Here is a 121896-nt window from a genome sequence, read left to right as displayed (position 1 = left end):
GCCACCAAAACTACGGTCGGAAACTTCACAGTTTCAGCCTGAGAAAGAGGTTCCGTTTTGCATCAAAAGCCCACATGCACCATCTCTCCTTTTTAAACTCTACCGTGAAAGTCAACGTCACAAAAGAGAGCAGCAGCCCGAGAGGACTTTCATCTTCATGTGCGTTTAAACGCTCCCGTCGCACCGCATATATTCTGGGCTTAAACAGAGTTTGGGCCGGGGAGGGGTGTTTCCCAGCTGACTTACTAAATAAATCTCTTTTCTGAAGATTTGGGTATGCCAACGTCACCGCGCGGGGGCGGCGGGGCAGCCTTGGAGCCGGCGCACGTTTGCTAACGAGGACAGACAAGGAAGAAAAGGCGGACCAGGCGGGACAGGACTGGACCACCCCGGGAGGGTCTCTGAGCGGCAGAAGCCGACGAACCCGCGCGATCAACTCCCGCCGTGGGTGGTTTTAACGCAGGAGAAGACACCGACAACACAGCCGGACGCCACGGCGCTCCTCATTTCGCCGGTTCCCCACCCCCGGATGACACACAGAGTTTTATGACGTTACCTGGGGGCTTCTCTGCCGATTTTGCCCGGGATTATTGGCCATATATCAACGGGTTCCGCCCCCCCAAACCCTGAGCTTGCGCCCGAGCACAGCCACGACTCCAATGGAGCAACGCGGTGGGGAGATTACGCCGAGCCGTGAGTCACACCTCGCTCCAGACTATAATAAACTCACTCTTTACACAAACAGCATTTCTGGTGTGGTCACCACACCCACAGGAACGGCGAGGAAAAGCCGTGCACCCCCCAGCGCCGTACGGACCACACCGCCTGTCGCTCATACGGACCTTCATCCCACCAGAGGTGAAGTGATGGGCACGGGGAAACACCGGGTTTAGTTCATCACTGTGAGAGCCCGAAACACCTTTGCAACAGAAATGGACCAAAACCATAATCACAGAATGGTTTGGGTTGGAAGGGAACTTGAAGACCACCCAGTGCCCCCCCCTGCCTTGGGCAGGGACACCTCCCCCCAGCCCAGGTTGCTCCCAGCCCCGTCCAACCCGGCCTTGAACCCCTCCAGGGATGGGGCAGCCACAGCTTCTCGGGGCACCCTGCGCCAGGGGCTCACCGCCCCCACAGCCAACAATTTCTTCCCAATATCTCATCTAAATCTCCCCTCTCTCAGCGTCAAACCGCTCCCCCTCGTCCCACGGCTCCCCTCCCTGACCCAGAGTCCCCCCCCAGCTCTCCTGGAGCCCCTTTAGGCACTGGAAGGGGCTCTGAGGTCTCCGCGGAGCCTTCTCTTCTCCAGGCTGACCCCCCCACCTCTCCCAGCAGAGGGGCTCCAGCCCTCCCAGCATCTCCGGGGCCTCCTCTGGCCCCGCTCCAACAGCTCCGGGGCCTTCTTGTGCTGGGACCCCCCGAGCTGGAGGCAGCGCTGCGGGGGGGGTCTCCCCAGAGCAGAGCGCAGCAGAGGGGCACAGCCCCCCCTCACCCTGCTGGCCACGCTGCGGGGGATGCAGCCCGGGGTGCCGGGGGCTCGCTGGGCTCCAGCGCACGGTGCTGGCTCGTGGTGAGCTTCTCATCCATCAACACCTCCAGGGCCTTCTCCTCAGGGCTGGTCTCCATCTCTCCACCCCCCGCCTGGATTTGCACACGGGAGCACATCTCAAACAAGAGTAAAGTTGGCAAAAACACAGAACCAAAGTGACTCACATCGTCGCCTCCACAGGGTAACGCACCACCAGATCCATTCACCGGGTTTCGGTACAAACGCACCGCAGAGGCACAGAGGGAATGTCCCGGTCCTCCACGGCGGTTTCTGCCAACCGCGCTCCCTGCCCTAACCCCATCCGGCGAATTAAAAGAGAAGAAATGCAAAGGAACAGAGGTAAAATAATTAAGTGCACCTCAGCTTCATCACTTGTGTCTTCCAGGGCACAATAAGTGGGAAGGGGGGGGGGGGGGGGATCCTCATGAAGCACACTGAGCCAATAAGCAGAAAATCAAGAGAAATCCAGAAAGGAACACAATCCGCGGAACGGGAAAGACGCACTGGCAGTTCCAGGATAAATAAATAAGAAAATTTAAAGCCCCTGAAAATTAAGATTTCCATTATGTTCAGAACATGTACTTCAGAAGAAAAAAGAAAACACATATATTTTTAAGGGCTGATGTCAAAGCAAGCGTTAAACGTGATCTGGAAGTCCCGTATTGCAGGCGGCCCTCGAGAGCTTTAAAAAGGTATTTCCAGGAATGTTTTAGGAGCGTAAAACTACGTCGTACTCTTCCCCAGATCGGCCACATGATTGTTGGAGGGGGGCAGGGACCCGCGCCAGGGCTCCGGTCCCAGCAGCCCAGAGTCAGCGCACGACCTTGGCCGGGCACCTCCAGACGGACGAGGGCACCTCCGAGCTGGACCCCCCTCCCCCCCGAAAGCTCTGGACGAGAGCCAAGGCAGGAGGTGCCAAAATCCACGAGAGCTCTACTCCTGCCAGACCCAGCCAGAAGCTTTTTGCTCCCCACCCTCAGTCCCTGTCCCGGTTTGAAGGACAAAGCTCCACCAGAAGCTTTTTTGCTCCCCACCGTCAGTCTCTGTCCAGTTTTGAGGGACAAAGCTCCACCAGAAGGACACTCCCATGAGCGAAATGCATCCAACTCCGAAACCCAAAAGATCCACCCCCAAAACCTGCAACGAGCAGCGCTTATGTCTACCGCAGAGGGAAACGTGGCCGCTCGCCCTCCCAGGAGACCTGTGCGCAATCCTTCCCCCAACCACGGGGGTGAGACGTCGGTGTCGGTGCCGTCAGCAGCCCCACACCTGAGCTGTCCGAGCCCCGCTCTTAACGAGCCTTATCAGAGTAGCCATGAGCCAATTAAGCTCCTCACGCGGCTCAACCCCAAACCAGCGAGATCCGAAGGTCCTGGCGGGAGGTTCCTCGCGTTCTCCTCCTTCCCACGGTCGCGGGGCGCTGCCTCGGCCCCAGCCCGCATCCCTGACCTGACACCGGCGGGTTACCTAACGCCGGCCAGAACGGCCGAAAGGGAGCGGGATTAACGATGCCGCGCTGAACCTGACCTGACCCAAAACCTTTCTTACAGTCGCTAAGCTCCCACCAGGTGCCGTTCCAGACGGGACGCGGACCGCACAGCTCTCACCTCATCGGGGGCAAAAATCAAACCGGCAGATCATCATCAAACCCTCCATTACCAAAGCCCAGCAAAAAAAAAAAAAACCCAAACAAACCAACCCAAAAAACAGTTATTCTGGGTGAAAAGGAAGGAAGGGTGAGCTCACCAGCTCCTTCAGCCCACGGAAAGGGCGCTGCGGGTGCAAAAAGAGGGATTTTTGTAAATTGACGGGCCGGGCTGCGGGTAGCGCTGAGGCCGCAGCATCTCACGCTGGGTACGAGCGGCTTCTTCGGTGAGACCCACCGTCCCGCCAGCGCCGAGTCCCCCGCGGATTTCGGGCAGGACGCGGGGCTGTTTCGGGGCGCAGACGGAGGCGTTCGGGCGGGGGGAAAAAAAGGGCGTTTTTAAAAATGCGCTGTTGCTCAAGAGCCGGAGCACGAGCACAGCAGCAGTTAGGCAAGAGCCGCAGTGAAAGTTTACAAAAACGCGATGCTTTTTCATACGCTTAACCGCTTTTTAAAGAAAAACTTTACCCTATTTTCCAGAGCTACAGCCACCTGCTTCCCTTTGCTCTACATACAGCCGTGCTAATTTCAACACCCAGATTATTCTAAAACCCGGGCTGAGGAACACGGCAGCAGCCACCCAGGAATGAAGCCTCCGAGCCCTAAAAAAAAGAAAACAAAACAAAAAAAAAAAGCCAGAGAAGTCTCCAACGCAAATGCAGCAGCTTCATTAAGTGCCAGGCTCTACCCGCATCGTCACCACTCTTATTTATCAATTCCTCTTTCAAGGATCAATTACAAACCCCAACTTTCTGTTTCGAAAAGGTCCTGAAGGCAAAACAACGGCTCAAACCCCAACGTGGATCGTATGTTTAAAGAAAAAACCCCAACATTGTCGTTACAGTGCAGTAATTAATACAGGTGATTAGACCATGAGTGCTCAATAATTTTCACAGCATCCTTGCTTCCACTTAAAAACATCAACTTTTCTCTCGGAAAACCGTGGGGCTCCCCCCGGTTTGGGGGAAGACGTCAGCCCGGGGGCAAAACTGCAGCCGCGTTTGGGCTAAAAAAGAGCGTTGGGTGATGATCCCGCGGCAGCGCGGGACCGAGGGCCGGAACGTTTGGCCGTAAACACCGCCCACGTTCACCGCCTCGTCGGGGCGCGGGGCGGCAGCAGGCGGTGAAGAAGCGATGGCACGAAGCAGAGTTTCACAAAATCTTCCCTTCTTACACCGCGGCTGGATAAAGCCGTTCAATCGCTCGACGAGGCGGCTTGTCGAGACACGGGGCGCGAGCGCAGCCCCGCCAGCGCCGGGCAAAGTCACACCCGCACAGCGTCGTGCGGCACAGACTCGCCAGGAACATGGTAAACTGGCGGCAGAAAAATTAAGCCGATAAAAATTAAGGCAGTAGGAAGAGCACGGTCCTGCTCGCTGCGAGTATTTGGGCGCACGACTCCTCCTGCACCTCTGTTCCGGGGGATTTGCACGCTCAGCGCCCACCGATGGGGGTTTCGCACCTGCGGAGCTGCTCGGAGCCAACCCGGCTCCGCTGGCGGAATCTCCCCAGGATCCTCACCGGCGTCCCTGCCACGCGCACCAAACAGCCAAGCCGCGAGCTGCCGCGCCGGCTCCTCTCTACAGACTTAGATTCAAGGAGTTAAACGTCACGTTTCCCCCCCAGAAACGACGCAGCGCAGACGCACACCCCTCCAACCGCCGCACAGCGGCTTTGCCAATACATTTTCCGTCGGGAACATCCCTCCTATTTCCTGGGCAAAGAATGATTTCCCGGCTACACCGGGGTAACCACTCGCCACCAGCAGAAAGCTCAGCGCCCACAGTTCCCGCTCTGCACGGGATGAACCCGCGATGCCACGAGCCGCCGCGCCAACTCTTTATTTTCCTTTTACACCAACTTTAAACTGCAGCTTCTTTTCCACTGAAACCATTAATCCCAGTCCCGCGATCAGCACCATAAGGCGCTTTTTTTTTTTTCTTCTTTTTTAAGTTTTAGACACTATGAAGAAAAGAAGCGCCAAAGAAAAAATTGCCACGATGCTGTAAAGCCTGAGAGAGCGGCCCACTCTGCGGTGCACGGAGTATACACGCCCTTCGCAGCGCAGCGTAGAGCGGAGGGTTGGGAAGAGCCGACCTCCGCGCCGGACGCAGCAGAGAGTGAACCCAAACCTGAGCGCGTGCCGGCGGCGTCTGAAGGGGAGCAACTGCCATCGGTCCTCGCTGAGGACTGGCGACACACAGCAGGGTCAGGAGGATGAAACCTGAACGTCACCAGCGATCTGAGGTGGAGAATTCCAACCATCAAATTTGGGTTTTTGCAGCTACGCCGCTTACGCTGACAATAACGCCTTTATTAGCCCTGCGATTCAAAGTGGAAAATCATCCCCCCTCCTCGCCACTGGCAAACGAGTTGCACAACTGATCACCCAGTGCACAGCCCGGCGTGATGTTAACCCATTTTACAGACGGGTAAGTAGCGGGGCAGAGTGGAGCTCTCCCCGGTGTCACCGGGAGCCATCGCCGCCGCCTGGGAGGATCCGATCCGTCCCGTCCCGTTACCGCGCGCTCCTTTGCGTAAGCGACTCCCACGACACGGCGTCGCTGCAAAGACGTTTCCCTTAAGCATGGGATTGTCGGAGATGCTGGAGCCGGTGAGTCACCGCCGCCTGCTCGCCCACGAGGGAAGCGTACGGAGTCCGGGGCAGCCGGGCAACCTGTAATTAGCCGGACAAGAAACTCCCTTTCCTCCCGAGATGAAGACTCGGGTAAACTCTCGGGAGTTGTTTTCGAGCCGCGGGGCGGCCGAGCGACCCCAACGCGACGGCTGCGCGGGGACGGCGGTGCCGTTAAACGGGGAAAGGCCACCGCTTTTCCTCCCGGGGCCACCGAGTTCTCTCCGGTCGGGGCACACCACGGGGGCCAAACGCTGTCCCGTTTCCCCCCGGGGGCTGCAGACGGGCAAACCCGCCCTGGGCCGCACAGGAGTGAAAGTCACCAAATTATAGTTATTTAATTAAAAAACCTCAAAAATTAAATCCCCGCGAGGCAGAACGCTTTAATAACCCCCCGCCCCCCCCCCCCCCCCCCCCCCCGGTGCGGCTCATGGCCGGGGCTGGAGGCAGCGACCCGCAGCCCGGTGCCAGCGGGGCTCGTGTCCCCCCCCGGAGCACCGAGTCCCGCCGAAACCCTTCAAACCGCCGCCGAACCCGCCGGGACGGCAGAGCCCCGCACCGGGCGGGGGGGGGGGGGGGGGGGGGAGCCCAGTCGCCCCCCGGGCCTGCACCGGGAAGCCCCCACCCCCGCGGCCGAGCGATACCCGGAGTCGTGTGTGTCCCCCGTCCCCCCCCCCCAGGCGGTACCGCGACCCGCCGCCCCGGGGAGCCCCGAGGCCGCCGCCGCCCCGAGGCCCGGTCCCGCCGAAAACTTTCCCGACCGAAGGCGGGACGCCGGGCGGGCCTTACCTGAGCGGGGCTCCATGGCCGTCCGGACTCGGCCGCCGCCGCCGCGCTCCCGGAGGGGCGGGAGGGGGGGGTGGGGGGCGGGAGGGGGATGGGGGAGGGGAGGGGGGGGGGACCGCCGCCGCCGCCCGTTCCGCCGTTCCGCCCCCGTTCCCGCCCGGAACGCTTTGGCGGGCGCACGCGGCGGCCCCGCCCCGCCCCGGCTGAGCTCAGCCAATGGCGGAGCCTCGAAACGGCCACGCCCCTTCGGCCGGCGGCGCAAAGGCGCCTGCGCGGGAGAGAGAAGGGCGGGGTGGGGGGGAGAGCGCCCCCTGTGGGCGGGCGGGCGGGCCGCGCCCGGCGGGGCCTGAACTCCCAATGTGGGGCCTCTGTGGGGCCTCTGTGGGGCCTCTGTGGGGCCTCTGTGGGGCCTCTGTGGGGCCTCTATCGGGCCTCTATCCCCACTGTCGGGCCTGAGTCCCTGTGTGGGGCCTCAACCCCCAATGTGGGGCCTCCATGGGGCCTGTAACCCCAGTATGGGGCCTGTAACCCCAGTATGGGGCCTAAGCCCAAGCATGGGGCCTGCATGGGGTCTGTACCCCCATTGTGGGGCCTGAGCCCCCCATTGTGGGGCCTGAATCGCCAGTGTGGGGGCCTGAACCCCCAAACGTGGGGCCTCTGTGGGGCCTGTAACCCCAGTGTGGGGGCTGAATGCTCTGCATGGGGCCTGAGCCCCCAACATGGGGCTTTACCCTCTGCGGGGGGTCTGTACCCCCAGTGTGGGGCCTGTGGGGGGCTTTATCCCCAACATGGAGCCTGTAACCCCACTGTGGGGCCTGTACCTCTTGCACAGGGCCAGTACCCCCCCGCACTGGGCACAAACCCCCAGGGTGGGGCTCGTACCCCTTCGTGGGACCTGTGTGGGTCCACTCACCCCAGCGTGGGGCCTATGTCCCCAGAATCCAGGAGGCCGAGGGGATGGCGCCGGTTCCCCTGAGGCCGATTCCCACTGGGAATTGCTTTCGTGGACAGGGAAAGCTGCAGGGCAGAGCCCCCCCGGGCGAGGCAAAGTCGCCCCATGGCACAGGGGGACAATGCCGAGTGGGCCGGCTGGCACCGGGGCCCGGTGGGATGGTGCATCCACCCGGCCAAGTGCTTGGCATTCCCCCCGCCGTGGGTGAGGCACGCTGAAAATGTGCCCCGGCGCTGCCGCCTGTGGTATTGCTCAGGGCCCAGAGGACGCGTCCTCGCACAGCCAAACCTGAGATGTTGTGATGCCACCGGCTCTGCCCGGGGCGTGCCGGGAAATCCCCGTTGGGGAACCATGGGTCGGGTGTATTTGCAGCTTTGGTCCGTCTCCCACTCGGCCTTTAAGCTGCACAAATGTGTTTCCCTCAAGAATGGTGGGGAAAAGGGCCCGGCCGGCGCGGTGGCGGCCTCAGCCGGGGTCCGGGGGCTGCTGGGGCTGGTGGCGGTCGGTGGCAGACCCGCCGGCGGGAGGAGCGGCGCGGGGCCCATCATGCGCAGCGTTCAGCTGATCCCGGCACTGAATCACTGCCTTTGTTCTCTGCCAGCAACCTCGCGTTGTTTGTATCTCGCACAAAAGGATTGTTTATCATGTCGGGGGAGAGAAAAGTCCAGCAAAGAAAGAACAGTCTGTGCCGCAGAGTCCCGACCTCCCCAGAGTCTTCCCCCCGCCCCCGCCGTGTTTGTTCAAAGGAGAGATCTTTCCGAGTGCCCCCGATTGCCAAGCGATCAGTGGCGACGGTATGGCACGCGGTCCCCGCTGCCTGCGCGGGCAGGCTTCGTGTCATCCTCCTCCCCTGCTGCTTCCATCGGCCGTCTCTTTCCAGCTGCCGGCAGCGATTGTACGGGGTCAGCAAGGCAGGCACGGTGTTAAACGACAATAAAATCTTGCCTCTTTTCTGCCAGTTCCAGTTTAAACCATTGCCACAGCTGGGAGAAATGGTTTCGTCAATGAATTTCCCTATGAGGAGACGTATGATGCCTCCACACCTGCCATCGGTAATGCCGGTACTGCTTTTCCATCCGAAACCACGCAGTGGGCACGGTGATGGTGACGGTGACAGCCAGCCCCCGTGGCACAGCCGCACCGGGGCTGACCCACAGCCGTTCCGCAGCTTCCCAGCGCTCTCCTGGACCTGTTTTTTGTCAGCATGAGCTATTTTACGAGTTCAGCACAATTTTTTTTAATGTCCTCAGCATCCCTTCAGCTGAGCGTTCACAGGATTCTGAGCTCAGCCCAGCTGCCGCCCCTTTCACAAGGCCGAACCCGACGGTTCCCATGAGCAGCGAGAATGCGTATGTGTCGTGCTGGCTCTGCTGCACCGCTCAGCCCGGGAGGATCAATGCAGCCGCGGCGGCAGCTCCTCTTGGCCAGTGCTCCCTGGGGCAGGCTCGCATCTCCCCGGGGAAGAAGCGGGGCTTGAAGGAGAAGCTGCAAATGGTCCGTGGAGATTCAGACTGCTGACCGCAAGGGTGCCGGCTCTGTGCTCAGCTTCCCCTTTTCCCCGTTAAAACCCTCCTAGCTCACACGGATGGGCAAGGGCTCTCTTCTCACTCCCAGGTTCTCCACTGCTGAACACCCTGCCGCTGGCTGGGACTTCTCCGTGCAACCCCAAACCACATGCAAAGCACTCAGGCAAACATAAGCCGGCGTTGCAGCTCGGCTCCTCTCTCCCGCAGTCATCAGGGACTGGTCTCCATGTGCCATGTCCTCAAGCGACTGCGCACAACTCCACGGACCCACATGCATCCCACCCGCTCGGGTGCTTTTCCCAGCGTTGCTCTTCCAGGCAAGCAACCATACACTCCTGAGCATCAACCCCGGTTTCATCCAGAGCTCGGCAACTTTGTGATCCCATCACTGTGACTCAGAGCCTGAGGTGAAGCCACCTTGTCCCGGGATCCTGCGAGACATCCAGCGATCGCAGTCGTTCCTGTCAGCGGACACTCTGACAGGCGAAACTTGGAAGTGGAAGGCGGTTCTTAAAACATATCGCGGCACCTTGGTGTCTGCAAAATGTGGGAGAAGGGGTAGGGGCTTTTTGGAGGAGATAAGAAGCAGCAGGTGTGGGTTTAACAAGACGACTCATGCCCTCAGTGTGGACAAACACAACGACCAGCGCAACCAGCTGAGCTACGAGCGCTTTTCCAACCATTTGGGGGCTGAGTTAAGGTGAACGGACTGCATTGCTGCAGTGTCATCCCGCAGCCCTCATCCCATGGTCCTTGAAGGAAGGCATGTCCGGTATCCCGAGGTGCTACCACGGTACAAATGGTGGTTACAGACCTGATTTCCTCGAATTAGGCACCACCAGGGTGGCAGGAATCACCTCCTGGAGGATAAGCTGAGCCGGCACTGCTGGGACGCCCTGCGGCCCTGACCCGCAGCGTGCAAGCCCCGTCCTGGAGTGAACTGAGGTAAGAGCAGAGTGAATGTGTCTTAGAAACGTCCTCAGCACCATTTTCCATCCCCAGCAAGGAGACAGCGTGACAGAGGAGCAGGACCTCGGTCTCAGCCTCTTCAGTGGACTCGAAAGCGAGGAAAGAGCAGCAGGGTAAACTCCCCACATCCCTCCCCGGCACGACACCTGGGCAGGGAGCCGGCGTGCACGATTGTGGACAGCACAATGCCACCTTTGAGGGCAGACATGGCAGTTCTTTTAAACGACTGAATAGTTCAATTCTTGCCGCTCGCCGTGGTGCCATCAGTCATTCAGGGTCACATTCTGGCGCGACGCAAGCAGGGACGGCTCCAGTGAGCTGCGCAGAGTTTCACCCTCTCAGCTCCAGAGGCTGTTTATGGATTTGATTTGATGTTTGTTTTTTTCCCATTCAGATGAAAGCTCTCTCAGAACTTCCGAGTTGGAAATCTCGAAGCAGCTCCTGCGCAAGTCGCTTCACAGATGCTGGACAAATAATAGCGCTTTGCACTTCTAAAGAATCTTTCATCTCAGGATTTCAGAGGACTTCACATATGGAAATGCATTAACCCTTCCAGCAGCCCCTGGTTTTATTCCAGTCACTTTACAAACTGCGTGGGAGGCAGCCCTCACTTTGGGAAGGTTAATGAGCTCGTTTGCGTTCCCAGTGGGTCAGGCTGGTAAAGGAGAGCAGGATTCCCGACATCCAGCCCTAATTGCCAATAGCGGAAGGTGAAAATCCTGATTTTTCCAAGTCTGGATGGTCTGATGCCAACCGCTCCTGTTGATCCACAAAGCCGGAGGATCGCCGCGGGTTTCTCCCGCTGGGAACGTGAGCGGTGAACGGGAGATGGGAACTGCGGGGTCGCCCGTGTGATGGAGCGCGGTCAGACCGGCCGCAGGCTGATGGGTTTGGAGTAAGGCAATGAGACGAGTGGGTTTGGGCTTGGGGGTGCTGTGGGGCAGTAGCTTTCACGTAAAAAGGGAAATATAAAGAAGCAGCTCCAGGAAGGAAATCAGGAGGGAAGGCATCAACCGACTCGGACGAAAACCCCATTTTTGCTCATCTTCCTTGTGACGCGAGTGGAGCCTTCATCTGGTTATTTCAGCTGGATTGTTGTCAGAAATGGCGTGAGACGGAGAACGAGACACGGGAAAAATGCGAGGGCGAGGCCGGGCTGGCGAGAGGCAGAGTCGGAGCTGCCAGCTGCGGTTCTGCCGAGGGGGAATCCACATCTGGCTCTGCCGGAGTCGGCACACCCCGGGGTATGACCTCTTCTTTGGAAAGCCCCAAAGGAGAAGCAAATCTGAGATGACTGTGGCTCTGTTGGGATACGTTTGGCTCACCCGTAGACTGTTAAGCTTAATTTCGTGTCAGCTGGGGCGGACTCGCTGTTTTTTAATGCCTTGGGAGTTAAAAAAACAACATTGTAAAACAAATTAAAACCTCATAAAAGCAGAGATGAACTAAGCCCCAAGTCACAATGTTGGATATTACTGTCCCTTCGGTGGAGAGCAAGAAGAATGTATGTTTATATGAGGGTACTGACTTGGTGGCACAGAAGCCAGCGCTCATTCAACCTGCTGGGAAGCCCTGAGTGCCCCAGGACACGTCACCCGAGGTTCAGACTGGGTTTGCCCCTTCGGGGACACGGACCAGCGTCCCGGCGCAGCAAAGCCCCCGTGCAGCTCCACTGCGTCCCACTGAGGAGCCGATTTTCAGGCTCCTGCTGAGCTTGAGTGACCCAACCGCGCCTGCCCCACGACAGCAACCCTCCTCTCCTCTGGCCACGAGGAATGAACCCAGAACTTCACGCAACAGGCAAAACATAGAGGGTTTCCCTTTCTTCTGCAGCTTCGGACGCTGGTCATCAGCAGAATTTAATGCCCAGCGTAGCAAAGGGATGATATCCAGACTGCTCAAGCAGCTGTTAAATGCCCGTTGTCCTTACAGCACCCGCAGGATGACACACCAGCACCGTTACAGCACTTTACATCATGGATACGAAGGAAGATTAAAGCGCTGTCTCAACCCAGTGCGATGACTCGCTTGGATTTGTTAGGGGACGTTAGGATAAATAAGAAGAGTGCCACAAAGAGGATCAGGGATTGGAGCAGAGGGGGATAAAGAGAGAGGAGCAGATGGCGAGCATCGCCAAGACGCCGAAGGGGTGATGCGAGGCACTCGTGAGCCCAGGACTGCCGTTGGATGGAAATCATTTCACTAGTGAAGAGAAACATATGAGGAGGAGGTGCAGGGGTCAGAGACGTGGAGTCTTTTTGGCTGGACCGGTTAGCTCCGGACTGATTTGTGAAGATGACTCTTAAAGGCCTCAGCCAGCAGAGTCGTGAAATGGCTTTTATTGCCTTAAAACTCACTTGACTTTTCCCCAAAACCCTTATGGAGTGGCCAATTAACTCAACATAATTGACACGTATGTGCAGCTTCCAAAATACAGCGGATAAGGTTCTGGACCCAAAAGGACCTTTGCTTGTTTATTTGCCTTCCCCCCCTCCCCCCCTTCTTGTTGCTATTAAAAGGGGAAGCACAATGAGGTTATGAAAAAATAATGAGGTGAAGTAAAGCCTTCCCCATAATGAAGTGTGCTCATTTTCCAACAGGAAACCACAGGACTTACTGTAGGGCAGCTCAATAGATGCCGAAATGGTTCCCAAGGCAGTTAAATGGAGTTACTTGTATTTACTAATGAGAGATAATTGAGGAGGAAAAAAGGCATGCCTACTCATGGTGCGATGACTTATTTTTCACTCCATTAGTAGAGCAGAGGGTTAAACGGCAGCTGACAAGCAAAGCTCAGAGGAAAACAAACTGATTTTTGGCTTCGTAGGCTTCTTCAAAGACGGAAACTCATCCAGACCTTATTTTACTTGCCAAGAGCCTCTTTCTTATGTAGCACTTTTCCTTGGGAGACCTGAACGCCGTGGCAGAAGATGTCTCGGGCACGAAGCGTCAGTTTAGAGTATAAGAACGGAGGCACAGGGAAAGGGTCAGGATTTTCCCCAGTCTCCAGAAATCAGATGCAGAGGCAGGACCGGGAACTTTCTTGCACACAGGAGAGAGATAGGTAAAGAAAAAATATTTCATATTAATGAAAACCAGAGGAAGAAAAACAACACAAGACACAGGCACAATTGTTTCTAAGCAACTACTCTATTTTTCAAAGTTTGCATGAATTTCAGCTCCCTTCTGCTGGCAGTGATCTGTTTTTCCTCTCTCCTGTAACTAACGTTATTACCCTTTTACTGCCACGATAAGAAGACAATTTTGTGGCTGAACCGAGGACGTTAATCCATAGGAGCAAACGCTCAGTTCTTGGCCTGTTTCTAGAGCTGGACTCACTCACACCAGGGGTCGATTTGGCCCCTGGGTGCCACAACACGCACACGGATGGGGCGAGGGACAGACTCACACTATTTCTTCAGTTAAAAGACTGCTGGTTTTAAGGAGGAAGCGGGGAGGTGACTGTTGAACCCGTGGCCTGTTTTCACGGTACGCACAAACATTTCCATTTTGTCAATACGAGGGAGATGACAAAAAGCTGTGAGCTGCTGGTGGCTGGATGCCCGTAGCCGCTCTGGTCCCTGGCAGCGGCACCGTTGGCTTCCACCGCGGCTTTGCCCAGGAACCAGGAAGAGGATGCGCAGAGGGATCATCTCTTCTGACTCAATACCTGGTGATGTGGCTTCCTGCAGTTCGGCTCTCTCCCACCAGCAGGCAGAAAGCTTTAGAAGTGGAATATCGTCCATCGGCTAACGGGTTCGTCAGGCACAAATTAGTGGGAAGCAGAGGCTGGTGTCAGAAGGGCCAAGACATCTGGCTCAAAGGGGCACATCTGCATTTTTCTAACCCGGCATGTCTGGTTTGCAACTGGTACCAAGAACACGTAAACCAAGGAGTTACTCCACGCCGTTGTTTGCATTGAGATGGTTTCCAGCCTACAATTTCAACCCAAATCTTTGGGATTTCATTTCAATTAGACAGTTCGAGCCGAGCAGTTGGGCACAGGTGTCACAACCAAAGTCACGGCTGAAACCGTGCCTCTGGTTTGGAGACAGAAGAAACAAGAGAAGCACAGTCTGATCCAGTAACGTTACTGGTTTGATACAAGGGTGAACTAGAAAACAGCCACTTAGAATATATCCCACACGAATCGCAAGTCTGGGGTTTCTCTGGACAGGAGGAACTCTTCTCACGTCACGCCCCGGTTCTTGCTGGTTCACAGGACAACTACTCCAATCTGGTGAAAGCACTGGTGTTACCTGCTAGAGCAGTGATGGTGAGAAAGGGTTTTCCTGCGTTGAGAATGAAGTAGAAGCGTTTCACAGATATGATGGGATGGGAACCAAAGGTTGCAGAGAGGCGGAATTTCCAGCTACGTGGCAGCGTGTGGTGTCCCAGGAAACGCGGAGAGCCTTGGCTGACTTTCTCTTCGAGACCAGAAGAGGAAAATGGACTCCTTTTTAAATAATCAAGATAAAATTTGATCTCTTAAAATAGAGCGCACCTTAATCCTGGGACAATCGTATTGACTAAACTTAGGTACCAAAATCTGCCCTTGAAGCTGGTATCGTGCTGTTTAAATAGTAATTGGACTGGAGTAATTATTAGTGAGATTAAATAGATTTTTATTTACACAAGCATATATTTGAATAAATTCTTAAGGAAGATTTACATTAGAAACAATGTCAAATGGTACCTTGTCCAGCAACAAGTCCTGTTGACATTAAACTGCTCTTCCGCCGTCCAAAGTCATCCTGTGGGAAAGGAAAATTATAAGGATTTCCTCAAAATAAAAATACAGTCGCTTTAAATGTCATATCTGCAAATAACGGGTAAATATCCTACAAAAAAGATGGACATTTTCATTCTCAGTAATTAATAAAATGATAATTGGAGCTATTTTTACCCTGGGATATTTTTTTTCCGGTAGTTTTTATCATGTCCATCGTTTGGTAATTTGTAAAAGTGGTAGATTGGTACAGGCCCACCGACTGCTTTGTAGATCAAATGTGAATACGAGCAAAACCCAGCAGGACGGCCAGCAAATGTTTTGCCACATCATCCTCAAAACGATGGAGTCACCTGGATCCCACAGTGATCCCAAGCACAACTACAGCCTGGGCGGGCAATGGCTGGAGAGCAGCCCCGAGGAGAAGGCCCTGGGGGTGCTGATTGACGAGAAGCTCAGCATGAGCCGGCAACTCGTGATCACAGCCCAGAAGGCCGACCGTACCCTGGGCTGCATCAGAAGTGTGGCCAGCAGGGCGAGGGGGGGATTGTGCCCCTCTGCTCTGCTCTGCTCTGGGGAGACCCCACCTGCAGTGCTGCCTCCAGCTCGGGAGTCCCCAACATAGGAGAGACATGGAGCTGGTGGAGCGGGGAGATTGAGATGAGATATTGGGAAGAAATTGTTGCCCATGAGGGCGGTGAGCCCTTGGCGCAGGGTGCCCCGAGAAGCTGTGGCTGCCCCATCCCTGGAGGGGTTCAAGGCCGGGTTGGACGGGGCTTGGGGCAACCTGGGCTGGGGGGAGGGGGCCCTGCCCAGGGCAGGGGGGTGGGACTGGGTGGTCTTCAAGATCCCTTCCAACCCGAATCATTTTGTGATTCCATGATTCTGCAAGTGGATAACCACCCCAGGGGAAGAATAGTTACGGGAATGGAGGAGTCTGAACTAAGAAGCCTCAAGGGCCATCCTGTTTGATGGGGACACCAGGGGGGCAAGTCAAGAGTTGGGGACTGTCCCCAAGCCTTCGACTTCTGGGGTTTATTGGGATTTTATCGCGGTTTTCTTTTGACCACAGTTCCCAGAGCACCGCATCCTTTGGTACAAATAAAATTGATCTGCAGAGTTTTAGGGCTGATTTGGAGGGCAACACCCCGGTACGTTGGCAAAGCTCAGACAGGGATAGGGGAAAACAAAACCAGATTAAAAATAAGTAGCAGCTGACCACAATGTTCTGGATTCACATGAAGCCAAACTATTCGAATTACTTGGGCCAGTGACTCTCCAAATATCCAGTGAAGTTTAGGAAGCAAATAAGTAGACTACACCAAAAATAAAATCTTCATCAGGAGATCTACGTTATCTTTTGAAATACATGAACCAGATCGTTCTTCCAAAGCTTAGTGTACCTCTAATTTGCGTTTGGTATTGCTGTTTGTCTGTACTTTGCAAGAAGGTGCTCGGGTCAGTCCATTATCATGATTATTTTATGCATTTGTACCACAGGAGCTGGCGGGATCCTGGTGCCAGCCCAGCTCCTGGGCTCGGCGCTAGGGCAGAACAAAAAGCCCCTGACGCAAAGGTATTTTGAAGAGACATTAAAAATGCAGTCCCTTATTTGGCAATTTAAAACCGGGCTCCGGCAGCAGAGCACAATTCACCACTGATTGTGTATTTTCCTACGGTTCAACGTCTCGCAAGCGTTAGACTTTATTTTCCGACGTGGCTGCTGCTACCTAAATTTGCCTAAAAATCAGTCCCTGATGTCTCAACGTGGGCATTCGAAACGATGGAGGAGATGCGGTGCTGCAGCTTTTGGTGTAATCACAGGTTTCAACAACAAAAAATACAGAACTTGACATATTTTTGTATCTATTTTACATACTTGATGTGAACATAATTTACAGTCCACATAGCAAGTTGGGGTTTTGTTTTTTTTGTTTTGTTTTGTTTTAATAAACTTACTGCTTCGCTTGTGCTTTCAGCATGTGTTCCTTCTGCCACACATCACCTCCGGCTTTCTTTACCTCTCTGAGTTGCAACAGTCCTGTAATGAAAGAAAATCCCCCTCCGCCCCAGGTAATTACATGAATTTTGAATCCTTTTGGATAGCAGCATATTAATGTTAGAATAACAAAATAATTCTTGCATTATACTTTTGATTTGTAACTCATTTAGTCAAATCTATCGCTACAGCAAAACGGCAAAGGCACAAAAAGGCATTTGTATTCTTTTAGGGAAAATTACAAAGATGTATTTCAGAAGGAGACGACACTCTGGGCTTATTTAGTTGAAAAACATCATCCCTGACATCCTTACAAAAGCATTTCCAAGGAAACCGGACAAATAATTAAATGATAAGTACTTTCCAGACACTAAATCATTTAAAATCCAAACAAGGCCAGAAAACAATAGGATGCAATTAAATACCCATTTTTTATTTAGCTTGCAATTATTGTGCATATAAAGCCATACTTTTTGCCGTGAGTACCCTCACCGCCTCCTCAAGTACGGTGTCAGTCAGTTTGAATACGAGAAATAAAATCAGGGGCCTGGAATAGTATTTTTTCTAGAGAAATCCTGAACCATCTAAACCACACAAACCCTTTTTTTTTTATTATGGAAAAACTTCCTGGCCTCAAACTGCTCGGTAGGAAGAAGATCTAAAAGTATTCTGAAGAGTGAAACGAAATTTAAAATGTGACCTCGACTGGTAATACGAGACAGCAAACGGGCAGGTTACTCGGTGAAGAAAAGGGGAGTTGCTTAATTGGAAGTGAAAGGCGGGATTTATTCATTTATCCATTCTTCTATAAATAGTGACCCGGCAGCGAGGGTGCGCTCTTCGTGCAGCCCCTCTTTAGCTCGGTCCCTCTCGGAATAGCAGCTAATCCCAGCGGCGGCTCTTCCTGCGATTAGCAGGAGCCAAAGCTCTCTGGCAGCTTCACCACCCCACAGCCAGAGCCGGTGCTCCCCAAGAGCAGCGTTACCCGATTTTCAGTAAAACTGGGGAACGTTCTCACGCTTTGAACCTGGAAGCGCACTCTTCTGATTCACCGAGCCCTCCTTGGTACAAGCCCAAATGGAGAAACCTGTGTGATTTTGAGCAGAAGGACCAGTGATGGAAGAGGGGGAAAGGAGAGGGGGGGAAGAAAGCTCTCAAAAGATGGGGTTTGCAAAAGTAGACGAACGTGTGATGTAGGTAAATAAAAAAGCTCTAATGCCACCTTTAAGTTTCCTAAATAGGAATGAAGTCTGTGCCAGTTCTTTCCCTGTGGTTGAAATGGAGGAGAAAAAGTGGGTTGCTCGAGAGAAAGGAGAAGCTCCTGCGCGCTAATATTAACAAAGGGAAAAAGAAAGAGGCGTCTGGTACTGCCTTGTCCCCTGTATGGGCTGGTTTGGTCCCCCCACGAGAGCCGACCCTGGGCCGAAGCGACAGTGTTCTCCTCAGCCTGCCACGCTTCTGCGGCAGCGTGCCATCGCTTCCAACCCCCGGCTCAGATCATACGGCCCAAGACATGGAATCACAGAAGGGTTTGGGTTCGAAGGGAACTTGAAGATCATTGAGTCCAACCCCCTGCCCGGGGCAGGGACCCCTCCCCCCAGCCCAGGTTGCTCCCAGCCCCGTCCAACCCGGCCTTGAACCCCTCCAGGGATGGGGCAGCCACAGCTTCTCGGGGCACCCTGCGCCAGGGGCTCACCACCCTCACGGGCAACAATTCCTTCCCAATATCTCATCTCAATCTCCCCTCTGTCGGCGTCAAACCATTCCCCCACGTCCCACGGCTCCCCTCCCTGACCCAGAGTCCCCCCCCAGCTCTCCCGGAGCCCCTTTAGGCACTGGAAGGGGCTCTCAGGTCTCCCCGGAGCCTTCTCTTCTCCAGGCTGACCCCCCCCACCTCTCCCAGCCTGTCCTCCCAGCAGAGGGGCTCCAGCCCTCCCAGCATCTCCGGGGCCTCCTCTGGCCCCGCTCCACCAGCTCCATGTCTCTCCTGTGCTGAGGCCCCCGAGCTGGAGGCAGCACTGCGGGGGGGTCTCTCCAGAGCAGAGCAGAGCAGAGGGGCAGCTTGAAAGGATTTGCCTCATGTGGCACAGAAAATGCAGCAGTGAGGCTCAGACATCGCTTTCTCACACTGCTGGTTTTAAATTCCCCCCACAGCTTCTGCGCCATGGGAGGCCGAGGACGAGCCCTGGGTCACTGAACCCGTCACGTCCCCGAACACCTTCACATATTTTGGGGCGCTGCTGCATCTCAGCAGTACCCCTCCAAATACAACAGCCGTGACCAATAAAGTCTGTGTCATTCTGCGTGGTCAGTGTTTTCCTACGAAGGCATTTAGCCCTCGAGAAGATGCTGTCACCTTTCTTCCGCTCCACAAGCGCCCTCTGTCTGAGTGCTGCAAGAATACAAACACACTTAAATTCGGGTTTAAAACACCATCGATCTTTTGTAGTTTCCACCAGAAATTGCATGTTGGGGCTATTTTTAATTGGTTGTTTAAGCTAAGCTGCCGCAAGCTGCTTAAATTCCAGCGCTTTAATTAAAACTGACAATGAAGTTATACTGACGCGGGGTGTTGATGCTTTTCATCATTTTTTTTCCTGAAACAGAAGAAATGAAGAAAAACATTTTCCAACTAAAACCTAAGGACTTTAAATAAAAAAAAAAAAGATGCATATGTAGATGCTAGTTTTGTGAAAACAGCTTGGAATGCACCCAAAATTTCTGTCAATGAGCAGGCACACGAATCGCCTCAGCTTCTCTGAGAAGCTTAGGGTTTCCCGTCATAATTCCTCCTAGCCGTTCAATGCGCGATCGCAGCCCAGAAGGCCAACCGTATCCCGGGCTGCATCCCCCGCAGCGTGGCCAGCAGGGCGAGGGGGGATTGTGCCCCTCTGCTCTGCTCTGCTCTGGGGAGACCCCCCCAGTGCTGCCTCCAGCTCAGGGGGTCCCCACAGCAGAAGGCCCCGGAGCTGTTGGAGTGGGGCCAGAGGAGGCCCCAGAGATGCTGGGAGGGCTGGAGCCCCTCTGCTGGGAGGACAGGCTGGGAGAGGTGGGGGGGTCAGCCTGGAGAAGAGAAGGCTCCGGGGAGACCTGAGAGCCCCTTCCAGTGCCTAAAGGGGCTCCGGGAGAGCTGGGGGGGGACTCTGGGTCAGGGAGGGGAGCCGTGGGACGAGGGGGGACGGTTTGACACTGACAGAGGGGAGATTGAGATGAGATATTGGGAAGAAATTGTTGGCTGTGGGGGCGGTGAGCCCCTGGCGCAGGGTGCCCCGAGGAGCTGTGGCTGCCCCATCCCTGGAGGGGTTCAAGGCCGGGTTGGACGGGCCTTGGGGCAACCTGGGCTGGGGGGAGGGGGCCCTGCCCAGGGCAGGGGGGGGACTGGATGGCCTTCGAAGGTCCCTTCCAACCCAACCCATTCTATGATTCTATGATTCCATGATTCAAGTAAAACACGAAGTTTTGAAAGAGATGATGCAATACATTATCTCATGTTGTTACGCCGCGAGGCGTTGGCAAAGCAAACATTTCCCATTGCTCACCTCGTGTTTGGTCTGTTCCCTTGGTGTTCTCTTATCTGCCGATTTAAAAATAGAAGCACGATCATTTTAAGGTGGAGAGTTACCTGCAGACCGCCTCCCTCACATCCTAGTTACGACTCAAAATATTTTTCTTAGAATTTCTTTTAAACTAGATAACACCAGTCAGCCTCCTCATGCTCTGCAGATGTTTTCATTCTGAACTGCTGACAGCGGCCACCCAGCAGACAGGAAGTCTGTCTCTGTCACTCTACTGTGTCACCGAACAAATATAGAGCAATTTTACGTATAAAGAGGAACATTCTTTATGACTATCCTCAGCTGTTCTTTCACCGGTTAAAAATAACACACCTGGGCCACCGAGATGCTTCAACTCTCCATACTAAACACGAGATATGGTTAATTTTATATGGAATTGTAAAAAGCAAGGTATTTTTTACAAGGCTTAAGACCTCCACTTTGGAGTTGACCCAGAACTCTTGCACTTTTCCCACACATCCCCGGCAAGCGTTTCTCTAACGCAGACAGGGGAGAACAGGCGCCGGTTCCTAATTGGTTTCCCTTTGCTCCATTTTGGGATAGAGCGTATTTGTTAACAGTTTCTGACGCTTGCTTAGTGCCTACAAACAAATGGCACAAACTCCAGTCATGTTTACAATGAACATCTCCAGGGTTTCCTTCTCTTCCTCTGACTATTTTTCATGTCACAGCAGCATGTAGTGAAACTGTGTGTTTTAGAGGACATTTAGTCTCATTAAAATGCTCTCAGATTATATTTTTCTTTAAATACTGTCTAGAAACCGGTGCCGTTTAAGTAGAGGGATATCTCGCCAGAACGTCCCTTGAGCTCACTTTGAAAACAAAGCAAAACGCAAATAGATGTGGTACTTGTCAGGACAATTCTCAAGTACAAAGCTGATAAAGGCATCAATTTGTCACCGAACTTTACCCACCAGAAATTGGAAAGATTTATTAATCAAGGGTGAAATTCGCTCTGCCCTTCTAAACCACAAAGCCATGTTAGTTTAGCTCAGCTGTAGATCACCGTAACCCAATGTAAGGTAATTCTCATCCTTATTTTTCAGATTCTTTCCCAAATGCCCAACCCAGGAGGAAAAAGGAATGATACATTATTTTTTGCAACTCCAACTAAAAGATGAAGCTCTGCTTACCAAACTCACAGTAAAACTCGCTATTATTTTCCAATCAGGTGGGTTAGAAAGATGGGTACAAATTATTCTGCTGATATCTTAATAGACTTTGCTTTCATTTCAGCATGTTTGGCTGTGAATGATTTGTGTTCCTGACTCTGCAAAATGTCGTCTACGGCGGCAGTTCGTGCGACACAAGGGCTGGAGCCAGAGCTTCCCCACAGACCTCTGCGTAAATTAAAGGGAGGCGTCCATAATTCTCCAAATAAGAATGTTTGCTAGGTAAGAATTGAAGCAATCTAAACTACATTTTGATCCTGCTTAGCTTGTTTTATTACCCATCAGTTTTATAAGCAAAAGCAATTTTTTTGGCATTATTTTCTTCACATTTCTGCATTAAAACATTTTTAATAACAAATTTTCGCTCTTCAATTCAGTTTCTAATTTACAAAATGTTAATGATGAAGGATTTCCTGTTGGAAAACGCTCAGGTGCACCATAGATAATTCACCTTCTGTTTTCTATCGCAGCCTTGAGTTCTGAGGAAGAGAAAACAGAAGGAAAATAGCCACGAGCACTAATATAGAAGCACTACCAGCGAAGTCACAGTACACTGGAGAAACCAAAGGTGTTACACTGATGCGCGTGATAATTCCCTGAGGAACTGCAAAAAGTTTTCATGCAACAAACTGCCTACACACTGAAATAAATATGTAAAACGTACCGCATTTTTTAGCTTCCTATTTTCTGTCCTCAAAGCATCAATTTCCCGGATCTGCGATAGGGATAAAAACATTGTGTTTTGAACATTAAGATCAGTATCAACTTCGTACATCCTTAACGTCAGCTTTCTTTAGGGCTGACTAAGCGTCTTGGATTTTAAAATACCTGTAACTTTGCCTTTTAGCCTTTGCGTTGCATGCTGTTCCGAATTACAATGCGAAACCGATGCCAAACCAATATAATCTCATAAAGTTAATAAACGTTTTGCTTACACTGACTGTATTTCTGCTATTGCAACGTTTGCGGCTTTCCAGATGCAAGGCAGAATACAAAAACGTCTTATCGTTTCAGGGTTAAGGATAGTTTTTTTTTCTATAAATTCCGATAAGTGCTGAAAGGTACCAGCTACCTGATGGCAGACACGCCAGCAGCTAAGAGATGTTTGCCTACGCACGAGGTATATACTGCACAGGGTCGGTGTTGCACTCACTAAACCGCACTGGCAAACAAACTACAATCAAATCCAAATGCCTTGAGTTCGGCTGCGGGCTCAGACTGAAGGGAAGGATTTTAAGGGGCTGTTGCCTCCTGTATTCTTTCAGAGCCACAGCTGCGTTTTTCCTCCCTCCAGGCCAAGAAGATGCTCAGGCACCTGATTTTCTTGGTACCAAGTAAAAGGATCACTCTCCCTTTCACCTGGAATATTTCATTTATAGACATGAGGCAACTTTGGCAAAATAAAACTTTACGGTACCCGGGATTTCTAAATTACATCCCATTTACTTGCTAGAACGGTAAAAGACTGTGGCTTGTGAGGAGAGAAAATATTAGTTCTATTCAGCTGAATGCAGGCAGGGCAAAGTATGACACTTCTGAGCGCTCCGTTACACTACTGTATGGACAAACTTCCTGTCTCATCTCCGTACACAAACTTCAATATTCCACATATCGCTAATGTATCATGAACATCCCCAAGAACGCTTTCAGAAATACTACTTACAGGCTGGCTGCTGTCTAAAAAGGAGAAGATTTCATGGATGGGCCTCTTTCTCAGATCTTTATTTTTCCTATAAAATACAAAAATTTTAAGCTATATCCCTATTTCAGTAATGTATTTTGATGTATATTAAATGTAAATCAAGCAGAACCAAAGATGAACTATAAGCATGGAAGAGTTCCTTTGTGTCAGCTTTTATGAAAAGGTACTTACAAAATTTGCAAAAAGCTTTCTTTTTTCATCAACACCTGCTCACCATTTTCTGTATAAAACACTCATGTTCGGTGATTACATTTTTAGGAACATAATAGCCTTTCTCCGAAATTGTTACATTCATGAATAATAACAGCAGCAGAATAAATAGCACAGAGACCCATTCTCTTAAAGGTGAGCGAAATAGGTATCAGCTCCAGTCATGCGAGTTATCCCATGAAGGTCGACCTCTGCGCTCCCCATCCCCGAGACGGGAAACACAGAGGGGGAGCAGTGACACGGGAGCATCCTGCCCTCCCTCCATCTGCACCCCCAACCCCTGGGACCGCTGCAGGTCTTTTAAGACAAATTATTACAACTTTTATGTGCTTTTGGAAGCCAAGGGCTGGCTGGCATAGGGCACGGACTTCAAAAACCTGCCCAGATGAATAAATACAAAGTTGGGCAGGGGTGTGGTGGCTGCGTGTCCTGCACGCAGCCAGGCCAGGCTAAATCCTTCCCTAACACTGGACGCTTTCAAGATTCAGTTGGACACAGTGCTGGGACATATTGTCCAGACTGTGCTTCTGCCGAGAAAGGTTGGACCAGGTGATTCTTGAGATCCCTTCACACCTGGGATTCCAGAGGGCTGGAGCCCCTCTGCTGGGAGGACAGGCTGGGACGGTTGGGGGGGTTCAGCATGCAGAAGAGAAGGCTCTGGGGAGACCTTATTGTGGCCTTCCAGTACCTAAAGAGGCTCCAGGAGAGCTGGGGAGGGACTTTTTACAAGGGCATGTAGTGATAGGACGAGAGGGAATGGCTGCAAACTGGAAGAGGGGAGATTTAGATTAGATATGAGGGAGAAATTGTTGCCTGTGACGGTGGTGAGCCCCTGGCGCAGGGTGCCCCGAGAAGCTGTGGCTGCCCCATCCCTGGAGGTGTTCAAGGCCGGGTTGGACGGGGCTGGGAGCAACCTGGGCTGGGGGGAGGTGGCCCTGCCCCGGGCAGGGGGGTGGAACAAGATGAGCTTTAAGGTCTCTTCCAACCCAAACCGTTCTATGATTCTATGAAATGGGCCGGGTTTTGTCCCCAGGACATGCCTGCACCTCAGCGTGCTGGGCACTGTCCCCTGCTTCACCTTGCCCAGGCCTAGACCTTCCCAGAACTGTCCTCCAGCTTGCTTTGTGGATTATACTTGTGATAAATTATTGGTCAGAAAGAATTCAGAATCCCAGACAATCCTTTCACAGAATCCCAGACTGGCGAGGGGGTCGGCAGGGCCCTCTGGAGCTCATCACCTCCAACCCTCGGCCAGAGCGGGGTCACCCAGAGCAGGACACGCAGGATGGGGTCCAGGTGGGGTTTGAATCTCCGGAGAAGGAGACTCCACCACCTCTCTGGGCAGCCTGTGCCAGTGCTCTGCCACCCTCACGGTAAAGAAGTCCCTCCCCGTGTTGAGACGGACCCTCTTGTGTCCCAGTTTGTGCCCATTACCCCTCGTCCTGTCGTTGGGCACTGCTGGAAAGAGCCCGGCCCCGTCCTCTCGCCATCGCTCAGCGTTGACGAGATCCCCTCTCAGCCCTCTCCTCTCCGGGCTGAACCGCCCCGACCCTCCCCGCCTGTCCCCGGCGGAGAGACACTCCAGTCCCTGAGCATCTCCGCAGCCCCTGCTGGACCCTCTCCGTGTCTGACTCGCCCCGGGGAGCCCCGCACCGGCCAGAGCGCTCCAGCCGCGGCCTCACCAGGGCAGAACAGAGGGGGAGGACGGCCTCCCTCCACCCGCTGGCCACACTCTTAAACGCCCCCAGGGCTACCACCGGCCTTCTCGGCCACCACCGCACGCCGCCGGCTCAGGAGCGCCCCCGCGCCCCGCTCACCTCAGCGCGGCCGAAGGGGCGGACGCAGCGGGGCCGACGTAGGCCGCAAGGCCGCGCCGCGGGGCACGCTGGGAGTTGTAGTCCGCCCCCGCGCTCCGCCCAGGCCGCTGCGCCCCCGCCCCCCGGCGGACTACGACTCCCAGCGTGCCCCGCGGCGGCAGAGCAGTGCACGACGGGGCGGAGCGGAGCGGAACTGAACAGAACGGAACGGACCCGAACCGAACCGAACCGAACCGGGATGAACGCGGTGTTGGCGGTTAAGCAGTACGTGTCCAAGATGATCGAGGACAGCGGGCCCGGCATGAAGGTGCTCCTCATGGACCGGGAGACGGTGAGCGGCGGCGCGGGGGGATGAAGGGAGGCCCGGCGGGGCCCAGGCCCCGGTCCCGGTCCGGGCCCGGGGTGACGGGCGGTGCCGCCTCCCGCCCGCAGACCGGCGTGGTGAGCATGGTGTACACGCAGTCCGAGATCCTGCAGAAGGAGGTGTACCTCTTCGAGCGCCTCGACTCCCCCAACAGGGAGGCCATGAAGCACCTGAAGGCCATCTGCTTCCTGCGGCCCACCAAGGTAGGGAGCCGCCGCCCCCCGCCGGCCCGGGGCGGGCTGGGTGCCCCCAGCCGCGGGGACGGGCCTGCATCGCCGTGGGGAGAACGGGGAGGTGGGGAACGGGCCGGATGGTCGCGTCCGGAGCGGGGTGGTCAACGGCTCCGTGTCCAGATGGGCATCAGTGAGGAGTGGTGGCCCTCAGGGGGCTGTACTGGGACCGGCACTGTTCAATATGAGTGACATGGGGAGGGCTGGAGCCCCTCTGCTGGGAGGACAGGCTGGGAGAGGTGGGGGGGTCAGCCTGGAGAAGAGAAGGCTCCGTGGAGACCTCAGAGCCCCTTCCAGTGCCTAAAGGGGCTCCAGGAGAGCTGGGGAGGGACTCTGGGTCAGGGAGGGGAGCCATGGGACGAGGGGGAATGGTTTGACGCCGACAGAGGGGAGATTGAGATGAGATATTGGGAAGGAATTGTTGCCCGTGAGGGTGGTGAGCCCCTGGCGCAGGGTGCCCCGAGAAGCTGTGGCTGCCCCATCCCTGGAAACATTCCAGGTAAGGTTGGACGTGGCTCGGAGCAACCAGATCTAGTTGACGGTGTCCCTGCTTATGGCAGGGGGTTGGACTAGATGACCTTTGAAGGTCCCTTCCAACCCAAACCATTCTATGAGTCTAGGGTTCTATGATTCTAGGTCAGAATGAGGGACTGGGGTGGGGATGGCGAGGGGGCACGGGTCAGTCCAAACCCTTCTTATTCAACATTGTTTAAAATTTGCTCACCCCGGTGCTGTTTTTGTGCAGGAGAATGTGGAGTTCCTCATTCAGGAGCTGCGGAGGCCGAAGTACAGCATCTATTTCATTTGTAAGTTTGTCCCGTTCTGTCCAGTTGCCCGTCAGGGACCGACCTGATGTTCAGTAGAAAATACAGGTGTGAGATGCTGTGACCGCTCCTGCTGACAGCCATTACTGACGTGCTGCCAGTGTGTGAATTCAAATTTTTACTCTATTTAGGTCACCAAGTTCTTTCAGCAAACGGTGCATACATACCAGAGAAAATAATTAAACTGAAGCAATTCGTAAGAGATTGTTATAAAGCAATACAATAAATCTGCATTCCTCCAGTATGGCTTATCCCTGAAAATTTCTGAGATTTTAAGGCTTCGTGTTGCTTCATAAAAATGAAAGAAGTCTAATGGTAGGGGTAAAGTGCCCTTACTGTGAGGAAAAGAGGTGCACAGGATGAGGGACCGGCCCAAATCTTGAAGGTAAATAATTTGGGATAGAATTCACATCCCAGCGTTGGACTAAAACTGCTGCACGGGTATCAGGCGGCTGTTTCTCACGCCCTGCTCATGCCCCAGAATATTGTGTGGGTTTGGAAATGAAGCAGAACAACTCCAGCTGCTTTCGTGTTGAAGTCAAGTCCTCCAGCGCAGGGATCGCTTGGTGAGACTCTGGGAAATGAGCTGAAGTGGCCTCTAGATGTCCTTGCCGCTCTGCGGGAGCACAGCGCCGAGCAGCCGGGCTGTGGGCTGCCACAGGGACTCTGGTTCCCAACCGGTGGCGATGACCTGCCCGGCAGTGCCGAGGAGCTCATAGAAGATGTGGCTGTCACCCTGTTCAGCCAATTCTTATTGGGTTTTACGTATATAAATCTACTGACTACAAGTGGGCTGTCCGTGGTGTTGCTTAACTGGGAGATGTCAGGCCAGGGAGAGGACAGGAGCGGCCCAGCGCTGCCTTTCCAGCACTGCTGCGTCCCGCAGGATGTCAGATCCATCGCTGACTGTTACCTGCTGCTCCAGCACTGCAGTCACCTGCTGGATGTTGGCACCAGAGGCAGAAATTTGGATGGGGAACTAGCTCAGAGCATCCGTGTGATGTAACCTCTGGATTATAATGTCTGCGTAATAATTGCAGGTGGGCGGTCAAAGGATCTCTGTTGGGATCTGCTCCTGCTCCAGAGGAAGACCGGGTCGCGCTGTTCTGTGGTGGTGTTGCGTGTCACCTTCACTCACAGAGCCTGACTGTTCTTTTGCTGTTGTTTTCTTTCAGATTTCAGTAACGTGATCAGCAAGAGTGATGTCAAGTCATTAGCTGAGGCTGATGAACAGGAAGTTGTGGCTGAAGTTCAGGTGAATTTTGAATATTTTAAATAGATCTGCTAATCCAAAAGCACCAGTGAAGTGAACGTACAAGCTAAGAAACTCAGGTGTGGCAATGAGAGGACTCTGTAGTTCTTGAGCAGCGCGCAGCAGTGCTATGCAACAGCCTGGAATGGAAGAAAAGATGAACGTGTATGTGGGATTAAGAAGTAAAAGAAAGAAAAACTCCTGTGCCCCCTGTTTCTCCCTGCCCTCCAGTTTTCAGAACTGCTGGTGGTTCTGCTGTCATCTGGGTTTCACAAGGCTACGACACGTTTGTGGTGCTGTGTATTTGAAAAATACACAGGACAAATTGGCAGTGTGTAGGGATTCGAGAGGTTCGGCACAGAGGAAGGAGAAATGATCAGAGTCGATGAGTCTGTGCATTGCTTAGGATTTTAGCGTTAATGTGGCTGATGCTGAAACGCGCGCTCTCGTAGGCTGAATAAGGGTTGGCGAGCTCCGTAACCATATTTGCTTTCACTTGTTGGCAGGAGTTCTATGGCGATTACATTGCAGTGAATCCACATGTTTTTTCTCTCAACCTCTTGGGCTGCTGCCAGGTATGAAAAAAGCTAATGCTCCTCCGGGGTCTTGTTTTATGGTTAATGGGGAGACCAGTAGCCACGACTAGCTGGGTGCGGCAGGCGGCTGCCCAGCAGCCAGGCTGCGGTCGAGGCTCCGTAAAAGGGCAGCTGATCCTTACAAGGAACTGGCAAAGAGAGGAGCACCGGGGAATCTGGACTGTGGCCTCTGGTGTACCTGCTCCTCCAGTCAAACTCTTAATTTACCGTAAGACTTAGAAATAAGACTTCCTGTGAGAAGGAGTTTGGGGATGATGTGTCCGTACTAGACACAGCCTTTCCTTCCAGGGTCGCAGTTGGGATCCGGCTCAGCTGTCCCGGACAACTCAAGGGCTGACTGCTCTGCTTTTGTCTCTGAAGAAATGCCCCATGATTCGGTACCAGCTCTCTTCTGAGTCAGCGAAGAGGCTTGCTGAATGTGTGAAGGTACGGTGAGAACCTACAGCGATGTGAAATACATTTGGCAACATACTTGAATTTTGTTTCATTTTTTCTACATATTGATCCGTTTGAGAGAAAGCCCCTTTTTCAGTTGATTCGTGTAAATTCTGTCATTTACTTTGGTGCACAGCTTTGGGCAAGTCACACCCCTTGTCTCTCCCTGCTCTCAACCACAGAGCAGGTGAAGAACCGTATTTCCTGCGAGTGTCCTAAATGGCAGTGGGTTACCCAGTGCCTTTTGAGAGCCGGGGTTGTTTCTTCCTTAGCAGTGTGGACTAAGATAGCAGCACAACTTATTTTTCACCAGATCCTCACTTTTTGTTCACCTGTATCCAAACTAAGAGGAAACATTTTCCAGGTATACATAAGACCAAGTGGCTTTTTTTATTCCCTTTCCTCGACAGCAAGTAATCACTAAAGAGTATGAGCTGTTTGACTTTCGGCGCACTGAGGTTCCTCCTTTACTTCTCATTCTGGACCGGTCGGACGATGCCATCACCCCACTTCTGAACCAGGTGAATCATCTTCGCGGTAGTGCGAGGGCTGAGGTAGGAACACAAGTGCTGGAAGTGCAGCGAGCCCCGTGGCGGGAGCAGTGAGTCCAAGTTCGCACCCTGTCAGGGTGAGGTTTATATCTGAAAGGTGAAAAGTATTGCCCCCTGCCCCCATTCTTTTTGAAACCTCTCCTTTATCTCCTGGCCCGATTTTTCAGAGTTGAGCAGGGGTTGTGCGTGCTGGCTTCAGTGGCAGTTGTAGCCAGCACCCCGGCAAACCAGCCCAGTTGCCCCTCGGTGAGACCCTCCCCCTGCTTTGTGAGCTTTGTGTCTTTTGAAGGGGCCTACAGTACGCACCCGGGAACGGGGTGGTTTTCCTTTGTGTTTGCACCAGCGCCTCTCGCCACGGGACGCCCATCTGGTTATAATAGAAGCGATATTTCTTCTTATTGTAACATTCTAGCCAAAGTTTGAGAAATGCACGCTTTGGACCCGCTGTATGTTCCTAGAGGCATGTAAACTGATTTTGTTTGAGTTCAGCCTGAAATCCATTAATTTTCCAATGCTGTTTGGTATCTTACTAAGGTCATTGTTTGCCTTTTCTTTCCCCATCCTCGTCAGTGGACATACCAGGCTATGGTTCATGAACTGCTGGGGATTAACAACAACCGCATCGACCTCTCTCGGGTTCCGGGGATAAGCAAGGATCTCCGCGAGGTGGTCCTGTCTGCCGAGAACGATGAGTTCTACGCCAACGTAGGTATCTCGGTGGGGATCTTCAGGAGTAGCTGAATTCGGGGATCCGGTTCCATTCTTGGTTTTGCCACATAAAAAGAACTTTCCAATGACTTTGAGCATCAGGGTGGTGATGTAGTGTAGAGCTTATGCAAGTGGTGAAAATCAATGTGTAGTGCAAGCAGCATCTGACGTGAAATAACGTGTCCGTTTTATAGTTTTCTTTCAAACCCGGGCCACTGGCAGAGCTGCTTTGCTCAAGCTTGGCTCTTGGAGACGATGCACAACAGCTCTTCGGTGTTCTGGGCACAGAGTGCCACCTTGTTCCACTGGCATCAAGGCCTGTGTTAGAATGGCATTCTCTCAGATCCCTGTCTTGTGCCCTACAGAACATGTACCTGAACTTCGCAGAGATTGGCAGTAACATCAAGAATCTTATGGAGGATTTCCAGAGGCGGAAACCTAAGGAGCAGCAGAAGCTGGAATCCATAGCAGATATGAAGGTACAGACAATCTACACCTAACTGAACGGACTTTTAAAATCCCGTCCATTGCAGCATAGTGCCGATCACTCCTGTCTGTACACTGACAGTCTGCACTACCAGTGCCAACGGTTCAGATCTCTGTGGCATGCGAGTTTTGGGGAGCGGGAACCTCCTTTTTGCGCTGTGTTCATTACAACAGTTGTGTACACTTTGAGAAGCCATTCTGCACCGCTGCAGCGTGCTCTACAAGCGTGCTTATTCCGACTGCTCTCGAAGCTGCTGCTGAGAGCTTGCTGAATCCCGAAGCCCTACAACTGAAGCAGTAAGCTCGGGTTTAAGTACTTAGCTCACTCCAATATGGCTGTGTGGACTTTATAGCTGAGCCGGGTCACTTGGCAACAGCTCAGAGTGCAGGCTATTAATTCAGTCACTGCTCAAGCTTTAAAGAATCCTGGTGATGTCTTTGGAGATGCTTTCCGCATCCTTTTATTGTAAGAGTAAATAAAAAGTACATCCCTTCCAAAATTCTCCTTGTAATTGGAGAAATCCTGTGGGATCCTGGGATTGAGGTGCCCCATCATCCATACACCCACACTGGTCTTGCTTATATTGATGCAAAGGACTTTATAGGATTTATGGCTGTGTTGCACACATCTGCTGTCTCTTGCTTTTATTTCAAAGAACCGGTTGCTTTGCTCTCCCCATTGTAGGCATTTGTGGAGAATTACCCGCAGTTCAAGAAGATGTCAGGCACGGTATCAAAGCACGTGACAGTGGTGGGAGAGCTCTCTCGACTGGTCGGGGAGCGGAACCTGCTGGAGGTGTCCGAAGTGGAGCAGGAACTGGCCTGCCAGAATGACCATTCCAGTGCTCTCCAGGTACCTCGGGCTCAAAACCTGACCTTGATCCTTTGTCTGAATTGAGACAGTTTGATCCTGTAACTCCCCTGTTGATGGAAGTTTGATACGGAAAGTCAGCGGGAGTTCTGCATGCAGATATCCTGTGGGGCTGGGACATGAGATGTTAGAATTACTCTTCTCCTCCCCGTTCAGTTCAGATGGGGATGAATCATAGTTAATAACTGCCTTGAGAAGCATCTTTGCAAATTCTGTCTTTACATTTCACAATACAACATTCCTTCGTTGTACACAGTCAGTCGGCTTCTGGCAAGCTGCCTGTGTAGGCACAAGTGAAAAAAAAACCCACTCGGAGGCCGGTGCAGAAGCTGCTTGTATTTGTTGGGGAGGAGAAGAAATGGAATCCATGAAATTGTTGAAACCAGACTATTCATTGAGGTGCTGGCTTTTACCTTTTTTTTTTTTTTTTTTTTAAAAAAAAATAAAAATCAGTGGAAAGCCTCTCAGATAAAAGATTTCTTTGGCAAAGAGGACTGAAAAAGCCTAACAGAGACTTCTGTTAGAGCTGAGTATAGACTGAAGTTTTGACCCTGCGCTGGCTTGTTGGATTCCATGACCTGACCTAGTATCTGACAGTATGTCAATAGTGATGAATTGTGGCTGCTGACTATTCAGAGAAAATAGCAGTATTGTTGAGCGTGGCTGTATTAGAGCAGAGTTCAGCCAGCCACACAGTATTAAAGAATGATTTCTTAATTTTTTATAGCTAAGGTGGAAGTTACACCATATAATAGGCTCCTTTACACCGTAGTGGAGAGACAGATTGACCAGAAAACAAAGATAAGCATCTTCAACAGATTTGAAATACATGTCTTCTTTGCCTCTCTTATTCTGTGCTCCAAGTGGGTGGTGAGGGGATAATATTAGACTCTTCAAGGACTGTAATCTATTACCAGACCCCGAGCTGATGTGAATCAGTATAGGCCTGCTGAAGTCATCGCAGCTATATAGATCGGCTAGCCTATAGATAATGATTCGATAGCTTATATTTGGTAGAATTGACATGACTAAGTCTTGGAGTGGGAAGGCAGCCATAAAATGCATTTGCTGAAAACAGCCTCTGAGGTTCCCTTGCTATATCATTGTTTCTAGATGAAGCTTTTGCAGTTTAAAACTCAAATATTTGAGTTCTAATCTGTCAGCCCGTCGTGTCTGTGCTGTGATCTGGTATTTCTGGTATTAAGACAGCACAGAGCGTTAGAGTTGAAACGCGGGTGCTTGGCGTTGCAGACCATTTTGGAAAATGTTGGTCTACTTTTGATGAAGTTATCTCAGACTGGTTGAAGAAAGGTATGATGTGAACTTCTGGCAGTGACGCAGTTGTGTTACCAGCTCTGCGGTTAAGAGAGCGTGTGGCAGTGCTGGAAATCGGACGGAGACGCAGGCAGGTCAGCCCCCACCGAGCGCTGCGCTCTCATGGCAGGGTGGTTACTGGAGATCACCTTGATGCTGGTTCAGGTCTTAGTCTGTGCTAACCAGGTCTTTCTGCAGTTTTTACAGCAGAAAAGCTGCCTGCGGTTTGCTTGTAGCCACATGCCTAAAGGGCTCTATTGTGCTTCGAACAACTTGAGACCGACTGGAAGACAAGTAGCAGCTAAGAAATAAATGCAAAACTGTGGAACTGGTATCCTTCTACACGAGAGATCAATATCTCTCTGGCTGCGCTGCCCCAGGCTGTTCCCTGTTGCAGTTTCCTAATGGCAGTGAAGGGCCAAGGCCGCAGAAACAATGAAGAATGAGCCAGTGCGGGAAAGAAAGGCAGAATTGTTCTCCCGCTGATGTAACTTCAGCAATTGTTAATTCCTCTGGTGGCCTAGGGCCCCCGAGTACAGTACATTTTGGTTATTCTTCCCCTGGTCTCTTATTAATCCCGACATCGTGCATGAGACCTGAGAGATGAATGGGAGGGTTTGAATCCCGTCTCCTTCGACAGACAATAGCTTTGCTGTTCTACGCACTTCCCGCTTATATAGGCATTGCCGCTGCGCTGCCAGTACGGGATCAAGATCCGTGCAAACTAACATCGCCCTGGGACTCTGTCCCTATCCTCACAGGTGAATTCCTCACCTTCCTGGGGTTAATGGTAAACTCCTCTTGATCCTCCTCAATGCCAGGGTTTTATCCTGTATTTTTGTAACTAGTCAGCATTAGTCAAACAAATGACAGCAAATATAGGGGAATCGGCGCGGTAAATAACAACAGTTTCCCACCGTTGTTTCACAGCTGTTCGCTGAATGTTTCCATCTTGCCTATCTGTAGTGGGAGGGTAGGAGAATCTTGCAGAGATATGCTGTGGTTTTTGGAGTGTGTGAAGGTCATGTAGGCTTACAGAGTGGAAAACAAATCCTAACTGGTTCTGTCGTTCTCTTGGAACTGCCGTTTCTGCAACTGTGAAACTGGCAGCTCCTCTGCTCCCCTGCATTTGAGCTAACACAGGCTGATTGTTTTGCTTTAATATTCAGCACAGGGAGAATTTCAGACTTTGCTGTGTCCTCCTAAAGCATCTCTCCAGCCCTGACCAGATGTCTGCAAACACATCTGGTAGTTGGTGCCTGTTCTTTGAGATCCATCTCAAAGCTCGGAGTTAAGAAGCTTATTACTCCCGCGGCTCACCTAAGCTACCAACTTGGCTCTGGTGTTTGTTCTGTTAACTGCATTATCGCAGCTCTGCGACTCCACACAATGACTGAGAGGTTGCAGAGAGGAAATAAGTGCTTTTGGTGGTAATGAGAAGGAGTAGCACTTACACGGCCAGTCGTCGCTTTACACAAGCAGTTCCATCCTGCCTGCGGTCCCTGGAGGGCAAACGCCATGCACCAGCGGTTCAGAAACTTTTCTGGAAAGGGTCTGTACGTTACCAGGCAGCTGATTTGGGGCACACAGCCTTTGTATTTACGATGGTATCGTGGTCTTTTCAGCACAAAAAGTAATCATCTCCATATTAGAAGTAATAAGTGTAGATTTCTGTACTTACCTCCAGCGCTGTAATCTTTCTTTTCCTTTTTATGCCTGAATTCCTTTCATCCTTTGCTTCCAAATGTTGGGTACGTGCTCCTTCGCTTCTCACATCCAAAGGTTATCTGAGACTTCAATGCTTTTGCGCTACACCTTCCAAAAGAAAAAAGAATTGGTGTAATTGTCCTCGCTCTTTTTTTCTTGATAGTCAATATCGTGATAGAACTTGTGGGCCAGTTTTGGCTCTGCTCGGGGTGGGAAGGGAAGGGCAGAGGGTAAAGGTTCCTGTAAGTGCCTGCCGATGCCCCCTTCAGGGCAGGCGTACGGTCACTTGAGCCCACCCCGCGGCACATTATGGAGAGTTAGGAAGGGACAACAGAATTGGGTTATGAATTCCCAGCTTCATGAAAAGACCCAAAAGCAACTTGCACTCCATTGTACTCCAATAAATCTACCCACAGAGCACATAAAAAGCCGGGCTCCGTTGCTTATGGCACAATTTAATTCTCTTGCATTCCTCCTGCATGCAATTTTGTTGCTAGGCAGTGGGCTTGATATTAGTCTGATTTAATGTCCTTTGAAGGCCTCTCCGCTAACACTGCTCTCTGTTTTGCCGCAGAACGTGCGTCGCCTCCTGCAGAACCCCAAGGTGACGGAGTTTGACGCTGCCCGGCTGGTGATGCTTTACGCCCTGCACTACGAGCGGCACAGCAGCAACAGCCTGCCAGGGCTGGTGGCAGATCTCAAGAACAGGGGTGTGTCAGAGAAATACCGAAAGGTAATTGCAGCACTGCTCCTTCCGCTGGATGAACGAGCGGGACAGGAGGGCACAGAGGTGGAAAATCATTGATGATTGGTGAAAAGCTTGCTCGCTTTAGTTTAGCACAATGCTTTTTTGTTGAATTGCGCCACACCTTGCGACAAGCAGCCTGAGCTTGGCTGGGGCCTGCAGGTGTTACTTTAAAAGGCATAACTAATTACTTAATTTCCATTTCCAAAATCAGGGATATTATGAAGGATTGAATACAGCAGGGATGGCAGGCACGCCAGGAGTCTGCTAGGATGAGTGTGTGGCATGTAAACGGGGCCTGGAACATGCTTCCTTTCTCCTTCTCCTCTTCCTCCCCACCCCTTTCCCCCAGCTCCTGCTGAATAGGCAATAGTTGCAGCAAAGGACTTCTGGAGACGGTAGAAGGAGCTTGGCTGGGCGGGAGAGGGTGGCAGCGCTTGGCAAACATAGCGAGCAGCTGGAGAGGAGGTGGAGAAGCAGGATGATGTCACGTTGTATGGAAGATCTGCTATCACTGCAGCAGACTAGGGAAATGAGAGCCTCTCTCCTTATGCAGGCAGTGTCGAGGCAGGTTGACTGGCTTGGTGGAGATGGGGAATACTTCTTCTCTTCCCCCTTGCCTCTCTCTGTGCTGCGTTATCTGCTTGGGGTTGATCTCCTTGACTCCTTGGTCATCAATCCAGTACCTCCATTGAGCCTAACTAGACAAAAACTACCTGGAAGCTGGTTTCCTGGGTTAATAGGATTCTGGTTTTACCTCTCTCTGTACAGCTGGTGTCTGCCATTGTGGAGTATGGAGGGAAACGGGTGCGGGGCAGTGACCTCTTCAGTCCCAAGGATGCCGTAGCCATCACCAAACAGTTCCTCAAAGGACTGAAGGTATGGGTCTGCTGCAGATGAAATAATGACAGTTTTAGTCAACAGTCACGGAGCAGGATTTGCATGCAGAGCAATGCCATGTGTTGTGGATTTCAGAGATTTAATCGTAACTGCAGTGGGCTTTTAGGCTGTAATTCTCCCTGAGGACAATGGGAGTTGCTGAAAAGCCCCTCTACATCTGGACATCTGTGATTAACACTGGCTGTATCCATCAGATGCTGCTGCTGCTCCTTCTGTGTGCCTTTGCTGATCTCTCTTAGCCTGCTGCTGTGCTGTATTAATCCATAACAAGAGCTTCTCTTGCACTGTAGGGCGTTGAGAACGTGTATACACAACACCAGCCTCTCCTTCAAGAAACACTAGATCAGCTCATCAAAGGAAAACTCAAGGACAGCCAGTACCCCTACCTGGGTCCCAACACTCTCCGTGACAGGTACGTGGGGCAGAGCTCGGAACTGAAATATATCTGCTCCTCCCAGTGTCACCACTTGTTTTGCTGTTTGCCTGGAGATGAGCAAAACTTGGGTTTGGCAGAGAAATGTCTCGCTTATGTAGGTCTGTCTTGTGTTCTCAAGTAGGTGCCCTGGAGAGGGTTATTAAGACCGAAATATGATTGTCTTTTCTTGCTGGCCAAAATACAACGTTCCCATTATAAGGGCTCAGGTAAAGGATAAAGCCATTGCACCAAGCTGCCAGGATGTTCACGTGATGGGCTTCAACATGCCCCCTAACTTCACTCCATGCCATCTGGCGTTTATTTGTAGAGTACCAAAAATAGTCCAACTGCAAGCTCTCCCTTCTGAGCCAGTTACTATTCCTGATGAGAACGGGATCTTGCTGAATATGGCTAATAACCGTAATTGAAAAGAACTCTGGCTGTCTGGTTCTAGCTGAATTTGCTGGAGCTAAGCTAATCTGTTGTCAAAGAAGTCATTAAAGGTAAATATGGGCCGCAGAGTGAGGGCGCTGAATCAGTAGAGAGAAGATGACAAGTTGTCCTCTAACGGCAGCATTCTGTACAAACCACTCCCTTCTTTGGTACCGCAGTTTCCTTTCTGCAGACGAAGCTCCAGCAGAGTACTGGTTGGGTATTATTCCTTCTAGTGGTGGTCTCCTTTGCGGAGAAGAGCCTGCTGTTGCTTTGCTTCCTTTGGGTGATGAGGTCATCACAGCCATTCTCTAAATCTTCTCCAATGTCTGTTAAATGCCTGAGGGTTCCGCGGAAGGCATCGTACTTGCAGCATTAGAACAATCGTCATTCTTTTCACACGCTGCGTATTATTGGCTTTTTATCAGCAACCGCCACATTTTTAGTGAAGCAAAAAATAAATTCAAGGTGGTCATTCTCAACAAACGAGGGGACTGTTGCAGGGCAGTTTGGGTTGAATGAAAGCCACAGAACTCACTTGAAGCTGGAGAGAAGTGGAGTTGGGGACCGAGGTTGAGCAGTGTTGAGCGGGTGGGAGGAGCGGAAGCATGTCAAAGAGCGAGCATTCATGTCTGGCTGTCTCTGAGATGCACACACCCCGCTCCTCCTCCTCAGCCCTGCCTTGGGGCATTTCGGTCCATCCGATGAAAGCAAAAATGTATTATGTAGCAGGGAGGCATCCAAATTCCAGGCCAGGCTGACAGCAGGGGCCATTAATCATTTTATTATGAATAAGAAAGAATTATATTCATACAAGAAACAATTCGTTTGTGTACGTCCCTGATAGACCAAAAAAGAAATCTGCCTCACTCCAGATTTTCCCTTTAAAATCCAGTGGTGAGTTGTGGTTAGAGCGGATGGGTGGTTTAATAGGTGTGAGCCCTATCAAGGCCCCTAGCAACAGAGACGCGGTCCTCTGTGTCCTTGAAACCAGCTCATGACTGAGGTGGGTTTCAGCCCAACAAAAAGAGGTTGAGGGATGGGATTTGTGGTCGATGTGCAATGAGACCCACAGAACAGCAGGCACGGCAGGCAGCCATCCCTCACCTGCGTCTGTTCTCAGCTAACTGGAAACAAACGGTCTCCTGACCTTTATCTTCTCTTTTTCAGTTCCCACTTGCGTTTTCCTGAGCTGTGTTTCACTTATAGTCCTCTAAATGTTTCTGGAAAAGAGTACAGCAAGCTGTCCCTGAGAGTCCTGCTACAAAGAACACGCAAAGAATTTATCTGGGGGATCATGAGAAGGGTTTAATTCCTACCTTGAATTGAAGGAAGACTGGAGTTGGATGAAGGGAAATGGAGTTTGCACCTCCCTCCCTTCTCCGCAGCAGTTACAGCCGTGTCTCGTAGCTAAAAGATGTGAATCCTGTAGTTTTGTTAAAGTAAATCTCAAAATACAAAGGCAGAGCTTCCAGACTGTCTCCCCCTTAAATTTCTCACCGTCTTCCTTTGGTGTGGGATTGTCCTTGGGACAGCGGCCGGGTCCGACAGTGCTGCTGCCGGGTCAGACGGCTGCAGAACAATCAAAAGGGGAAGGGCAGGTGGTTATTAGGGTTGTTTCCTGATGGGAATGGTGGATCTTCTTGAGTTTAAGACGTAGGAGCAGTAGGAGTGAGGGTTTGTAACTCACAGAATAAGGCACCTAAGTACTTCTGTGTCTGGTCTTTACTGGTCATGTAAAACGGGGGCCACAGCACTGGGCTCTCTCTGAAGTATGAATATTCAGCATCGTGAAAATGGGGGCTCAGCTAAAAACGGGGTTTAGTTATCGGGTTTGGAAGAAAAAGGCCACTTGATGGTTTTGCCTTAGTGCCAAACCAATTGAGCGAGGAATTTAAATTTAATAATTTCTCAAAACTTAGTATACTAAATGGCAGCCCAAGGCAAACTGGGCTACACTCCCTTCTTGCTTTCTGCTTCCAGAGGATGGTGTTACCGTGATTGGCAGGAGTTCAGCAGAAGGTCAGGGCGATGGGCTTTGTATTTTTTGATCAAAGAGACGCAGTTGCTTGAACAGCGAAGAATTTGAAAGGATTCTTTTTAACTATTTCTTTCTGTATTAAACATTACAGTGTTGCAAGGGAGCTTCTGCTCCAAATTGGCAGCGGTGAAGGGAAAGGAATCTTTGCAAAGCACTGAGCAGGGCTCCTAGGAGAGAGCAATAAGCAATTCTGCTTTCTTTTGCTTCTCCTTTATTTCCCGCTGTGTTAAATACCATCCTTGTCTCGTATGCCACCAGCCTGCCGTCCCTTCCACCTTGCTGCTGGAGAGTACGAACTAGAACACTTCCCGAAGCCTCTCTGGCTCACAGCAGCCTGCGGGAGCCCCAGCTGTGTCCCGTGCTGTACGGAATGTCCCCTGAGGTGTGTGACCCCATGGGCTCTGCCGCAGCCTCCCCTTCGGGTGGAGCTTTTGCTCTGTTTGTGCTTTGACCCGGGATTTTCTCTAATGGGGCGTTTGTCCTGATCAGACCAACTGGGCCTGACGGGGTTACCTGAGACGGCTCGAGTCCGCTTCTTACAAAATTAACTTTGTAATCAGACCACAAGGCAGCTCCATCGCTGCGGTGCCTCTTAAAACCAAGCACGGGTCCTCAACGTTTTGCACGAACGCAGCAGCAGCCCATGAAACAGCGGCAGGAAAAGGCACACTGCTCCCGCGGGATCCCGGTGGGACTCGGCTCGTTCCGTGTCTCTCTCAAATTACCACAGTTTCTTACCTGCTTATTGAAAAATCTTGGGAAGTTACCTTGTCTGAAAGCCCATCAAAGTTCAGACTTAAATGTGGAACATGGGAGTTCACCAGTATCATCCAGTTTAGAGCATTCCATGGCTGGAAACGATCTTTCTCCCCCTGATTTTGTTGAGGGGAAAGTTGCAGTTGACTGCTTGAGGAGAGGAAGAATGTGGAGCCGTTCAGAAGTGTCTATAGCTGACGCCCATCTGAAGGGATGGGTGAGGTATCTCCTTAGGCAGCGAATATAAAATCTCCTTTTTTGGAAGCATCAGCTTGCAGCATGTGATGTGGAACCATTTGGCTGTGTGCTTTTGCATCTCAGCTCGCACATGCTGCCCTGACGATTAGGGGAAGTAGCGCTACCGCTAAATCATATTATCTTGTGTTCAGTATGGTTTGTGTTTTGTGGATTTTTTTTTTTTTAAGGCAAAACTCTGACTGTGCCCTTCTTTGTTCAAGGAAGTTGCTTTTTCCTCCTCTCTGAAGTGTTTGAGCGTTTAGCTGTTAAATTGGTGGTTAACCCAAGGAGATAGATAGCCACAGCCACAAACTGGGTGCGAGGCGCGCAGCAGCTGGAGTGAGTGTTGCTGTAGATTGCTTTCCCACTAATCCTGTAACAGTCTGGGGGGTTCTTCCTATTCCAAAATTGCTTATTATTTGCCCTTGATACGAGCAGTAATTCCCTGGGCACTTCATGAGAACACCAAGATCCCTTTGCTCCTTCCGCGGCAGCCTGCCCCTGCGTGCCTGAGCTCACTGCTGGTGGGTGAGACATCCGCGGGGTCAATGCTTTGCACGAGGCACCTGGAGTGGGAGTGAAGTTGCAGTTCTGCCCCCGCTCCCCTGTGCCAGGCTTAATTCCATAAGAAAGGCAGCAGCAATAGAAAAGCAAAAATAAGCACGTTCTGTGCTGTCCTGCTGATGCCTAGCGCAATCCCAACCGCACGGGAAACAGCGGCAGACCAGGGTATAACACCCCAGCGGGAGGTTTTCTTACCTCCCACCCGGCAGCTCGGAGGCGTTACCCGTTGAGTTTGCCACCCAGCGTAGGTATCGGCTCTCCCATGCTGGCTCCATTCGGATTATCCTTCTTTCAGGATTTCTCTAGCTGTTTGACATCTTCTTAGCATAGTTTTTTCTGGATATCAGTTGATCTGTCCCCTCTTTTTACAAAGATTCTTCACCACAACAAAAACTGCTGATACACAATGACAAAGCTGTGCACAAGATGTGCAAACCTGGAGAAGGCTCCAGGGAGACCTTAGAGCCCCTTCCAGTACCTAACGGGGCTCTGGGAGAGCTGGGGAGGGACTTTTTACAAGGGCATGGAGTGATAGGACGAGGGGGAATGGCTTCAGACTGGAAGAAGGGAGATTTAGATGAGATGTGAGGAAGAAATTGTTGCCCGTGAGGGCGGTGAGCCCCTGGGGCAGGGTGCCCCGAGAAGCTGTGGCTGCCCCATCCCTGGAGGGGTTCAAGGCCGGGTTGGACGGGGCTTGGGGCAACCTGGGCTGGGGGGAGGTGCCCCTGCCCAGGGCAGGGGGGTGGAATGAGATGAGCTTTAAAGTCCCTTCCAACCTAAACCATTCTATGATTCTTATTCTTGTTTTGTACGGCATCTCACACAGGGGAATTCTGTGCCCTGAGAGGTTTTTCTAAACACAGCAGTGACGAAAACACTATATTAAAAAACTCCAACCTTCCATTCATAGAGTTTGTCTCCTTTCTTAGGGCAGACCCCTATGCCTCACCGATTTGATCATGTCCCGAAGTCCTCGTCAGCGCTGCGCAGAGCGTGGCCGTACCTGGCGGGCCGTGCGTGTTCAGGCAACAGCTGACGGAGGAGCGGGAGGGGAGAGCACAGGCAGGAGGGCTTCCATGGCTTGCCGCTACTTCTCCTCTGCATGCTTCCTTCCTCCTTAACCCTATGTCATTCAAAATGCACTTGATCTATTTCAAACCCGCTTTCAGACAGCGGTAGATGCCTTCATACGGTATTTTTCTGTTTTTCAGCCTGGGGTTGAGAAACTAGCAAATCTCCTCTCCTCTGCAGCTGGGCTTTGCGTGAGCGAGAAACACATAGTTTTCCTTCCCGTGGATGTAATCTTCAGCCGTGCCGTGGGTTGATGAAGTGACTATGCACAGTCTCGCCCTCATTTCTGGGGATCCAGCACCTGGTTAGACTAATTCACGTAGCTCTAACTCCTCACTCCTAGGAGAAAGCTGTGACCTGACTCCAGGGACTGTTAAGTGATGTGGATTTGCAGGGCTGATGTGGTGACAGTGAAAGGCGACGGCAAATTGCAAGGCCGGTACATGGTAAGATATTCCAGAGGAGCATATGGGAGCTAGGCACATGACTCCGGCATCCGAATTCCTCAGGTCTTTGATAGTTCCAACCAAAAATGCATAAACGATGGTACCAGGAGACTGATCCTGTGGATTCCAGTCTGCACAAGGCTTCTTGGTTAAGAAGTTGTCTGGTTTGTTGCTTTGTTGCTCCAGTGATCCAGTTTGTGAGGGTATCTTAACCCTAAAGGTCCCACCTGACTTACTGGACTTGAGGGAGATGCAGCTTTCTCAACCTAAGAGACATTCTCCCTGTGAAGTGAGGTGTGGCATGGCCTACTCGGCACATCTCCTACGTGCATCACGATAAAAGTGGGCTCGTAGAGATTTTGGGTATGTTTGTTCTGACAACGGCTTACCACGTTACTTCATTGCTGTGCATTCCCTTTCCTTTGATTTCCCTCCCCAGAAGACTCGGGCGCATTTGCATCTAGTTTCCAAAGCCGTATGCCTAAAAAGACAAGGTACGGCGCTTTTCTGTCCTCTGGGGCTGGCTCAGCGACTCGTGTTGTCACCAGGGTGCAAAAGCCTCCGTCTGCCTCGGTGAGATGTTTGAACCTGCACAGCCTGAACGCGCGGTTGCTATATATAACCTCCTTATCTTAAGGCTGCAGTGCAGAAGACTTCACAGGCTGTTCCTGTGCAGGGGACGCAGCATAGCTCTGCAGGGAGGGACGAGCACGCCGAATCCTGGGGCTCCGGGAGGGGAGGGAAGGGAAGACAGCACAGACGGCGTGCTGAAATCCCGAGGGCAGCACTGCCTACACCTCTGCTCCTGGGTGGAAGGGGTAAATCACGAGCAGGGTAAAACTTGTCGCTCTGTCCAGAGGGCGCAGGCGTAAAGCATCTGATACAGTGTGTTCCACTCTTGCTGACTTCTCTACAAAGGATTCTACTTTACGCCTTGTTCTTTTCAAGGAAGCTCTACAGTAAGCTGCAGCTGGAAGGCTTGGGCACTGTTAGAATTATTAGAGTCCCCGAGGATAACAAATGGTGTAGTGACTGCGGAAAAACTGTATTGAATGCAACAACTTTTTTTGTTGTTGAATTAGCCGTACTGCATGTCACCAGAGGGTACGCCTCAACTGATGGGGTTCCCATGTTCCAGGCATCGAGGCTGCAGTATTCCCTCTCCTCCCGGCAAAGGGAGACTGCCGGCACCACCTACAGCATCGCCTTTTGTCTGTCCAAATCATCTTAGGCACACCTAACCCAAACTCTCTGAAAAGACTTATGATTTCAAAGGTTGTTGGTAACAAAGATCACTTTGGGAAGGGGTGTGTGTTATCTTTTCCATTAATTTTTCTTACCTTTCGGCATCCTCTCCAGCGTCAGGGAGGCAGTTGTGTGGACCTGATGGCTAACACGCCTGTTCTGAGCCAGTGTCCCACCCTGACGGCAGTTTTGCTCTTGGTAGCACTGTCTGGTCAGTGACGCCAAGAAAGAAGTCCCTGATGTTGCTCCTCTGGGCAGTACTGGTGTCGAGGGCTTTGCAGGTTGGCTTCTCAGCAGGGAGTAACCAGAGACACAGAGTCCAGGTACATCCCGGGGTCATCCCTGTCTCACGCTCTGTTTGCTTTGTCACTGCCGCGGAGCCTGCCCAGCCGGAGCAGATGAAGGCCTGCTGCTTCCACCGCTGCAGTGAGCAGCTGTGTTCTAGCCCAAGTACCTGCTGGGAAAGCAGACATGAGTTTTGAGACCGCAACAGAAAGTTAATTGTGTCGAGACTTGACTGCTCTGACTCAAGCGGATGACTGGCAGGATGCGATCCACGCCTTTGCGCTGTAGGTTCTTCCAAAATCGGTCTCTCAGCTTGTAGAGGGCAGCAGGGCTGATTTTGGGGTTGCAAACACACTCTGCTGTCCCTGAGAGCACAAAACTTAAGCGATTGGGGAGGGCGGCGCGGGGAAGGGGCAGCCTTCCTTTGAAAGCAGAATGCGGAGGGCATGTGGCTGGTTTTGTATTTTGTCAGATGAAGGCGCTTCCCTCCTTCCCCCTTTCCCCTCCCGCTCTTCCCCTGTAACGTCCCGTATTTCCAGGCGTAACCTCAGAGGTAAACTTATGCCTAAATCCCAGTGGTTCTGTAATCAGCCAGCAAAACTGCAGCTGATCCATGCCCTTCAAAGCAAGCCCGAGAGGTCTGAAGCGCCACTGTTGTCCTCGTTTGGCTCCCGAATTGATCTTAATTTAACAGCCGCAGCAGTGTCTCCATCATGCATTAAACATTGGCGTATGTGTCGTGGTGGAGCTCCGCAGGGATGCAGCGTGTGGGTGTTGCTGAGGAGGCTTTTAAGGACCGTTAGCACGTTGTGTAAATGTTTAGGAGAGAATATGTTTTAAAAGCGATTTAATGGGCTGCACATTGTTGTCGGTCTTGAGCCCAGCGCACCACAGAAACGAGACTCAGTCCAGGGAGAGAAATCAACAGCGTCGTTGCCTCAGCACCCGTGTGGGGTGCAGGATTTATCCTTGTGTTTTGTCTGATCCCGCCTAAACATTCGCGTCTTTGTTGCAGGCCCCAAGATATTATCGTCTTCATCATTGGAGGGGCAACTTATGAAGAGGCGCTGACTGTCTATAACCTTAACCGCACCAACCCGGGGGTCCGCATCGTCCTGGGGGGGACCACAATCCACAACACAAAAAGGTAATAACCGTATTTTTTACTGTGGATTCTGCATATATAAAACTGCTGACGTGAGCGTGAATTTGCGACGCCTGAGGGACCTTCATCGTGCAGTAAAACACAGAAATGTGCGTAAACGGTCCGAGCCCGGCTCTGCTCATTCTGGCTGAGGGACACATTACCAAGCTGAAGGTTTCATGCGCATTGCACTGATTTCAAGTGCAGGGAAGTCGATGGGTATAGTTTTTCCTGCTTATAATTCACCACACACTCTTAATATGAATGAGAAGCCGGTGCAGCATGCAGGAATTCAAAACTGACTGCGGTCTTATTGCTCCCGTTGAAATCTGGAGCGACTCCATTTGATAGCAGTGAAGTTAACGTACCTATGATTAGAACGGAGTTCTGTGATTACTTTGCTAGCAGGCGCTCTGCCGCCCACGAGCCTGCAGAGTATTGGCTGTGTCGTTTGCATTTCTCCCTGGAGAACGGAGCTTTCCTTATTGGTTTGCTGTGCGCTCTGAGTTGCCTTTCCCGGGAGGTCAGACATTTCTAAGGGTTTAATCCCCGCAGGAACCGAGCAATGCCGGGGAGCGCTGACCACCCCGAGCTTCACTCGTTTCCTCCATCACTGTCTCTGGGGTGTTCCGGCAGCTGCCTATCGGGGCTGGAAGGGCACGTGTCGGGCAGCGCTGATGGTGTTTTACATCTCCTGTGCTGAGCTGAGCGAGCCATTCCTAAAGGTCTCAGTCGGGATTTACGGAGTCGGGCGGCTCGCACAGAAACCTGCAGCCACTTTGCTGTAGCTGGCCAAAAAATTCCTGTCAATATGGAACGCCTGGTTTATTTCCTATGAAATGTCTGGCTTATAAATACAAATAATGTTTCCTGAACCCAAATTCATAGAATCATAGAATGGTTTAGGTTGGAAGGGACCTTGAAGATCATCGAGTTCCAAACGCCCTGCCAATTATTCATCCGAGTATCTGAGCACAGGTGAAAATTCAGACCGCACTGGGGCTTGTTACCCATCAGCACGCCTCGTTGCCAGCCAAGCAAAGGAGCATGAATTCTTTCAATCCGTGCCTTGCTCCTTTCCACCACGCCGTTCCATCCCCGTTTGTAAAGACGCTGCTGCAGCCGGGAGCCAATGGGTTATCGGAAGGAGGGTAACGGCAGGAATGTGACAGGTGACCCACGTCTCTCCCATGTGTTGCAGCAGGAAGCGCAGTGAAATCTAAGTCCCGGGAGGGTCTCTGGTGTTGTCCAGCACCTGCTCTGGGCTTTAAGGGAACACCCTGCTCCGAGCTGGGGTGGACGGAGAGCTTCGACGTTACCATGTGGAAATGCAAACAGAGCACAGTCCTGCAAGAGGAAGGAAAAGTTAACGCTGCTCAGCATTTGGGATGAAATTTTCAGAGCTGACTAACAGCGTTGGGGGCCTCAGCAGTCTCCTGGAGTTCAGAAAACACACACTGTTAACACCACAGGCGTTGTATGTCAGAAATACAGCTGTCAAGCACTTCGCTGATCTCAGTTACTGACAGGTGGACTCAAGTGTAGCGAGCAGGCTAAAAAATGGCTTGGTTTTCAGGCCATATACGTGTGCTGCTGCTGCATCAGAGTCCAGTGTGATATTTATAAAATCGTTGCACTTTTGCCCTTCCTTTTCATGCCTGTAAGGGATCTTCAGGCTCCAAAACTGCCTGCACCATTCTCTCGCAAGAAAATCCAGGGGCTCCTATCATCACTTGCTCTGAAAAAATGCCCAAAACCTCTGAATCCACAGCGCCCGCTCTGAAATTTGGCCCGTATTTTAGCTTAATGTCAGATGATTGCAAAGCTCCTGAACTGATGCTAGCCCAGAAGTCAATTGCTTTTAGGAACTGGGTTACAAAGGCAAGTCTGTATTAGCCCACATATCGACCAATTCCTGCCCAAATTACCCAGCTTCCTCAACCTTCTGCTGTATAAAGTAGCCTTTGAACTAAATCCTGTTTTAGCCAAGCCTGGAAATAGTAAGGAAAAGAGACCAGCGGACACAGTAGCTGCTCTTTGACTGATAAAAAGAAAGAAGTTAAGTAAATTGTCGTCTTGCAAGGACGCAAAACACCCCCTGGTTCATATTCAGCCTGGCATCCGCTGTGACCTCCTCGTCTGCCAGCGCATTTTGAGGCTGATTTTGACATCTACCAACACGCCCGCCTCAAACTTCTCCCAGCATCTGTGCTGCGACCCTGGAGGGTACTGTCATCGCGCCACGCTAAACGCAAAAACCAGAGTACGTGCCGCGGGGCTCTCTGGGCTGGTATAGTTTTTCACACCATATTGGAGGTTGAGACCTGCCCCGAAAGTGTATCGGTGTAGCGGATTCAGCAAAAACTGTCACTGGGCGGGAGGGGAACAGAGAAAACTCACCAGCAGCGTTTTGAGTAGGAGAAGGAAAGCAGGAGCATGGCGAGCAGGAGGGGTGTGAGAAGGTGGTTTGAGCTTTAGGTTGCTGTCCCAGCTCTGCTGGTGACGTTGGGCAACTCTCTCCTTTGTCTCTGTGCAGCAGAAGGTCTCTGAGCGGGGACCGTCTCTCGGTCCTGCTTTACGAAGTTCAGGATTTGTAGCTACATCGTTGGGCTCCGCTTCTTCCATTTGTGCTGTAACGAGGAACGGCTGGGGTTTCTACCGCCACTACGTTTTGGCGCAGTCTCTGAATTATTTACAGAAAAACTAGGATACTGTATCAAAATTTGCATTTCAAAGAATGAAGTGGGGAAAAAATAAGAAAAAATAAAAAAGGCTGTTGCTTTTTAAGGGCTGACGGCTCCAGGGTCCTGCCTGGGAACTGCAGGGTGAGGACTGTCCAGGGCCCCATTCTACAAATATCCCAGCCCCAAATGATTCACTTTCCCAAGTGGCTTGAATCAGATTTCCTAAATGATAAGAGGCCACATTAATAAGAATAATAAAAAATTCAAACTTTTGGGTCGGTAATGTCAAGCCCTTTTGGAGGGAAGACTGGCCTGGCTGGCTCCTGTGCGCAGAGGAGAGCAGCCGGTGCCGACTCGCTCAGGACATCTGAGAAATGAAGAAGTTTCCCATCCACCGAGTGTTACCCGCAATTCCAGCAAAGTGCGTGAGGGTCACGGCTATTTCAGCAAATACACCGAGGCATCTGATGCAAGGAAACCTAGATTTTATTTTATTGTGTCCAAACTCCCCCCGTAATCCACTGGCCTTCCTTTAATGAGCTGTTGCTTATTTCTGCTGGATTAGGGTTGATATGTCACAATAAACAAGGAGATTTTTATATTAATGCGCTGAGCAGCCCATGTAAGCACACTAATCCTGTGCTTTCATTGTTCTTACCAGTCCAACTTAAATTGTGATCAACATCTGTGTTTGCAGGGTGGGGGATGGCTTAAGGGATATCCATTCCGCTTTTTTACAAAGCGGGAGACAAAGAAGCCTTCAGAGCTGGTTATGTTGTTAGAGCTGTATATTTGTGGGAAGATTATCTGTTTAAGAGACCATCTGCATTGTCCAGTGAATGTACCATAAGTAGATGCTTTAAAGAGGGGGAGTGAAAAATACTCAGTGTAGGGATGAAAAATACAACATCCCGTGTTTGCAAAGAGGGTCCCAAAGTAGGTGTAGTAGGTACCTCCTCAGAGGTTCCTTATGCCACACAGTTGTGTCATGGAGAATCTGTCCCTGTTGATCTTTGTGGATTTATACCCATAGAGATGCAAAATAGGGGCAGGCGTCTAATAACAGTGCTCATATCCTGAGTTGAGGCACGTAGTCTAAGGGATTCCTTATACCTACATCAGGCTACAGAAGCTGACGGGCTCTACTGTTGGAGTTCATTCCCCTGGGTGAGAAAATCCCAGTGGTTTTACAAGGTATGAGAAAAATTTCATTTCTCGGCATCCCTCCTCTGCCTCTAACAGCTAGATCCGCGTAGCGCACCTATTCCTCGGCCTCTTCCCTGCCATCACACGTGGGCACGTCAGGCAGCCGTAGGGTTGGGAACACGGCTCGGCTCTTCTCTTCCTGGCCGCACGCAAGAGTTGGGAGGAAAAAAATGCAGTAAAGCAGTGGGGGGTGCTGAAAAGTCAAGCGATGAAAGCCAGAGAAATGCAGAAAGCCAAAGATCAGAAAATTTCTTTGATTGTGCGCACTCCGTTTGGCTGCAGATGAGGCCTTAAATCTGTCCCATCTCAGTTTAGTGAATTTTTATCCTCTGTTCCCTCACGCTGATACATCTCGGAGGGTACACGGACAGGCACTCGGTAAGGCTTTGTGATCCTTTGAGAAACGCCGGCAGCGTGGAAAAAAATCTGTTGTTGTCAAGGAATTTGCAGTGTTTTTCTAATCCAAGCAGATCGGCTGCCTCTTCCTTAGGAAATTTTGGCACCTACTAAAAATACTTCTATTATGACTCGTCAAAAAGGTAAAAGAGCCGTCCTGGCCGTGTTTTCCTGCCTGATGAGCGTAGGCAATAGTGCGCTGCAGAGCTGTGCCCGGCGTGCGACTGTCGAAATGCCACATCTGCCCGTTTAAGGCAATTGTGCAGCGGCTCGTGCGGGGGACGCAGTCCGCAGCTGCACCGTCGCGCCCGGCCACCGGCCGAACCGCTTGAAGAACAAAGACCTGAGAGTGCGTAGAGCTCCTGTCTGCTTTTTTTCCTGCAACATAACGAGCTGCAATGCAAGGGCTGAAAGGCTGGGGACTAGTAATCATAGGGTTTTTAAAAAAGATATATGTAATACGTATTTAAATTATATTTATGGTGATTGTTCTTCCTTGACTTAGTGCCGTGCCTTAACTGACCATAGCAACATCTGTAATTACCTGCAGGAGCCAGATAAATTTGGGCAAAACTGGAGGTAAACCTGTAGGTTTTCAATTGCTCTCCGAAACAGTCTTTAAGTCAACATTGGTGGAGGGTCGTGTGCTCATACCAAAGCGCAGAATGCAAAGAGATTTTGGGCATTAGGGAGGGAGAGAAAAGGAAAGAAGGTAATTACCGGATTTTGAATTGAAGAAGTCGGAGCACTTGACGTGGCTGACAGTGCCTCCGAACCGCTCCGCTTCTCCGGGCTGAACGCTGGGCGGAAGCGGCTCTGGCTTCCCTCGCTTCCTCAGGAAAATTCAGAGTGAAGGAGCCGAGTCCTTGCTGTTGGCAGAGTTTTACCGGCAGTCCCGCGGGCGACCGGCTCTGTTCTTTGCCGCCACAGGCAAATGGATTGCAAAGAAATTCTGCAGGGTATGGAGGAGAAAGGGTTAAAAAATGATCAATAATCGGCTAAAAATGGAAGACCAAGACCAGGAGGAACATCTGGCGCATGGGGCTGACTCATCCAGAGCACAGGTTAAGCACAAACCTGCTGTGACTAATCCACAGGGATGTGGAGCCTGACCCACTTACCCAGATACAGTTACGAGCCCGGTGGTGCCAAACGTGGCTGCGATGTGCTTGGCCGGCAGATCCCGGTCACCTGTGCCTACGGGGGGAGGAGTGTTGGGAAGGTTTGGAGCAGAGCGGGGAGATGGGTTCAAATTCTTCTTGATATTGTCACTCTGAGCAGAGGCTTTCCCAGCCAGGCTGGAGTGGCTGTGACCACTGCGCTGGATGCTCGCTCCGTTTCTCGCAGGATCCTCAAGGTCCTGGGAACAACACCAGCCGTGGCACAGCTCACCTCGCTGCCACGGGTGGGAGTTTGGCTCTCGCTCCGGACGGGGACACCATCTGTGCAGGGGATGCTCCGAGGTGGTCATGTTACCCACTTTTAGCATCACAGAATGATTTGGGTTGGAAGGGACCTTGAAGATCATCCAGTCCCACCCCCCAGCCCTGGACAGGGACCCCTCCCCCCAGCCCAGGTTGCTCCAAGCCCCGTCCAACCCGGCCTTGAACCCCTCCAGGGATGGGGCAGCCACAGCTTCTCGGGCCAACCTGCGCCAGGGGCTCACTGCCCACACAGCCAAGAGTTTCTCCTTAATATTTAATCTAAATTTCCCCTCTTTCAGTGTCAAACCATCCCCGCTCATCCCATGGCTCCCCTCCCTGACCCAGAGTCCCCCCCAGCTCTCCCGGAGCCCCTTTAGGCACTGGAAGGGGCTCTGAGGTCTCCCCGGAGCCTTCTCTTCTCCAGGCTGACCCCCCCACCTCTCCCAGCCTGTCCTCCCAGCAGAGGGGCTCCAGCCTTCCCAGCATCTCCGGGGCCTCCTCTGGCCCCACTCCACCAGGTCCGTGTCCTTCTTATGTTGGGGACTCCTGAGCCAGAGGCAGCACTGCAGGTGGGGTCTCCCCAGAGCAGAGCAGAGGGGCACAATCCCCCCCTCGCCCTGCTGGCCACACTTCTGATGCAGCCCGGGATACGGTTCACCTTCTGGGCTGCGATCGCACACTGCCGGCTCATGCTGAGCTTCTCGTCAATCAGCACCCCCAGGGCCTTCTCCTCGGGGCTGCTCTCCATACACTCTCCGCACAGCCTGGAGTTGTGCTTGGGGTTGCCCCGACCCAGATGTAGGACCCCGCACTTGGCCTTGTTGGACTTCATGAGGTTCTGCTGCTGCTGCTGCTTCTTTAAGACCTCCTGAAGTATAAAGTGACAGCGTCTGACTGCATCTCCCTCTCCACACACACAGACTTTCTCTCCAGGTAGCAAGTAAACAGGATTCCCCTTTAAAAATAAAAGCAAGTCATTCTCTGGGAAGAACTCGCTCTGCCCGACTCTAATGCCTAAAAATAAAACCGGAGGAGGGACAGCTCTCGCGCTGTAATCACGGAGCAGAATGACCATAGCACAAGCGGTGCTCCCGTGTGCCTCTTGTAAATGAGGCTGCTGCCCCCCCCGAATGCATATTTCTGAGCTGTGCGGTGTTAAGATCTGGAAATTGGTGCAGGCATTTGCATGAGATTTTATTTTTTTATTATTTTTTTTAAACCCTGCTTATTCACAACCTGGGCAGGTAGACCTATTTTAGACCTGTTGTAGAGGAATCACATTTTTGTAGGATTTGTGGTATATCCTGACTTGTATTTCTTTTTTTTTTTTTAATAAAAGCATTAATGTTCAGATAATTGATCAGCATATTGAAGGAATGAGTCAACCTAGAAACCGGTAGCACTGTACCGCATTGCCAGAGTAACCATCTTCCTGGTAACGTATCCTCCTCAGCTCTTCTGTGGGAGCGTTGCTGTGGTTTTGCGGAGTGTTCTGCTGCCTCCCAAACCGCGCAGACTGACGGGTGTAAGTAACTGCCACCAGCGTTCTGTTTTCTGGGCAGCGGTCACAGCTCCTCTGGCTTCAGAGGCTTCTCGTACAGACAGACGGGGATGTCGCATGGGAAGGTTTGCTCGCCAGCGGCTTGCCCTGGTGTTTGTGTTCGAGCGGCTGCTCAGGAGCCGTGTTGGGACACAGGAGAAAAGGGTCCGGTCGGTGTACGCGGGACAATGCTCCATCCATGGCCGGGCACTTGAAGGATGGAGGTGGGGAGCAGGAGTGAGCTGTCAGTTGCTGGTGAAACTGGGACTAGCTCTAAGCTCCGGCCCTAGTGCAGTGCTCCCCTCTGCCCTCGTTTGAATGTTATGGGCAGGAGCGCTGTCCAAGAGCATATAAAAGCCTATAATCAATCAAAAACAATGCAAGGAGCTTTAAACCATTATTCTTTCAAAGGTTTCTTTTTCCTCTTGAAAGGATTGAATTAGCCTCAAACTTTAACCCACTTTTAGACCTATTTAAACAATAGTGTTTCCAAGGTTTAGCCTTCCCAGCTTGGTCGCGCTGTGCCGGGTGAAGCTCTGCGGCGCTGTTGAAGCACGGCCGAGGCTGCTGGAGGGCGGGCGCGATGCGGCCGACCCGGCTGCAGCTCCCACAGACCCCACTCTGTGTGTGTACCCACATCCCCGCTCGCTGCACGAGCTCCTCCACCCAGGTAGGAAACGGATCTGGGATCCTGGCCAGGTGTAAGCCTGGAAACTGAACCACCGTGACACGTTTCGGGGATAAAACTGGCCTTTGAAGACTGGCTGGTGACAGAATGGGTGAAACCCATTTTGCAGACTCATCGAGGTAGAAATCATCTCTCTTGCCACCAGTGCCACACAACCCCGGTCCTGCACGCAGCAGAAATTCTTTGCTGACAAATGGAGTTGCCTCCACAGTGATCGTGACTTCAGCCGTGTCCATACAAGGCTTTGGAGACGCACCACAAGCATACCAGAATGGGACTTTCCAAACTATCAAAACACTGAGCCGAACTCCGCTCCCGAAGACGTAACAGGGCTTAAGTGGAAACGGATTTGGGCTAGGACTGGACGGCCTTGCAGATTGCAATTTCAGGATCTCAGGACCTGAACGGCGCCCAGCCCTCCCAACTCCCAGATGCTTTCACGACCTGCTGCACGCTCGCTACCTGTTTCCACCTTTTTTCCCTCTGCAGTCGGCCAACGCCAGCCCCTGATCTCCACCTGACAATTTTTCCCTTGAGAAGCGCTTCACCTATTCAAATGCGTCTCTGAATATGTTATCTTTTGGGGATTGTGTGGGACCAGTGCTCTGGGGTGCACTTGAGCCGTTCACTTGACTTTATAGGGCAAACTGGTACATAAATCTCAAATTGACAAGTTCCTCGGGGTCTAGCCCCCTAACTTCCTTAACTCGCCTTGGAAAATCACACAGGGGAGGGAGTGGGATGAAGCTGAGTGTGTACATAAGCATTTTACTGAGTTAAAACTTTCTTGAGATGCGTCCGAATGAACGGTTAGCGCCCCGGGGTTTCCACATGGCTCGTTATTTAGGTTTGAGTGTGCTCTAAAGAGGCTGGAAATGGGAGGGAGGCTGTGGGGGGAGGCTGAGGAGCTGGGGCGGGAGGCACAAGCGGCGACCCAGGCGGCTCAAGGGGCTGCTTTCCAGAAAGCCCTGGCTGTGAAACGTCAAGGATGCCTTCAGCAGGAGGTTTCCACCCTGCCTCTTCCTGCCTTATCATCCCCACAGGAAGATTTGAGAGTGAGCAGAAAAACAAGGCTGACCGTTGGCCTTCCTGGCTTTGTCGCTGAACGGCGAGCGGGGCTGCCAGCGCCGGCCAGATGCTGAGCTGAGCCCGCGAGGAGCGGCAGCCCTCGCTTCGGAAGCCTTATCGTTCATGGCATGGGGAGAGACGAGAGACCTCCTGGACGGGGTGGAGCATGTAAGGATGAACGGCTGCATTAAGTGAAGATGTTGAGCTGGTGATCCGTGCTGGGAGATTTTGGGCCCCAGGGCAGGTCACTGCAGTCCCAGAGCTTTGCGCTTTGTTCTCCCTCATTGAATTCATCCTGGCTGATGGGAGGATGTGTTGCTGGAAAATGGGAGCCATTCTCCAGGGCTGCCATTCGCTTATTCCCTCTTGGATTAGCGTCTCTTAACTGGAGCTGTCCCAGTCTGAGGATGTTTCCCCTGAGGAGTAGGTCAGTCAGAGGGTGATCCGTCCACCCTGCCGCTGTCCCTCGACTGCAGAGGGAACCGGTGCGCCCCAATGCCGGCTCTCGGGGTGATGCTTTTATGCTGGAGGACATGAGTCCTGATCTGAGTGTCCCTTTGCCATGTGCTCCTTCAGGGACCCTCAGTCCTTGGGGGGAGAGCTGCTGGGTTTGATGTGAGCCTGAGGAGGGGAAGGAGCATCACCGTTGGGACCAGGATCCCTTTTCTGGGTGGGTTTTTTGTTGGATCTCATGCTGTTGGGAGCAGGTCCTCTCCTCTTTGCCACGTTCACCACATACGGAGTGACTCTGTCCCTCCATCTACAGACATTTCCATAGCTCTGAGGTTGTAGAGCACTTGTTGGTTTTGTCCAAAGGCTTGAGGCCAGGCCACGCCGTTACTTTCTGTCTGCATGAAAAGTTGGCCCTTGTCTCTGCTAACCTTAACTTTGCTTTGCAGCTTCCTCGAGGAAGTCACAGCTTCGGGGTTCCGCGGCCGAAGCACTGAGAGCTCTCAAGTTACACCGAGGTCAAGCAGCAGGCGGTGAATCTTGGAGAAACCCCGTCTCGCCCATCCGGAGCTTCCATGAACTGAGTGTACAGCTTTGGAGCAGAACTGGATGTTCCTGCGCTGCACCGCTGCCGTAGCTTCTCCCATCCACGCCAGGAACCTTTGTGGGCACGAGAAGCGTCTGAGCAGTGATCGCTGGAGTTGGCGTCTGCCCTGATGAACCAGGACATGCCCCAAACTGCAGCACCCTCAGCGTCCTCTCACAAGTGCAGCTCTGAACGGGACGCGGCTGAGTAGTTGGAATTGTAACCGGCAGGAGAGCCTGGGAAGAAGGTCGCTACAGAAGCACCGGGTCTCTGCAGCTCTGCCGGTCTGTGGGAAAGCTGTGCTCTTAGGTGGTTTGTCAAAACACATGGTGTGAGTCCCCTAACGAACATCTAACGATCCTGGCCCGGAGTTTTGTGTGCATCTCTGGAAGGTGAAGCTGATGGGCACCGGAAGCCCTTTGCTCTGCTCATTTGTCTGTATATTTTGAGTCCTATTAAATAACCCATTTTGACTGAACCTCTTGTCTGTTAAATGATTCCTAATATCCCCTTCGTAATGCCACTGAGGTATAATTACATTCCTAATCTTCTTTATTAACCTCTGTTTACCTTAAACAAACACAACTCCGTGTACCTGGTTTTGCTCCCGTGTTGTGAACTGGAAGTGTCGTGATTTCTTTGCAACAATAAAAATAATTCTAGCAGTAATAAACCATGTTGGATTCAAAAAGAACCAAGAGAATGGTAATCGTGGAGCAGACCTGGGAGCAGAGGAGGGTGCTTGGCATCCTCCTGGGCCTGTCAGCTAGCCCAGAAAGCGCTCGCTCTGCTTCCCCATGCCCCAGCTGTGGGGCAGGCGGGGACAAGCAGGGGGAGAGCTGTAACCCCAGCCCATGCCTCCCCCGAGGCCACAGGCGTCCGGGAGAGAAACGCAGTCTCTCCACCCCTTCAAGAGGATTTTTTTTTTTTTGCGAGTTTCCTTTTATTTTAGGTACAGGAACTGTGAAAATCAGCACGGGTTAAGAGTCAAACCAGACTGGATGCTGGCTTCTGCGAATGTCTGCTACCGAGGAGCCAGTCTTTCCTTTATCTCTTCCCCATAATTAAGTAAGACTGAACCTCCAGTTCCCTGTGAGCTCTGTGGAGGACGGAAAGTACTTGAATTCACACTCATTTCTCTGGCTTAATTCCCTGAAGCAAGGTCACTCCCAGCCTGGACGCCTGTCCATCCCCAAAATCTCCCTGCAGTGCTGAAGGATTGACGGTCCGTGCGCTGCAGAACTGCTGCAGGGCTCTCGCCCGAAAGCAATGGCGTCACGCCGTGGGGCAGAGTTCCCACGCCACATCGTTAGGGAGCATTTCCCTTCTAACTCGGGAGTGTCGGGCATTGTTTTGGAAGGGATGGGTGCTGGCGTGGTTTCCAGTCCGTTGCCTTCATCCTCACATCTAGGAAGCTGACACATTTTGCTCCTCTCCTCCCTGCAGGATGAACGCCTGGCCGTGCCGCAGTCCCCGTCAGGCACTGGGAGCTCCAGGGTGGGGTGGACACTGTTGCTGGAGGCAGGAGACAGAGGAACCTCAGGAAACGAGGTGTTTGGTTTATTTAGCCCGCAGGCTCTAACCTTGTCAGGCAGCTCAGTTTCCGAACAGCGTATTGTAAAAGGTTGTGCTCCCAGTACTGCATTAAGTGGTGGATTAAGAGACTCCAACGACGCGATGTCCCATCAGCCTTTCCGAAGGGAAACCCATCTCCTGCGTGGTGCCTCTCGCAGCCTCCTTGGTTACACATTTCTGCTCACTGGCAGATGCAAGTGCTGAAGGTTTGGACGCAAAGTCCTCAGGACCCATACCTGCCCCCTTTATTCAATAAAGACATTAAAATGTCTTTATTTCCCTTGCTTTTCTCTTGCTCCACGTCACGAAGGCTCGGAGAATCGCAGTGCCGCCCTTTGCAAAAGCGCCGACAGAGCTGCTGTGACATCAGGTTGGCCATCTCCCTTTTGATCAGCGTCCTGCTAAATAATCAGAGCTTTTTAAACCAGAGTAGACACACAAATTGGAGAGAAGGGGCACAATGCTGGGTTTGGGGTCGTTTTTTTTTTTCCAGTTGCTTTTGGACCTTGTATCTCCCGTTGTCTCACCTCAGCCTCCTCTTGCTTGAAATCCCACTGCTCTCCTGCAGGCAAAGCGAATCGTTCCTCAGAAATGAGAAAAAATTGGGCTCTCCAGCCAAAATCCCCGGCTGGGCCATCAGCAAAGACGCCTCCAGAGCACCGCTCTGAGAGCAGTGCTGCAGGAGGTGAAATTAGTCACCAGAGCCCTCGCGTGAGCACTGCGGCTCGGAGCCAAACTCCGCCAGCGCCCGTGAGAGCCCTCTGCTCTCCCCCGCCAGCTCCGTCGCTGCCGCGGGTCCTGCGGGGGCATGGAGCGGGGGAAAGAAAGATGCTGGACCTGGAGCATCCCAATGGGCATCCCGGCTGCTAACTACACATTGGCCAGAATAATTCCCCCCTCCAAGTCGGTGTCTTGGAGGCCGAGTCCTGCTGCCTCCATCCTGCACGCCCCGGGTATTCTCTGTGCTGTGAAGAGCTTTGGGTCCTGGGTGTCACGCGGGCTCGGCGCTGCTGAACCTGCAGCAAGTTGCGTCCTGTTCCCAGGCTCCTGTAAGGATTTTGCTCACGAAGTTTTGCGCTGGGAGAAAATGAGTGCACTTTAGCGACAACCAGGGAATTGGGGCTTTTGGTTCACACAAAGCTCTATACCCACCCTGGGACACGTGAGGCAAGGCAGAGAACTTTACTCGGTAGTTTCTACATCTATCTCATTTATAACTCCGCTTAAGCTAAAGTGTACGTTAAAAATGTACCCAATCTTTGTTTAAAAACACACATTCCCAGACTGCCTGTCCTCCCTGGATTTCTTGTTTTTCTTTTTAAGTACACACTGTAGCTAAAATTGGACTTGCTTCAATTTTCAGCCGCTGGGTTTTGCTCTGTCTCTTCTTTCAGAGCCGTCTGCTGTGCTGGTGGATGCACAGATCTCACTCAAGATAATTTTAGCCCATAGTATATGTGGGGTTATTAATTTGCCTTCTGGAGGCCATGTAACTTACTGGATTGGGGGGGGGGGAGAGAAGTGGTTCCCAGGGGCCTTCCTCTGACGTCTTGGGAAGATTCTGTTTTCCCGTCTGGAAGGAAAAGTGTATGACAACTCTGGATTAGGGCATCATGAACAAAAGTGCCCCCACGCTGAAGAATCAGTTTCCCAGGGCATTTTCTCATGGAAAAATGACTGAGCTGAAAAGGAAACAGCGGGGCCCTTGGTAGGAGGTGGGAAGTCTCTCCGCGAGGCCGGTTCCTTTATCACTCCGCTGAGCCACGGCTTTTTGTGGCTGGGCTTGTATTGTTCCTGCGCTCGCAGAGGCGAAATGGGAGAGTCGCAGTCATTCAAACCCTCGCTTCTCGCCTTGGCATGAGTGACTAATACTTCTGCAGACGGAGATTTATTGGGCAATCGCTGGGCTCCTGGCAAAATGGGAAGAGCCTTGTCATTTCTTCTTTTGGCCACAGCTTCGACCTGTTCAAGGAGCAGGAATAAGAGGAGAATACAGATGGAATTATGGCCCTTCCCGTTTTCCGTACCCAAGGGCTGGAATACAAAGCGCAAGTTGCTGTTCTGTGGAGGATGTGCTGATAATAGTTTACAGAGAAAGGGAGGTGATACCTCTGCATCATGCTGAAACTGGATGAGGCTGGAGCTAAATTAAGGTTTTGTACCAAAGCGGCTTTTTTTCAGAGAAAAATGCAAGTGTGGTACCACTGAAACGCTTTGCAAACGTGTTTTGCTGAGTTGTTGCGGTGTTTGTTGTTTTTTCAGCATCAAAACTCTGGAGAAACTTTTCATTTAGAAAATACCAAAACATTTTGAGAGACATGAAATAAAAAATCCTTTTTGCTTCCAGATTTTTTTTTTTTCCTTTGCATCCGAAGGAGTTTGAGACAGCTCAGAAATGAAGGATTTTGTTCTTGTTTTATCTGCTACGTGCTGACGAAAGTGGGGCTCTGCTGGTCAGTGGCCCTGGCTAGCACAAGTGATGCTGGTCCTGATGAGGGGCGAGAGACCCCTCAGCTCCACCCGGTGCATTTGTCCCTGCGGGAGCCTTGTGAGGGTCAGCAGAGTGCTCATGAGCACTGCAGGACCTGAGGACCCCCGATCGCCCCCGCTCCGTGCCCCCTTGCCCGCTCTCTCCCATGCGGCTGAGGGCAGCCTGCCACGCTCAGCGTAACCGTGTCGAGCGGCGGCCGTGGGTGCCGGGACCCTGCGATCCCCACGGCTACGCAAAGGGTCTTGCTGAAAAACCTGCGAGTGAGTTTCCAGATCTCTGACATGTGGCCTTTAATCAGCGCTTGACTTGGGAATTAACGAGGCAGATCAAATGAAATGAGCTCCTAAATCCCTGGGAATTATCTTAGCATCACAAATAAGTCCTGTTGATGTGGAGCAAGGTGGGAGAGAGCAAAGCGGAGAGGGGGCCAGCCGAGCCTGGCTAGCAGTGTCCCATGGGGACTCTGCCACAGCTCTTCTTCATGTTGGAGAAAGGACGCAGCCGGCGTCGGGTGAGGAACAGATCCCTCCAGCCAGATCGTGGAAGCCGCCGTACCTGAGGGATGCAGTGAGGATCCACAGAGGATCCCCGTGCTGTGGACCTGCATCCCCACTGGCAGTCGGGGGGAGGACACATCACCAAGGAGAGAACCTGGCCCGTGTCCCAGGTCACCATCGGTGTGGTCCGGGTGCTCCTTCACTCTGCTGAAGCTCTGCACAGCAGCGGGGCTCCTGCAGCGGTCCCCGAGGGGTACGTCAGGCCATAAAAACCCTGTCGAGGTGTGTGTTTTCCAGGCTGCGTGCTGCCTGACAGAGCCAGGCAGATGTTGTTGTGTTGGATTCTCTCCTCCCCTCTCTGCTAATGTTTTCGCTCCAGTGAATGCCGTTACCTCCTTTGCCCCGGCGGTGCAGGCAGAGCCAGCCCTGCGCGAGGTGTGAAGCTCTGGGTGATCTCCAACCTTAACCAGGACCGTGTCGACCATGTCACTGCTCCCCACAGACCCTGCCGGCCCAGGGATCATCAGCCTGCATTTCCCAGGCCAAGACCCTCCTTATATCCCACCCTGGTTCCCGACCTCCCCCCTCCCGTGTTGTCTTTACAGTCCTGAGCTGCGTTTGCAGAGCTGCCCAGTCTTTGGCTCTCTGCAAATTTCATTAGCAGGCTGCTTTCCTCCCCCTGCCACATCATTAAATTAGAGATGTTAAATAAAATCGGACCTGTGGGAGGGAAGTCACAGCAGAAAGACAAAACACACTGCAGTAGAAACACATGGATGCTGTTTCATTTATGGCAAAAAAAAACCCCAAACTTCCAAACCTGTCTATAAGGGAGGGGATTCTGCCCCTCTACTCTGCTCTGGGGAGACCCCCCCTGGAATACTGCCTCCAGCTCTGGAGTCCCCAACATAGGAGAGACATGGACCAGGTGGAGCGGGGCCAGAGGGGGCCCCGGAGATGCTGGGAGGGCTGGAGCCCCTCTGCTGGGAGGACAGGCTGGGAGAGGTGGGGGGGTCAGCCTGGAGAAGAGAAGGCTCTGGGGAGACCTGAGAGCCCCTTCCAGTGCCTAAAGGGGCTCCAGGAGAGCTGGGGGGGGACTCTGGGTCAGGGAGGGGAGCTGTGGGACGAGGGGGGACGGTTTGACACTGACAGAGGGGAGGTTGAGATGAGATATTGGGAAGAAATTGTTGGCTGTGGGGGCGCTGAGCCCCTGGCGCAGGGTGCCCCGAGAAGCTGTGGCTGCCCCATCCCTGGAGGGGTTCAAGGCCGGGTTGGACGGGGCTGGGGGCACCCTGGGCTGGGGGGAGGGGGTCCTGCCCAGGACAGGGGGTGGCACTGGATGATCTTCAAGGTCCCTTCCAACCTGAACCATTCTACGATTCTATAAAATAAACTGCAGGGAAATAGAGGCCTGTTTCTCTGTTAACACGAAGGCTACTTTACATCAGATCAGCGGTGCTGCCGGGACAAGGGAGAGGGGATGCAAAATTTGCAACTGCTCTAAAGCAGCAGTGAAAGGAGAGTCACTGAGAATGACCATCAGGCAGGAATTCGGTAGGTGCAATGGTTTAGCAGGAGATTTATACTGGTTAGACCTACGCTGGGACAGTCTTGAATGCACCGTGAGGTTAGGCTGGTAGTAAGGTGCCTGGTCTCAGGAAAGTTTTACCGTCACGTGGGAAATACTGTGCCAGGCGTGGACAGAGCTCTGGACCGTGTCTCTGAGTTTACTCCCAGCCCTTCCACTAATTCGTACTGCCGTTGTCTTTGCTCAACTTCAAACTTGCCCTTGACCCCAAGTTCCCAGTGGCCCAAATTTGTCTGCTTGCACCACAGCCCACATCTAGCCTAAAACCAACCTGATCTCCAGATGAGTTCGGCTCAAACTCTGTGAAGGTCTAACATGTCCTCCTGCAGGCCATGGGCGAGAGAGAGCTTCCAGCTCCGTCTCCAGCTCCGATTCTGGTTCTGCCCTGATGGAAGCCCCTGTAGGATTTAAGGCACTTCATTAGGACACAGATGCAGCCTGACCTGCTCAGAATTAGGTCCTTGTTGAGTGCTTCTCTGGGCAGCAGCATGTCTCTCTCCCGTCTTTCCTGCCCTCTCCCTGCCCTATACATTAAATTTTAAGTTGTTGGGAATGGGGCAGAGCCTTGAGTGAGTCACTCTACAGCAGGTGACTATCAGATCATGCTGCCAACCTGAGCCACCAGACCCCAAAAGAGTCTTGTAGAGAAGACAGAAGAGCTGAGTCACAGCCCTTAAAAGAAACTGCCAGTCCCCCAGCCTGGTCCTTTCCAGAGGGGTAAATTCTCCCGAGCAGACCCCTTTCCCAGACAATAGTGCTGTAATTATCTTCAGAGACAAGAAAAAACTCATGTCCTAATTAAACTCAATTCATCTTCTAAGCAGCGGTTTCACACTTGATATCCAGAGGCAAAAATATGCAGGGGGGTGTTAAATACATAAATAAACTGAGAGTGTTTGTTCCGCTTTTGCAGCAAGAAGATATTTTGGTAACTGTTTATTATGAATCAACACATCATAGGGGAGCAAAACTGCAACATCAGGGCTGAAGAGAGCAAATGGGATGTTTGAGGACAGTAAGCAGGAGGACATAAACATAACTTTAGAGAGAGGTTCTCTTTTCATTTTGCCCACATTTTCAAGGTCCTTTCCCTCCCTCTTCCACCCTCCCCCCCTTCTTTTAGAAACAATGATATTTTTGTGCTCCATGGAACCAAATTCAAAGCCCTGATATTAGCGATTCCCTGTGAAGTCCATTGTTCCCTGCTCCCATAGAGAAAAGATGGTCGGCTGGCACAAGAATACCACATCCCCCCTGCAAAGGATGGGGCACCAAACCGGGGCTTTTCCACTGCCCCCCGTTCCAGGAGGAGCATGGAGACCCTCCTGCATTCCCCTGCCACCGCGAGAGTCCCCTCGTGCCCCGACTGGAAGCTCTTCGTGTGGCAGAGTAGCACAGAGAGACTTTGCGGAACCCGTTTTTCAGATTATGGCCTCACAAAGCAAAAGGTGGAGATTTAGGGCCAGTTTGTGTAGCATGGAAGAGTCCCGGAGCACGGCAGGGGCTGCTGGTGCTCTCCCAACGCTGCACCTTCCAATGTACAGCACCGAGTACCAGGACCCGAAGTCGCTTGGCGACACTCCCAGCAGGAAAATCACATCCCAACACGGACTCTTCAGAGCTACTGCAAGACGGTACTACAGAAGCCATCGCCGTAATTTTATAACTTTATAACCTAAACATTTCTGGTTCTGTCTTTCCAGCTCACGGCCAGGTGGTTGCTCCCAGCTCTGGGCCGCAAGTTGCTTTTTCCTGTGGTGTTATTTATTAGGTACTTTTGGTATATCCTGCAACCACCATCAAAAATACACCGCTACTGCAAATACAAACTGGGAAAACAAATCATCCCAGAATACAGTCTACACAAAGGTTGTTCAACTTCAGACTGAGTTAATTAGTAGCTAATAAAAGACTAAATTCTTCCATTAGCTATTCCGGTATGTGAGATCCACTGATTTCATCGGGGGCCGTTTGCGTCTGTGGGCACAAGGCCATATTTACCGTGGTCACCATGAATGCAAATGACAGGACAATCAGGGCTCGCTGCAGCTGGGATGGGGACAGGGATGGGGACGGGGACAGGGGGGTCTGCACAGCCGGGCAGACAACTTCATGTGCAAACATGGCTCAGGGAGGTCACAACCCTCCCCAGCCCCTTCCCCAGCCCAGTAAATCCAGTGTGAGCAATGTCCGGGGGTCGGTTCCACCGCTGGGACTGTAACTGCCTGTTTCAAGCACGGAAGTTGGAGCTGGACTCCCTCCTATCTCCCTTCCTTCCTTATAAATTGTTGATGTTTCCAGATCTGAATCATTGGTCACATCCTTTACAAACCTGAGTCACTGTCGTACTGCTGCCTGCAGCCGTGTTCAACCAGCTACGCCCCTCGTGTTTTCCCAAACGACCTGAGGATTTCCACCGGAACCCAATTCCTGCTCCCTGGGACACATGTGCTTTATCTGGCATGGTTACAAGGTGACTTTGCTGGCACGAGGCACAACGGCCAGGGCTGTTCATTGGCATGGCATGAGAGCCCAGCTCTGCTGGGTGAGCGGTGCAAACCAGCACCCGTTGAAATCCAGGCCATCACCTGGGGGATTCCCAAGTGGCTGAAGACCCTCCTTGGCCACCCCAGTGCTGCTCGGCCATCACATTTCCTCGGCTTTGTGGTCGGTGTGAGAAGGGGCCTGCATGCTCCTGCAGGGAGCCCTGCATGCTCCCCCCAGGATGAGAACAGACTAAGAAGTGCCACAGAGATTTAAAAAATACATATGTGACAATGGGGAAACTTCCACCAGTGACTTGGCACACGGCTGCGGGAAGTGCAAGGCACGATACAGACTCTTAAGTGGGATTTCAGCAGGAGTGAGGCACCTTCCTCATCCACTTTTAAAACTCCCATGAGGCACCTAATGGTAAGTCTTTTGGCACACAAATCCCCTGATAAAACCACAAACACAATCCCGAGACAAATTTTCCCCAGAATATCAGAGACCTGGGTTAGAGCAGTGAAAACAGCACATACCTATGAGCGCCGGGCTGTCCTGCCAGTCCTGCAAGGAGGTCATTTGGGAAGAGATGGGCCCTGACCAGCATGAGTCTTGATTCAAAGGGCATGACAAAGCTCTCCCGCGGCTACCAGCATCGTGCCATCTGGCATTGGCCTGCAGCCACCTCCGGGGTGCTCTGTAGGACCTGGCTGCTGAAAACAGGACATGAAGAATAACAAGTCTGGTTGGGAGGCAAAATGTTATTAAATAAATTGGCACGCTCCACGGCGCAGTAAGAGACCTGCAAACTGCACCGGGGGCTTTCAACAGTGGACTGTTGCTAAAGGGAGCATGACTCATGTCCGTCCCTCTGCCGTCACACCTCACTCACTTCTCCAGCTTTGCCCACGTGCTGTAATCCAACTGTCCAGGGTGGGTGTCACCATTGGGCCACAGCAGCCCTTGCTAGACATATGCCATCACTGTGGTTCTTCCCCACTCCGCAGGAAGAATCATAGAACAGTTTGGGTTGGAAGGGACTTTAAAGCTCATCTCATTCCATCCCCTGCCCTGGGCAGGGACACCTCCCCCCAGCCCAGGGTGCTCCCAGCCCCGTCCAACCCGGCCTTGAACCCCTCCAGGGATGGGGCAGCCACAGCTTCTCGGGGCACCCTGCGCCAGGGGCTCACCGCCCCCACAGCCAACAATTTCTTCCTCACATCTCATCTCACTCTCCCCTCTGTCAGTGTCAAACCGCTCCCCCTCGTCCCACGGCTCCCCTCCCTGATCCAGAGTCCCCCCCCAGCTCTCCTGGAGCCCCTTTAGGCACTGGAAGGGGCTCTCAGGTCTCCCCGGAGCCTTCTCTTCTCCAGGCTGACCCCCCCACCTCTCCCAGCCTGTCCTCCCAGCAGAGGGGCTCCAGCCCTCCCAGCATCTCCGGGGCCTCCTCTGGCCCCGCTCCAACAGCTCCGGGGCCTTCTGCTGTGGGGACCCCCCGAGCTGGAGGCAGCACTGGGGGGGGTCTCCCCAGAGCAGAGCGCAGCAGAGGGGCACAACCCCCCTCGCCCTGCTGGCCATGCTGCTGGGGATGCAGCCCGGGGTGCCGGGGGCTCGCTGGGCTCCAGCGCACGGTGCCGGCTCATAGCCGGCTTTTCCCCCCCACACCCCCCAAGTCCCTCTCGGCAGCGCTGCTCTCCATCCCTCCACCCCCCTCCTGTGCTGGGACTGGGGGCTGCCCCCACCCGGGTGCAGGACCCTGTGCTTGGCCGTGTTGAACCTCATGAGGTTCACAGGGACCCACTTCTCCAGCCTGTCCAGGTCCCTCTGCATGCCATCCCGTCCCTCCGGTGTGTCACTGCCCCACTCAGCTCAATGTCATCAGCAAACTTTCCGAGGGTGTCCCGGATCCCACTGCCAAGAAGCTGTGCCATATCCACCCAACTCAGTGCCTCTCAAACAGAGCAGACCAGCACCTGACACTGCTGACTTTATTGAAAAGGATAAGGGAAGCAACACTAAAGCACTTAGCCACTTAATTCCACACTAAAATTGTAAAAAGAAGTTATTATCCTTATTGTATAAAAGGGGAAACTGAGGCACAAAGACGGTGACTCCCAGTTCTGGGCCCCACGGAGTACGGGGCTGCACAGGCACAGGAGGAAAGGGAAATCCCCGCTCTGCGCATCTGAGTGGGTGGATTTGTTTTGCCCAGTAACTTGTTGCACCATCCCAGGCGTTCCGTGTGTCCACATCTCACAACACCAACAGGAGAGTGCTACAGAAACGCCCGCACTTGAAAAAGAACCGATAAGAACCCGCCAGAAAAGCTCTAATAATACTCCCTGGTCCAAGCACTCAACCGCTGCCTGTGTTTCCATCACATAATGTTTTAAAAGATGTTAGCGGCACAAGTACATCATCAGTATTCTCGACGCATTAATTCCAAAGTACTTGGGTTAAAATACAGTCTACAATTGGGAGTGGGGGTGTGTGCCAGACTAAGGATGGGATGGAAGGTTTTCACCGTAAGGCAAGCAACGGATCAATCGATCAATGACTGATCAATCTCTTTCTTTCTCTTTATCTAGTTCTGAACAGAACTATGTCCTCCTTTCTCTGTTTTTCTCTCTAATTGATAAACCAAACCTACAGCCTCAGTCCCACACTCAGGTAGTTCGGGACTTGCAGGACATACAGGAGGGAGACCAAATAAGCAGTAAAAAGGGTAGTTTTTAAGAAGCCAGGCACCTCCTCACTTTGGGGAAGCTGCGCTCTGAATCTCACTGTCTTTTTGCATGGAAGTCCCTGCTGTCAGACCCTCCGTGCTGGGACACGATCCCTTCTCCCCTGGCCCCCTCCCCAGGGAACCTCCCCGCTCCTCTCCCCAGAGTGCTTTTGTTTGTACTTCTCAATACTCAACCGCTTTTTTGGTAGAAAACCCTCCCAGTCCCAACTGGCCGCTTTTCCGTCTCCTGAGAAGTTTTGCAGTGACCTGTGCCACAACCAGGAATGTGGCTCGGACACGGGGAGGGGGACACATCTGACAATGTCCCCCCGCCGCTGACCCCAGCCTTGACACACTCGCATCCAGCCGCCTGCCTCAGCAGTGAGTCAGAAACAAAGAAGAAAAAAACCCTCGTGGGCTGCGATTCGCCCTTTATTGTGAACTCCAGACGTCATACGTGCACGGCTATAGATGGAGCTCGGGAGCCCAGGCCAGCCCAGTGCAAGCCCACCAGAGCTCAGTGATGGTGGTGGTGGTGGCGGCTGGCGGGGGGGGATGCCGTGTCTGCGTGGCTAAGGATGTATTACAGAGGCGGGCTGGTCTTCATGTAACTAGAGAGCTCCTGTGATCTACAAAGGGTGAAGGCAGAGAGGGGAGGAAGAGGAGGGAGCCGTGTATTTCCCAGCCGCGCTCTCCCCAAGAGGAGGCCGCCGGGAGCCCCTCTCTGATCCCCCCTCCCCTCCCCATCCCCCCACATCTCCCTCCAGCGCAGCACACCAAGGAATGATGAAAAAAAATAATTCTGCAAAAAGGGTGAGTTGGATCGGTCCTTCTTCGGGGCACGGTGGGGTGAGGGAGGGCTCCTGGATGTTTTGGGGAGGGGGGGTTGCCTCTTGATTTCCAGTTGTTTGCTTTGCCTTGCAAAAAAAAATAACAACAACCAAAACCAAAAACCCAATGAGATCAAAACAAAACCAAAGCCAGCACCCGTCTCCTTCTCTCCTGCTGCCCAGCGCCTCTCCTTCCTCTCGAATTCGCCAGGCGATACTATTCGCCGTTTCGTGCGGAGCGATGTAGGCAGGCAGTTTTCATTTTTGATCACAAGGAAACGATAAAATAGGGAGACACCATCAATCTGTCGCTCGCTGCTCTGTGCCGTATGCATGTGTCTGCTCTGCCCTGAGATCATATCGCTGTCTATGCAGAAACCTTCAATATAAACCCGTACACAGATTTTGCCTCTACGATTAATTGTGAATAAAAAGATCAAAAATGGAATTTTTGCTGCAGTAAAAAAAAAAAATAAATCTAGTTTAAATTCTCCCCAGCACCCTCCTGTTCCTCTTTCCACAGGCAAACGCATGTTGTGTGAAGCAAATATAACATAAGAGCTTTTCTTATATAATGCACCGAGTGAAGCCCTGCCTGCGATTTTTGCATTGTCCCCTTGGTATTATTGTTGTTGCTTCGTGTCTGCAGCAGAAAAAAATCTCTGTAGAGTGAATCGAGCAAAGTACCTTGGTCCCAGCTTCAGTGGAGAGAGGGGCTGGAGGGAGGGGGAGGCGAAAGTTGGGCAAAGAGGAGGGGGGGGAGAAGAGGAGTGTAAATCCAAGAATAATACCATTTTCCCCCATTTTCTTCCCTCTCTCTTTGTGTTAGGGGCAACAGGATGGAAACCAGCAATCTGCGCAGCCAGAGAAGGTCGGCTGGGTGCGGAAATTTTGCGGGAAAGGCATTTTTAGGGAAATCTGGAAAAACCGTTATGTGGTTTTGAAGGGAGATCAGCTTTACATCTCGGAGAAGGAGGTAGGATCGGTTTCATTTTCCTTTCCCATCCCCCGCCTCTTTCCTCCCTTTTGCATATGAAAAGCGCCCACCGAGCAGCCCCAGCCTTTCCCCAGCCCCTCCATCGCCCCGCCATCGCCAGCCGGGCTCCAGGAGGTTTTCCTGGGGGCTCTTCTCCCTGAGTCGGCACCGGAGGAACCCGGCCTGGGCTGGTGCAGCAGCTCCAACGGCGGCTCTCCCAGACAGCTCCGGCTGGGAGACATTTTCCCAGCACTGGACACATTGAAAGGATTCACTTAGCGAGAGTTAAAACCCTCATCCTTCTTTCCGCCACGGTGAAACGGCAACGCCAGCTTCCTTCTGTGCCTGTCCTCTGGCATTAAGTCCAACAGCGGTCTCGTTCCCTGCTGCTGCACTGCTCTATTTGGGAATAACTCCAGTCTCCCAACGGGAATCGGGTTCTTTATCTCTTGTATTTCCCCCCCCCCTCGAACCACACTGCAAGAGGACAACGGGGAAAATTTACCCACGGATTCAACACCTGGTTGAAAAACGTGTCCCCTCTCCTCCCCCTCGTCTCCGCTCCACCTCGGCTGGGGTTTGGGGTTTAATGTGGTGTTTACATTAGACTTAATTGGATGTGACTATCAGGCTGAGCGGCGCAGGCTCTGGCAGGCTGGGATCCGGCTGTCCTTCCACCGCCTCCCCCCTAGGTTTTTGTCTTGATAAATTCATCAGGAAGAAATCCCCAGGCAACAGCACTCCTCCCTCCAATTACCCTCCAAAAACTCATCGCCGGCACTAGTGAGAGCTGTGCCCGCAAGAAGAGGCACGGGGGCTGTTTGGAGTCAGACTGGTGTCAGGGCAGGGCACTTAGGGTAAAAACCCAGATCTGGGTCTGGGTCTGGGTCTCGGTGGGTCTCCACCCATAAGTGGAGGTTACTCCCTGCTGGGCGTTGCAGGGTCCTCTGTTATTCGGATTCGTGGCTACCTGGCCCAGCTTTATCAGTTTAGGATCCAGAGAGATAATAGAGGCCAAAGCGCCAAGCATAATTTGATTTAGAGGCTAATTGAATCACGGGGCATGGCAAAGTGCAGATGGATCAGGGGTTATTAGAACACAGAAATAGCCTAAAAGCAGACTGACAGCCCAGGTCGCGCTTAGCCATGTGTTGGCATTTCACAGCTCACTCCCATTGATCTCTCTGCTGCTCCAGAACCGGAGAGGGACACGGGCGTGGGGAATAAATGCTGGCTGCAGGTTGGAGGTTCGGGTAAAGAGATGTCATAAGGGTAAGATTAGAGACCGTAGGCAACCCTAGTGGTAACGAGACGCTAAACCTATGATGAATCTATAGATACATTTATGGATGGGGAAAGTCAGACGGAAAGATGGATGCGAGAGGTACACAGCGAGTGGCACAAATCTCCTTTGATTTGTGTTCCTTCCAAATTTTCCAGCAGGAACACAGACTGTACAGCGTGTGTTTCTCAGGAGCAGGCCTGCTTGTCTTGCACAACTCTTACAAGCAGCTCACATACCTCTGGGGCCAGAGAACAGAGTTTAGGAACTGCTGGACAGACAGATTACATGGCTGGAAGGATTTTACCTGCTGCCCCGTGTTCTACCAGTCTGGGTCAATGGCTCTGCTGTACTGGGGCCCTGATTCAAGGTGGCACTGAAGGATGTGCTTGAGCAGAAACATACGCTTAAGCACAATTAATGGGGATGGAGCTGGAGCTTGTACTTTTTGAGCTAGGACCTGGAAGAGAAGTAACCGTGGCCAAGTCCAAATGACAGGGCAGCTGCCTGCTCGGATCAGACTGCATCAGCTGTGCCGACACAGTTGGAACTGCTGGGAAGGGACTGGGAATAGGCTGGACTAGGCGGCTTGGTAATGGTAAATTCACTGCAGGTTGGGCAGATGCTTAACAGTGTCAGCAGGATGTTGCATGGTCCTTCAAGCAGGTGTGAAGGCACAGTATCAGCAGTGGGAGGTCATCCCCCACTCTGCTCTGCCCTGGTGAGGCCACATCTGGAGTACTGTGTCCAGTTCTGGGCTCCCCGGGTCAAGAAGGACAGGGAACTGCTGGAGAGGGTCCAGCAAAGGGCTACGAAGGTGATGAGGGCACTGGAGCATCTCTCTTATGAGGAAAGGCTGAGGGACGTGGGGCTTTTTAGTCTGGAGAAGAGAAGGCTGAGGGGGGGTCTCATCAACACTTATAAATCCCCAAAGGGAGGGTGCCGGGGGGATGGGAACAGTCTGTTTTCAGTGGTGCCCAGTGACAGGACAAGAGGGAACGGGCACAAACTTGAGCATAGGAAGTTCCATCTCAACCTGAGGAGGAAATTCTTTCCTGTGAGAGTGGCAGAGCACTGGCACAGCTGCCCAGAGAGATGGGGGAGTCTCCCACTCTGGAGCCATTCCAAACCCGCCTGGACGTGTCCTGTGCCACTGCTGGAGGTGCCCCTGCTCTGGCGGGGGGTTGGAGGAGATGAGTTCCAGAGGTTCCTTCCAACCCTGAACAGTCTGTGATTCTGTGATGGGATTGCACACTACTGTAATCACAGCTGAGTTTGCAGGGGGGCTGCGTACGTGGGTTTGGGGGGACTGAGAGTAAGTTTTCCGGGTCCCTCTCACAACCGTTCAGTGGGGAAGGAGCCATACCGGAGGGCAGAGGGAGAAACTCGGCCCCGCCGAAGCAAAGGCAGAATGAGCGGCTGGGCCTGTCACTGCAGCGTCTCTGCGGGCAGAACGGGAGGGCGGACTGCCACCCGGGCTGCAGGGACCGCCTGAGCCCCGGAGATGCGCTCTGCCCAAGCCCAGGGCCCCCTCAGAGCACCGTGGCTGGGGAGAGGCGAAGGGTGCTCCCAGCGAGCTGCTCCATGTCCGTACGCCCTGAGCAGCCTCTGGAAGTACCCACTAGAGATACACCATGGTGCCCATGCCCCTAACGGGGCCATGCTCGCCGGGGAGGGCAGCCAAGAGGCCGGGCTCCATGCTAGCAAACTTCTCCAGGGCTGGAAGGAGCTGCCCCGTTTGGAGGATTCTCCCAGACCCTCCGTCTGCAGCCCAGACCTGCGCAGCGGCTGTCTGGGACAGCAAAGCCATGCTGGGTGGCACAATACACTCCCTTAAGCAGCGTGTGAACCCTCCCTTTGATGGGAATCTGGATCTTGCCTGGGAAAACAAGAGTGTTTTCCAAAATCCTGGCCACCCTGAAGTCACCAGCTGGACTGCCCCCGGCAGCAGTACCACTGGGATGTCCCGGACACCCAGCGCTGCCGGGTGGGTGGCTGTGTCTCTCTCTGGTACCCCAACTGTTTGAACCATGCAAGAATAAACTGACAGCAAAGGCTTTGCTTGGCTAAGGAGCAGGAAAGCCTGCGCAAGCCAGAATGTGTTCATACGGGAATCAACGCCAGTGAAGATGTGCAGGAGAAAGATGTCTGTCTGTCCATCCCTCACTCCCAAATACATCGGGGTAGCTACCACGCAAATATCCGCGTGCTCTGAGCGCCGAGGAGGGACGAGGCTGTTCGAGGGGCCGTGCAGGCGCTAGTTCTGGACAAGGGGCACTTGTGTTTGTTTCAGAGAGTGTGCGTGTATTGCTTTAGGGGGAAAAAAAACTAGTGCATGTGCAACTGAAGCAGCACTGTGGCTCTACGTGTGTGAAAGACCATAAATAACATGCAGCAGTGACTGCCTATGTCTTTATATGGAAGAATCTGTGGTTGTGTAGAAATGTGGTTAGAGGTAACATCTGGCGGCGTGCACGTGCGCTGAAGCGACTCTGTGTGCCTGCGGGAATGAAGAATGCGCCTGTGTCACCGGGTCCGGCATCCCCCCGAGTCTCAGTATACAAGGTGGCTGCAGCCACCCGGCCCGTGGCACACCGGGTGAGCACAGTCACATCTGCCTGGGGACGGAGGGGACATTTTTGGGGTGGCTGCCTGTCGCTCATGCATTTCTAAGACTTTCTGTTCAAAGACAGACGGGTCTTTTAACACACAGCACAGGTTTTTGGTACTGACTGGACCGTTATTCCTTAGCAAAGCCAGGCTTTCACATACCAACAAGACCCAAGGTCTGCCCCAGGGAGTTCTGCTCTGCACTCTCTCCTGTCCACAGGTCCTAACACGTGTTTCAGAGCCCTTCTCCCGGAGCACGAGGCTCCCTCTGCACGCTCGCTTCCCCGGCAGCAGGTGCCTGCAGCTCCCGCAAATAGCTTAATAAATTGGGATTTGTCAAGCAGAACAGGACGGAGCCTCTTCTGTTTTTTTTTTCACACATCAGATTATGCCCAGTGGAGAAAATGGAGCCACTGTTGGGTTGCGCTGATGAGTTGTGTGAGAGGCTCTTCACTGCTCTGGAGAAAGACCTCTCCACTTGCGAACGCCTGTGACCACCGGTGCGGCTGATGGGGCAGGCACTGGATACAGCCAGAGAGAGAATTAAATAGCGGAGACCCTGAGGAGACAGGGATAGAAAACTCTAGTGGAAGCGGCCACTAGACAGGTTGAATCTCAGCCCGGTTTCTGCAGGGATGGCAGAGGACACTCAATTGTCTCTTTCCGCAAAAGATCAAAGTCCTACTATAAATTATTCTTGCTCCATCAAAGCCATCAGAGCAACGTGGATTTGGTGGATGGAGCTTACAAGTTAACTCTCATATTAACCTCGGTGTTCCTTGTCAGCTCCTCTAAAGCTCAGCGGCTGCTCTAGAACAGCAGGCAGGTTGTTCAGCGGGTAAAGCAGGGCTCCCGGCCTCTCCCCACCAGCTCAGAGCACCGCAGAAGGGGTTAAATACCAGGACTCCTGGATGCTATCCTCAGTTCTGCCACGCACTCACTAAATGAATTCAAACCAGACATTTATTTACTTTTGCCTGAATTTCTCCATCTGGAAAGCAGGGCTAATAATACTCATCTCCCTAAGGCACAAGGTGCCGAGGAATGGGGAATTGTATATCGCACGCTGTGGGATCCCTTGGGAAAGATGTCAGCTCAGGGCAGGTAACGACATTGCATGAAGACAATGCAGAGCAGTAAAACTGCTCAGGGCTGAGCACTGGTCTGAGATCTGGAAGGGTTGAAGGGATAGGTTTCCAAAAGGCTAACTCCCACAGGCAGAGTTGGACTACCAAAATCCCATCAATATCCACATTGATTCCTGCTGCAAATCCATGTGCTTTTTCAGTTGCCGACCTAGGACCTGGGCTTGTGGGTTAGAGACTAGCCCTGATTTATTGGGTTTGGCTAGGAGAAGACGTGACCGCCTGATAGAGGTCTGGGCTTTCTCCCTGGCAGAAACCAAGTCTACAAGGAGAGGAAATATATTTTCATCAGACCAGCTGATATACCTGGAAAACGCAAACAGGGCTTTTGAGCTATGTTCGTCTATAAGGACATCGACCTTTGGAAGGTGTGAAACCTGCTCCAACACCCAGAACCTTTTGCTCTTCCAAGCGTGCACTAAAACAGTAGCCGAGGCTTACAGACCTTGTCCAGCCAGGGGCTCGGAGCCTGCAGAGACCTGTGCCCCTGCTGCAAGCCGAACTCTGTGAACTTATGCAAAAAAAAAAAAAAAACAAAAAACCCACCCTTCATTATTTTAGCATTTGGTCATCAGCCAAAAAAAGCATTCAGGGCAAGAAACGCGCACAACGAGATGTGCCAAAGCGAGCTGAGCTCTGCTAAGCGAAAGAACACCTTCGCAGTATCATTTTTGCATTCCTTCCCCCTTGCTCTCCTCCACACCGGTTCCCCCACCCCCCTGCAAATTTCTGGTAATTGTTCTCTTGTTTCTAGCACAGCTTTGTTATTGCTGTGCACTTGGGAATAGCAGCGAGACTAACACAGACACAGCTGGGCTCCTACCACTTCCTGACAGGAAGCCCAGGGCTGTCCAGACAGCATGAACGGCCTCTGTGATGATGAGATGTTAATGAGGAAATGCTTCTCGGGGCTTCCTTAAGCCTTTTCTTGTTTGCTACCAACAGCATCGACTCAATTAGCACAAGAGCACTTGAAAAGTAGTCTGTTCTCACTCCTCATTTGTTACAGCACCGTCAAACACTGCACAACACTCTGCCTGGAAGAGGGGGGTGCGTGTGTGTGTGTGTCCACATTCGAAGTAGTGTCTAGAGTTCACATACACGGTTCATGTGTGTGATGGAGCCTGCAGAGTACTTATGGTACTTCTGTGCACGTGCTGTTCATGTGCTTGGTGCTGTGACAACGCTTCATGGTGTGCGTTTGCACTTGGTGAACGCCTCCGTGTGTGGGGCGGTTGTGTTTTCTGTGTCATGTCTGCGGTTGGTCAGTGCAGAAAGTACCATAGAATCACAGAATGGTTTGGGTTGGAAGGGACCTTAAAGCTCATCTCGTTCCACCCCCCTGCCCTGGGCAGGGACCCCTCCCCCCAGCCCAGGTTGCTCCAAGCCCCGTCCAACCCGGCCTTGAACCCCTCCAGGGATGGGGCAGCCACAGCTTCTCGGGGCACCCTGCGCCAGGGGCTCAGCGCCCCCACAGCCAACAATTTCTTCCCAATATCTCATCTCAATCTCCCCTCTCTCAGCGTCAAACCGTTCCCATCGCTCCACTCCCTGATCAAGAGTCCCTGCTGTCCTTTCCATACCTCTCCTGCTCTTGCACTTGTAAGCTTTCCTTTTCCTTTTCCTTTCCACCTTCCTTCTTCTGCTTGGCCAACCTCTGTTCTATGCTTTGCAGAGCAAGGTGAAAAGTTTCACCAAAGCTCTGTTCTGTCTCAATGGCACCGTTCTGCAGGATCAGAGAGAGGGTCAAAGAACACCTAGGCAGAATCGACACACAGCCTGACTCCCTTTCCCTGCAATGGATGTAGTTTGTGAGATGGGGCAGCATGGCCTGGGGATTTCAGTGTGGCACTGGGATGCAGAAGAGCTGGTTCCAGCTTCAGGGGCCAGTTGGTTCTCAGGGACCTGTAGTTCTGGTCACCTTGGCTGATGACTCTGTGGGGCAAGGGAGCGGAGTAGATAACAACTTTCTGCTGCCATCCCCTCATTAGCTCAGGGCAGCAATCGGGCAGTGAAAAGGCCTGGAAGGTCACACTCGTGCCCTTGAGCTACCAAGTTCACAGTGCAGCCTCCCTCTCAGGATGCAGGTGTGCAGATGGGGAGGCAGGCTCTTGGACCGCTGCGACTTCTGTTCTATCGAGGTCCAGAGGCTTTGGCTGAAACCAGGGTCCTGCTGTGCCGGTGGCTGCACAAACAATCTATATCCCCATCTTCTCTCCACACATGCACCTTCACTGGTACTAAAGAAGGAAAAAGTGGACCATCTGCAGCGTTCCACTGTTCACGGGCCATTTTAGAATCATAGACCCATAGAATGGTTTAGGTTGGAAGGGACCTTAAAGCTCATTAAAGACCAACCCCTCTGCCCCAGTCAGGGACACCTTCCACTTGGTTGCTCCAAGCCCCGTCCAACCTGGCCTTTTACCTCATGTCCACAGCATTTTGTAGGTCTCTGTTACTATAATACCTGAAACTCTCCCAATACTCCCTGTATTTCTTCTTCTAGTTCCCTTGCAGACCAGACCCACACAGTCACCTCCCTTGTGCAGCCAGGGAACCCAGAAGGACAAGAAGCCAGTGACAGGACAGGCCATTACACCCAGGTCTGCCCCATCACCTGCCAGTCCCCTCACCAGTGCTGCTTCCCAGCACTGCCGGAGCCGGCGTTGGACACACGCATGGATTCCCATCTTAGCGACAGCCTGATTTTAGCTAAGCTCTGCAGAAATTTCTGTCCTTTCTGGTAGAACAGCTCAGCTTGAGGAAGTGAAACTTTCGTCTCAGCTTGAGAGGGGAACATGCTGGCTGACGCTGGCCCCGAGACTGCCCATGTTTGGATATTCAGCGTTACTGAGAATCTGTAGGTTTCTTGTTACACCCCGAGCCACATTATGACCTCTTGAATGTCTCGTGGATACGTTACACTTGCTGTCTTGTGATTTTCTGTACCTTCCGCATTTGCTTTGAGCATGTCACATTTCAACAGGGAAACGGCTCAAAAAAAATGTGAGGAAAACTGCAAAACTTTGCCTAGTGACTGAGTGACTGCCCTTCCACTTGGCTCCCGGTTTGGCCCCAGAACGCAGCCCTGGTCTGAATAAGGAGGTTTGGAGTTGTTGCAGGTGACGATGAGGAAGGAAATTTTCACTCTCCATCAGCAAGACGCCCAAAGGGGCAGCTAATTTAAACCCCATTAGGGATCCTCCCGTTGCCAGAATGCCACAAAAGAGCATTGGCACAGGAGAAAACACACCTTTGGAAGAATGACTAGCTGCAAAACTAGAAATACGCCTTTGAGAGAAGGTACTTTGGGCACCGTGGCTGATGTCCTGACCCACTACATCTCTGCAGGATGGCCAGGTCCCACAGTGCCGTGGTGGCCAGTGTCCCTTCGGGCTGGCACTGCTGGGCAGCAGCTGCGGGGGCGAGGCGTGCGAGGAATGCAGCTCCCCTCCTTCAACTTTAGCAACGCGCCAGCAATGTCAGGCTCAGCACACCTCCCCACTGACTGCAGGCCCAGATTAGCCGCTGGCTGCACGGCTGCTTCTCCTGTAGCTACACCCCGAGCAGCGGCAGCTGCCATTGGGGGTGTGGGGACTGTCTGGTCTAATGGCTCCAGGGTCTAATGGACCATGGTTTACGGACATGGCTTTGTCTTAGGTGACTGGGGGCACTTCAGGTTCCTGCTCTGTGCCTCAGCTTCCCTTTCCTCACCTGGCCCACTTGGAGTGTGGAAGCATGTGAACCTCATGAGGTTCAACAAAGCCAAGAGCAGGGTCCTACACCCGGGTGGGGGCAGCCCCCAGTCCCAGCACAGGAGGGGGGTGGAGGGATGGAGAGCAGCGCTGCCGAGAGGGACTTGGGGGTGTGGGGGGGAGAAGCCGGCCATGAGCCGGCACCGTGCGCTGGAGCCCAGCAAGCCCCCGGCACCCCGGGCTGCATCCCCCGCAGCGTGGCCAGCAGGGCGAGGGGGGGCTGTGCCCCTCTGCTGTGCTCTGCTCTGCTCTGGGGAGACCCCCCCACAGTGCTGCCTCCAGCTCGGGGGCCTCAGCACAGGAGAGACACGGAGCTGGTAGAGCGGGGCCAGAGGAGGCCCCAGAGATGCTGGGAGGGCTGGAGCCCCTCTGCTGGGAGGACAGGCTGGGAGAGGTGGGGGGGTCAGCCTGGAGAAGAGAAGGCTCCGGGGAGACCTGAGAGCCCCTTCCAGTGCCTAAAGGGGCTCCAGGAGAGCTGGGGGGGGACTCTGGGTCAGGGAGGGGAGCGATGGGACGAGGGGGAGCGGTTTGACACTGACAGAGGGGAGATTGAGATGAGATGTGAGGAAGAAATTGTTGGCTGTGGGGGCGCTGAGCCCCTGGCGCAGGGTGCCCTGAGGAGCTGTGGCTGCCCCATCCCTGGAGGGGTTCAAGGCCGGGTTGGACAGGGCTGGGAGCAACCTGGGCTGGGGGGAGGTGGCCCTGCCCAGGGCAGGGGGTTGGACTCGATGGCCTTTGAAAGTCCCTTCCAACCTAAAGTGTTCTACGAGTCTGGGATTTCTGGGCGCATGGGGAGGAGCCAGGCTTTTGTCTGCCTAGAGCAGGTACGATATGTAGAGCAAAGCCAGCAGACAGCCAGGGCAGCAATTGCTGGGATTTATTTACCTTAATCCTTTCAATCCAGAGTTTCTCCACAGGGTGAGGAGTGCAGGACCTACCTGCCCATGAGGCTCTGAGATCCGTCAGCTCACTGCATGCCAGGCACTCAGCAGCTGGGAGGAAGGAAAGACCTGCTGGCCACCTCCCAGCTGGGAATGATTTTGCCAAAATCAATCATCCAGGCCTCTCCCTTCTTTGCACCTTAAGCCAAGCAGTCCCTGTTTCCTCTCAGCCTCAAACTACAGTGCAGGAAACCTTAAGAAAGGCTAATGAAAGCAGCAGGATCCAAAAAATACCCACATCTGCAAAGCCCCAGCTGCTTCGCAGGCAGGTGTGCAAACCCGTGCATGGACAGGAGAGGATATGCCGTCCCAGACAGGGAAGCTTTTTCGTGACTCCCTACAAGGAGCTGTAGAAAAGAGGAACTGTCAGGCCTTGGAGACCCCGATTAAGCTGTCTGCCCTGCAAGTTAGAGAGCAAGAGACAAACTGTCTGGGGATGGGGAACCAGAGTGAAGCCTCTGTATCCAGAGGAGATGCTCAGCCGTTCCTAGAACTCAGACCTTTTCTTAAAGAGTTTCAAGTTTGGCATCTGAGACTAAAAATCACCCCTGACTTTCAAAAAACTATGTTCAATCTATACTCAGCAAAGAAGAAAACAAACAAGGAAATGTAAATCCCCATTGCTAGGATTAACTCCTCACTCGGAGCACCCTGGGTGCACGACGAGCTGTGGTAGGTCATCCTGACATAGACGAAGATCAATGCTGCTGTGCTGCCCCTGCCATCCCCTTACAAACCACACCGGGTGACAGAGAAACCATGCTTCATCCCCTCCTACTGAGAACTGACACCTGAGGCTACTTCCAAAGGTCTCCAAAACGTTATCCAAAGACCTGCACGTTGCCTGGGCACTGGGAACCCACCAAGCCAAATTCTCTGCTGGTGAAACCTGAATGGTTTTACTTGCATCACTCCAGTCTCACTGAAACTGTGGATGAGGGTAGACACCCCACAGGTTTGTCATCTATCGATGTAGGTGACTGGGATTTAGGCTTTGCTGACCAGCAGCTTTGTGGGTCTTTGAGGGTTGCTTTTTTTTTTTTTTTTACAGCTGCAGACTATCCTCAGCCTCTGAGCACTCATCCTCTCCTGCCTCTGTTCTGTAATTCCCCACTTCCCTCTTTTTGGCCTCAGTAGCCTCCCACAAAGGACAAAAGTGCTGGCTGGGACTTTTGAAGTTTGCTTTTCACCTTCCTTCTCTCTAGTTTCCCTGTTTACACGCTGAATGCTCTGTTATTTTGCTCTGCTGTTTACTTCTCTGCCTGCATGTCTCAGCGCGGGGAAGAGGGGGGACATCAGTTAGCAATGCCCCTTGTGAGACAAGACTGCTGTCCTTCCCATGCCCCGCGAAATCACTGCGTCACTGCAGTGGAGCCCATTTCAGGCTGATGCTGAGACCTCTTCCCACCGCCAAGGCAGAACAAAGCCACGTTCAGAGGACTAAATTACAGCCCCATTCACTTTATGGCCTCATTATCCTACCAGGGCTCTGTACAGGAGGGAATCGATTCAAAGTGAGCGTAAACCTGCCTGTGCCGCAGCTCTGGCTGAAGGGCAGATGTACCCTTTGGCACCCAACTAGCTCTGGCCCGCATCCTTAACGGCAGCCACACATGCACCACCACCACCACCCCAAAAAAAGAAATACCCGTGGGGGGCTGAACCTGCCCACCTTGTCTGAAACTCAGAAGTGGGACCCCCACCATCATCCTTTTAATGCAAATAGATGCTGCTTATTCTCAGTTCTTAAGCATTTTCTAAATGGCCTACGCATACGTACGGCACTTTGGTGAAAGTGATACATCGCCAGTGCAGCAGGGTGTCCTGTGTATGTCGTGAGTAGGCAAGCGTGGTGTTCGAGCCCTGGCACCCATCAGCCCAAGTCTTTTGAAGGACTAGTTACACCCGAAGGGTGTTTATCTGAACCATGTACACCCGTCCTTTCTGCAGCCTCCTGGAGATATTCCTAGAGGCGAGATATTTGAGTGCCGGCTCCCATGAGCTCACGGTGCAGGCTCTGCATGTCTGAGGAAGGAGGGAAGGGTTGGGGAAGTCCCAGTGACCTACATGAGCAAACATCTGGAGTAAGGACTTCTGCCTCCGCCGCCGCGTCACAGCTGGGGGCTCAGAGGGGATCGGCTTTTCCTGCCGCAAATGAATAGGGCTGAATTCAGCCAAGATTCTTGGAAAGAGGTGGATTGTAGAATGGTACTGGGAAGAGATAAAAGCCGATTAGAAACTCATGGGGAGGATACATAGATAGACATTATCTGCGAGAGATATTTCCATATCTGTTCATAATAGCCCATACACAGTGGCTGTTGTTATGAGCAGAAATAAGCAATAGCTTCTGCAGCTTCAGGAATAGCTGTGTACAGCATCTGCCTCCTAGTTCTTGATGACAAACTCGGGGGATAGAAGGAAAAAGGACGGAGGGGGAACTACAGCCATTATGCAAGGCCAGATGGTCAGTTTATCTGTGTCTCTGGTTAGAAAGCTGGTTACAGCATTTTAGTCAGCCTCTTTGTTTAAATTCTATTGAAAAAAAATCATGGGGAATTCCTTCAGTGCTTCCCGAAACTAGGGAGGAAACACGTTAAATGCGTTGGAGTCCTTTCAAGAAATCCAAGAGCTAAGACCTCATCACCGTCTGCCTTTCCGGCACCTGAGTTACTCAAACTCCCCTGCAGATCCCAGCCCATAATGACCCTGGCTGGAGTCGGATTAAGCAGATTGACATGGATTTGAGCCTGCTACAGTTCTGTCCTTAGCGGACACGCAAAACCAAGTTCTCTCCCATCCCAGTTACCTACATTCCTTGTGTTTACCACAGAAAGAGCGGAGCTGCCCTGCTGCAGGAGTGGGATGTGAGGACAGGGCATGAAAAACAGCAATGAAAAGGAAGGCCGTGCAAAACTAACAGGGGCAGGCAGAAGACAGGCTCTGCATTCTCTGCTTTGCTCCAAGTGTCCCCCGAGTGACAGCGCCTTCAGGTCAGGGGTCTGTCTGTATCAAAACCCCCTGCCTTCCTCCCCAGCAACCCTGCACAAGTCACATCTTTAATTTAAGCCTCTGCACTATTTATCTGTAGCTGTGTGCCTGTCACACCATGGCTAATAGGGGAAGTGTTGGGGAATAGACCTGGAAAAAGCAAGATCTTGTAAAAGCTGCAAAGTGGCCACTCGATGGCTCTCTAAAGGACAACCAAGAAGTGCTTGTGCTTCCGAAGCCCTAGCACTCTCTTCCTTCTTGAAACCTTTCGTGAATCCCCCGGCTGCCAAAGGTCTCCAGGGGCCTGGCTGGCCAGACAGCAGTGAAAGCCTGGCAAAGCCAGAAAAATATCCATGATCTGGGCAGTCACTGGGGCCCGGATGAGTCCTGCCCATAGCCCCTTCCCAAGGGATGAGGCTCAGCAGCGGGGGAGAGCACCACACACATCGTGTCAGTAATCTGGGACTGGATGTGCTTCATCCACCCCCCAAATCAGCTGTCAGCACAGCCTTCAGTAATACCACCAGATTTAAAATAGGAAGTGCTAAGCTTTATCCTTCGAACTTTTGTTATGCTGTCTCTAGAAAAGCAACAAGCACTAATATGATTGCCCCTTTCATCAGCAGATGAAAGTCCACCTCCTCTCAGCATCTCCTGCCTCCGCATGAACCTCCTCCTACCAGACAGGGTCCTCTTCTTGCTGCTGGAGTAAATCCTATTCATTTTGAGGGTCCACAAGTATAAACACAGTGTCTGATCACAGCTGCATGTCAGTTCAGCGGAGCTCCAGTAACTTTGGGGGTAGGAGAGGCAGTAAAGTCCCAAAGGAATCCATTGCAAAGCAGGAATTAACCTAGGAGACTGTGATTTTCAAGTTATACTTCTAAATATGTGCCCCCTATTCCAGAAGAGACTCGAGTCAAAACTCTCATGTTGAAAATCTCTGCTTCTCCTCCACAAAACCACGTGTAACGCTGCCCAGCTAACAGCACCATTTCTGTATTTGTGCCTTAAGGTGGAAGACGCTTGCACAGTGTTTCGGTGACCGCAAAACACACCAGAGGCCGCAGCACACGTACTGTACATTCACCCGCCCTGTGCAGGCACCCCCCGGGCTCGGAGCAGCAGCCCTGTGAACTGCCTCTCGGTCTGACATCTGCGAGGCTGTAATGTTATTTTTGGTTTTGCAGGTAAAAGATGAAAAAAACATACAGGAAATGTTTGACCTGAGCGACTATGAGAAATGTGAAGAGCTCAGGAAGTCCAAAAGCAGAAGCAAAAAGAACCACAGCAAATTTACCCTTGCCCACTCCAGACAGCCTGGAAACACGGTACGATTTGCTCTCAAGCGCACGGTCAACCCGAGAACGCTGTTAGCTCTTTGTGAGGGCCAGGCTGCCTCTCAGTTACCTGCTCCAGGTTTGAGGCTTTGAGACAGTAATTGGGGGTTGAAATTGGAAAGCCTCAGCTGTGTAGGAGTCCAGATTGTGTCTCGTGGTTTAAAATACACAGATGTGCATTTGCCATGGCAGGACCAATAGCAACAGTGAGAGATGGAGAGAGCAGCAGTGTTTCTGCTGGGAGAGGACTCAGGCCTCTGCTGTACTAAGTAAATATGACCAAACACTCAGCTGTGGATCTGCTCACCTGAGAGTATTGTGACTTTGCAAAAGGAAGGTATCAGAACATTTAACAGTAGCAAGGACAAAGCCACTCCTGACAGCTGTGGTTTAGCTGACCACACTTGTTTAATTCACAGGGGGAGGGCAGGGATGCTGATGGTCCTTGGGGTTTGCCCCCCAGACTTGGTCAGCACCAAAAGAACTGCATAGGAATTTGTCCCAAGAGTACTTTCTGCCCATAAGAAAGCTAAAAAGTGTCAGAATGGGAGCACTGCTGCTCAGGAGCAGGACTTTCCACGAGGTCTCAGTTGCCACTGCAAAAAGAGAGCTGGTGTCTAACTGCAAGCTGTCTCTGGCACAGATGCACCCACCCACAGCCACACACGTGAGCTGGATTTACACTATTCACTCTGACTTGTTTCAGTAGACCAAGCTTGCCCGCCGCACACTGATAAGGATTGTGTAACACCAGGAGATGCGAAAAGGGAAGAGAAGGGGAAAATGGAAAGTGGCTGTGCTGTCCCCAAGCACCTCGAGCAACGGAGAGGACTGAACAAAATGTTGCAGAGGCTAAAACTCATTTCTACTGAGTATCTGACTTTATAAACCCCCCCAAGGATCCTGCACCCCCTATGCACACCATATTTTCAGAACTGCTCTGCCCTCTGCATGCATCTGACATCTCAAAGTATGGAAAATCCAGCTCCTTCTGTGGGTACCTACTGTAGCTGCTTGTCTAAGACACTGTCAGTCTGAGGTGGCAACAGATAAATCGCATGTGAGCAGCAGATGCACAGAAAGGCTGCATCATCGTTTGATGAGGGCAAAATCTAGGATGGTGTGTGGGAAGGCAAAGAGGGGGAAGGAGGAACTGCAGCCACGAGGGAAGTAAATATGGTACACAGCTTTTGGTTTGAAAAGCTGGGTGCTGTGAGGAATCGTGGTCTGTTTTGCAAAGGGCTGCCAAGACGCGCAGCGTGCGGCAGACCGGTGCTGTTCTGCAGGGCTGGGGGATCAGGTCTGCTTTGCATTTTCCCACTAAGGCAAGCCAGCTGTAAAGGCCGTGGAGCTTTTCTGTGGGCAGGGACAGTGTGAAAGCATCTCTGTGTGAGTTTAGTCACTGGCACTGACCTGAATTCCCTCTTTTGTAGGCACCAAATCTGATCTTCCTGGCTGTGAGTCCAGAAGAGAAAGAGTCCTGGATTAATGCCCTCAACTCTGCAATCACACGTGCTAAAAACCGCATCTTAGATGAGGTAAGCAGGACTCTGAGGGCTGGACCCAGGCTCCGTTGTCTCAACTTTAATCTTGGGTGAAGATTTTAGACTGCTGGAGATGGCAGCAGGCCCTCCTACCCTCTCCATTTCCTATTTAAAAGGAGTGCAAAGCCATTGGGGTTTGATGGACTGCACTCAGACACAGCCACCAACACCTATCCAGTGAGCTGTTCTGAAGGTCTGGGATGGTTTGATCCTCCCAGCCTCGGGATTAATATGCAGCACTGATTGCAAAGCAACAGCGAGGGGCAGCTGCCACGGCTCTGTCCCCTCCCTGGCACACTCGGCCCCAGTAAGATGCCGTCGCTTTGGAGCCCAGCCTTGCCTCACACAGGGATGGTGGGACTACGTTTGGAATGGTTTCCCAGGGCTTTGGAGAGTCTTTCCTCCCACCCACCGCTCCTGGGTGAACATGCAGTGTGCTCATGTTTGCAAAGGAGCTTTAAGTAGTGGAACCGAATTAAGGAATTAACTGAAAACCAATATAGTCTCATGCTATCTTCAGAGCGTCCTAATAGCACGGCACCATCTGTCAGCCCACCTCAGTCCATCTTCATCCCGCCTACCCCTCCCCTCCCAGTCACCATCTTCAAGAGACAGTCCCATTTCCACTGCTTTGGCTGAAGGAATGGGAGTTACTGGCATTTGAACTTTGCAGGTCCTTTCCTACCGTTCCAGGGTCAAACCAGGAATGTTTAATCCTGCTTTCTCAGAACTGTGTGGCATATATATCTCTGTCAAGACAAGTCAGGCTCTCCGTTTAGTGAAAAAAGAAGGGACAACCAGAGAGATGAGGCATCAGTACACTCTGGGAGAGCAATCAGAGGGCCCTGGAACAGTACGGCCCAGCCTACTTGAGAACACGTCCACACAAAGCATAACTAGCACAGCTCCTACCGCTTCCAAAGTGGCAGCATTATTGCTGCATGAAACTCCCAAAGTAACTACCACAATTATGTAAAGCAGCTTCTACTAGAAAAAAAAGAACAAAGCAACATCAGTTCAGCCTCCTCCTGGAGACAAAGCGTGCACTTACAGCCACAGCTGGGCTGACAGAGGCCGGGATTCGCTCCGTATGAGCATTCCCACATAGTTTATTCCAGTGTGAATGATAACTGCCTTGAGAAGGCTACGCACCTCACGACCAGGGCTGTGGTTTGAAAGTGCATTTCAACACTGTCTCACATTAATGCTTCATGACAACTCTTCTTCTGTTTAGATCTGTCTCAGATCTATCTCATCCACATTCAACTTACCACAAATACAGGCAGCTTACTGCTGTGATGCTGTTTGTTCTCACGGATGGCAACGCAAAACCCTGTAGTGAAGGAAAATGAAGGTCAGACCATAGGAAAAGCTGTAGAGCAGAAAGCAGCACAGCAAACAATGGTATAGATTGCTTCAAGGAGAGTCTGTCACTGAAATCTTTACAACCAGATTCAACAGATAATTGCCAGGAATGACTTAAGTAGATCTGATCCCATCAAGGCACAGAGGGGACAGACCAGGGAAAGACTCTAAGACTCTTGTAAGGCTGGGTTCCCACACCCCATTCCCTGCTGGCTCTACCTGCAAATCTCCTTCTGTGCATCCCTGTGAGCACCATAGATCAGCGAGTCCCACCTACAGGTCTTGGACCAGTGATGGTCTTTGGGACCAGTATGTTGTCGACACTGTGCAGGCAGGTTTTACAAACCCATCAGTCTGTGTGTGCCTGGGCACAGTCCCTAGGCAGGGCATTACAGGCTGTAACACCAGGCGGTCAGGCTGTGTGCCCAGACGCAATCCCAGCACAGCTCGGCAGACAGAGGAGTTGGCACGTCGGGAATGCAGTGCCTTCCTCGTTCCAGCTCAGCACTAGGTTTGGGTCAGGTGGTGATCACACCAAACATTTGCACTACAGAATTGCAAACTCTGTATTCAAGTTCAGGACTCACTGTTTGCAACCCATGCTCCTGCCCGGCCGCCTTCAGCAAAGGATCCCGGCCCAGAGGGTATGTGGGAGAAGTTCACCCTCAGCACATGGCCAGGTCACAAGAGAAAGGGAATCCCAGAGGAATAAATGATCTGCCACAGTGCATCTGGCTGATTGCAGCTATAGAAACTAGGAATGGCTCATATTTCCTATGCTCCCAGACATTCACTAGCCTTTGTCACCACTGTAGGTTACTGTCGAAGAGGACAGCTACCTTGCCCACCCAACACGCGACAGAGCAAAAATACAGCACTCCCGACGCCCTCCGACACGGGGACATTTGATGGCTGTGGTACGTATAACACATTCCAGACACCTGCTTAGGTAATATTCCCTCGCAACTATTTCATGTATAAGTAAATGCAAGGAGACCTGGTGTTTGAGCTCTGGCCTGAACTGAGAATTGTCATAAGGCCCAGGGCTGTCCTGGGTCACCAGATCCAGTCCTCCGTTCTTGTAGACCTTGTACAAACCCTTTTGCAAAGTGGTGGCTTGCCATCACTGACACCCATTTCCCTGATGCTGAAAATGAAATGCTCCTTCAGATTCCTGATAGAGAATGGCCACACAGCTGGGGAACACAGTCACGGGTTGGCATAGATGGCTCCTCCAAGGTGGTTCAGCTGATCTGCATCTCAGCTACCAGCCCAGCACACCTGGGGCTCTGTCACTACGTCACACTTGCTATCATTCCTGGTCCATCTCTGCATCCCAGTGTAGGTGATCCATATCTCAGGTATGAGAGACGCTCAGTAGTGTGCAGCCATGCCTGTTCCTGTGATAACACAGCTCTTCTTCATCTGCTTCCTCAGGCATCTACCTCAACCTCTGACGGCATGCTGACACTCGACCTGATCCAGGAGGAAGACACCTCTCCAGAGGATCACAGCACCTGTGAAGAGAGTTTCCGAGTGGATCTGGATAAGTCAGTGGCGCATCTTACTGCTGGCCGGCGCCGGTCGGATTCAGAGAACGTCAAGTCGTCAGAGAAGGGACGGACAGGGAGTCTCCCAAGACGGGAGGTGACCTCATGGGACAGATCTGGGCAGCGCAATGACTCCTTTGACAAAGGGACCATGTACACACCACAGGTCCCCAAAAAGCTCTCACACTCAGAAAAGAATAAATGTGCCTCCATGGAAGAAATTCTGTCTCGGCGGGACTCTTCCACGCACCGGGCGGTGCTGAGGAGGGGGCTGGAGGCTCAGTTTGCCTCAGCAGAACCAGAGCAGCTGTCCCGGATACAAGAACTGGTTGCACTGAAACTGGAAAAAACTCAGGAACTGCTGACAGAGGTGAAGGGCTACGGGGAAGGCAAGAGAAAGACCAAGGATTCCAACACCAGCACCACCACCACCACCTCTTCTTCCACATCATCTTCCAAGTCGGACTCTGAAAGGATCCTGCAGGAATCAGAGAGGTTGCTGGGGGAGGCTTCCTCCACCTGGAGCCAAGCCAAGAGGGTGCTGCAGGAGATCAAAGAGTTGAGGGACCTGTACAAACAGTTTGAACTGCAGCAGTCGGACTCAAAACCCAAACAGAGCTCACAGTCTCAGTACAGGAAGAGCATGATGTGAAGGCAAGCCTCGGGATTGGGAGGGAGGGACAGGGGAGGGCGGCCATTTGGTCTTTTTTTTTTTTTTAATTATTATTTACAGTGTTCAAAAGAGTGAAAAGGTGCCTGTTCTCACCCAAATTTGCTTCTCAAAGCCTGAACCCTTCCTTTCCTTCGTCACATCCCCTGACGAGAACAATTCTGTGTTCCAATAAATTCAGTTACAGTTTATACCTCCTTTTTTAAAAAGCACCCTTTGCACCGCAGGCCCCCAACTTCTGTCATGCTTGGAGGACGGAAGAAAGCACCAGTTCCTAGAAAATGCCCCTGCATGCCTGGAGCAGCACGTGCATAACGATGGGGACAGATGCTCTTGCGCTGTATAAGCCCTGGCTTTGCTGCTCTAATGTCTGAGCTGTATCCTGCATTACAGCTCCTTGACCAAGAGTCTCGTCTTGTTCCCTCACTGTCCCCTTGGAAATAAATGACAAAAAAAAAAAAAAAGGTGTCCGTCCCAGCCACCGCTTGGAAGTCCCCATTCTCCAGGAACAGTCTTGAAGATGCTTGGAAGTTCAGGCTGACCTCGAGTTTTACGCGAGCCATCAGAGGCACTCGCTGGACTGCAGCTGGCAGGTTCTGGGCTGGCACAGGTCCGTTGTGAACACTGGGGATCGGCGGCTGTTATTCTCGTGGTACATATGCAGCCCTCCAGAAGGAGGGCGACAGGTATGCAATCAGTGTTCAACCTAATCCCATCTGCCCGTTGATGCTTTACAGAACCCCCTTGGCCCTGCGCAATGGGAGTTAGCGGCTACATGTCTTCCTTTCTGTGCAAATAGAGGATCAAAGCCTTGAATCTAACAGACAGCCCATATGGGTTGTTTGAGGGGGTTGTTTTCTGGCTTTTCCACTTTCATTTCTTTTTTTTTTTCCTTTTCTTTGAGCTGAGGGGAAATGGAAAAATCAGGGTTGTGTACACGCGGCAGGCGGAAACCAAGAGCCAAAAGTAGTTTTGGTCGGTTTGATTCTGTCTTCTCGTGCGTGCACAGGCTCGGTTTGTGCCAGTCGGACTGCAACAGATAGTCCCTGTTGCTCCCCTAAGATCAGAATCAGGCCTGCTGAAATGAAAGCTGAGCCTGTAAGAGAGCTCAAATACCCTCGTCTTGGTGATGCCGAGCACTTTGCTAAATAGGTGGCTCAGTTTTCACGCCTTTAAGCAGAAAGACAAGAAAGGAGGATGTTAAGATGTCTCACAGGGCTTAAAGTACATGTGGTAACACCCAACTGTTACGTTTTTTTTAAAAAAAAGGAAACCTAATTCCCATACCTACATTGCAAATAATCCATGAAAATATTAAAACCAACAGAGTTATTTCCTGGTCACAGTTGGTGTTGTCTATTTTGTTTGAATGGTTGACCTCCCTTGGAAAGGAGATTGGTTACTTCACTTGCGTCTGGTCAGCTTTACTATTCAGGCTCATGTTGCTGACGTATAGTTGCCAGTGCTGTAAAGAAAGCATTTCTGTTTTGTTTTAATTAGTCCTTCTCCCACTCTCCCGTTAGAATCACCAATGGAATTATTACTGTTGGCACGAGGTTCCTGAAGATCTTACTATTTACAAACTTCAGATCTGGCCCTTGCAATGATCTTTTCCTTGTTCCTGACTCCAACACAGCTCTTTGTCCGCTCTCAAAGGACAGTTTTGAGAAGGCAACACTCATTCACCACAGCTCTTGTTGCAGAGCTGCATGCTACAGGTGTCTGGGGCTGTGCAAGTCACCCTTCCAGCATTTTTGCTCCTTTCAATGTTTTTTCTTACCTTTTCTATCACTTGAAGGATCTGTTTGGATGCATCAGAAGAAAAAACATAATCCCTGAAAGAGATTAAAAAAGAATGCATGTGAGTCGCTCTGATAAGACCCTTCCCGCTCAGTTCTTTGATCGAGAGAACAAGAAAAATATGCAAATATTTTCCAGATGTGACATTCAGCATTAAAATTAGCCTTGTTTTCAACATAAGAAAGCTAATCTAAAATCCTGGAGGTTTGAATTGCACTCGATTGGGAGGGATGTGCTTGTGACTGCCTGCTGGGCTGATGTCAACACGTAAGCATGAAAATACACCTGATCCTGGCTGTACAGGGGTCATGAAACACTCTCAAGTCTTTCCTAAGCAACAAGGTAATACAAAAATCGTCTGATTAACAGAGACAAAACAGTGCTAGAGGCAGGGCTGGAACACTGAGCGGTCACCCAAACCAGGTGATGTTTTTTGTTAGACAGGTAACCAAGGGCATCCGTACCTTCCCACTGCCTCCAGATTAGGGAACTGAATCAGAGGGCTGGGCACAGTGCTGCCGTCTTTAGGTCTCTGCTGTCCGGAGAAAAGGCGTGCATTACACACAGAGCTGGGCAGAAATGGGAGACCATTCCTGCTCTTTGGACCAACCTTCGCAAGCCTTTTATTTTTGTAACTAGAACAAGATTTGGAGGAAATGGCAGAGCTGGTTTAGGAAGTTAGGAAGAAACTACTTCCAACCTGGGAAGAATTGCGGTTCTCATCCTGCCAAAACCCAGGAGGCAATTTCCCAGTTCTAGTCTGAAAGCCCAAAGGGCCAAGCTCGATGCAGCTCGAGGTGCAGTGTTTCCACCTGGGCAGCACAGAGCCACGGTGCAGCAGCAGGAGCGGCAGCTTTCCTGCTCCCAGAGCCATGTTCTCGCCCTAGAAGACGTCCAGTTCTGCCACTGTTCGCGTCTTACCCCAGGCTCTTCTCCTCTGCTCTGTGGGGAACAGAGTGCCTCAGGCTAGCACAAGTATGACATGTCATTTAGGACAATTTTTCAAACTGTACAATGCAAGATCCCAGATCTGATCCATATGTCGGCTTCTCCCTCCCCTCTCTCCACCTCAGCTCAGCTCTGCTGAGTGGGATCTTGTGAAGACTCACTATTTCCAAAATTGATTGGGAACTTCCTTTCAGAGTATGTTCCCTGCTAGAAAGCATCATTTCTGATGGGGCCCAGGGAAAAGGAGTAACTTAGGAAGAAAAAAACCCGAGTTTTCAGAGTAGAAAACGTATATTTTTCACTTGGGAATATTTTTGTATTATACAAAATGTGACTTTGTCCTTAAAAATCTCTCCAAGTCAAAATAAAACGTTTTGCTTTACCAACTGCCTCCCTTCAAAAAGCCTGACACTTTTTTCCACAGGCAATTTTTACATTGTTTTCATTCAAAACAAAATTAAACTCGAATTGTGGAATTCTTCACAGGGCAGAAATGCCAGGCTCCAACCAGGTCTGATTACCAGGCTGTGAAAACATGAACCCTGGGCTCAGCGGCCGTGCTGCCGAGCACCGTGTATTGCTGGGTCATGGCTGAGAGGTGGGTTCTTTGTATTATTGTATTATTAGATGCTTCACAAGAATATCTATAAGCTCATTCCTACATTAGGAGCCTCTGACTCTAAACATTGCACAAATTGAAAGGATCAAGATCTCTCTCCCCTTCTCCCACACGGGCTGGAATTTTGCCCTCTTTTTATTCCTTTTCTTATTTATTTTAAATTTTGCAAAACCTTCCCCTTCTGTCAATCCCGCTTCTGGGGTGAGAGACAAAAAGCCAATTATGAAGGAGAATGGCATGTGTATAGCAAACCTGCCAGTCACGTCAGCGCTGCTGTTTCTTCCCTTCTTGAGCACAGTTTCCTGAGCAGAGACCCAACAGGGAAGCTGTGGCCGGGACCACCGGAGGGCAACCTTCCTGAGGGCAGGGAGAAGTGGGCTCAGCCTGTTTCCTCCCACCCAATGAGTACCGTTCATTAACAGCTCACAGTCAGCGACAGTTTATTCTCTATTTAGCCATATAAACAGCTAAGGCAGGCACTGAACACGCAGTGATTCTCACCCTTGTTTTCTCTAATTGAACCACATTTGAAAGGACTAAATAGAAATTTTGCTTTTTAAAAAAAAAAAAAAAAAAAAACAAACCAAAAACCAAACCCTACAAACTGCAATAATAAAAATGATTCAGCCGCAATTGAAGTGATTCTCTGTAGTCTCCTCTCAACACGCCTACGCCAAGGAAGCCGCTCACACTAGGGGGGGTGGGCTGCACTGGGAACCTCCTTCCAGCCCAGCGCACTGCCGCCCCAGGGGGTCCTTCCACCAGGGGATGGGGAGGAATCTATGATGCTGCCATAAAAAGGGATCTTCCTTGCGAATGGATTTGCAGTCCATGTAACACCCCTAAGTCATCGAAGGAAGGGATTTGTCTTTGAATTGCCACCAGAACCTCTGAAAAGGATTCCAGGAGATTTTTTGGAGGTTTGTGAGGGTTCAGGAGCCTGTGTGAGTTTTATCATGGAAGTCACTCAAACTGACAATGTGCCTGAACACTGAAGCAAAGAACGAGGGTTTGCTGTTCTCTAAGACCCGGCCTGTGGCTGCCTCCTCCCCAGTGCCTCGGACATAATTCAGATGGTCCCAAGGCAGCAATTCACCCTCAATTCCACCACAGCCCAGAAAATCAAGCACGGAAAATTTGAGCTTCTGTCCGGCAGGCCTGTGAGAAGACTGAGCTTTGCCACCAGAGACAACCTCCCGCTCATCTCCAAGACATTAAACTCAAGAGCTGTAGCAGTAATCTCAGCTTCCGAACTCTCTGTAGAGCATTGCTGTTCTTGCCAAAAAGCCCCTAAGAATTGCTCTCGGCACTGGGCAGTAGTTCTTCAGGGAGATCAGATGTTACCATGTGAATAAAACAAAGTTGAAAATGAAGAGTTTATTTATACCTGGTCTCTACACAGCAGGATGAAGGGCAGAGTCCACCTGGAAGCTGAGAGGTTTTGTATTTTGCTTTCACGCCTGTCTGGTGCTTAAACCTTTCCCTTCTGCTTCCTTTCCTCCTGCTGCCCCTGCCCTGGGCTCTCCGCAGAGGCAGTGTCCCCATGGACGGCCACGGCTATGCTGAGAATAAATCAGGAGGCACGGCGGCTCAGCAGGCACACCCCACACGAGCGTGCGCCTGGGATGCTTCACAGCACAGCAAGGAAAAATTTGCAAGGGGAACAAGCGGTGTCAAATGCGAGCAAATCATTTTTCTAAAAGCAGTTCAAGAATTTGAAGAGCAAGAGCCCTTTCTGCCTCACACACCGCGTGCCTGAGCCTGGAGGGAATCTCGACGCCGAAGAAAGCCTGTCCTCTAAGAACTGCACTTGACACGACCCCAGGAAGGGCAGGCAGATGGCCCTGGCCATGCTGAGCGCAGCACTGCGGCAGCCACGGGAGCCGTCAGGCTGGCTCTCAAGGGAACGAGCATCTGTGATGGGGAGGGGGGTCAGGGCTTAGCGACCCAGTCTATTTGCAGCACCCACATTTGGTATCATTGAAAGGACAAGAATGAAAAGCCTCAATTCGCTGTATATCGAAGAGCTGACACATAAATCAAAGCGAGCTGAATGCCTGGAGTAGTCAGTGCAAGAACAGCTATAAATGTAAAATAGGAATTGGTATCATAGAAGTGCTGACTGTGGTTTGACTTCTGTGTGTGCCTGGGGGAGGCGGGGGCTGCACTGTCTGCCTAAAACAGAAGTCGGGGATTAAGGTGTTGAGCTGTGCAGAGAATTGAAACTCCCTTTCACAAAGGAAATTTCCAGACTGCTTTTATTCCAGAAAACCATTCCCAACTTCTCCTTCAGGGACATTTCCAAAAGCCTTTCATTTTGATTTCTGACTTTCTTTCCTTTCAGCTGTCATCTACAGTATTATGCAAACGTTTACAATGAAAAACATTAACAATGAAATAGCAAATCCACTCAGAGCCCTGAGCACTTCAGCACTCCCCGAACTGCTCCCTTCCTCCTCCTCAGTCTTCCCCTGTGAAATCCGCCAGCTGAGCAGCACATCTGAGTCTCGGAGGAACCCTGGATTCGCGTGGAACTGAGCCCTTGAACCGCCTCCCAGGGCCTTCAGTGGAAAGGAAGACAACTGCCTGTTTGCTCCTCTCCTTCACACTCTCCATCACTTCTATCTCAGTTTGCCTTCGCAGTACAGCAGCTCCTGGTTTCCAAAGCTCCTCCAGTCTTGTTCTCTGCTCAGAAGGGTGATGGGAGAGCCGGAACCGTGTGATGAACCAGGGGCTCTCACTTCGCATAACTGCGAGATGCTTGTCAAGGTCAGGCTTTGTCGAACACCCCTGACGACCCCTACACACACACACACACACACACACCACCTCGTCCTGCTCTCGTCGCTGCGATAGCTGTCTGGCATCAGACAAGCAGACAGAGCAAGGTTATGCTGTGCAGAGACCTCGCCAGGTCCCGAGGGCAGGGTGATCGCACACACTGCTCCACAGCCCAACACGCTGCTGGGTCAAGTGGCTCCCAGGCCAGTTTAGAGGCACATGGGGCTGGTTTAGAGAAACAACTGGAACACCAGAACAGCTGGGATGGAGCCACAGGACCTTCGCTACCACGTTCAGCGTGCACCTAGATGAGAAAAGCTGGACGGATCCTAAATAACCCTTGCATCAGTGCTGCCAGTGCCTCCAGTGTTCAGGTGTCCAGGGTCTAGAGAAAGAGCGGGAGATTCTTCAGCTGAGTAACAGCTTCTTCCCGGCTCCGTGCCTGAGGGTTTCACTCAGCACAGAGCACAGTTACAGAGCGGAAGCTGTTTCCTGACGCACCCCTGCCACATACTTGTTTAAAGTGTTAAAAATTCATTCTGTTTTACCTCAAACCAGGACAGCATTATTAAAGACTTGCCAACCCCCCCTCCCCAAATCCTTCTTTCCGCACAGCTGTAATGTACTAAGGAACCTGCCCTTGATCCGGCTGTGGAATACTTTTAAGCAAGCTTGTACTCGCTTACCTGTTTTTTTCTATAGGAAACAACTTTCCTTGATTCTGTTGTAGGGAAACAGTTCACAGCTCCCCTGACCCTGCAAAAAAAATGACAGAAAGTTCCTTTAAAGAAAACTTCCTCCCAATTTAGTTTCCATAATTATCACTTTATAAGTGGCAGAGATTCTCTGAAGGATGGGGGACCACAGCCCCTCATTAGAAACTCTGGTCAGAGCTCTGCTCACAGGGATTTGCATCGTGAGCTCCCCGCTGCCTGCTAATACACCATCCAGCCCCGCGGGGAGGAGCGTGCTAACAGCGGGCAGGCAGCAGCCACGGCACCAGCCTTTCTCCCCCTCTCCCTCAGGGCCCTGTCAGATCGTTTCAGCCACGTACTCCTAGAAAACTTGAAGGCGATGTATTTTTGGGAATTTCACCTCACCTCCACATCTGGGACCTGAGAGTAGAAGACATCAACCATCCACCCCACCTGCCCCTCCCTACCCACCAAACCGGCACTGAATTCCAATTGGCACAGCCGGGAAGAAGCCCAGGGTCCCCTATCCCCCCCCCCCCCCCCCGAATAAATAACTAATAGTTTCCGGAGGATCGGGAGCTATTCGTATCAGAGCTGCAAGAACCCAGAGCGAACAAAAGGCCCAGGAAGAGCCAAACAGTGACTATGATATAAATGGAGCAAAGCTGGGGGTGATGGGGTGGGAAAAGAGGGGGTTTAGAGGTATGAGCTATGAGTCTTTAAAAAACAAGCAGGCAACACCCCGGAGGAGTGTGCTCTTGGAGACTGTGCTGAGCTTGTTCAAGGAGTGCATGTACCACTTGAAGGAAGGATGGAAGAGGGAAGGGAGGAATGCTGTTCCTGCCATCATTACGTCTCTTTTCTGTTAAAGAAAGCGAGTGGAGTGCAGGAGGAGCAGAAAAGCCAGCTGCAGGCTGAGAGGCTGCTCCAAGCGTCCCAGCGCCTGGGCACGGATCGGTTAAGTTCAGGCTGCTCCTGCTCCATGAAGCTCCCACGCTCTCACCTCCTTCACCGATTCGATAGATCTGAGTACGTGCTTAAGCATTTGACTGAATCTGGCTCCTCTAGCAGAGCCTGACCATTTGTTCTCCATGCTGCAACAGGGTGGGCATGACGCTTAAGGGTCAGAGCTTTGTGTCGCAGCCCAGCCCACCCAGTAACCCAGGCCAACTCCTGGCCTTCTGGCAAAAGCAAAGGATCTCAGGGACTCAAGAGTTTTAGTTATTTGCTGGAAGGTTTGTTCGGGTCAACCCAGTCCTCATCTAAACACCAAAAGCTCTGGCCTGTAGGAAGAAGCTGGTCTGCTGGGCCAGGTAATTAACAGCCACAAACGGCCCCCAGTTGCACCAACTTCCCCAGAGCTGCATGAACTTATATCAGCCATGAAACTTGTAGGAACACGTGCATGAGGACCTGCTCCACACAACTGGCAAGCACTGATGCTGGGACAAGCAGCTGTACACAGGAGCCATGTGAAGGATGCTACGACACTTGCGATCCATGCTGAGAAGCTCGCTGGGCTCCAGCAGCCCTGCCCGCCCGCTGTGCAAGGCCATTGAGCTCGCTGACCCCCGTGTCCTGTCTCCCGTTTTACTTGGAAATCCAAAGATCCTCTTCTTTGATTTGATTCATCACCCAGCAACGACCAGTTCCAGGAGTGACCGATCAGAACTTCAAAGCACAAGGAAGCATAGATATTAGACAGCAGTTCAAAATCCATTCAATCAGAATTCCCAAGATTAACCTTTATGTCTGCCTTGCTGTGTGAGAAAGGAACATTCTCCTCTTTCACTTTTTGGTATCCAATAATTGAAGAAATCAAATCATTTGCAAACCAAGACAGCAAGTGGAGATCTGACCATGAACTTTAGGAACACTCATGTCTAATGAGCCACTTGGGGTTCAGCCCCTAAACGAGTCATGGCTCAAAGCAAAACAAGAGTTTCCAAAAAAGCTAGCAGGGAATGTAAGGGCTTCGGTCCCTCCCTTCCCCGAGAATGCCTACGCAGTTTAGCAACACAAATACCACTGAAAGTCAGGTCAATCAGGAATGGATGAATTTTCCCTACCTTTAGTCATTTAGCTTCCTTCCACAGAAATGGTATCTCCAGCAGATCAAAACTATTTTAGGTGCTTATCTTGGGATGAATAAATCACCTCCTCCAGGAATTGATTTCTTTCCATTAACTGTATGGAAGCCCAAACAGCTAAAAGTTGGAAGAGATGATTCCTGGCCATAAGCAAAACACCATGTCATGTCTCTGACTCATTTAAACTCCTCGGGAAGCCTTGGTTCCCACATATATTGTACAAAGGGGCTTTGAAGGTGCTATTTTTTGCTGCAACTGCTCAAAAGCATATTTAAAAACATGATACTGATTTTATTGTTGCTTGATCTATCAATTCTTTTTCTCTTTGACTTGTATTTCAGGTTCTCCTTTCCTCTTCTTATAAAGGGGATTTGGGAGGGGGGGATGGAAAGGGTTGTTGCTTTTGGAAAAAGATCTGCACTGATTTTTATGTAAATTAAACCTTCCATATGTACAGACTCTGGGACATTGTTCCAGTCTGCTGCAGCTCTGTTTATTTTGATTGATTTTAAGGCTGTGATGAAAAGAATTTTTTAAATTAAAGGAAAATTAAAAAAAAAAAAGTCTGTCTTAATGGCTTTTGCATAACTAGAATCAAGTGATGTTTCCAGGGCTAATGTCAAGCACTTTTTCATGCTGATGAACTGGATTGCTCCAAAGAAAGTCTTTTGCAAGGGAAGGGCTATGCTCCCAGTGCAGTGAGATGGCCAGCAGTAGCACAAGCCAGTGTGTGTCACTGTTCACAGCGCCAGGTAAGGGATCGGCATTCCCTGGTGACCCCGCAACATCCCTTGTTAACGGATGGTTACCACTGCCAGCAAACTCAAGCAAGTCACCACCCTGTAGTTGTGGTAAAGCGGTAGTGAAGGTGGGAAAGGCATTTAGTTTCTATTTTAAAAGTACTGAACTGCTTGAGAATCATGTGTGATCTCTTGCAACCCAGGTAGCGCCAACAAGATGCCAGTCTGCCCAGTGACTCCCCTTGTGTTTCAGAAAGCCCGTTTCGGTGCTGCTGTGAGCTGAAGCCGTTAAAAAAGCCAGCACAGGCTCTGTTTCATGCTGAAAACCAGCAGAACAGCTGAAAGGTCACGAACAACATCTGCGGTACCTGGTATGCCCAAGCTACCCTGCCCAGCCTTTCAGGCAGGATTCTGTAAGTCCATGAAGTGCCTAACAAGGACCGTGTTTTGGGGACTGGGAGAGAGAGGCAGATGACAAGGGAGGTTACCAGAGGGCAGAGGCAGCTAACTGCTCCGCTGGGACTGGGGATGTTTCCTCCCTAAACCTTTGCCATTAACTGAAAGCTGGGTTAGGCTGGAAGAAGGGAGTGAGCTCCTGTGACTTCCAGGTTACTGATAAAGCCTCCTCTAATGAGGAGTAAGGAGGGAGATGTCTTAATTTGGGTAAATCCAGGACTCGCTGCCATTGAGGGAAGGCCAGCCGCAGCACCAGAGTGCCCTGCCATGGGAGGTCCGGTCTGCAGCACACCAGCTGCCTCTCCCCGGCCCTCGCTGTCTACAAAGCAGAGAAGATCATAGAATCATAAAATGGTTTAGGCTGGAAGGGACCTTGAAGATCATCCACTTCCAAGCCCCCTGCTATAGACAGGGACCCCTACCCCCAGCCCAGGTTGCCCCAAGCCCCGTCCAACCTGGCCTTGAACACCTCCAGGGATCGGGCAGCCACAGCTTCTTGGGGCAACCTGCGCCAGGGGCTCACCGCCCTCACGGGCAACAATTTCTTCCTAATATCTAATCTAAATCTCCCTTCTTCCAGTCTGAAGCCATTCCTGCTCGTCCTATCATTACATGCCCTTGTAAAAAGTCCTTTCCCAGCTTTTCTGGAGCCTCTTTAGGCACTGGAAGGAATCGAAGGTCTCTGTGGAGCCTTCTCTTCTCCAGGCTGAACCCCCCCAACTCCCCCAGCCTGTCCTCCCAGCAGAGGGGCTCCAGCCCTTCCAGCATCTCCGGGGCCTCCTCTGGCCCCGCTCCAACAGGTCCATGTCTTTCCTGTGTTGGGGGCTCCAGAGCTGGAGGCGGTACTCCAGGTGGGGTCTCACCAGAGCAGAGGGGTAGAATCCCCCCTCTCGCCCTGCTGGCCACACTTCTGATGCAGCCCAGGATGCAGTTGGCCTTCTGGGCTGCGATCGCGCATTGCCACCTCATGATGTGGCTACTGCTTTACCCAGCACCGACTGCAGCAGCACGGCCGTGGGGACGGGGCACTAGGCACGCCTCTCCGCTCAGCGTTAACTCCCTGCAGCCTATTTATTTCAGCTGCACTGCCAGCGAGCCGCCAGATCCCACAGTACCCCTGGCTTCATCTTCTACATTGCAAGCTCAAGCCCTGGACATTTTACAGCTCTTAGAATTACAGTTCCCTCCTACATGTTTCCTTAAAATATGCAATAACATACCGCACCCACCAGTATGAAAATTAAGGCAATTTTTTGTTTCTTTTCCTACTATGACCTACCCCAGCATCTGCTCTCACCAGATCAGTGTCACAGAGGTATCTAATACTGTCAAAAAGACCCTTCTTCAGGCTCATGGCGGGTTTCAGTAACACTCAGCCGTGTCCTGGCCAGGCTGGCCAGGAGCAGAGAAGGGGCAGGATGGGAGGTAGGAGGCACCACAGATTCATGGAGAGCAGCGCTCATGCCTGAGTGTTGTGCACTGTACAGTTCCGAGCCGAATACTCTGCCTGTATTTGCCAGATATTTTCACTCAGCAATTCCTGCATCAGATTTAATAACCTGGGCTTGAATCTGAACTCTGTGCCTTAGCATAATTCTGTGCAAGGATATTTCTCTTTCCTGGTGTTAATAAAATCACACTATCTGCTGATAACAAAGGACAGGGTCTGTTCTCTGTGACCTCTTCAACAGTAACTGGTAGTTTGCAGAAAGAAAACGTACAGGCTGCTTTGACAATAACAGTGATCCAAACGGATATAGGAAGAACAGGTTGGAAAAATAGATTTAAAATACACAAAAATGCATTAAACTCTTCCATGGTTTCCATGATTTCTAGGTTTGCTCTTAAAGCCTAAGAAATGTCCTCTTTCTTGGTTCATATTTCAACAACCTCACCTGCATATGCCAAGTCTTACAGACTGGTTTCAAAAAATCATTCTTTTAAAAATCAGATGGAGAATAAAAATGTTCAACAGCTGTACGAGTTGGCCTATAGGATTTCCACCCCCACTGATGGATTTGCAAACCCTACTCTCAATTTATAAATCTAAGCTTAGTTCTATTAACCCTGCTGCAGATTTACAGATCCTATTAGAGATTTACAAATCACACCAATCTACCCTAAAGGAAAAGTCCCTATTTGTAAACCCACATGTTCTGCTTAGGCAACAAGGCCATGTCACGATAAATAACCAGCTGTGCAAACTTGTTCCCTGTTTTTTTTAATCTCAGACACGCTCAGTCTGAGCTGTCTGTTGTGATGAGGCAGAGTCTGATGAAGAAGAAGGTCTCCACAAGGAATTTTTTCTCCCCAGAAAAGTCCAGATATTGCAAAAATATTTGATACACAGAGACAGACATGCATACACGCGTACGTAGATCTATTCACTATTCTCGGTGTCACACCATGGCCTCTCCCCACTCCAGGACTCATGTACCGAATACAGCCTGAGCTGTGAGACCCCAGCAGCAAGTTTGTCACCCAGGGTGGCAGCAGGAACCACGCTCCAGGACACAGACTGCCAGGCCATTTCTCAATACGCACAACCTGTTTGCCAAAACTAACCACAGAACAAATGTGTCTGCAACAGGTCTGTTGTCATTCAGCCATCAGCTGCACGAAAAAGCTGCCTGGTGCTTTGTGATAGGGAAACCTTTAAAAGTGCTGCATTCAGGATTCGTTTGGATAAGGCCTCAGAAATTCAAATGTTGTTCCAAGATATTTCAGAAGTCTGAAAAACAAGCTGGACAGATTTTCCTGTGCTTCCTGCATCGAGGTAGTCTGGAAAGAGATGAAGAAACAGCTCTCTTGTTTTCCAAGGCTCTGTGTTGAGTCTCATGCAGAACTTCGGAAAGCAGAAGCTGTAACCTGAAAAATGACTGAAAGTTGTCTCTGCCAGACTAGTGAAGCAATAGAAATCATAAACCCTCTGAAATGAGGAGATCGGCTTAAAGGAAAAGCTTTAGAGAGTCAATACGGAATTCTTTTTACTTGCTGATGTCCGTAGCTTTTTGGGAATCTCACTCAGTTGCATGACTCCAGGAACCTGACATTTTAAGAAAAACACCATAAATGAAGCTTGTTGGCAAAGTGGAATATCATTGCGACCACTTTTCCCCAGTTTCTAATCTTCACTTCTGACTACTCCTTTTTTTTCTGAATCTCATTCCTCAAACCTCTGCTTTCCCTCTTCTTGCCCTACAAATCACTTAGCTTCCCAAAGTATCTCTTTGTGGAAGTTTATTCTCGTCTTTACTTCCAAGATAATCCCACCATTCCAGTATCAGCCTCAGCTCCCCTTCTTGTCCTCATCCTTGCATCTGATCACCTCTCCTTACCCCTTCCTAGTTTTTCCACCTCTGTTTCTCTGTTCCCTCCCTGCCAGCCCCTTAGACGGTCCCCTGCCGTTGATGGCATTTCCCAAAACACTGGCATGTCGCAATGAACCCTAATGGAGCTTCAAAGCCAAAGAGAGCACAGACATCGCTTTGTGCATGGCACGCGGTTTTTGTGGGTCTAGCCACGCGGGAATAACACTGCACAAAGAGGGTACGCTTGGCCAACAGAGGAGCAACGAGTCTGCCATTCCCAGAAAGGGCTGGCAGTATTGTCCAGTGTGTCAATTATGTCAGCTCTGGAGGCAAAATATTGTATCATTATAAGAATAAAGAGCACCCTGGCAGACCAGCACAGAAAAGAATAAGTTTGAAGCCGGTTAATGGCCAAGAAATCTTGCTTATGCACAACTCTGCACAACTGTGCCTTGAAAACACATGCAAGATGGGGAGAAGGGGAGCTGAAAAGAGGTATTTCTCATTACACTTCAGGGAGATCAGATCGGGCCCTGGATTCTTAGTTAAGATGTAGGCAAAGTGTCTCCTATAAAAATAGCTGCAATTTGCTTGACAAATGCCGACGAGTGTGTGAGTGTTGTTTTGCTTTCCTTGTCAGCTGCCACTCTGCAGGCAGTGAGCTTGATTCCCTTCGCCCTCTCTGCCTGCTTCTCCTTCTCCGTCTCCGCCGCCTGCTCCCTCTCCCCAGCCAATCCCCGGTGCGCTCCAGCTCCCAGCCAAATAAGGAGAAGCAGCGCGAGGAACCCCGGGTGCATGCAGGCACCCATGCACCCACCCAGCCGAGCAGCTGAGCCAAAGCGGCTTTTTTGGGGGTTATTTCCCCATCCCCAGCTCAAAGACAGGCAAACCCCCTTCTCTCTCCCTCTTCTGCATTTCTGAAGAAATAACAGAGGGGCACCTGGGAAATGCCTGGGGTATTATCGGTACACAACAGTCTGGAAAAAGGTTTGAAAAACAAACAAAAACCCTCAATAACAGCTTCTCGGGGCAACCTGCGCCAGGGGCTCACCACCCTCACAGGAGAGAATTTCCTCCTCAGATCTCATCTCAGTTTCCCCTCCTTCAGTGTCAAACCGCTCTCCCTCATCCTGATTCTCCCCTCCCCGACCAAGAGTCCCTCCCCAGCTTTCCTGTAGGCCCCCTTAAAAGATATTTTAAGAATCCTTAAAGATATTTCATTAACCAGCCTCCCGTCACACAGAGGAGGACTCTGCCTCCTCTACCAGCCTTGCCCTACTCTCTGAAGTCTGTTGCATTTAAAGCTGCAGAGCGACTCAGTTTTAGCAGCAACCACCTCCTCTGGTCCCACAGCAGGTCTGGAGCAAGGAGCGCTGTACAGGGACGTGCATTAGATGACGCCATTCCAGCTTTTAAAAATGCATTTCAGAGCAGAGACCCAGGCAGAAGTGGAGAGAACAGCAAGGTAGGAACTTGGTTTTTCAGCCTTGCAGTGCTTAGATCAGCAGTGAGTGGAAACTGTCTTCATCCGTGACTGGTTCAGCCATCAACAACACCAGGGGGTGGGGTATGAATTGAAGATTTTCCACAGACACTTTTGATGAAAACAATGACAAAATGTATATTATCAGTGGATTTTTCCACAGAAGAAGTTGGGCCTTTTGTCAAACGAGGCAAACCCAAAATATTGCGGTTTTTAAATTCTTCTGTAGTCCCTCAAGAGAGTTGTAGTTAATTTGCTTTGCACTCCCCTTCGCATTGTGGTGGGCCTTTTCTGGAGAAGGGAAGACAGCCTCATAGCTGGGGCCCACGGATCATTTTCACACTGTCCTATTTTTTTCTTTTTTTTTTTTTTTTTTGAGAAAAACAAAACAAAACAGCGTATCTGAACGTTTTACAGTGGTTTTTCTATCAGGATCCTCTTCCAGCATGACCTCCTCTTTCCACATGGCAAGACAGAAGTGCGGCCTCCCAAGGTCAGAAATCATGATGGTTATGGTAAGAACTGTTGACAGCCCATTGGTCTGAGAGCGTTGAGGAGACGGGGACACTTGCAGTCCTACATTGCTGGTCTTTGTTGGTCGTTTAGCTGAGGATAAACGAACTGTGAGGACATTTGGTTATGCACATTGTCAACTGTGTGGCACATGCAACCTGGACTTCCAGCACCAGGAGCTGGAGCCGCTGTGGTTGTCATTGCCCCAGGCAGGTTAGGGTCCTACTAGCCTTGCCCCAGGAATTTTAAGTGGGAGGGAAAATGAGGAATGTGACAATCTTGCTTGTGCTATGGATGTTGGGACTGTCTGGTCACCGTTTCGGTGACACCTCTGTGGTGGCTGCCACTTTGTTTGACACTGATGATCACTCGACCTCCACATATAACAGTTACTGCCGAAGCCAGTGCTGCTCAGCCGGTGCCGTAACAGACTTGTACCCTCCGTGGAATTCATAGCCTGTCCCGTGTCTTATTTCCTCAGGTTGCTAACGCCCTGCAGAACCAGTAACTCAAAGCAGGCATAAACGGGCCGGGTAAAGAGAGCAGCCGCAAAATTTCTGAATTACTGCAAGGCCTCTTTAAACCAGAAGACGACTATTAAGAGGCCTTTGGTTGCTATAAATAGAGTTTACACGCACTTGGAGGCAACTTTTACACTGCTGGAGTGAGGTAAAGGACTCTGGTATAAAGAAGAAATAGTCCTGTGCTGTTTCAATAGCAGTCGTCCACATCCTGGAATTGTATCTTAAAAAAGCAGCTCACAATAATAAAATTATGGTGGATAAAGTAATATTTCTCCAGCAGTTTCCAGTCTTGGAGCCTTCCACTGCATTAAGGGGAAAAAAAAGAAAAGCCCCCAAACCCCAGAATGGAGTATAAACAATTGTGACTCATAGCAGAGGGTTCTCAGTCTGGTGAGGTGGGTCGATAAATAGAGTTTTCTGATACAGCTGATAGTTCCTACTGCGCAGAAGTATTTCTTGGAGTTACTGATGAAGGAAACTGCAGAAGTTGTTGTTGCCTTTTTTTTTTTTTTTCTCTAATAAGGCAAATGCCTTAAAAAGATATGGTGAGATCTATTTCTGGAGGTCTGCAGAAGGTGGAAAGCTATAGGCCCTCTGATATCCCAACTGTGATGGTAAAATATGGCTGAATAAGATGTTCAGCACACACTTAAAATAAAATCAACACGAGTCAAATGCTCTCCATTATGTTATTGGAGCTGGGTGAATTTTTTTGTGGACGCTTGTATCAGCAAGTGTAGATGAATACCTGGTCCCGTAGGCTGGGGAGCAGAGCGTGGCCTGGAGCTACAGTGAAGCTTGCTTGCACGACTGTGCGCCTTATCAATTTTACCCCCATGGGGCAATTAGTTTGATGTGGACCGGAGAACTTCTGAAATAAAATGTTCCTCTGGAGATGCCCGTATTTCCATGGGTCATAGAGGGGCTGTTGACAACTAGTTACTAATGTCAAGATTCTGTAAATTACCTGCTCAGAGAAGTGCCAGGGATTTACTGCCTGTTAAGTGCATGTAAATGGGCAGCTATCTGCCGTGGAGGAAAGCTCTCAACAGAAGGGAATGCACTTACACTGAACTCACTCACCATAACACTCCATTTTTCAGTACATTTTGTGAAAATCGTAGACTGTTTTGAAAACTGCAGTGTATTGAGAAGACAGTTTTATTTCTGCAAATTTCCTGCTTCGAGGGAAGTTGCTCTATAGGAAAACCTACTTAAGCATATAAGAGTATATTTATCTTGAATCCCTCAAGTCTTTCTGCTTTGTTATTGAGAGTTGTCTATTACTAATGGAAAACACGGTGCTTCTATCCTTGGGAGTACTGGAGTATTGAAATCCTCTTCCAAGTCCCAAGAGGGAGAGGCAAAAATAGAAGATAGTTTGACCTACATTCACAAGAATAATTATTGACTTAACAAGTTCCAACCAGTTTTTCAAATTAAAGCTCAGCAAGAACAGACCCACTTCCCTAGAAAAAAAAAAAAAAAAAAGAAAGAAAAAAAGGAAAAAACTCAGTCTCATTATATGTCAGATGTACATGTGTCCAGACAGATGGATTGGATGATTTATTACAGCCAATTCCTAATTTTGATTCTGTAATGAATTAACTGTAACTGTAACCCCAGTTAATATACAGAGGGCTTTTGTTCCTAACACAAACCTTGGACAGACGTTTGTATCCCAAGTCTTTCACCTCAAGAAAAAGATATCAGGAAAACTTCCCTGTTCAACACAATACTTAAAACAGATGCTTAATTCATCATGGGCTTAAGTGCTTTCCTGAATTAGGGCTACGAGGAGGAAACGGTATCATATGCAAAGCAGAACTAATTAATCTCTTGATTATTTTGCCATTAGTGGGCCCAGTTTTTAGAAGTGAGCTTGGGTGTTTCATTACATCACAAGTGATTGAAAGTGGCAGTCATTGGGTTAGGATCCATGGTTTTGCTAATATTTTTATATGCAAACAGCAGGCAGGTTCATTTCCCCATCTCAGAAAAATGCTGCAGTCCTATTTATTTTTATACAGTGTCTGCCGTGCAAAAGAAAGAGAGCAGAGACAGAACTTAATACAGCAGCTCACAGCCGGGACAGGCAGCAGTTAAGTGTGTGTCCATACGGAACAGCTATTGTAATGGGCTATTACTGAGTGAACGGGAAAGGAATGACACAAAAGCTAAGAGAACCACTAAACATTTTAAATCTGGCCTCCTCTCAAAAAATAGTCCAGTGCTCAGAAAAGGCTTTTGAATGATAATGAGAATTTACTGTAAGATTCTACTATAACACTTCAGGGAATAAAGTGTGGATAACTTATGCAACATCACTAAAATTAATAGCAAAGGGCTCAAACCTGAGTTTGAGGCAAATGACCACACCATGGTCAAAGAAAACCTCCTGTATTAAGTAACAGCAACCCAAACCTCATTCACAACCCGTTTTTATCCATGATCGCAGCACTGCCGTGGGAGCTAAAACCAGATCTGATTGAGTTGCTACTCTCAAGTTCTTGGGTACAATGCACAATCAGGAGGGTTTGCACTGTGTGCTGAGAACAGAGAGGACTCTGGAGGTTGAAACAGGGTGGTGAAGGGTACCTACCCTTCCTGCAGTCTCTCTACATCTTCCAAATGAGCCGCCAGTCAGCCAGACCATCCACAAGATGTTTAATCCCTTTTTAAGCTATAATGGGCCTGGGCTGAATTAATTCTGCAGATAAAAGTCATTAGGCAGCCTCAGCTCTCCTCAGACAGAGCACCCCTCGTTTGAGAGCAAGTTATAGAGCTAATTAATAGGAATGCAGGAATTGCTAATCTGGATGAGACCCAAAGCCCATTAGTTCAGTGTCTTATATCCAAAACAAACTGGGACTAGATGCTTTAGAGGAAAGTGTGAGACTGCTGCCCAAATTTGGCCACTTCAAGAGACCGGCTTAGAACCCAAAGCAGGAAGATTCCTCTCACTTGTGGAACCGCTGGTATGCATCGCCAAGTCTCACCACGTTCTTGGTCTCCAGGTTTAGGAGTTTCCACTGCCTCAATACACTGTCATTGCTGTGGGGGCTCTCCAGTGGTTCAGGACGGCAGGGTCCTGCTGGAGAGGGGTGAGCCAGCCGCGGGGGGTCACCAAACAACCGCACAGACCTCACACTTTTTTACAAGCGCTTAACACATGAGAGTCACTTTGCACGCACCACTTCCTTTAAAGACTAGCCGCTTGCCTAGCCTGGGTTATTCCACTTGATCTTTTTTGAAAACTAGGGCAGAACAGGTATTTTTCATTCTAAAAACTTCCACAAATCCCCATATTTAACAGTTAATATTAGCTGGCCAAAGGTCTCCTCAGTTAGCTCTTTGAGGACACTTTGTGTAAGCTTTGTAGACTGGATGGTTTAAACAACTTTTCCTACTTGCTGTTCTCTGTTACTAATGAAGTGGAAAATAGCGCATCATTATTGTATGATTCTGGCACATAATTCTTGATTCTTTCTGAACCCCAGTGAGAAGTATTTATTAAAAATTTCTGGCTTTTTCTGCATAATTATGAACAGTGTCAGTGTCTCCATCTATTAAAAGTCCTGGACTGTTACTAGGATTTCTTTTCTCTAAATACAATTTTTGTAAATACAATTTTAAATATACCTTATTTTGTCCTTAAAACTGACAGCCAGAAACTTCTGTCTGAAGTTGCCTTTTTTCCTTCTGTATTTCATGCACTTCATAAAACTGATTCATATTAATTGCTCTCAATCCCTCCATCTTCTCATTTCTATTTGTTACATATTGCTTTTTTTGTTCTAATTGCTGTCTTTGCACTGAGTCTGTGCCAGATGGACTCTCTTGAAGGAGAAATTATGGCTCTTTGGCAACTTATTGCAGTCTTTTTACAGACTCATCCCCATTAATTTGTGTCTTTCCATGTGAAATCTTTTGCTGTCAGTTTTGACTCAGAGCTTCCTTCATCTTTCGGAGATCAGTCCTGCAGCAGTATATCACACAGGGCTGTGTTACTAGCTGGGACAGTCCTCTGTGTGCCTGTACTGAATGTCACCAGGTCACAACTGCTGCGCATCCCTGGCTGAACTGCCTGATGGGTTGGCTGTGCCACTGGCAGTGGCTTTGCCACCACCCTGTCACTTTGCTGATGGCCCCACACCCTCGGGTACCATCTCTCGGGTCTGCCAAATGAGCGGTAAACAAGTACACAACCATATTTCTCCCCAAATCCTCCTGAGCAGATGCTAATTTCCCCTCTCTCCCCAGTGAGCAGAGACTTCCAGCCCATGTCCCATCTCTGTCCCCGTTCTCCTCCCCTCTAGCCACCTGGGTCCTGCCAAAGGCTTTGATGGGTTTGAACATTCCTCCCGTGTCGCAGGAGGAGCTGGGCAGGCGGAGGGGAACCCCCGGGCTCAGGCAAAGAGGCAGCAGAACCACAGGGGCAACACCACTGAGCACCAAGTCCCTCACTCCGCTAATGTCACCTTTGGCCATCTCCAGGTGCCAAAGCCGCGGGAGATACCTGTTTTGGTGATACTTGAGTTTTGGAGATACTTGAGTTTTGGTGGAAGCGGAGGATCGCAGGAAGCTGAAGCCAGCTGTGGGCAGCTCCTGGGCTTTGGTTTTGGCTTCTGGATGCTCAATATCCAGGTCATGTGTCAGAGACTCGTCTGTTTCACCACTCTTCCCTTTCTCAGTTTCCTTCTCTTCCTTTATTCCCTAGAGGGGATCTGGGAGAATCCTGGGTTTTTTGCACCTCCTTTCCAAATTTGTTTTGGAGCACAAGCCCAAGTGGTTCTCCTCTGACTGCCAAGAGATGGCAGCTGGCATAAACAATGACAGTAAGGAAAACAAATTGATGAAAAAGCAGAAATATATATATACACACACATACATGTGTACATATATTTTACATGTATACTTTTACATGTTTATATATTCCCAAGTGATTCGGGAATAGCAGACACTAAAATGGCTAGTGGAAACTGTAATAAAAGATGTACTGACAAGCCTGGAAGTCTGTCTCCTGCCATCAAGTGTTTGTTTTCAGGAACTAGAACGCATGGTGTGAATTGTGCAGCGAGCATTCAGCATGAAGCAGTCGGTATTTCAAAAATGCTTCCGGTCCACTGGGGTGACACCAAGCTCCAGGAACACAGCTCAGAGCCGGCAGCTTCTCAGTTATTAATTCCTTGGCAACTTTGCCCAAGAAACTTGATCTCCATGTCCCAGTTTCCCCTGTCTGTATGAAGATAATAATCCCTCATCCACCTATAAAAGGATGCGGTGGGATTGATTAAGCAGCAGTCAATGCACAACACGTTCGTTTTCACAGCACAGCCTGTTAACTAGAAGAGCTGTTCATGGGAGTTACTAATAAGTCTCCGAGCATCCCTCCACACTAGCACTAGAATTCCTTCCCTTCGTGTGAGGTCAGAGGTGGTGTTTTGACACCTTTGCTGTTTAACACGACATCTGGTATAGAAAAGGTTGAAAATTGTAGCTGTGCGTCATACTTTTTGGAAATGTTTCTATCAGCATGGCACAAGACTGGCAAATCATCTGCTGTATTTTCAGACATATCTATTTTGTTTGACTTTCTAAAATGTCCCCAAGGGACCAAAAACTATAGTGAGCCTTCTGCTGCATTAATTTTTAATTTTTTAAACAACTCTTTTGCTCAGTTTTGAAACAACACTTCCCTGCTCAGAGGGAAGACAATTTAAAAAAAAAAAAATCTTTCTAACTTTTCTGAATGTTTGGGAAAGGTCAGACAAGGCAGAGTTCAACGTGCTGGAGATCAGACCCTCATGACACTAGAGTCTTGGGAGTTATGCATAGAAATGATTATTGCTTCTTCCAAAAACCTTCCCTTCAGGCTGACAGAAAGGAGACATTTCATAGCTCTGTGATTAGAATAAAGAGTTCATACATGCATGATAGGCAGACAGAGGGTATTATTCAGAACTGTAAGAATTAGGGGCTTATAGTCTGATATTGAACAGTACGCTAAGGACTGGCATTAATTGGAACTATCCAGCAGAGATGTGGCCATAATTATTAAAAGGACTAACTCTCAACAGATGGACTTAGTCATGGCAAACGCATAGTGTAACTATCTAAAGAGGAAAAATGCAAATGCCCTAGAAGGGAATTATTATTTTGAAGCAGGCAGGCAGCCGTTGGCTATTAGGTGGCAGAATGAGTCTTTCCATCCTCAGAGAGCCTGAAGAGTAGCACCTTCTTTTCTTCAGAAACCTGCTCACCTTGCACTCTGTGCCTGCCAACCTCACAAGCCTAAGAGAACCAGCAAGCAGTCTGGATTGACTGGAAGAAAATCAGCATGATGGTGACGATGGATGCCGTGGATGCAAGCCATGGGATGGTGACTTCCCTTGAGGTTCCTTGTGAGGCAGCTCACGGGGTGCTGAGATACAGTGGCATGAGGGACAAAATAAGCACACGTCTGAGATAGGTGGTGAAGCAGGCACAGCTGAGAACTTGGGAATTTGTATAATGGCCCTCCTGTTCTTGACAGCCATGTGATCTTATGGCATCGCCCTGAAGATACTCCCCTCGGCCATCAGATCAGACATCCTAGATCCAGTGGGATGGGGAAACCGCCAGGGGAGGGAGAGAAACAGCAGAGACAGCTAGGCAATCTCAGCTGAGAGGTGCTTCAGGGAAAGATGGTACTTCACCTTTTCCCAACCAGGAGTTCCAATTCATGAGCAGATGGCTCTGCTAGATCCCTCTATGTTCTTGGTATTCACACATGGGCTGAGGAAATCATGATTTAATTCAAAAGCTTTCCATCACCAGCTGAAGTCCTGTGGCTAACAACAAAAAGGAAGGACAGTTTTATAACCAAGAATATCCTCCTTTCCTCATTAAGCTGCTGATCCTTAAGCACACGCATAATTTTGGTTGCATCTAGTTCCCTAGCCTCATAACTTTTAGTGTGGATTGTTGGCTTCCCTCTTTAAAATAGGATACTCGTGGACAGACTTTACTCCACACTAAGAGTAGCCCTGCAGCCGCCCCTGCCATCCAGGCAGACTGTGCTTCGGGATGGCCTCAGCCCTCTGCAACATGTGAGAGCCTGCACATCCTAGTGCACGTGGTGAGTTAGCTCGCTCCCCAAGGGACGGATCTTTGTGTGTGAGTAGGGAAGAAGAGAGAGTGAGGAATCAAATAGAGTACACCAAACCTAACCTGAGCAGGGGCTCTCCTTCATCTCTGTCTACCAGGACTTCTTTAGTGCCTGTTGTTGTAATACCCAAACAAGTCTCAGCAGGGAGGAAAATACTGGCGATGCTGAATGTTGAGAGCCTGAATGTATGAGATGATAGAGAAGCAGCATTGCCTAAAGGTTAGAGACAGCAACCGGGAGGCAAGCCTGGTTTCATTGCTGTTTATGCTGTAATATAAGTCACTTGATTTCTTCAGAACAGCCTCCCACTTCCTGCGAGCCAAGTGTTCTTCCTTCCAACCCACTTGCTACTATATATAATCTCAGCGCTGTCTACCTTTTTTGCAGTCCAATCTGGGAGTCACGCTTCCCAGAAATCATGAGATGGCATTCAAGATCATGCAGGTTCTTGGAAAAGCATAGTTTGGATGTCTACTCTTGGCTGCTTGCTTTCTGATCCTTTATAGGTCACAGGGTCACTTCTCAGGGTTTATGTCTACTGGCAGGAAAGCAAAATGGTAAAGTTCAGTAAACAAGAAGCCTGGCTCATAAAAATAATATTTGGCCTCTGTATGTCAAATACATCATTAGGAAAATCAGTTTATCTGTCTCCTTGTTCAAGTAAGCTAAGCAAATTTGCCTTCTGCCATCTGCTTCCTCCCCACTTTCAGTGAAGAGTTAACATACCAGCGAGTCAACAAGAGGCAAAATCACAGATAAATCTGACTGTATGCTGTCGGGAAAATAATGGTTTGTAGCAGCAGCCTCCTCATCTATTATGTAATAGTAAAGTTAATTTCTCTAGAAATTTAGTCTTGAACAGCAATCTGTCATCAGGTATAAACTCTGCTCATTGATTGCTGCAGGGATTGCAGCCACTTCTGGAATGGAACCAGGCAGCTTCTCAACACCGCGCAGCACATCACACACCAGTGAAGGACAGACATCGGCTCTCCTTAGCAAACTGACGTGTGACTGGGATTCAGGGAACCGGAGCAACTAGTTGATTTGTTGTTTTTCCTGAGTGAAACCAGGAGCACCAATCCTTTGCTTCCCAGGACAGGAACAGAAAAGAGCTATGTAATCAGCTGGAGCAGGAAGGGGACTTGAGGTGAACCAGACTCAGCAGCTTGCTGCATGACACAATGCTTCTGCGTGCACCTTGGCACCACGCTGACTTTTGTGGGCACCCAGATTAATCACGGAATCATGGAATTTTCAGAGTCGGAAAGGATCTCTAGAGATCATCTAGTCCAACTCCCCAGTTAATTACAAACAGCTTCTGATTTGCTCTCAACTATTATTGGTGTATCTTTCCCGTGACTCCTGCTTTCTTATTTCTTCATGGACACATCTCTAGAGTTACTCCTACCTGCATCTATTGATCTGTCCCTCTTGTTTTGTTTGCCTCCATTACGCTGTATCTGACCCTTTGCACTTTTCATACCAAAGTCTTATTTTCTTATTGTCCATCTTTTTAACCAAAGACAGTCTTCTCTTCTTCTGGTGTGTATGGGTAATTCTACAATGGTTGCCAACTAGAATCGGCTTCACAGAACCAAAGAATCCATCACAGCAGATCCAGGTAGCTGTCACCCGAGCACTACTACTACTACTGCTAGTAGAGTGCACTACTACTGAAAAAAATGGCAGAGAATGTGAAAATGTAGACAAACCAGTATAATTCCTAGTATGATTTCAACATCTGATGTTGTATTTATCTAGGATTTTCATACGAATTATGGGATTAAACATTGACTTTTTTATGAGTAAAAAAGTAGAAAAGATTGCCATTTATTATGGGGGAAAGTGAGTTGTAGAGCTGGGGAATGTCTTACTTGGAATCATTAGCAAAGCTAGGGCAGGAGGAGCACCATGAATGCCCATTCATAAATGCAGTCACAAGCTCCTACTGAAAGGATTGGACTGGAACTCTAAAAGAACCAAATGAACTCTAGCACACTAGAGGGGGGACCAAACAGATTGGAGAGCAAGGGCCAGAGTCTCCCACACTTCAGCAAACCGGAGCATCTGCTCTGCAGAACAGAGTTGATAATGCCTTGTTATACAAAATGTGGGTGATAGCTTAAATGGATGCATTTAAAAATCTAAAAAAATATATGTATCCTCTCTCAACAGTTTTCCTCTGACAATCCAATCACCTTTCTAGTGACCCAAAATTTTTTGCTGCTGTAGCTTTCCTCAGACTCTCAGACAGCTCGTGACCTTGTTTATTCTTTAGTTTTAGAAACGTCACTGTCTGTATTTTAAGATGCCTTAAAAACAACTTCCCCTTTTGCAGTGCCTTCTATACAGTTTTCTGTCCTTTTCTTACTGCTTAGCAGTTTAGAAACGTTTCCATTACAAAGAAAAACTGCCTGCCTTAAATCACAACGTGTTTGGTTTTAAGAACAATACTCATGAATTCAGAGGCAAAAAAGAAGGTATTTGGTCATACGAAACTCTCATCATACAGAAATTCTTGTCATTTCAGCTGAACCTTAATAAATATCTAAAGTTTCTGTTCAATGGAGTGTGAAATAGCACATGAACAGGTTTGTGCTCATGCAGTAGGCATGCAGCATCAAGGCTGGCTCTAGGAAATGCAGTACCTTGTGCAAGTGGGGCAGTATGAGCTGCGAGGCAGCAGGCCCCTGCCTTTCGTGGCTACCAGTTCTGCTAACTTGGAAGCCCACCCCAAATTGGTTTCCAGGGTTAAGCTTGGCTCTGGCCTCCTGAGCTGTAGGGCAGGCAGCTGCATAGCACCGGCCTCTCCCCTGCCTGGCGCTGGCCCCGCTCTGCTGGGTCCGACCCCCTCCGGCTTGGCTGATCAAGGCGGCTGTTGTGACCTACGGTCCATAGGTGGGCTCGCTCCTGATCCCGCTTTCACAGGGCCACCCGGAGCCTTGAGTCCCCTTCAAGGGCAGAGGCAGCATGCACCGAAAGTTGGCTCTGCGTAGTCTGAACTGTTGCCTTGAAACTCCTGCAATGCAATGGGGTGACAACTGCAGAAAGTGATACCAGCACCAGCTGACCTGTCAAGTTGGTAAGTTTGGCTCCTTTCGATAATACAGGGATAATGCAGGCCTCTCAGATGTCTTCTATCCCTATGTAAGACACCCCCAATATCCACTGGCCATCTGTTACAAAGCTACAGAATGGAAGCGAAGCACCAGCGCAGGGCTACAAAGTGTGAGTGACCCAGGCCAGGCTGTGTGGGAAGAGTAGACGGGAAGCCATCTTATAGGCTTAGGCCCCCAGACTCGGGCAGTCCTGAGCTATGACATAATAGGATCAGAGCTACCTTCCCATACAAAAGCACAATTCGGTGACTGTGAGGAGCAGAGGTAGGGAAGAGAGGGAGCGGTGCGCTCAAGCCAGAACTGTTGTTCAAATGCTGACTCTGCCAGCTCCTGAGTGCATGACTTGGGATGAATCACCTCATCCTGTGCCATTTACCCCTATGCAAAGGGCAAGCATGAGATCTCTCTTCTCAAAATAGGAAGAAGCTGCTACGCCCTTGTAATTCCCTGCAGGTGATCTGTATCTTCATATGCTCAATGACAGTAATTCCCGCATAAAGGAAGTTGATGTTTATACACTAGGATGGCTATGGGACAGGAGGGGGCACATTATTAATTAGCTGATGGTGAAAGTGGTTGTGAGGAGGTATTACCTGGCACAAAACAGTCCCAAAGAACTTTCCATTTCATTTAAAGGGAAAATAAAAACTAGAGGTGCCAATTTAGATCAAAAGAGTAGAAGGGAGACTCTTCAAATCGGAACAGACCAGGTGCTTGCTACAGGGTAGAGCAATGAGGGTGCCAGATAGAAGGGAACTGGATAAGAAGGATTGTGAACATATTTACAGCCATCTGGCACCCTCTAATTATCCAAATGACGAGGCTGCCTGAGCGCTCACCAAAATGTGGAGAGTGAGGGAAGGAAGGAGTTTGTTTGGGCAGAGGATCTTGAGTGCTTCATGCTTTCAACGTATGTTTTTTGGAAATGTTTTATATCACTTACAAGATTATTTATATTACTGGAGATGTAGGAAAATGATACCAGAAGGAAATGGAAGGGCTACTCCTTCTGAAGTTTTCCTTCCAGGTTTCTAAAAACCAAGTCATAGGAAAAATATACAGTTTCTTGGGAGGCAGCATCAGGGATCAGGAATGAATCAGGAAAGCTGGTTTCCTTCTCATCTGTGCACCACTGATATGTTGCCAGTATCTCTGAAGCCTTGCAATTTCTAGTGGGAAATCTGCAACAGCTGGAATCATAGAATCATAGAACCATCTAGGTTGGAAGGGACCTTTAGGATCATCGAGTCCAACCATCAGCCTCACACTGCCAAACCCACCACTAACCCATGTCCCTCAGCACCACGTCTGCCCGTCTTTTAAATCCCTCCAGGGATGGCAACTCCACCACTGCCCTGGGCAGCCTGTTCCAGTGCTTGACAACCCTTTGGGTAAAGAAATTATGCTTTTATTTGCCTTATTAATGATGTTTTCACTGTCCAGCCATGAGGACATGAACAAGAGCTTCCAGCTCCTTCTCCTTTAAAATGATACTAACCTTTCTTTCCTCCCTGTTGAGAGTTTTAACTTTAATGCTCTGCAGAAATGCGAGCAGCAGTACAATTCTTGCATTGCAATTAGAGTATATGCACATCCCTTCACCTGACAGGACTGAATAATAAAAACCAATCATTTAATGTGCGATCTCAAGTATGTTTTTCTTTTCTTTTGGTCTAGGAGATATCAGAGAGTCAAATACTGTGGTGTGATATTTTTAAAGGTTGGATAATTTTATGACCACTAATAACATCTGCTGTTACGTCTTTTAAGAGAAGGGTAATCAAATTTCATGCTTCAGGGTATTAACTGATCACAGCAAATGTCAAAATTAGCTCTGTATTTTATTCTTCTGTCAGGAGCTAGATAGTCCTGGGCTGACTGGTCTCCTAGTGTCATTCAATTGGGAACTAGACTTTAGTGACAAATTATTTGCCCTAGCACGGTAAAAAGCAAGGTAGTGGATTTAAGATTTGACATTTGGCATTGTTCCCATATCACAGCAGCTACCAAAGCAGAAGCCATGCCCTCAAACAATCTGGAGTTTTCTTGCTTCCTTGTGAGACAAGTGCACCCTACTTACAGCACAGTGTTAGTGGCATTAAACCAGTACAGCAGTTTCCCTGTCAGCAGCACATTATTGTCATGGGATCTAATCGCAAAAGGCTTCAGCTTCTCCTCCTTGGAATAAGACTCACTGAAGTGAACAAGACTGTGATTTTAGCCATTTGTAAACAAGCATTGTAGAAACAAGAATTTAATCAGAATTCAATATCCAGCACAGAAATAAAAGATGAACATCAGCTAAATAGTGCTCAACAATTCTAACAAGGAAGAACAGGTCTGAGGATAGCACCTTACAGTTAGGGAAGAAAGTCATTTACTTTGGCAAGAAAACAAGGGATCACCATGGTCAAATGTTCTGAACACGACGTCAAACCAAGGCTTCGCTGTGCTTGCAATCACGAAACTTTCCATGGTAATAATAAAATATTCATGGTATTCATGGTATTCATAGTTTTATGCTTGTTCTTACACCTAGTGAAAGAACAGGCATAAACCCACCGTGTTCTGTCAGATTCAAACCACTATTTCCTGCATTTTCTATCTTTGATTTCTTCCTGTACTTAGCAAAATTGCTTTCCACTTTCCTACCTACATGCTCTTAATACTCCTAGTGAGCAATAACTATAGAGCTATAAATGCTATAGAGCATTTAACATCTCAAAGTGCACTCCTTGTCTTTATATCCTTTTGTGCTCTATTTCTTGTTTTTAAATACATTTGCATAGTTTGAACAAGTTTTTGGGTGTTGCAATGTAGGTACACTGGTTTGTTTCCTCCTCTTTCTGTTACAGTTCCTTCCTTGCCTTCTGGCAAGTTTTTCTTCTCTTTTTTTGGTCATTTATGGGATGCTGCCAGAAATGCTGAGCCAAAGCACTTCCATTTCCTCAATTTTGACTTGCTCTTTTGACTCATTTTTAAAAAAATAAAAATCCTTTTTATTTTTCATTTGTTTGATTAGATTAATTCTTCATTCGTTCAATCTTTATGTCCAGTTGGTAGGTTTTGGTATCATCTTTCAAACAAAAAAACCCCAGATATAATTAGATGGTATCACAGTTATAGTGCCCTTTTCTGCTATGATGCCTCCAAAGAAATGAATTATTGTTAAACTGATAATGTACCAATATTTCTGGTTAACAAACCGATCTCAGTATTCCTTTTCGGTTCCCTGCTGGTGATACGTCTGCCTCTGTGTTGCCTCTTCTGTTATATTTTCATCAAGACTTTTCAGCCTGTGTCTACATGATAATGCCCAAAGAGGATCTGGTTTACAGCCCCGGTTCCCGAGCACTGCAGTAATATGGAGCAAGTAGGAATTTGTCGTAGTGATTGATTACATTTCAGTCAAAACAGAAGGGTCAGTCTCCCTCCACCGCTATTAGAGGGAGCCCTGGATTAAAGGCATCTCACCAAGGGGCAATAATCTCCTGTGTCCTGCATTCAGTCCTGCATGCAGTATGTTACAGAGGAAGAGAATTCATGGAAACTGAAGCTGTGTTTCACATGTCCAAAGTTCACACCTAAATCACTAAACTATTTTCCTCAGTCCGTAAAGAAGCTGATGGTGCCTGGAGAACAAATGGATCAGATACGAACAAAAGCTGGGAGATGTCCAAGAAAAGTAGGAAGAGCCCTTCTAAAAGCAGCACACATACCATCATTTGTGACAACACAGGCAGGAATGAGACACTTGGAGAATGTTCTTCAAGATAACGGAGAGCTGAAAATGAACCGGGCTCACTGTCACTTCTATCATGTATTGTTACCAAGTGTGGAGTGCTCCCAACCCAGCAGTCACTGGAATGCATGCCATTGCCTTATTAGCCTGCAGCCGCTCTGGGGCAAATCTGGCAGCCACAGCTCAGCTGGGTCAGGAGTAACACATTATAAACTTTCCTGTGTCATACACAACTAACGGCCTAAGACCCAGAAGCTCTCTGGTTTCACTACTCACCCTCCCGCCCCAACAGAAGCAGGTTTCACAAATGCAGCAGTGTGCTGAGCTGAAAGCCCAAGCTGCCCTGATGATACACCTCCCTTGCCTGACGCTTTCAGGGCTTTGGATGAAGTGACTGAGTGCAGAGTAATATTGCTGTGGTCCAACTGCTTGTTGAGCGCAGTAGGCGAAGTTATTTCAGGCTAAAAACTTGCTCAGTCTGAAGCCCATCCTTTGCCTTCTGGGGGAAGTCACATACATGTCATTTAGTGTGGAAAACTGCCACCAGCCTGACTTCACTCTGCCCTCCCTGCATGAAGTTTATTGGAAGGTGAATGAAAAGTTGTCTTGCTCTGCCCTCTTATGATGGTATCACACTTCCAGCTGGTTTTTATTAGGCATGTCCTGTCTGCAGCTCTGAGACAGGCTTTTAAGTTAAAATATATAATAGCTATATAGATTCTAAGGTCTAAGTGACTACATTTAACAGTATTGATTTTAAATATTGATATGCATTTTTGTATCGCTCAGTTTTTTCTTCTGTTTTCTCCAGTACATACATTCCTCAGTTCCAAAAGCTGGTGTAAAAAAGGGTGGTCCGTGATGTTATTTAGCGTTCATATACTCATCAGAGACACTGCAGAAGACAGCGATGACATTGCAGCAGTGTGGTAACACCCCAAGGTGGTCCATTTCTCATTGTCCTTTCACACAAACCCAGGAACACATGCAGTCAATCCATTGTGTAAAAATGTCGGGGGCCAAAGGAAATGGTTGCAGCATGACTCCAGGCCTGGAATCTTATTATGAAAATGCCGAACTATATCAACTGAAATAGAAATCCTATTCACGAGACACCAAAGAGTGTACATGAACACATGTGGCAACCCTTGTGTTGCAATTGTTGCTTCCACTCACTGTTTTAACCTATAATATTCCCTTTTAACTCAACTTAGCAGTCAGTAAATATCTGAACCACACTCCAGCACTTCCACGTTTTCTAGGTCTCCCTGATCAGATACGCTGAAATACTTTGGGGATGCTGGGGCGCCAGCGTACATTTAAAATGCCTGTAGTATACTTGTTGGTCTGCACTGAACCCTTTATCTGTTATTTCCAAAATGAAATAACCCACATACCACCAAAAAAACATGCTTAGAGAGTTAGAAGAGGTTTCCTTATCTACTTATGCTTTCCTCTCTCCTTTCTGTTTTTCACTGTCTTTTGCATTTCCTCGGCCCAGCTCAGTGACAGTCAGCCCCTCTTGTTGGTATAGGGAACCTTGATTTTCTGAATATCTGAAGAATGATAATGGAAATACACAAAAAGAACAATCCCTGGACTGTGAACAGGTGATTTTTCTACTTTTCATTAAGCATGCTTTCTTTAAAACATTTGCTTTTAATGAAAGTTTGAAAGTCACCTGTTCACAGGTGTCCTTTGTGTCTTGTGTGGGGTCAAAACTCAGCTGCATCCTGAGGTTGGACCAAAGTGAGCAGCAGCCACCTCCAACTGCACTCCCCGTCTGCCCAGAAGCAGAGAGAACAGCAAAGTGCTTTTGCAAAAGAGATTATACTCCCCAGGGCTCCTCCGGACAGGAACAATCTTTCTTAACTGCTTGGAAAGCATTCAGTAAATTTCACATTCTGAAATAATAACAAATTGACGGCAGCGCCTCAAAATCCAGAGCCAGTTTTACTGAGTGATAAATGTCGTGATGTGCCAAGCTTGGCTTCTGCCGTTGGACCCGCAGGAAACACAGTGAGATACAACGAAGACATGCAGCAGAGTGAAATAGCGGTGCCGGACGGTAAGTGGGAAGCAGAGATGTTGTTGATAGTATGGCAGTTCTCAGTTACGTTTGGTTCATCTTTGACACTCTGACTCGTTCACATTTGTCCAGTGCTATCCTGCACTTCAAAGGCCTTGAGTAATTAAAAATGCCTACTACATCTATGTAATAACTTTAATTATCAAAACTATTCTGTAGAAAGTAAGCTCAAACGTACTAAGACGTTAGGATTCCAAATTTCTAGCAGCGTAGCCAGCCTTAAAAGTTCAAAATCATAAGTCAGGTTCCAACGAAACTGCGAGGTTTAAAAAAAGTCTTTATGGTTCTGTCAGAAAGTTTTTTGTCTCTTGTGCATTTAAAAACACCCTAGAATCATCCTTTCCTTTAAAGCTTAAAAGGGTTTGATGGATGTGTTTCTCAAATGGTAGTGAAAATCATCCTACATTCACATGACTCCAGGTGCTCCGATTTTAAGATGTATTAGTACAATATTTGTAACACAATTGTGAAAGCTGGCAACTCTCATTTTGATATGCCACTTTCCCAAAAGCCCATAGAAAACAGATGGACTTTGCGACATGCCTGGAAAATTAATTAAATCTGGATGCTGGTGGACAAAGGAGAAAGGAAGAGCCAGATTCAAGGACACCTCCTGAAAAATGTTTCTTCCCGTGCACAAGGGACGCGGGGCTGGGGATGCGCAGGCCACACCAAGTGACTGAATATCTCCAGGGTGTGTTTGCTGCTTTTAAAGATATAGCGAATCAAAATGTGTTTGTTTATGGTCACAGACTGCTGAGAGAACTGTTGGCACTGTTGGCACTGTTGGATTTGTGCTAAATACAGCCTTGAACTTGAAGGCATTGATATATTTGCACTTTACATTAACAAAAGTTTTGCAGCTGTTGACTACACACGTGGTTTTGCATCCCCAGTAAACATGAAAGCTATGAGAGTAGAGGGGGGGAGGAGGAGGAGAGGGGTGACGAGCGGTTTGAGAAATGGAGCAGGATTCTACAAGAAGTTCACCACATCCCCTCAACCGAACCCTTTTTGACCCAGTTGTTGGGATTCTGTTTGCACGCTCCTTTGTCGCACAAACGCTTTGTTATTCTTGTGCTTGTACAAATGCCACTGTCCTGGGGTCAGGACTGCCTGAGAAAGCAAGTAAATTCAATGACAATGCAGGAGACAAGAGAACAAGCTAGTTATGGCCTGCAGCCATACAGCCCCAAACTGGGATTTCATTAGAGTTGATGAAATAAGCATCGCAACTGGGGGGAGAATAAGAAGCTGCCAAGAAACTCCAAGGTATGACAGGGAATAGTGTTGATGCTCAAAACCCCAACTGCCCAGAAAGACAGACTGATAACTCAGCATGTGGCACTTCTCAACAGAGGCCAACAACTAACCTTATCGCTTTAGTTGTGTTAGAGATCAGTACGATCAATTTACTTTTTGATAAAGAGAAAAATTCTCATTATTGCATTCAGTTATCATTCAGCATCTAGTCTAGCATCCCGCTTCCAGATTCAGTTATTGGTTAATGCTTCAGAGTAGCACACAGCTGACTAGATGCATTATTTTTCGTAATGCTGTTCACAGACATGGGAAACGAGAAATACCTCCCAGAAACCAGCAGTCCCTAAGCGTAAGATTTGATTATCTTATTTTAGCATGCACATTATGGCCCAGATTTTGAGCTGCAGCTGTGTTGTGCCATGGGGACTGGCTCCTGTCTAATTGAGAGCAATGGCAGATTAGGAATTGCTGCAATTACTATGGTACAGTGTTACTCCAGCCACAGCTCCACTTTCCCAATAATTAGCCCCTGCACCAGAAAGCACAGAACGAAGATGATAGGAAAGTGGCTGTACGTCTCCCAGGGAGACTCCATGGCAGGTAGAAATACACCAGTGACTGAATCTGTTAAGAGTACAGCTGCTTTATGCAATTAGAGAAACATAAAACAGTTAGCCACAGGACCAGAGACTCCATTGCAACCTACAGAGGTTACCCTGACCCAAAGGATGTAATTAATTACTATTATTGCTTGTATATTTAGGAAATCATCCTCTATATTTAGTAAATGTAATAGGATAATAAGACTGTTGGCCAGAAAACACGGTAAGGACAATTGTTCTTCATGGATGATGGTAAGATACATGATGACAAACAAACTTTAAACAAACTGTGATGAGCCCAGAATATTTTGGTTTGGAAAAGAAAAATGAAAACAAACGCCCAAACCCAAGAATCTCAGGTACTAGACCAACACCCACAAGACCAGGTCTATTTTTCTACGGATATGTAAAACCAGGAAACAAAGTGGGCCTGGGGGCAACAGAAATGAAAACAAGTGAAGGCCTTTGAAAGAGTGCTGCTACGAAGTTTTTGGACTAGTCAAAGAAAATTTTGTTTGCAGATTTATTAAGAACTTGAAAGATATCTGTGGAAAAAGTATTCGATTTTGCTGCATTTCCTATCGCTTCAGTGAGCGGAGCATGTGCTCGGCAGGCAGGTTACCTAAGCGTTTACAGGCAGGACAACCCCAGCTCGTAGTAATCCAAGGGGGATTTTTAT

The 121896-nt window shown here is 50.2% G+C and overlaps 2 protein-coding genes and 1 long non-coding RNA gene across 4 annotated transcripts; 2 read left to right on the top strand and 1 right to left on the bottom strand.

Moving 5' to 3' along the window:
- Window positions 1-21902: 21902 nt before the first annotated feature.
- On the bottom strand, window positions 21903-23266 carry LOC309682118. Its single transcript, XR_014270093.1, has 3 exons — window positions 23201-23266; window positions 22202-22252; window positions 21903-22016 (listed from the first exon to the last, which is right to left on the bottom strand). It is a non-coding gene; the product is annotated as an uncharacterized lncRNA (long non-coding RNA).
- Window positions 23267-25713: 2447 nt separating this feature from the next.
- On the top strand, window positions 25714-55531 carry VPS45 (vacuolar protein sorting 45 homolog; the record flags this gene model as incomplete). The annotated part of the gene is made up of 14 exons (XM_082496068.1): window positions 25714-25833; window positions 26606-26666; window positions 27860-27939; window positions 28443-28511; window positions 28821-28958; window positions 29378-29488; window positions 30089-30223; window positions 30592-30705; window positions 31398-31565; window positions 35179-35337; window positions 36121-36228; window positions 36540-36661; window positions 44757-44888; window positions 54791-55531. 14 exons carry the CDS (start codon window positions 25714-25716, stop codon window positions 54876-54878), a joined length of 1605 nt encoding a protein of 534 aa, XP_082352194.1. The 3' UTR covers window positions 54879-55531.
- An 11245-nt stretch (window positions 55532-66776) lies between these two features.
- On the top strand, window positions 66777-88624 carry PLEKHO1 (pleckstrin homology domain containing O1). 2 transcript variants are annotated; one of them, XM_082496124.1, is made up of 6 exons: window positions 66777-67103; window positions 67950-68096; window positions 82011-82151; window positions 83594-83698; window positions 85885-85986; window positions 86507-88624. In XM_082496124.1, the coding sequence occupies exons 1-6, from the start codon at window positions 67074-67076 to the stop codon at window positions 87269-87271; spliced, it is 1290 nt and encodes a 429-aa protein (XP_082352250.1). In that variant the 5' UTR covers window positions 66777-67073; the 3' UTR covers window positions 87272-88624. The 2 variants fall into 2 exon arrangements, with proteins under 2 accessions (XP_082352250.1, XP_082352251.1); XM_082496125.1 differs by lacking the exon at window positions 67950-68096.
- The last annotated feature ends 33272 nt before the right edge of the window (window positions 88625-121896 follow it).

The sequence above is a fragment of the Vanellus vanellus genome (genome assembly GCF_965231255.1).
Source record: "Vanellus vanellus genome assembly, chromosome: 27".
NCBI classification, from domain to species: Eukaryota; Metazoa; Chordata; class Aves; order Charadriiformes; family Charadriidae; genus Vanellus; species Vanellus vanellus.
This window is presented reverse-complemented; position numbering and strand designations above follow the sequence as displayed.

Coding starts and splice junctions, on each gene's coding strand:
- PLEKHO1 (XM_082496124.1), top strand. CDS start 67,074: ATGATGAAAAAAAATAATTCTGCAAAAAGG. Junction 67,104..67,949: donor AAAATAATTCTGCAAAAAGG/GTGAGTTGGATC, acceptor TCTTTGTGTTAG/GGGCAACAGGATGGAAACCA. Junction 68,097..82,010: donor TTTACATCTCGGAGAAGGAG/GTAGGATCGGTT, acceptor TTGGTTTTGCAG/GTAAAAGATGAAAAAAACAT.